This window comes from Emys orbicularis, chromosome 6 (assembly GCF_028017835.1).
Source record: "Emys orbicularis isolate rEmyOrb1 chromosome 6, rEmyOrb1.hap1, whole genome shotgun sequence".
NCBI classification, from domain to species: domain Eukaryota; kingdom Metazoa; phylum Chordata; order Testudines; family Emydidae; genus Emys; species Emys orbicularis.
Genome location: NC_088688.1, coordinates 23,024,709 through 23,168,887, shown reverse-complemented (window position 1 = coordinate 23,168,887; position 144,179 = coordinate 23,024,709). Strand labels below are relative to the sequence as shown.

Sequence of the window (144,179 nt, the reverse complement as noted above, 5' to 3'; positions counted from 1 at the left end):
GGTTAAAAGTGCTAGGGCTGTTCCCCTATGCAGCTCCACACACTGCATGCACATATATTTTGTCCATCTGCCTATAAACCTATCTGGGACCTGAATACTTTTTTCCTCTCATCCCTATTCTCCTCTAGATGAATACCTACATTACAAGATAATGCAACAGTACATCACCACATGATGTCAAGACTGTGAAAACAGCCACCAAATCAGTCAAGCTCCCCACGCCTATCAAGATCGATTTTAACCACTGATTTTAGATCCCAAAAGAGGACAATATGAGGCACAGCATGTTCACCATGAACATCATAGAAAACCTACAGAGGGACATACACAAGAAGATACCAAAGCCTCGTAAGAAACTCCAGTTTTACAGTGGATACCATTATATGCTGAAAAGGTACAATAATCTTTCAATGCCAACCAGCTTCTGTATATTAAGGAACATTCAGCTCCAACATTGTAGGATATTGTTAATGTTCTGGCTACCATAGGGAATAAATAACTTATGACATGTGGCAAAGTGCCCTATTGCGGCTATCTTATCAACTATATCTATTCTATTAATCTGACATGCAGAGATAAATAATCTTTATTTGGTTCTCAGCAACTGCCACCCATCTGTTTCTGGAAGTCTGGCAAGTCTCAGTGAGCGGTGTGTGCGCACACTTGTAAAAGCGTCTGCAAATTTTTGGTACTGATTTACAGTACACTAACTTTTTCCGTAATTAGCATGCCAACAGTTATATTATTTGCTGTGCAAACATTTCTGATGTTACATGACGTAAACATGACTGACAATAATCTATGGTATCTTCTTGTCATTGATCTTCTTTGGATAATTAAAATTAATTGTTTTTTCAGGCCAACTCAGCAGCCTAGTGTCAGTCCAGCCTTCCAGTGCAGGAGACTCGGATAAGACTCCTGGGGCCAGACAATGCTGCTTATTTGGGTTTTGCATATATGTTCTGTATCACATAGAGAGGACTGGCCAGGACTCTTTTCGTCAGCAGTAGTGTGGCAGATGGCAATGTATTTTGCCACTACCGCTCTTCTAGCTTCTGTTGAACCCAAGATTGAAAAGACTAGGTCTGGGAATGAAAGCTGGCTGGGCCTCTTGAATGGCAAAGCAATGCAATTCCACTATGTTGGTTCTGTTATAACCTATAAGACAATGCAGTATACGGGAGACTAAGCAGCTGTTCTCAGTTACACTAGTACTAGTGCAAATCTGGAGTAACTTTAGTGACTATGTTGTTCTGCCAAGTCAGTGGAATTGCTTTGGATTTACACAAGCATAACGGAGACCAGAATCTGACTCAGATTTCTTACTAGAGTTAGGCATCTAAATGGGAACAACTGTACATGCATTTCACTGCAAGTACAAAATTGTAGTTCATCTTGAGCCTAAAAATCAGGTCTATTAAAAGTAAAATACTTAGACACTTCAGTGATATCGAGTAGGTTGATAAAGGCATGTCTACCTTAGGAAAGGAGCTTTCAGACCATTTGCTCTCTCCCCTACCAGTGAAGAATTTTTCCCTACAATATATTTGCTAGTGCTAGCATTCTGTGAACAGTGAAGCAATGAGTGAGATGGTGTGTGTACAGATTCCAAACAGCTATCTGTAATCAGGGGAACTTCAGGGCACAGATGGTATAAGGATACTGTCGTCATTACAAAAAAAAATAAGTAAAAGTGCTAATCGTGCAAATATTAACACAAAAAGTTTTAGATTCAATTTAACCACTGATTGAGTCAGAATCCGTAATAAAACAGTTCTATAACTGGGAATCAGACTAACATAATCCTGGCACAATTCAAGCTCAATATGACCTTGGGCAACATAAGCATAAAGCTACTGGCACAGAGCGTCAGACAACCCAGCACAATTGCTAAGACATTTCAGAAGGGCATGATTTACTGTGCCCAAGTAGCACTTAAGTTCAGAGGAATTAATACTAACAACTCAATGATTGAAAGCCTTCACTAATGATGTCTCGGCCCTCTGAAGACTCATGAAGCCCTCAGAAATTCCTCAGAGATTATATGTAATTAAATGCTATGCAACTGAGAAAACAAGTTCTTGTTCAAGAATGTTTGACAAAAATGGCTAATCAGACCTAGACCTATGCTTCTGGAACCGGTGCAGATTTTATTCTATTTATTTATTTTAAGCAAAGGCCTGTAATTGTAGCCATTTTCAAAGCAAGCAACACAATACCCGTTGCCAGAGGATGAACAAAACAATTTTGGTCACCAGAGGAATTGTCTCAGGAATACATTCTTTGAGTAATTTAGTTGGAGAAGAATCAAGCGTGTGAGTAGTGGGATTTAATTTTGAAATCATCACAGCAATCCTGAATGCTGAGATCATTGCTGGGGGAAGGGGGATTAGGGTTTGGGATTAAAAAAAAAAAAAAAACAGTAATAGCAACAGCAGGAAATCAGGCAGTCAGAGACTCATCCTGGGTGATGGGAAAAGCAGTTCTGATACCATCAATTTTTACTCTGGAAAAACTTGAGAAAATCATTACATTTCTCAACAGAAAAATCAGTGAAGGGATAAACCCTTTCATTAGGATATAAGAAATATTCTCTACCAAAAAGCTGCCTAGAATTACTCCTGCCATTTGCACTGAAACCAGACTTAAAATATGGGTTTCAAGCATGCTAAACTTTAATATTGTACTTGAATGGATCAATTAGTTTTCCAAACACTACAGCCGACACATAGGCTGGGATTTCCAGAGGAGCCCCAGTGAGTTAGGCACCCAATTTTCACTGAATTTCATTGGATTCAGGCACCTAAATGTTTAGGCCGGTTTGAAAATCCCAGCTGTAAATTATAGCTCCTTAGCTGACATTTCAGCCTTTTGCCAACCATTTTCACTGACCTAAGTCCATCCTAAAAATGGGTACATGATGAAGTGTGGCAAGTATTATATTGCACTACAGTTTTCAACTGGAAGAACAATTTTCTTTTTCAACCCTGATCTAGTCCACCAGGAGTAAATAGGACAGCCGCAGTGAGTTCCCATACTTCTGAGACTGCTGTTTTCTGTGTGCAAGCAAGGAGAGTGATTTACTCTGTGGAACAGGGGATAAAATGGGGATAATAATACTCTACCTCACAGGGATGTTGTGAGCAAAAATATAGTAAAGAATATGAGCACTCACATACCGTAGTAGTGAAATGATAAAAGTATCTTGGATAGACAGAATTAGCAAAAAGACCCAGTCTTTCAGATCACTATGTTCCTCCTCAAGGCTTTCATCCCTCAGGCTGTTCAAGGTGTGCTGTTGACAACACCTAGCCTTACATCACCAGAAACCCAAGGCAGGAAAACCCCAAAATGGATATTGCATCAGACCTATAACAACAAGGTATGGAAGTAGGGTTGCCAACCCTCCCAGTTTCACTGGGAGTCTCCCAGAATCAGGATCTATCTCCCAGAGGCTACTGCAGCCAAACCAGGAGATTTTAGGCACTAAAAGTCCGGTAGCGCAGCGGGGCTAAAATAGGCTCCCTGCCTGCCCTGGCTCCACGCCACTCCCAGAAGTGGATGGCACATCCCTGAAATCCCTGGGGGGCAGGGGAGACCAGGGGGTCTCCACGTACTGCCCGTGCCCCAAGCACTGAGTCTGCAGCTCCCATTGAGGTGGTGCCTGTGAGCAGGGGCAGCGCATTGAGACCTCCTGCCCCCCTCCCCCACCTAGGAGCCGCTGCCAGAGGGATGTGCCATGGCTTTCGGGAGCCACCTGAGGTAAGCGGTGCCCTTCTCACCCCCTCCCACACCGCAACCCCCTACCCCAGCCCAGAGCCCGCACCCAAATTCCCTCCCAGAGCCTGCACCCCTCACCCCCTCCTGCATCCAAGCTCCCTCCAAGCCTGCACCCCAACCCTCAGCCCCAGGCTCAGCCCAGAGCCTCCTCACGCACCCAAACTCCCTCCCAGAGCCCACACCCCCTCTAACACCCCCTCCTGCACCCCAACCCCCTGCCCCTGGCTCAGCTGAGCCACCTCCTACACACCGAACCCCTCGGCCCCACCCCCCAGACCAGAGCCCACACCCCCTCCTGCACCTTAACCCCCTGCCCCAGCCTGGTGAAAGTTAGTGAGGGTGGGGGAGAGTGAGTGATGGAGGGAGGGGGACTGGGCCTCGGAGAAAGGGTTGGTGGGGAAGGGGGCAGGGCAAGGGTATTTGGGTTTGTGCGATTAGACAGTTGGCAACCCTATATGGAAGCTTCCTTACTCCAAAGCATCCTCCTCTTCTGTCCCCCAAGCAGCTACTCACAGTTTCTTGTCCCACTCCTAGGAAATCTGATTGACCTTTGGAGAAGCATATTGTTTCACAGTCTCTAACAGGCAGACAGTGCTATGGGAGCAGCACTTCTGAGCAGCAAGCAGGGCTGGCGCAACCCATTTAAAAAATTAAAAAATAAATAAATTTAATTTTTTTTAAAAAAATTTTAAATTAATGGAGATATCCTATCTCCTAGAACTGGAAGGGACCTTGAAAGGTCATCGAGTCCAGCCCCCTGCCTTCACTAGCAGGACCAAGTACTGATTTCGCCCCAGATCCCTAAGTGGCCCCCTCAAGGATTGAACTCACAACCCTGGGTTTAGCAGGCCAATGCTCAAACCACTGAGCTATCCCTCCCTGTAGCGGTTGCCTAGGGCGCTACAATTTGGGGGGCGGCGACCGCAGCGGTATTTCGGCGGTGGGACTTTCCGCTGCCTCTGTGGGGGGCGGCATTTCGGGGCAGGACCTTCCGCTGCCTCTGTGGGGGGCGGCATTTCGGGGCGGGACCTTCCGCCGCCTAGGGCGGCAGAAAAGCTGGCGGCGCTCCTGGCAGCAAGGCAGGGGCAGGATCAGAGAATTAGGAAGGGGTATGATGGGAAAGAAAGAGGAAGTAAACCAGGAAAGGATGGGGGGGGGAGGGAGAGAAGTAATCAGACTCAGTGTAATGAATCAGGAGTGGAAGAAGATTAGAGATCAAGATTAAAAAAAGAAAACAAGAGAGGGGGAACAGGAGAAGAACTTGATGGAGGTGGGGAAATCATCCAGAAGATGGGAGACTCAGGAAATACAGAGAGTAAACATAATCCAGAGTTGCAGTTTATTTAATATACTATATACACACACACATACTAAACACACAGAAATCAACTAAGGAGACTGTTAAGAGCTGATGTAGAGAAAGCAGCCAGAGGAAGCTATATGCAGATCCCAAATTGTATTGTTCCTACAAAGCCCAGGAACGAGGCTTCATATTCTCAAGTATGATCTACCGGTACCTTTTCTATTAACTGTTCACATATACACCTCTACCCCGATATAACGCTGTCCTCGGGAGCCAAAAAAGCTTACCGTATTATAGGTGAAACCGTGTTATATCGAACTTGCTTTGATCCGCCGGAGCACGCAGCCCCGCACCCCCGGAGCGCTGTTTTACCGTGTTATATCCGAATTCATGTTATATCAGGTTGTGTTATATCGGGGTAGAGGTGTATATAGGTAGTGCTCTGCTATAACATTGGCTTCCTTACCCTGCACCATAAATTTGTGCAAGGGGTAATGAACATGCATACTCAAACGCAGAATTTAGCCCTTAGATTTCAGGTTTGTCCAAAGAAGTGAAGATGTCATTCCTCATATATTACTAGCTGGTAAAGACCATGGTCTGACCAAATCCTGGTCCTACTGAAATCAACAGGAGTTTGCTCTTTAAATACACTGGTCCAGGATTTGACCCTCTGCATTTAAAGAAGGATGGTTATCAGTGTATTAATTAGAGGAATGAATAACAATGATGTGAGAAGTACTGTTGCCTTCAGATTATCTGATTTTAAAGAAAAAAAATCCCTGCAAACTGGTGAATATTATTGTTTAAACCCAATAATTTCCCTTTCCTTCCTCACTTGAACTCTAGCATTCAGGCAAAGCACCCAATTATAACTCCATTATTAGAAAAAGCAGTTCTTTCCCCAGCAAAACTGTGAACAAAGCATGCTGGCAAAATGTACCTCCTCTGGGAAGCAGAGGCAGCAGAATGGTTGTTAGAAGGGATCAAAAGCTCAAGAAGAGACCCTGAATGTGACTTGGAAGAAAAGTTTATAAAATAATCTAGTTCCTGTGTGTCCTGTGCAGCCTCATCTGGACTCTCTCAGGCATGTTCAATTTTCTAGTGTTATGGGATACTGTGATGAAAAGCCATATACTTATAACCTTTCTGCCAGGTGGAGCCAGCAGCAACTAGGGCCGGGTTCAATATCTAGGGGTGAGTTTCTTTTCAACAATACAACACAGAACCAACTCAAGTCCCCACCCAGTAAAATTACACATCACCGCGGGCGCCTCTGAGAGAAAATACTTCCCCACTCGCAAGCACAGAGTCTGAGTGTAGAAAAGAAACTTTTAATGAAAGGAGGAAAGTCACCTGACATTAAATTAGGGAAAATGCCACAAGCAGGATTCATAATCATAAAACCGTGACCAGGACACCCACCCCAGAGTGCGTGGGGCAGTGCCTTTTGCCTCATGTTCTTGATTTCTGCAACCAAAAGTTCCTTTTCTGTGTCCCCCTCTGCTCCCTCACCATACCCCACTCACAGCGGTTGTCCTTGGTCAGTGAGGACCCAGGGTTCAGAGGTGCATCTGTGTGGGTTCACCTCCTACCCAGGAAGAAGGGATCTTGTTGCTCCGCCATTTGAGCATTTGCTCTAGCTAGCCACCCTACCAGCAGCGGTTCCTCTCCTTTGGCCGCCCCGCCAGCTGCCTGCTCACCGCTCCCGCCGGCCACTCCTGGCTGCTCCTGCCGGCCGACTATCAGTTACCTTCTGCTGCCACCTGCCTCTCTGTTGTGACCTCTGCACGTCAGTCTCTTAGTGACTTTCAGTTTTTAGCAGGCTGGGTAGAAATGCTGTCCCACCCCAAGTGATTTCAGTTCTTATTTAAGCACTTGAAATAACAAAAGCTCCTAATGGAGCCTGTTTAGCTCAATCTTTAAACAGTGGAAGGAATGGGTTAAACCAGATCTGGGACCCTTATGGAGCGTCCACACCTCCTGCCTAGGATATCCATTCCCAACCCTCTTAGTTTCACAGGGGTCTGTCATTTGAGCCCCTGGCTTAACAAGGTCTTTTCAGCTGAGGGTGACCCCCTCATTTGGGACAGATTAAGCACAGTTCTGCTCACCTTTATTCATACAATAAAGACAACAACATTGATAACATTTTACTACCCCTGCATTCAGTACTGAAGTGATTTGTAACCCAACACCAGCCAAAGTTGATCGCTTTGAGCAACACAGCTCTATTTGCTGGATATCTTGGCAGAGTAGGTGTGTTCATGTAAATACAGTTTGCTCCTGTTTCAGAGTAGCAGCCGTGTTAGTCTGTATCCGCAAAAATAACAGGAGTACTTGTGGCACCTTAGAGACTAACAAATTTATTAGAGCATAAGCGTGGGTTGTAGCCCACGAAAGCTTATGCTCTAATAAATTTGTTAGTCTCTAAGGTGCCACAAGTACTCCTGTTATTTTTAGTTTGCTCCTGAACTCTCTCCCCCTCCCAACTAGCTGTCAGGGGAGAACTCATTCAGACCCTGCTTACATACTATATTCTTCGTAATAAATACATGAGAGTAGGATTTGCCAGTTGCCAGAAAAATAATTTAATCTGCTGGGTTGTTCTTTTTTTACATGGGTCTAAAGATTTGCATTATCACCACAATACACTAGGATAACTAATGTTAAAAGTTTTTGAGTCCAGCTAAAGATGCTGTAGCATTCCCACTTCCGCAGTTTAAGCGATAATAGATCAAAACTGTTGAAAATACTGCAGCTGTCTGCCCACCAACACGCAAGCGCACTGTGCTTGTGTGGGAGAGGGTTTGGGTTGTGCGAGACAGTGAGAACACTGCATGTCTCCTCAATCTTATAATTATCTAGAGAGAGATCACATGTAGATAAGTGGCTGTTGAAAGGGGGAGATTGCGGAGTTGCCTTTTGGTTGGGGTTGGGGCGGGCTTGCCTTTTGGAGGTGCCAGTTTATTTGCATTTCAAAGGTGGAAATCCTACATGAGATGGGGGAGTTAAATATACCATAGTGGTTTTAATTTTGCATTCCCAAGAAAGATAGACAATCATTATTTTTAAAAGATACGGTCAGGCATAGGCGCTGATTCTGTGGGTGCTCCGGGGCTGGAGCACCCATGGGGAAAAATTGGTGGATGCTCTGCACCCACCAGCAGCCAAGCTCCCCACCCCAATTCACCTCACCTCCGCCTCCTCCCCGGAGCGCGCCGCGTCCCCACTTCTCCTCCCAGCGCTTTCCGCCGTAAAACAGCTGTTTCGTGGCGTAACAAGCTGTGGGAGAGAGGGAGAACGCGGCATGCTCAGGGGAAGAGGTGTGGAAGAGGCAGTGCTGGGGTGGTGATTTGGGGAAGGAGTCCAATAGGGACAGGGAGGGGGTAGAGTTGGGGCAGGGGCTTTGGGGAAGGGGTTGGAATGGGGGCGGGTCTGGGGACGGGTGGGGAAAAAAAAAAAAAAAAATCGAGCAGCCACCGGCGCCAGGAGAAGTTGGCACCTATGTGGTTAGGTACTATTTTTAAAATTCTCCTTACCTCTTTTATTAATAAGACTTTTTCATTGAAAATGAAGTACTATTAAAATGTCTAACTTTCTTCTGACCATTTCAGCCACTTATTAATCTTTGCATCTCATTCAATTTGGACAATAAAAACAGATGGGTCAATTTCTTGTTATGCTTGTAGTTAATGTCAATTTCTGGTTATAGGAACATAGAAATTGCTAGACTGGATCAGCTCAGTGGCCCATATAATTCAACAGCATGCATCAAACACTGGCCAACACCAGCCACTTTAGAGGAAGGTGCAAGCAGGACTGGATTTAGGGGCATGTGATCCAGGCAATCATGTGGGATGCTGGGCTTGGAGGGCACCAGGCTCAGCGTGCTGTTTTTGTTGTTAGCGACAAAAGAGAAAATAGAATGTTTGAAGTAAAATGTTTCAGGTATTCCACATGTGGATTTTTTTCACTAACCTCCTAGAATGTTCTAGACCTTTGTAGAATCTCATGGAACCTTCCAGACTTTGAGAACTACATTTTCCTTGAACCTCCTAGAATGTCAGCCATGCCCTCGCGGGTATAAAAAGGGGCGGAGCATCGCCAGTCAGTTAGTGAGATACAAGAATGAAGTGATAGCCCAGCTACAATATTGTGAACCTTGGTTTATTGTGTAATTGTGAAACTGTATTTGTGTTTTAAGACTTGAAGAGTGTAAGTAGTGATTAATGAAGGACGTATTAAACAAGATGCCAGAGATATCTATCAAACCCCTATCTACACAACAATATAAAAGAAATACTGTTATTTCTTTTGCCATGCTTAATACATACTGTTTGATGACTTTCTAAGACTGCAGAACAGACTTTTACTCTCCCTAACAGTGTCTGTTTTTCCCCGTAGAAAATAAAAGATGCCCCTGAAGAAACCTTTAGAAGCTCAGAATAGGAAGCAAAATGCTCAATTGCAATCTAGTTCACAGCAAGGGGAAATTTGATGGGAAAATATCTGAAACAGTACAACATAGGCTGGGGCTTTAGGCAGCAGCGATCATCCCAGTACAGAAGAAATTGAGGACCAAAGCATAAATGATGGAAGTCCTGTTACTAAGGAATTAGCAGATTTACCTGATCCTAAGGAATGGAACTGTGAGGAAAGTGATGGAGACTCGTCCAGTTTTCCTGGAGGGGTAAAGAAGAGTGATGATAAAGAAGAATGTAGCTCACATGAAAAGGAGAGTAATGACAAAGAAAAATCTGGTTTACATGAAACGGAGAAAACAATAAAGAAGAATCAGCCTCACACAGTGAGAAAAATTGCATACCACAAGTCAATATATCAGTTCCTGCTTTATGGCCAGTGGTCCTAAACTCTGCTGATATTGATCGTACAATGTTTAACAGGCCGGGCAAAATTGAGGCTATGATATTTCCAGTAAAAGAGCAGAAGCAACACTTCTCAAAAAAAAAAAAAAAAAAAAATCACACTGCAAAAAAAGAATAGTGAGAAACTGAATCGGCATTGGCTAGTTTACACGAAATCAACTGACGAAGTGTTCTGGTTTTGTTGCAAAATATTTGACAAGAATGCCAAATTGGTGCTTGCACTTTCTGGGTACAACTACTGGCATAACTTAGCCGATGCTGTGAAGCAACATGAAAAGTCACCTGGCCATTTTACGGCCTACTCCAAATGGACGGAGATCGAGTCCAGGCTCAAGCTGAATAAATGCATAGATGCAGAAAACCAGTGCATTATTAATATAGAAACTCACCGTTGGAGGAACATGCTCAAGCATCTGATCTCAGTCAGCCAAATTATTCTTTGCAAGGAAGAGGTTTTCTGGGACTTGTTGGATAAGATGTTCACTGATCATAATGGTAATTTTCTCAGTTTGGTAGATCTCCTTGGGAAATACGATGATGACATGCATGAGCACCTACGCTGAGCAGTTCGTAAAGAAGCTATGGAGCATTACTGCAGTAAAACAATTCAAAACGAAATGACTGACCTTATGGCAAGGAAGGTGCTTGATAATATATTGATGCAGCTCGGCAAAGTGAAGTACTATGCCGTAATAATGGATTTCACTTCCAACATTAGTCACAGTGAAAAGATGTCATTTACAGTAAGATTTGTTGACGACAAGGATGGCTGTATCCAAGTAAAGGAACACTATCTGTTTCCGGTCTGTGGACACCTCTACTAGAAAAGGCCTAACAGAACTGTTTATGAACATTTTGAATGAGACTAAAATAAAGCTTCAGGACTTCTGCAGCCAAGGCTATGACAATGGCATGAACATGAAGGGAAGAAACAGTGGCATCCAGGCAAGGATCCTTGCACTGAATCCAAGAGTTTCCTTTGTGCCTGGTGCCGCCATTCCCTCAACTTGTTTGTGTCAGATGCAGTGTCATCTTCTTTAGATTCAGTATCTCTCTTCGGATTACTGCAAAGGATATAGGTCCTGTTTTCAGCATCAACTATCAGATGTTAGATCCTCATGAACAGTGTTAAAAATCTGACCATGAGGTCAACACTTGCTGGAAGATCCACATTGAAAGCATAAGGCCAGTGAAGTACCAAGTTTCTGAGGTTTATGATGCCCTGATGGAACTGGTGCAGTCGAGTAAAGTCGAGGCTGGAATCTGACATGAGGACCAAAGACTGGCAAACCAGATCACCGACTTTAAATTTCTGGTCTCAATTGTGGTTTGGCACAATATCCTGTTCCAAGTACAGCAACTCCTCGCTTAACGTTGTAGTTCTGTTCCTGAAAAATTCGACTTTACGCGAAACAATGTTAAGCAAATCCAATTTCCCCATAAGAATTAATGTAAATAGGAGGTGTTAGGTTCCAGGGAAAAATTTTTCGCCAGACAAAAAGACATTATATATATATATATATATACATACACATATATATATATACATACACATATATATATATACATACACATATATATATATACATACACATATATATATATACATACACACACACACAGTATACATTTTAAACAAACAATTTAATAGTGGTACACAGCAATGATGATTGTGAAGCTTGGTTGAGGTGGTGAAGGGAATGCCTTACTGCTAAATGTTGAACTAGCATTCAGCTGAGACCTCAAGGGTTAACCCATTGTTGTTAATGTAGCCCCACACTCTACAAGGCAGCACGAATGGAGGGAGGGGAGACAGCATGGCAGACAGAGACAGAGACACACACTGTGTGTGAGAGAGATGCGCGTTGTCCCTTTAAGTATGTTGACCCCATTCTAAGTACACTGCCTTTTTAAGTAGATCAGCAAGTTGAGACAGAAGCAATTGCAAACAAAAGCTGTTGCAATCTAAAAACAGTCAGAAGGAATCCTTGATCTGCTACATGTCTTTCCTTGAGCTAAGATTGCCTCCCAGAAGCAAACCAATATCGTCTCCAGGGAGACCTGTGAGGTAGCCCAATATGCTACAGTTCCTTCAGTTATATTGATTCTCCAGGAAATACTCTATTCAAACAAAAAATCAATGAGAAATCTTGATATTTGATCTTACTTCATTGTGGAGGAACCTAAACTGGCATTCAGAATGCACAGACACCCCCAGGCAATCCTATCACAAGAGAAGACTATGCAGAAAAGTTCCTGTGATGGTTGCCACTCACCTCTTTTGAGTGCCCCAATTGAGTTTGCATGTGCCTGCACTTTTGTCAGATTGCAGTAGGTTTTTAGTGACTCGGCCCTCCAGCCAAGTCACATACAGTCCATATGTGCAACAACAAACAGACCCTTCTGGAGTACAAGTCCAACAGGATCTAGCACAGTGCCCTAAATGTCTCAGTCTTCAGCCCTGTCCCTGGGCTCAGTCCTCAGTCAGTCCATCCAACAAAGCCTATCCCAGTACCCTCTTTGGTATCCTCTTCTGTAGCCTCCCTGGGCTCAATTCTCAGCCCTCTCCTCTGAGCTAGCATTGCTATTGTCCCTGCTCTAGAATGGAGCAGTGCTCCCAGGGCTTCCTCCCTGGAAACCCTTTGACTACTGCCCCAGCTCTCCAGCTGGGACAGTCCTTTAGCTCAGTTCATTCCCCTTCCGGGGTATCAATGTTCCATGAATGCAGTCCCTTCTCAGGGCTTTAGCCACACTGCCTTTGGCCAGGGGGGAGGGGGAAGGACACCTGGGCCCACCCACTACAGTGGGTCCCAACCCAAGGACCCTACAAATAGTAGTCTCCTGCTGCATCCCATGTACTAATCTACTGCATTTCCATGGGCCAATTTCCACACGGCCCCTTCACCCTTACCTCAGGGCTGAAGATCTTGTACTAAATCCCAGCAACCAGCCAGGAGCTCCTTCCTTACTCCCCAATCCCTGCCAGCAACTGCCCTGTCCAACCTAGCAGTTAGCTAAGAGCACTGTCCTTGCTCCCCTGGCTCCAGCCAGCAACTGAACCTTTCTAGCCCTGCAGCTCCTTTTACACTAGCTTGCTGGGCCTGGATTGGCTGCTCCCTACAGCCTCTCTGATTGGCCACTCTAGGCAGCCTGGCGGACTCACCTCTCCTGCACTTCCCTAGGATGGGGTGTGGTAGGACCACAAGTCCTCCAGCAAGGGGCCTCAGTGTCTGGTACACCCCATCACAGGTCCTTATTGAAATTACTAACTAGAACTTCTCAGTTTGATCTAATATTACAAAATAAACTACTGTGATTACATAGCCATTTTTAAGGAACTGATCAGCATTTCTAAAGCACTCATCATTAATGTGTTGGCTGTGTCCATGAGAATTAAGAAATCTAGTTAAAAATTAGTTTAACCATGAAACTCAAAGTTGCTCTAGATCCAAAATGTTGTTTTCAGATGTAAAATGTTATTTTGCAAAAAAAAGAGAAACCAGTAAATATCTTTCTTTCCAAGGTTCTCCATAAAGCCAAGTGCCTAAACCAATTGTATTCACATTTCAGAAAACATTTTCCTCCCAGGTGGAGAACCTGCATGCCAAATTTCAGTCTGAAAGTAATTTTTTGGGGACAAGTTATACCAAATGTAAATACTGTTGAGGTTTATAATGGAAATTCTGACAAGACTGTAATTATAGCATTATAAACAACTTTGTCTTAATTTATGTTCCAGGTACAACAGAAACAATTTCCTGATTACTAGTTTGCTTCTTATTTCAGTCAGGATGTGCTGATACGTTGCATTTCCTAAACATTACTTATATCCTCATACTAAGTGTATACTCTTCCGAGGATTCCAAGGCCTTAATCCTGGAAGCTGATGTGTGTGGGCTGCTGCACAGTCCCATTACCATCAACGGGGCTTTGTATGGGTGATAGAGTTTGCCTGAGCAGATCAGTTTTCAGGATCAGCATCTAAGAGACTAAAGTTTAGTACATTCTCAATTCTCTTCTCTTCCCCTCTCCCTGCAGCTGTCCTTGGCTATCTCTCCTGTCCAAGTAGTGCCCTCTGCCTCCATTCAAGCAGTCAAAGCCCTCACACACCCAATACACTCTATGCTGAGTTCCAAGCACCAGCAGACCATCTCTTTCTGCTCAGCAGGCAGGAAGCCTCATCCACCCTGCCCTTCTCCCCCTAGGTACCAGCATGCGTTATGGCACTCACAAAGGGCTCTGACTGGATTCTTGTGGCTCCTGGATAGCCACTTGTTCTCAGCCTGACAAAGGAGCAGGAACTGGATTATAACTCTGGTTTTCATACACAAGTACAAATCTGTTTTTCAAAACAACAGGGTAATGTTTACATTAAAAAATAAACCTGCTTGCAAGGATTTATTTTTTAAGTGGAAATATCTCTCTTCATATTAAGTTTTGTAAAACAGAGTTTTAAAGAAACTCTAAAGTTTAGATCAAACAATTTGTCAGTGTTCCCTTAATTCTGCCATTTCAACCTTAATTTTGAACATCTTGTCTCAGGGCCCAATATCCTGCTGGTGTAAATAGGTGAAACTCCACTGAAGTCAGGGAGCTACATCTTTGCACTACAAAGAACTTGCCATCAATGAGCATAGCTTTCCACTTCCTTTGTTGTTTTAATGGTAGGGCTCAGACTGCTTTGTTATTTTCATTCTTGAAGCTGTTGTTGGAACCAGGGTAAATATTTAGTAGGTATTTAGACTGAGACTTGTAAAATCCTTACTAAATGGACTATCCAGACCACATCTGCCATCACATCAAACGTAAGCATCTTGCCACCAGCTTAAAATCGCTACATAATTCTGCCCCTCCCTTGTCACATTGGTCCTCCTCCCTTCCTCAAGGCCGATTCTGCAAACATTGATGCATGTGAATAGTCCCTCTGAGTTCAAGGGAACTATTCACTGTAGTGATTCATGTAAGTTTTTGCTGGATCGGGGCCTGTATGAACTCCCTGCCCACTCATGTGATGCTAACCCCAATTCTCAATTCAGTTCAATGAGACTTCGCTGGCATGACAAACTATACAAGTGTTGCCAAGGTACAAGAGAAATGCAGACCCTTCAGGAATCAGTAAGGTATGATCTGCTCATGATAGTGTTACACATTGTGTTTGGTTTCTGTGCCTATTTACCATTAGTTTCCATTCCTGAGTGGTTAGCTGGTTGCTATGTAGCCATCTCTTTCCTCTCCCCCAGATCAGGAACAATTTATCCTTGACACTACTTGATGAGACTTCTTCCATGGTTCTTGATCATTTTAAGAAATATTCTCATATTTGGGACATTGGAATAGAAAGTGCCTCTCTGGGCTTGTCTACACACTGGTAATGCATACCACGGGGTATGGAGGGGGTGACTGTGCACTAACTAGTCCATGTAGACCTGGCTGGCATGCACTAGAAGTTCCCTAATGCACTTAACATAGTACTACAACATCACATTAAAGCACACTAGGGAACTTTTAGTGTACACCAGCAAGGACTACATGGACCAGTTAGTGCACTTTAGGAAACATACCCCAGTAGTGTACATTACTGCACCGTGTAGATATGCCCTCTGTCTCAGTCTCTCCTCTGTTACATTGGGTGTAGAGCTGCCCCTCTCTAGGTTTAAACTACTTTGTGCCTCCCAATTTCCATTTCTAGTTTGTGACCACTGATTGTGTATTTGGTGAGAATCTGCCTTAATTTTACTGTGGTGAGCAAACCTGCTAATATGATAGTTCTGTGCAGGGGTTGACGGCATTCCAGCTTGTTGCTGGTTTTGATTTGTTCCTCCCAGGGATATATATATTAGCATTTAGATGCTGGTCGAGGATTTTGAGCATCTTTCTAAAGTTTGGCTGTTCGCGCCACTGGTCAGGGGGTTGGAGTTGTTAAGCCTGATAGGAATAGATTGGTTTTGAATGTTATGGAGGGCGCCATCGTTTTGGAAGAAATGGCAACAAAAGTTGCTGTTTAGCATGGGGCACTGGGCTAATTCTGTTTGGCAACTGATGATGGTGCAGTTCCTGTGCACATGGAGTATTATAGTTGTTTGCAGAATTGCAGATGTATGTTCTCTGAAATTTAGGGTTTCTATTGGGGTTTGATCCCACTTAGCATAATTGCTTGTAAAGAGATGACCACAGATTTCACTCCTAGATAGTAGAATGGATTGGATTGTGCTATTGAATAGTTTTAGCACTAGACTCATTGGGAGGTTGTACCTATTTAGTGGTTTCTTTATAGCATAAAGACCCATAGAGCTTTTTCCATAATACTTTGATAGCCAGTCAGAAACTTCCTGTTACGTTTATTATGAGGCTCAACTGAGGTACGTATAGTTTAGAGTATGTTCAACCTCCAAGCCTCTATAATAGAGTTTTGCTCTGTTTTAATTATTTTGGAGGGTTTTTTTTTTTTTTAATCAGTTTTTGTTCTCTCTCAGCTCCTTTCATCCCACTGAGTCCATAAGTCACTAGAGCTACAATAACCCTCTATTGTATCCAGGGGGAAAAAGAGAAGGGAACCAAGGCTGCTCTTTTTGTACTCAAAATCACACTCAGAAGGCCCACAAAAATACTGTTTTAGGGTACAGACCCTCTCCTATCTACAGGAGAAACTGGGAGCTGGTGATGGGATAAGGAAAGCTCTTTATTGTCCTTTTCCAGTCACTGCTTGCAGTAAAGAGGACAATTTTATTTCTGGCTACTGTGCTCTGTTTTTATTGGTGAAGGCAGGTTAAAGAAATGTGGTTTGCATTTAGAATGGAAGGTGGTGAGGTTTGTGGTAGTTCTTAGAACCTGTGGAAATTGGTTTGCAAACTTGGACCAGCCCTCAAGAAACCTGTCTCCTGGACAGATGAGCTTTACACTTGCTGTTAACAGTTCTATCATGCCAGAGGAGCAGAGTTAGCAGCTGTGGTCCTTGTCTCAAAGATCAGATGACACTTTAGGCATTCTGGTTCCCGATGATTAAGCATCTTAAAGATAAAGACTAAGACCTTGAACTTAATATAATTAAAAAATAGGAAACGAAGGGTAGGAATAAATGGTCAGTTTTCATAATGGAGAGGTAAACAGCAGGGTCCCCTAAGGATCTGCACTGTGAACTGTGCTGTTCAACATATTCATTAATGATCTGGAAGTGACTAAATTTGCTGATACAAAATTATTCAAGAGAGGTAAATTCAAAGCTGACCGTGAAAAGTTGCAGAGGGATCTCACAAAACTGGGTGACAGGGCAACAAAATGGCAGATGAAATTTAGTGCTGATAAATGCAAAGTAATATACATTGGAAAACATAATCCCAACTATATATACAAAATTATGGGATATGAATTAGCTGTTACACACAGGAAAGAGATCCTGGAGTCACTGTGGATAACTCCCTGAAAACTTCACCTCAATAAGCAGCAGTGGTCAAAAAGGCTATCAGAATGTTAGGAACTATTAGGAAAAGGATAGAAAACAACAAAAAATATCATAATGCCACTGTATAAATCTATGGTGCACCCACACCTTGAATAGTGTGTCCAGTTCTTGTCAACCCATCTCAAAAAAGATATAGTGGAACTGGAAAATGTTCAGATCTATTCCATAATAGGGGTGCGCGCTCATCACGTGCACTGGTGCCGGAAGTTTTTCCCCAGCAGTACCCATAGGGGAGCAGCCCTAGCAACCCCTGGAGTGGTGCATCTATGGCACGGTATAAGGGGCGCTGCACGCTCCCCCCACCCTCAGTTCCTTCTTGCCAGACAACCCCAACAGAGGGGAAGGAGGGCGGGATGTGGAATAGACATGAGCAACATATCTCAAAGAACACCAGTTACGGAAAAGGTAACGGTCTTTTCTTCTTCGAGTGATTGCTCATGTGTAGTCCACAGTAGGTGATTCCAAGCTATATCTGTTGGAGTTCACAAACTCTCGGGATGGAGCACAGCCCTGCCGAACCCAGTGTCTTCTCTGGTCTGGGAGACTATCACATAATGCGAGGTGAGCGTGTGAACTGAAGACCATGTGGCAGCTCTGCAAACGTCCTGAATGGGGACATGGGCTAAAAAGGCACCCGAGAGGCTTGCGCTCTAGTCGAATGTGCCCTCACAATTGACGGCGGAGGGATTCCCACCAGGTCACGAGGTGATCCAGTTGGAGAGACTGAGTGGAAATTGGCCGACCCCTTAGGCGTTCGGCTGAGGTGATGAACAGCTGTGAAGACTCACATCCAGCGTGTGGAGGTGGCACTCCTCACTGGACACCTGGGGCTTGAGGCAGAGGACCGGCAGGAAAATGTCCTGATCCATGTGGTAGGCGGAGACCACCTTCGGGAGGAATGAAGGATGTGAGCAGAGCTGGATCTTATCCTTATGGAAAACCGTCTACGGGGGCTCGGAAGTCAGGGCCCTGAGTTCTGAGACCCGTCTAGCTGACGTGATTGCCACCAGGAAGGCTACCTCCACGAGTGGTGCGACCAGGAGCATGTACTAGCAGCTCAAAGGGGGACCCATCAACCAGGCCAGCACCAAGTTCAGGTCCCACTGCAGGACTGGGGGCCTAACATACGGGAAGAAACGATCCAATCCCTTAAGGAATCGGCCAATCATACCATGGGAGAATACTGTGTGCCGCCAAGTGCACCTTGACAGACAAGGGCGCCAGGCCTTGGGCTCTAAGGTGAAGGAGGTAGTCTAAAATGAGTTGGATCGGGGCAGCCACGGGGGAAACGCTCAGCCACCCACCGGGAAAACCGAGATCACTTTGCCACGCGTGGAAGGCCACCTGCTTTCCAAGAGGACACGCTGAACCCCTTCCGAGCATGTCCTTTCCTCCCAGCCTAACCATTGAGCACCCATGCCGTGAGGTGGAGTGCCGCTAGGTTGGGGTGGAGGGAGAGAAGGTCCAGGCGGGATGGCAACAACCACGGCGGGGCGACTGCCAGGCTCATGAGGGTCCCGTACCAATGTTGCCTGGGCCACGCTGAGGCAATCAGGAACCCAGGCCCTGTCCTTCTTTATCTTTTCCAGGACCTTACTGATCAGCGGGATCGGGGGGAAGGTATAGAGAAGCTGGCCTAACCAGGATAGGAGGAAGGCATCGGAGATAGCACCCCCTCCCCCGGAGCAGAACCGGGGACACCAGCGGTTCTGCCGAGTAGCAAACAGGTCCACCTGTGGAGTTCCCCACTCTTGGAAAAGTCTGAGCACCACCTCTGGGTGTAGAGACCACTCGTGCTGAGAGGTCTCAGCTCAGGCAATCCGCCCATGAGTTCTGGGCACCCAGTAGGTGGTAGGCCTGTAGGCAAATGTCGTGGGCTATCCAGAAGTCCCACAGCCTGAGGGCTTCCTGGCAGAGGGCAGAGGAGCAGTCCCCGTCTTGCCTGTTGATGTAAAACATCAAGGCCGTGTTGTCCGTGAGAACCCTGACCACCTGCCTTCCAGGTGAAAGCGGAAGGCCACCAGCATGAGTTCCTTGACGTTTCTATATGGGGCAAGGTCCTGCACGGACCATAGACGTTGGGTCTGAATGTCCCCCACGTGGGCTCCCCACTCCAGGTCCGATGCGTCGGACACCAGCTCCACTGACAGGGGCCTGCCCCTGAAGGGGACCCCGCAGAGCATGTTTCTCAGGGAGGACCACCATTGTAGAGAGGCAATCACCGGCTTGGGCACCGTGAGGACTTCGTCCATCCTGTCTCTGGCCTGGGAGGCTCCGAAGCCAACCAGAGCTGGAGGGGCCTCATCCTGAGTCTGGCATGGTGAATCACATATGTGCACACCAACATGGGACACAGGCTGGAGACATGTTCTGGCTGTCATCACAGGGAACGCTGTGACTCTATCGTTGAGGCCTTTCAGGGTCTTGAATCTGTCCGGTGGGAGGGAGGCCCTGGCCGATGTCGCGTCCAGGACTTCCCCGATAAACTCTATGCGCTGTACCGGGACTAACATAGACTTGGTGTCGTTCACCAACAGTCCCAGGGTGGTGCACGTGGGCAGGAGTAGCTCCACATGATCCCGCACCTGTGACCGGGAGCTGCCCTTGACCAGCCAGTCGTCCAGATGGGGGAAGATCCGAACCCCACGACGTCTGAGGTAGGCTTCCACCACAGACAGGCCCTTTGTGAATACCCTGGGAGCAGTGTACAGGCGAAAAGGGAGGACCGTAAACTGGTAGTGCTCCTGCCCAACCGTGAAACGGAGGAAGCGCCTGTGCCCCTCGAATATATGAATATGGAAGTACGCGTCCTGCAGATTGAGGGCGGCGTACCAGTCCCCGGGATCCAGGGAGAGGTTGATGTAGGCCAGAGAGACCATGTGAAACTTGAGCTTTACCCATGTACTGGTTCAGACCTCACAGGTCCAGGATGGGCCTGAGCCCCCCTTTGGCCATTGGGATAAGAAAATAGCAGGAGTAGTACCCCTTGCGTTTGAACTCATATGGCACCACTTCCACTGCTCCTAAGCCAAGGAGCAGGGCCTCATGAGAGGGGTCCCCCAGGAGGGACGGGGCGGAGGGTGGTTGGGCAGGGTAGAGGTAAACTGGACGGTGTAGTCCCGGGAGATGGTGTTGAGGACCCAACGGTCCGAAGTCAGTCGCGACCACTCCGGGAGAAAAGCACACAACCGGTTGGAGAAGGGAAGCTTTATTGCGGGTGGATGCCTGGTATGAACTGGTAGATCACCTCCGGGCGTCCCATCAAAACTGATGTTTCCCCGCCTGTTTACCCTTGGAGGACCCAGGCTGGGGGGCAGACTGGGCTTGCCTCTGCGGACGTTTCTTATAGTCCCGTGACTTTTTATAATGGGGCTCATATTTAGAGTGGGTGGCCTGGGTGGGAGCCTGCTGAGGCTTAAACTTGGTCCTGGCCAGAGCCGGGACACAGAGGCCAAATGTCTTAAGCGTAGTGCGGGAATCTTTCAGGCCATGCAATTTCATGTCCATCTGTTCCGCAAACAGGGCCTTGCCATCGAACGGGAGGTCCTGCAAGGAGCTCTGCGCCTCACTGGATAGCCCAGACAGCAGGAGCCATAACACCCTCCTCATGGACACCACGGAGGCCCTGGACCTTGCAGCTGTATCCACAGCATCTGACACTGCCTGCAGGGTTGCCCTGGCAGCCGCTGTACCCTCCTCCACCAGAGCTTGTCCTTCTTGTCACACTCCTGGAGGGAGTCCTCAAATTTGGGTAGAGAGCCCCACAAATTGAACTCATACCAGCCCAGGAGAGCCTGATGGTTCGCCACCCTTAACTGGAAACTCGAGGACAAATAAACCTTCCTCCCAAATAAGTCCAGCCTCCTTGAGTCTTTATTTTTCAGAGTAGGGGCTGGTTAGCCCTGCCTCTCCCTGTGGTTGACCGACTCGACCACCAGGGAGTTGGGGGCTGGGTGGGTGTACAGATATTCATGCCCCCTGGCAAGTACAAAGTACTTCCGTTCTGCCCTCTTAGAGATGGGGGGCAAGGAAGCTGAGGTTTGCCACAAGGCGTTCAAAATTTTTGCTACTCCTTCGTGGAGTGGGAGGGCCACCCTGCCCAGTACCAAGGCCAATAGGACATTGAAGAGGGAGTCCGAGGGTTCCTCCACCTCCTCAGCCTGAAGGTTGAGGCTTGATGCCATCCTTTTCAATAGTTCCTGGTGGGCTTTAGAGTCCTCATCAGGGGAAGATGAGAATGCGGGCGCGGTACTCTGCATACCCACTGGTACTGGAGGTTCCACACTTGGTTGCCCTCCAGGCACGGAACTGAAGATGCATGCCCCACCGACTCCTTTCTGAGAGGCTGGAGAAGGGAGGCCAACTGTCTTTCCGAGGCTCCGGCCACCGAGCGAGCCCCCACGGGGGGCTGCGTCGGGGGCCACAGGACCCATTGGTACCACGGTGCTGGGCAAGGAGCCCAGTGCCACTGCACCTGCTGTGGCATCGGCAGAGCAGGCTGTTCAGCCTCACTAGCCTGTCCCATCGACTGACGACTACGAAGGGAGGCCGGGCTGGCGTACAACCTGCCGTTGTCCCGGGACCAGAAGGAGACGTGGTGTCGGGAACGGTGCCGACCACAAGACCGTGAACCTGACGTGGAGGGGAACAGTACCGCTGGTAGCAGCTGCTCTGCGATTGGTCCAGTGGGCGGATCTGCGACGGTGAGGTGTTGGCAATCGATGCCTGGGACTGCGGGAGCGGTGTTGTGATAGGGTCTTGGAGCGAGACGACGAACGGAAACGGCATTGACACCCGTATCACGACGGGCTACGGTAGCCTCTCGGAGATGAGGAACTCCAGTGCCATCTGTCTCAGTCTCGATGGGGCCCACTCCCCTCGCGAGGTATACGGTCCCTTGAGGCGAAGCGGTGCCTGGAACCCCTGTGAGTCGGAACCCAGCCAGACACCCTAGTGGGGGTCGACGGTGACCGGCATAGAGGATTGGGCCAAAAGAAACCTGATGAGGTTCAACAAGGACAAGTGCAGAGTCCTGCACTTAGGATGGAAGAATCCCATGCACTGCTATAGATTAGGGACCGAATGGCAAGGCAGCAGTGCTGCAGAAAAGGACCTAGGGGTTACAGTGGACGAGAAGCTGGATATAAGCCGACAGTGTGCCCTTGTTGCCAAGAAGGCTAACGGCATTTTGGGTTGTATAAGTAGGGGCATTGCCAGCAGATCGAGGGACGTGATCATTCCCCTCTATTTGACATTGGTGAGGCCTCATCTGGAGTACTGTGTCCAGTTTTGGGCCCCACACTACAAGAAGGAAGTGGAAAAATTGGAGAGAGTCCAGCGGAGGGCAACAAAAATGATTAGGGGGCTAGAGCACATGATTTATGAGGAGAGGCTGAGGGAACTGGGATTGTTTAGTCTGCAGAAGAGAAGAATGAGGGGGGATTTGATAGCTGCTTTCAACTACCTGAAAGGGGGTTCCAAAGGAGGATGGATCTAGACCGTTCTCAGTGATAGCAGATGACAGAACAAGGAGTAATGGTCTCAAGTTGCAGTGGGGGAGGTTTAGGAAAAACTTTTTCACTAGGAGGGTGGTGAAGCACTGGAATGGGTTACCTAGGGAGGTGGTGGAATCTCCTTTTTTAGAGGTTTTTAAGGTCAGGCTTGACAAAGCCCTGGCTGGGATGATTTAGTTGGGGATTGGTCCTGCTTTGAGCAGGGGGTTGGACTAGATGACCTCCTGAGGTCCCTTCCAACCCTGATATTCTATGGACTACGCACGGGATGGTTGCTGAGTGGCGAACGGCATCGGGAACCTTCCCTCAACCATGAACGGTACTGACCGGGAGGTGACTGACGAGATCCAAGTGGTGGCTTGCCTCTGGACCAGGGAGCCAACGGTGGCGGTGCCCCTTGTACCGGCAGAGACATAACGTCCCGGGCCGCTTGCAGAGCCTCCAGCGTGGAGGGCACCCAAACATCCGGGGAAGCCTGCGCTGAATGGGCCGGGGGCCTGGAGGGTCTAGTCTCTCCCCCGGTCTTGCTCCGGTGCCTCGGCAGAGAAGACCTCTTCTTAGCCTTCTTGGTGTGCCATGTGGATGGGGAGTGGTGCCGACTGGTGGAAGGCACCGAAGGGTCACCGCACACCAACACCGTGGTACCCGGGGCCAACTCGGAGCGCACCAGAGTCGGGGTCAACACCGACTCCATCAGAATGGCTCAGAGCCTTATGTCCCTTTCCTTCTTGGTCTGAGGCTTGAAAGATGTGCAAATCTTGCAGCAATCGCTGAGATGGGTTTCCCCCAGACAGCGTAAACAGTCCATGTGCAGGTCACTCAGTGGCATCGGCTGCCTGCGTCGCATGACTTAAAGCCCGGGGCACAGAGCATGCCCCAACCCGGGCACACTAGACTAAACTAACACCAATCTAAACTACTTCAACTACAGGTACTACTAACTATGAATGAACAAGAGTTCAAGAGGAAAGCTGCAGACAAACTGGAGCAGAGCAGTTCCGATGCACTTTCACTGGCGGCAAGAAGGAACTGAGGGTGGGGGGGAGCACACAGCACCCCTTATACCACGCCATAGAGGCGTCACTCCAGGGGTTGCTAGGGCCAGTCCCCTATGGGAACTGCTGGGGGGAAAACTTCCAGCACCGGTGCATGTGGTGAGCACCCACACCTATTGTGGAATACACATGAGCAATCACTCGAAGAAGAACTAGATAAGTTCATGGAGGATAGGTCTATCACTGGCTATTAGCCAAGATGGTCAAGGGGGATGCAACCCTATGCTTGGGGTGACCCTAAAGCTCTGGCTACCAGAAAGGGATCACTCCAACTACCCTGTTCTGAACACACACACACACACACACACACACACACCTGGAGCCCTGGTAATGGCTACTGTCAGAGACAGGATACTGGGCTAGATGGACCATCGGGTTGATGTTGTAGGGCAATTCTTATTCTACAGGTTGCCAGTGTAGTGAGTGGAGAACTGTTTTGAATTGCTTGCTGAGAAGGTGCTCTGCTGCATTGTGTACTATTGTACATTTTGTAGTTTTCTATGTCAGACAATTTCATTCCCATGTAGACTGTGTTGCTATAATCCAGCTGGAAGGTGTATTACCAAAGCCAAGTCGTCTTCCAGGGTGGCAGCCAAAGATTGGTACAAAGCATCACAAAAAGCCTTTAGTGACCCTCTCTCTTATTTTTCTGCCTGAGAACTGCAGCCCCATAAAGGATCTGCCAGTCAACATACAGTCTCTGAGCCACATCAAGTGTTCCCTGACTGCTTGGGATGCATGGGAAGGCACTTTCTCAAACACTGGCTGGGAAAAATTTTGTAGCTGTATGGGGGTTTACACAGATGCATGTGGGGAGGAAGGATCCCACTGAACACCATGTAACTCCCCAAAGCTGCAGAGCCCAAATCACCTGTAGGCACTGCAGTGAAGGAGAGCACTTGATCTGGATAGGGTCATAAGTGCTGGTATGAGACTATAAGAGAGTGACCCTAGTTACCTGAGAGGGGGCTGAACGTGGGGAAATCAGCCCAAGAGTCCCCTCTCCCCCTAGTCCTGCTGGCAGGTAGAAGGAAGTTTGGGGGTAAACTGTTCCCTTCCCTCCCTGCTGCTCAAGAAGAAAAGTCCAGCCCACGGGCTGCTAAACTTTCATGGGATGCACCCCTGGCAAAAGAGTATAACCCCAATCACACAAGCTGAGAGATGGTCTAGTGCAGCGTTTTTCAAAGTTCAGGTCACAACCCAGTACTTGGTTGCGGCATGTAAGGCACTGGGTCGCTCTGGTCAGTACCGCCGACCAGGACGTTAAAAGTCCCATTGGCGGTGCTGCCCAGCTAAGTCAGGCTAGTGCCTACCTGTTCCGACACCGCGCTGGGCCCCGGAAGCGGCCAGCAGCAGGTCTGGCTTCTAAGCAGCAGGGCCACGGGGATCCGCGCGCGCTAGCCCCAGCCCCAGCCCCGGTTCCACACTCCCATTGGCTGGGAACTGGCCAATGAGAGCTGAGGCTGGCGGTGCTTGTGGACAAGAGCCGCACGCACACCTCCACCTAAGAGTCGGACCTGCTGCTGCCCGCTTCAGGCACAGCACAGTCTGTGGTGCCAGGACAGGCAGAAAGCCTACCTTAGCACCCCCACTGCACCACTGACCGGGAGCAGCCCGAAGTAAGCCCGCACCCCCTGTTACCCGGGGTTCTTTCAACCCAAAGCTCTTCGTAACTTTACTCTGTATGAGGTGGTGTCAGGAAATAAATCAGGGGAGACACGGCCGTCCGACCAATAGATGGCTGGCACAAACAGGACAACACGAGAGTGCTTTCACTTAAAGCTAAACTTTACTAGTCTCAAGCACTTACACACGTCCGCAACAAGATTAGTAAAACACCCCCAACCCTTGATAATTACCAAAGCTGAGTGTGGCTTTCGAGTGGCACAGTGGCAGCCCGTCTGCCGGTGGGGAACACAAGATGCATCCAGAGGGAGAGACCAGTCCTGAAGAGTCCCCCAAAGGAGAGTCCCACCTATCTCAAGCTTTTTCCCCTTATTTATACATTAGTAATACAAGGACATGTCCCTTAAAGAAACCTTGTTAAGTAAGCAGTTTCAAGCAAGAGGTTCCTTCTGATTATTGATTAGCCAGGTGTGGGTTTTTCCAGAACTTGCAGCCTTGAGACCGCAATAGATATTCCTGGGGCATATCCTACTCTTTTAAAACACATGCATCAGCAACTTCAACACAATTCTTATCAGGAAGGATGCGGGGTCAAGCTGCCCTTTCCGTGGCACCCAAAACCCCCTCCCCTCCTGCCTTGGTCAAGCTGAGTTTGCTGAATGACCAATTTACAGCTTGCTGACTAGGCCACCTTTAACAATAAGCCATAGTGGTTTCAAGCACTTTACTGGTTTGCCAAAGTCTCCCCGTACACTCCCATCCCCTGCCCGAGCTCTGAGCCCCCTCCCCCCCAACCCGGAGATCCTTATCCACAGCCCCACCCCGAGCCTGCACCCCAACCGCCTGCCCACACCCTGAACCCCTCATTCCTGGCCTCACCACGCAGCCTTCACTCCCACCCCCCAACCCTCTGCTCCTCCCACCCCCCAAACCCCTCATCCCCAGCTCTGCTGGGTCATGGGCATCAACAATTTTCTTCAACTTGGTCCCTAGAAAAAAAGTTTGAAAACCACTGGTCTAGTGGTTAAGTCTACTCATGGACTTGGGATAGCTGGTTTCAAGTGCCTGCTCAGCCACAGGCTTCCTTTGTGGACCTTGGGCAAGTCATGTAGCTACTTTGTCCCTCAGTTCCACATCTGTAAAATGGGGATAATAGTTTAGCCCTAGCCCACAGGGTGTTGTGAGGAGAAATACACTGAAGATTGTGACACAGTCATAAATACTATGGTAACAGGGGCCACATCTGTAACTTTGATAGACCCATGGTCTCCTTGATTGGCTGGCACTGGGATGTGAGAACCCAGGAGAGGTTGGGGGTTTTATAAACCTCTGGAACTTTTTGAAAACTTCTAAAGATTTATTTCTCTTGCAACCTCCTTCAGGAAGGGACAGCACATACCTCCTCCTGTGTCTCACGCTGTGACAGACACACTGCCGGCACCTAACAAATAGTAAATGAACAAAAATCTGAATCTGTAGGGTTAAAACATTATCTCTTTCTCTGCCTGATAATAAATATGAGAACCCAAATAAAGTTTTAAAGGATTCTGACTGACATGTTCTTGAGTTTCCCATCACTAATTAAAAGTAGCTACTGCATATGCACAGTTGCCACTTTAAAGTATTCAATGTCTCGAGTTTTAAATTTCCTCCACCCTCCAAATTGGCCACATGAATTTTATATAAAATCCGTATTTGTTTTTCTTAATTGCTCCTGGGCTGAGACCAAGTTTCCAATTTGAAGTAAATTTTTACAGCCAAGTTACAAATGCCTGAAAAACAGAGTTTATCATGAGAATGCTGACACAACCTTAACTATAGTGATGTGAAAGGCGCCACTATAATGTAGTCAAAACATGTGGGGAAAGTATTTTGTTCCAGTAATGGACAAGAGAATATGAAATTCCCAATTCAAAATAAAGGTTATTTGCTGGTATTTACTGGATTCTACCAAACAATTTTGCAAAACATGAAAGGGGGCTTGAGGGAATATAGAATTCAATCATTATTGAACAAACACCACACTCTTCATCTCTTCAATACATTTGAGACACAAAGATTCACAATCTGTGATGGCCAACTTCTCTTCCTCCCTAAAGCCAAAAAGGAATCATTCTGAAATGAGAAACAACATTGATAGGTAAAATATGAGTTCAACAAAAGGACTGATAAGTGGAGGCAAATGATAGAAGACCCACACAAAATAAAGTGATAAAACATTTTAATTGCCAAACTGTAATCACTATACAGCATGGGAACAACAGTATACAAGAAAGAAAGAAAGACTATATAACCCTGAAGTTAACAGAGATAGTTTCATACTCTCAATATGGACATCAAGGACTACCTCACATCAGCTATTATCCCTTCATTCGTTGTAAGCACTGACTGTGTTCAGCCCTGTAGGAGAAACAAAATAAAGATGACCCCTGCCCCAGAGAATTTACAATCACAGGCCCTAATCCTGCAATCAGATTTGCACAGGCCAACCCTTATGCCAACTCAAAGTTCTTTTGTTAGTGGACCTCCCAATGGATGCAAAACTCTGCCAACATGCATCCAACTGCAAGATCTAGAAGTTCTAACCAAGAAGGTGTGATGCAATGGGAAGCCTAGTGAAAGGGTTAATTTTGAACATTTGTTTAAAAATCACTTCTTGTAGGCACTGTAGAAAAGTGAGCTTTTAGGAGAGACATGAATGTGGAGAGATGGTTTAGTCAATCAGAAGAGGGAGGGCATTCCATGCCTAATGATGGCATGAAAAATGGCAGAGAGAGAAGAGTGAGAGAAAATGCAAATAGGGCAGTAAGGATGGCATTACTGATGAGGCAGAAGTGGAGGTGAAAACAACAGGATCAGAGAGGTAGATCGGAGAAGAATTCTCAAGAGGCTTGAAGGTCGACTAGAAGAAATGTGTGACATTTCACTGTTGGAATTATTTACAAATGAATACAATTATTACATAAAGCAAAACTTGTCAAAGGTCACATTACTGAAGACTACTTTGTTTCTGGCCATTTTAACAGGTGGCTGCTTAACTTTCATAGGGACTGAGATTTCACTGGTCATTAGGAGAATTCACCATGGTTATCTGCTACCAGTACTGGCTTCATTGCATATTTCTTTAATACAAAAATCCTTAATATGGATGATTATTTTATTATAATTATTATAATTTCAGTACAGAAGCGAGTCTCTGAAGAATTGGGTCTGGTACTCTAACATGATGATTACTCACAAAAAACACTTACATTTTACCAACGTACTTTTAGCTTAGAAATGCAGTGACTCTCCCAATACCTCCATAGGCAAAATGTCAATTTCACATCAGACTATTCTTTCCAAGAACTATTGTACAAGCACTCCTCGAGTTGAGAACATTTAGAATAATGCTGACATCTACTGGCTGACTTACTTACAGCTATGTAGTCCTTAAAACTATAAAAATGGATATTTATCATCACTTACTATTCTGAATTTCTATTGTAATAATGCCTAGAGGCCCCAACTAAGACTGAGAACCCATTGTGCTAGATACTGTACAAACTTGAAGAGACTGTCCCACTCCAGTAGCATTTACAATTAAACAAGACAGATAAGGGAGAAAGGAAGTATTGTCACCCCCATTTTACAAATGGGGAATGGAAGCAGAGAGATCAAGACTTGGTCAAAATCTCACAGGAATTCTGTGGCAAAGCTGGAAATTGAATACAGTTCTCCTTTGTCCCAAGCTAGTGCCTTAATCACAAGACTATCCTTCTTATCCAAATGAAAAGCAGGCAAATATAACCACTTCCATTATAAAAGAATACCAAAAAGAAATTAAAATCAACAGTCCTGCTACTGAAGACACAAGAAAACCTGTGATTAGGAATAAAGACAGACTTTTGTTAATCAGTTTATTGTGTCCATGGTACCTTTGACTTTTAGAAACCAAAACTACATCCCAGGTGTTTCCCCTAAGATGCATGTCTGTTTGCTATCTATGTTCTTTAATTGCCTTCTACTGTTGAGATTAGTTTAAGGACAGTAGTTTTCATGCTTTCACTGTGAGCAATGGACCTTCTGTTGGGAAACTGGTAAAAGTATAGTCTAGTCCAAGGTTTTCAAAAAAAAAAATCAGAGCCAGTAATCCCTTTCCATTGTAAGAAATGTTTTGTTCCCTCCTTCAAGCCCTCTAAGCCTTACTCTGAGCAGGCAAAATGTTGTAACTGTAACAGCTAAGCATGAAGCTTCAAAAATTGAACCCCATTAAAAGATACAACATTTTAAATAATCACAATCCAATCTGGTGGAAGAGCCTGTCATGGTGACAAAATATGTTCCACACAAGATTGAACAATCCTAAGCCACTTGTGATCAACAGGCGATTACCATGCTTGATTTCTACGTGCCAAAAATTGTTGAGAAATCTGACTTAGAGATATGGGAATGGAACTTTCATGGGTTCTGCTAATCAAGCAGAGTGGCGCTCCTTTGGACGTGGCCAAGATCTGCTGAGTTCTAAAGGAAGTCAGTTGCATGGTCTCGTCACATATGAGGTCTGTCAGTTTTGCTTGCAACAGCCCAATCAGTGCTGCCAAGTCAACAGTATCCTAAATGACAGGGTTGGTAGTCCACCTTGTTCCCCTCTGTGCAGAAAACAACCCTGCAGCTATATTTGAACATTCCTTACCTGGTGCTTAGGAGTTCCTGTTGGGTCCTGACCATCTCCTCAGTTCCCTCCAGACAATCTGAAACAAGGGAATGACAAAGTTTCCTCTTCACTCCAGGAAGACCAATACCAAGTATTCTGATGAAAGCTTCTACCCTGTTGTGCATGAACAAATTCCTTGCTGGAGAGAAGTGGTCAGCTTGATGCAAGGTAGACTTAGTGTGCTACTCAAGATGAATTATGGAAGGCACCTTCAAGAAGAGACTGCTGATCATTCAGGAAAACCTGTACTTCTTTTGGTTCAAAGAGCTGATGAGCACTTTATCCCATAAAGCCATTCATTTCAGTGCAAAAAGTTGCTGGTGATGAGAATTCATGTAATCAGAGCACAATGCAAGAAGTCATCGGAAGCAGCTCCCTACTTTCACAGCTTCATGAAGGACCTGTTTCAGATTTTCAAGTGTGTCCTTAGCAGCAAATGCTTGGTGGTTTATGAAACAGTGAAGATATGAGGCATTATATGCAATATCTTTGATTAGGCTGTCAACTAATCGCAGTTAACTCATGCAATTAACAAAAAATTAATTGTGATTAAAAATTAATCACGTTTAATCGCAGTTAAACAATAGAATACTAATTGACATTTATTAAATATTTTGGATATTTTTCTACATGTTCATATATATTGTATTCTGTGTTGTAATTGAAATCAAAGTGTATATTTATTACAAATATTTGCACTGTACAAATGATAAACGAAAGTGTTTTTCAATTCACCTCATACAAGTACTGTAGAGCAATCTCTTTATCGTGAAAGTGCAATTTACAAATGTAGATTTTTCTTGCGTAACTGCTCTCAAAAAACAAACAGTGCAAAACTTTAGTGCCTACAAGTCCACTCAGTCCTACTTCTCATTCAGCCAACACTAAGCCCTGGTCTACACTGGGGGAGGGGGGGGGGGGGAGAGAAATCGATCTAAGTTACGCAACTTCAGCTATGTGAATAACGTAGCTGAAGTCAACGTACTTAGATTGACTTACCATGGTGTCTTCACCGCGGTGAGTCGACTGCTGCCACTCCCCTGTCAACTCTGCCTGCGCCTCTCACCGAGCTGGGGTACAGGAGTCGACTGGAGAGCACTCAGGGGTCGATTTATCGCATCTAGAGTAGACTACATAAATCGATCCCCGCTGGATCGATCGCTGCCCGCCGATCCGGCAGCTAGTGAAGACATACCCTTAGACAAGTTTGTTTACATTTACGGGAGACAATGTTGCCCACTTCTTATTTAAAATGTCACCAGAAAGTGAGAACAGGCATTCGTGTGGGACTTTTGTAGACTGCATTGCATGGTATTTACGTGCCAGATATGCTAAAAACATTCATATGCTCCTTTGTGCTTTGGCCACCATTCCAGAGAACATGCTTCCATGCTGACGACTCATTAAAAAAAATGAGTTACTTAAATTTGTGACTGAACTCTTTGGGGGAGAATTGTATACCAGGACTTTAGCAAAGCTTTTCATACGGTCTCCCACAGTATTCTTGCCAGCAAGTTAAAGTAGTACGGATTGGATGAATGGATAGAAAGCTGGCTAGATCATCGGGCTCAACAGCTCGATGTCTAGTTGGCAGCCAATATCAAGTGGAGTGCCCCAGGGATTGGTGCCGGATAGATATGCTGGATGGTAGAGATAGGGTCCAGAGTGACCTAGACAAATTGGAGGATTGGGCCAAAAGAAATCTGAGGAGGTTCAACAAGGACAAGTGCAGAATCCTGCACTTGGGTCGGAAGAATCCCATGCACTGCTACAGACTGGGGACCGACTGGCTAAGCGGCAGTTCTGCAGAAAAGGACCTGGGGATTACAGTGGACGAGAAGCTGGATATGAGTCAGTGTGCCCTTTTTGCCAAGAAGGCTAACAGCTTATTGGGTTGCATTAGTAGGAGCACTGCCAGCAGATCGAGATAAGTGATTATTCCCCTCTATTCTGCACTGGTGAGGCCACATCTGGAGTACTGCGTCCAGTTTTGGGCCCCCAGTACAGAAAGGATGTAGACAAATTGGAGAGAGTCCAGTGGAGGGCAATGAAAATGATTAGGGAGCTGGGGCACATGACTTAGGCCAGGTCTACACTACCGCGGTAGTTCGACGGCTGGCAATCGAAGTTCCGGGTTTGATTTATCGCGTCTGGTCTGGACGCGATAAATTGATCCCGGAAGCGCTCGCCGTCGACTGCGGTACTCCAGCTCGGCGAGAGGAGTACCGCGGAGTCGACGGGGAGCCTGCCTGCCGCGTGTGGACCGCGTCTGAACCGCGGTAAGTTCGAACTAAGGTATGTTGACTTCAGCTACGTTATTCACGTAGCTGAAGTTGCGTACCTTAGTTCGAATTTGGGGGTTAGTGTAGACCAGGCCTTAGGAGGAGAGGCTGAGGGAACAGGGCTTATTTAGTCGCAGAAGAGAAAAGAGTGAGGGGGGATTTGATAGCAGCCTTCAACTACCTGAAGGGGGGTTCCAAAGAGGATGGAGGTAGACTGTTCTCCATAGAACACGGAGCAATGGTCTCAAGTTGCAGTGTGGGAGATCTAGGCTGGATATTAGGAAAAACTATTTCACTAGGAGGGTGGTGAAACACTTTAATGGTTACCTAGGGAGGTGGTGGAATCTCCATCCCAAGTGGGTTTTAAGGCCCGGCTTGACAAAGCCCTCACTGGGATAATTTAGTTGGGGTTGGTCCTGCTTTGTGCAGGGAGTTGGACTAGATGACCTCCTGAGGTCTCTTCCAACCCTAATCTTCTATGTCTCCGACTCTATTTTACCCGCATTCTGCCATATATTCCATGTTATAGCAGTCTCAGACGATGACCCAGCACATGTTCATTTTAAGAACACTTTCACTGCAGATTTGACAAAACACAAAGAAGGTACCAATGTAAGATTTCTAAAGATAGATACAGCACTCGACCCAAGGTTTAAGAATCTGAAGTGCCTTCCAAAATCTGAGAGGGATGAGGTGTGGCGCATGCTTTCAGAAGTCTTAAAAGAGCAACACTCTGATGCGGAAACTACAGAACCTGAACCACCAAAAAAGAAAATCAACCTTCTGCTGGTGGCATCTGACTCGGATGATGAAAATGAACATGCGTTGGTCCACACTGCTTTGGATTGTTATTGAGCAGAACCCATCATCAGCATGGACGCATGTCCCCTGGAACGGTGGTTGAAGCATGAAGGGACATATGAATCTTTAGCGCATCTGGCACGTAAATATCTTGTGACATTGGCTACAACAGTGCCATGAGAATGCCTATTCTCACTTTCAGGTGATATTGTAAACAAGAAGCAGGCAGCATTATCTCCTGCAAATGTAAACAAACGTGTTTGTCTGAGCAATTGGCTGAACAAGAAGTAGGACTGAGCAGACTTGCAGGCTTTAAAATTTTACATCGTTTTATTTTTGAATTCAGGGTGTTTTTTTAGATAATTCTACATTTGTAAGTTCAACTTTCATGTTAAAAAGATTGCACTATAGTACTTGTATTAGGTGAATTGAAAAATACTATTTCTTTTGTGGAGGGGGGTTTACAGTGCAAATACTTGTAATCAAAAATAAATATAAGTGAGCACTGTAAACTTTGTATTCTATGTTGTAATTGAAATAAATATATTTGAAAATGTAGAAAACATCCAAAAACATTTAAATAAATGGTATTCTATTAACAGCGCCATTAATCGCGATTAATTTCTTTAACCTATCATTGCCTTGGAATCATCCATTCAGACTGTACGGGATTGTTTTTAATGACTGTACAAATCCTTGCCTGCTTTCTAAAATGTCTTGAATAATAAGCATTCTTCTGTTGCGCATTCTGGCACAGTTTTACAACAGAGCATATTTTACAACAGACCCAAAGATATTTCACAAAATATATACGTGCATTACCAGAGAGACATCTGACTCATTAAAACAGAATTGCTACATGATCACTTTTCCTGAGATTTGAAAGCAATTGCTCTCTGTCATCCCGTCATGTCACTAACACAGCAGGACAGTGTTATCTGACAAAGTTGCTGCATCAGGTCCTGCAACTTTTGAAATCATGGGTCAAATCCTGAACCCACTGAAGTCAATAGAAGTTTTGCCATTGACTTCAATCTGGATTTCAAAACATGTTGATATAAAGAAAGAAGGATAAGGTTTTCTACAGTGGGAAATGCCTTACGCTGATGTGATTTATAGAAATACCATACAAATGCTTGGAGGGCATCAATTTGGGTAATCAAGATATTGATTTGATGGTTCAAGTTTTGCTAAGAATAATCCTCCAGATTGAACATCTGTCACAAAGATAGTTTCTAAATGTTGCAACTGCTTCAAAGGCTCCACACTCTTGGCAATCAGCTCCTCAGAAAACATTGTGGCTTCAAATTAGTTAATATAAGGCCACCCATCAAATATTTGCCTTCATATTTCTATTTTTTTTCCCCTTTCTCAGCTGTCTGCGGAACAACTTGCCACCCTCCTTTTCATGACATATCTTTCTGAATCTTACCTTACCCAGAGTGAGCTTCAACAAAGACCTAACAAGATATACAATGTTGTCATGATGCTTATAAGTACCTTCAGGCCCTACCAATTATAGCTGGCATAGCCAGCATTCCAGTTCAATGACTCAATGTTGTCATGGCCTGTATGCATGGATACTTTTATTTTATGTCATCTATAATAAATGTTTGTAATGGAGGTTTGGTTTATATATATATATATATATATATATATAAAAAAAAAACAGTTTAGTGTCAAGTAAATCCAAGTGCACAGAGATTCTGGTTTAGTACTGCTTTAGTCGAGGACACTATTGGTTGCAGCAGTACCTAGGTTTCTACAGTTATACCACCATTACAGGGCTTATATTGCATATCCATTTTTTCTCTCATATTTATAGTTATTTTTATGCTATATTTTTACAAGACCTTTCCTCCCCCCGCAAAATGCTGTCCAATTCTATTGGAAGTCACCACCCACAGAGTGGGAAACTCTGATGTAGTCTAATCCACAGAGAAAGCATTTTAAATGGTTATTATCTGGGAAAACTGCCATCACATGCCAAGAATAACTCAAAAGTAATTAACTGATGTATCCAGAAAAACATTTAATCTTTCAGAAGTGATCAGAGATTTCCTACTAAAGATTTACCCCCTTTGACTAAGCAGTCAAAATGTTTGATCCAAAATGAGCTTTTTCTGCCTTTCAGAAAAGGAAAACATTTTTCAAATGTGAGAATACAATTTGAACTCTTGCTTTATTCAGCCTCAGACTATCCCAAAGCCAGTGAAATTCATAGGGCCGTTTCATCTTACATATGAATGTTTTATTATGTGAAATAAGATTTGTTTTACTAAGTAATATCACCTTACATTACATAGTAACTTCAGCCCCAAATGCTGTAGAAACCATACATATATATGCACACCTATAGGAATCGCTTTGCCAATCACTGAAATACAACCAGTACTGAGGTAGAATTAGGAAGCTGCCTAAGCAGCATATCCAACAGGAAACTGTAGAAATATACAGTTGTTAATTGTATATGATGGTCTTTACTTCCTTTAGGACAGGAAAATAGCGCACACAATTAAAAATTATGGATGTAATCTAAATTCTCCCTCAATTTGACTTCAAATACATAGTAACACCCCTACCTTGTGAAAAATGCCCTAGATTCACATTTAGAAGTGTCATGGAATCTTTAATTATTACAAATGGTCAGAACCTTGATTGTTTCTCTCACCTGAACAGCACCACCTCCAGTGACAGTGCCCCGATGACAACTGTGGGGCATTGGTGCAACACTGACTCAAACAGAACACCATCATCCATGCAGCACAGGCTTTTGCCTGAAATCTTTCATTCAAGTTGTTACCAAGCCTGACCCTGCTTCATTGATCAAAGTGGTCTGGCTGTGGTAGACACAAAACTTCACCACAAGCAATTGTCTAGTCTTACCTGCTCAGACAAGATCAGAGAGCTTCAGGAAATATCACCTCATGTAATACCTTTTAACAAGATGACATATTCAGTGCTCCAAACAGTACAACTGGTAATACAGCACATCAAAAGAAAAACTTTAAAATGAATATTTATAGAAATCAACTAGCAGAAACACTTCCAATGTATCTAAAGATAAAATATGGCAATTTTCACCTATTAAAAAACTACTCATATTTTAATATAGTGCAAATTAAATTTGTAAAATGAACAGATTTTTCTGTCTTGTGTATGTTTAACAGGAAATTATTTAAATAAAAATTTGTTCCAAATTAGAATTTTGTCTAAGCATTATCAGGGTTTGGGAAGCAATATTTTTAGAAGACATTTCACACACACAAGCAAAAATCATCTTATTTGCAGCTGCATTTTTTAAAAAAACAGAAAGGTTTACCAAACTGTCCATTTGATGGGCTTCATGAAGGAATTACAAGGTAAGGTTCAATAGCCTGTTACGCAGCTCTGACTAGATTGATCATAATGGTCCCTTCTGGACTTAAAAACTAGGAATCCGACATTTCTTATGAAATAAGTATATGAAACTAGGCTGCATATATTTCTGACAAGTGGCTATTGCCACTTTCTATACTTGTACACTTAAGTACACTAGATAAGTTTGGAATAAATTTGCAAATGATGCCCTCTAGTGATCCCAGAAAATAATTCATTTTTTCAGCAATGTTTTCTCACTGAAACAGTAGAACAGGGTGAAAGTGTCAGTGCACCAAGGTGGGCTGAGAGGGTAAAAAAGTTAGTCTCTTTCCAAAACCCAAGCAGTCTCCACTAATATCTTAGTAGCTAGTTAGACAAACATTTTCCAGAGTTCCATGACTCCTGTTCCCAGGGGAAAGCTGTAAAATTATTTGTAATGTATATGGCATGATAGATACTGCACTGAATACACAAAAATAAAAGGAAAATTCTCTCCCTCCTTCAGAGTTCACAATCTAAGGTCAGATTCTGTCACTGTTGCTTAAGCTGGGTAGTACCTGACTTCATTAGTCCCACTGATTTGAACAGGAACATCCACTAAGAGTAAAGGTGGTGGAATCTGTACATAAATAATCAATATAAATCAGACAAAATACATGGGGATGCAGGGAAACATTTAAATAGTGACTCAGCGTTTGTCTTTTTCAAATAAAAGCATGGCAACCCAAGTGTAGTGAATAAAACTTAAGCTTTCATATGAAAGTTCATAGAAGGGTACTGGGATAGCTAAACCAACCACATGTTCTTGGTTTACCAGTTTTTCACATGGTTTCCCAGTGCCCTAGGAACTTTTTCGGGACAAAGGGAAGTCCTGAGTTTCCATTTAATCAAAATATTTGGGTGGGGGGGGGGGGGAGAGAAGAGGGGCTTGTTTTTAACAGCTACAAAATTCTTGTTCAAAGCATATCGCTATACAGAGGAAGAGCCACCAAGTCTTCTAAGTCTACAAAAGTCACCCTAGAACAGTGCTATGACTGTCTGCTCACTCAAGGAACACAAGCATGGGTAGTTCTTACTTTTTTGTAGAACAGACTCCTTCCACAAAGGACAATTTACTGCAGAAAATATTCTCCATTGATTGGTCTCATACCAGGGGACCTCTATTTCTCTCAAAGTGCATCTCTGCCCTTTCAGTGCTGCTTGTATTGAAACAAAAGACATAGCAAGGATTGCTCTGCAAAAAAGCTAATTCAGAGAAGGACAACGCAACCAGAAAATCCATTCTCTACAGACCACTCCAGCAAGCATGAGAAAAACGGGAGTCTTCTTTCTAAAGAGCCCTATACTGAACTAACTACTCCTGACCATAAAAAAAGGTTAGAAGAGTGGGGGTTGGGATTTTTGTTTGGGGTTCTTTGGCACTTTTTCGGGAGCTGGGCATGGGGAAAGAACAAGGTAATTAAAACAGGAATCACCTCAAGAATAGACACTTAAGAAAAAATAAAGTTTAGATTTTGTCAGACAAAATAATTCATAGGGAAGTTTTATGCTTGGTGAGTAGAAGTGGATTTTTCAAACCTGGAAGCAACACTCAAAGTACTTAAAGGTAGGGACCTGCATATCTTGTGATTTTGCATCCACAGCTTGCTGCAGAATCGTATTTCACATTATAGTCTTACAGTTTTGGTTGTGAGGAAAACCTTCCAAACATGAACCAAGGGTAAAAGAATGCAGCATTCTCTGCCTGAGACTGCAAACTAAACTAATAGTTGCAAGAGATATCAACTGTTCCATTCATAATGGTCAACGCTAAGATTTAAGTCACGGATATTTCTGGGTAAATATTCACAGCCCATGACTTATACCAAAAATACCTGACTAAATCTCTACTTCTGGGGCCCTGCAACTCTGGGTGGCCCCTGCTTTTGGGGGGTGGGAGGGGGTTTGACTGCCCTAGGCCGCTGCTCTCTGGATGGCCTCTGGGTGTCCCAGGACCTCTGCTGCTGCTAGGGCGGTCCCCAGGACCGTTACCCAGGTGGTTGCAGGACCAGCTGTGCCAGCTGCTGCTCAGGCAGTTCCCGGGGCCAGCTGCTGCTCCAGCAGCAGCTGGCCATGGGGCACGTGAGCAGCCGGCCCCATGGCCAGCTGCTCGGGCAGCCCTGGAGTCAGCTGCAGCAGCCACTATGGAAGTCACGTAAAGTCACAGAATCCGTGACTTTCACAACCACCGTGAGAGAATAGCCGCCTTAATAACGGTGCAAATCAAAATCTAAAGATTACATTTAAACTGTCATTAATTTCCTATTTTTGAATCACGTTCATTCATTTTCAGATCTTGAAACTGATATCATGCATATCATTTTTAATTTTTATTTGAACATTTAAGATAATTACAATTGGATGGTTCATATTTCCAGTGGTATCTCCATGGTAGATACCACCAAAACATACATACATTCCACACAGTTAACAAAATGACATTTTAGTTACTAGAATTACAACTATTGTTTTGTACATTTTTTTTTTGCTTACAGATAACACAAAGTATTGTTGCTGGGGTATTTCTGTTAACAGTCAATATCAGATTACTACTACATCTGTTTAATTTTAATAGGAATGAAATGAATACCTGTACATAAGGATAATGTACATTATGAGGTATTCATTTAGCACTGAGACTATATTTCGGCAAAACTTTCAATGCACTTTGAGATCTTAAGGATCGGAACAGATTTAATATTTTGCAGTTATGCACTATATAAATACTGATGATCAAACTTGTACAAACTTTTGCACATCTCTCTCTTCTTACTGGTTCCTATTTAACTGGAATATATGAAGAAGTCAATACTATGTAACATCTTTCTCTCTTGTGCACTTTAATTTCACAAGTACACTTATAACCACCAATTTTTATTTAATTCGCAAGTCAATTATCCATATTTTAGATGTGACATACAATCCTTCCAAACAATTTGTTTTTAAAACCAGAATGATATAGCATTGGGTAATAGTCATAGGATGTAAATTGATGCAGTTTAAATACTTCTTGTAATTCTTGATGCAGAATTCTTAAAATGGAACACTTATTCACCATTGTTAAATAAATACCTCCACATCAGCCATTCAGCACTCCAGCTTTCTTCATGTTCCGAAACATTCTATTTTTGCAGAGCATGTTGAGTTAAATCTTGAAACTGACTGGCTGATGAGAGAATTACTTCGTATTTTTGGAGGAGCATTTTATTGCTGTAAATGGGCTGGGGAATGGAAGGCTCTGAAGTAAAATAGACAAAGCTTTATGAAAATATTTCAGAAGGAAATATGGCTGGCAGGTTAAAAAAATTGTTTTTGTAATGTAGTAAGTTTTAAGTAAAGTGAATCTGTACCAAACTTTTAATGTAATAATGTAAAAAAGTAAAAAATGCCAACAAAACCAAGAATTAAGTAAAATCAAACAGCTTCAGTGAATTCAAATTATCCCTGCTAAAACTGTAATTTGTCTGTAAAAAGAGCCAATACTCCTTGGCTAAAAAAATAGTTGCTTCTATAAATCCCTGCCAGCATTGTTTACACAATAAAACTAACACCAACCCTATTAAGCCTTCTCATTCATTCCCAACACCAGAGAACTCAACTTCCGATCTCCCCTTAACCCACACACATTTGTTATATTGCGCCCTAACCCACAGTTACCATGCAAGAACATCAAGGCCCAGTGCTGTGACAACCACTAATCCGTCTAAGGAGAAATTACATTGCTCCCTCCGTTGTTACAATTCTGTTCTTCAAAACAACCAGATGAAACAACTGAAGTAAGGCAGGTGAAGTCTGAAGTTACAAAGTTTCTGATTTAATGGTGAGATTTCTAGTTAGATTTTGCATACTATAAAATCTATTATGATATAAATATTGCAAAAGTAGGCAAAAAAACTCTTCCAAAGATAGAATAAGTAATGTTAACAAGAATACAGGTCTGTAAGCAATTATTTTCCTTCATTTCTCTGTGGAATTTTGGCAGGTACTTATTTACTATTCTTTCTGGTGCAGATACATTGCAAGCAACAGGATATTATTCAAAAAGGAGAGTGGAGCTAAAGATGAGATTGCTACCCTCAGACATGCCTCGTCCTCCCCTCCAACCCACAAATAGCACTTTAAGAACTCAAAGTTCTTCAAAGTGACAAGGGACTAAATCACCTCTTTGATTAGTCGCATTTGAAATCATTCATTGCTGACTGGGTTAAGGAGCAAATGAGGAAAATATGATACTGCATATGTAAATTAAACAGTATGTTTAATTAGATCCCTTTTTCCTCAGGCTTCATGTATCATGTGTACTAGATTATAAATTCTTCAGGGCAGGGATAGTCAGTGTAGATAGCACTTAACAAAACAGGGCCTCTGAACATCTGCAATATCAATAAATTCCTCATGACCTCTGGGGCACCAGGCATTGGCCACTGTCGGTAGACAGGATACTGGGCTAGATGGACCTTTGGTCTGACCCAGTACAGCTGTTCTTATGTTCTTATGACCTAGACAGCAAACAATATTAAGATATTCTGAAATTAAATGAATAGCAAAAACCAGTTATCTAAACATGTTGAAAAATACAATAGTTTAACATTAAATGGGAAAAATACAGCAGATTCAGTACTTGTACATTTAGTGATATACAGTCCCAAAACTGCAATTTTCATGAAGTCGCTATCTTCTTCCTTGGATTAAAGCAATTTGAAAATCAGATACACACACATGCACCGCCCCCAACATAAATTTCTTCAATGTAGTGTTAATTCACCCACTAACTGATCTCACACCTTATTTTTGTTGTTAACTTTTAATATAGGAGTGCCTTTTATAAGCTCACACCCAACTGTAATAAGAATATTGAAAGGGAAAGCATAAAAGTATCTTAAGTCATCTATCAAAATTCCCTTCAGTTATGTTGCATCTACACTACCTCACCTCCTACTGAAAAGAAGCATCACTCTACTTCAGATCAGGATGCTGATAGCCAAGTGAAGTTCACTAAAATCATGATCTGCTGTATGCCAGCACCAAACATGCCCTTCCCAAAAGGCTAAAACAACTGTGCACATGTAAGCCACACATGTGGCCTGATCAAGCAATATGGACAGAGCAGAACTGTTTTAGCCCACACTGAAACCTTGGCTAGGCCAGTTTTAACCCCGCTTGGTTCAATCTACACCAACTGTATTATAGCCTCCCGGTAGTTTTAGCCATGCTTAAGCAGGATTGTCGCGTATGACTAAAAGCTCTATCAAGGCAGGGTAAGGGTTCTTGCCAATTAGAATAATCCCTGGATATCAGATAGTATGTTCAAAAACTATTTTAATCTAATGCAAAGCTTGAAAAGAGTAGATAAGTAAGGTTATTACTTCATCTGTTTAAGCTGGGACCTTTGAAATACAATCTTAATAAATCATATTTTGAGGTAAAAATCTTACCATATGTATGTATGCCATACTAAAAATCTAGTGTCTAAGAATAAAGACTAATTATCTTTTCTAAGTCAAATGACCTGCAGAAGAATGAAAAGGAAGAATGTGGCTTGTGTCCAAGTGTTATTGTGGGATAATCACATAAGCTTGTTTAGTGTAATACTTCATGCAAGCAATGCCAAATACCTATGTACTTATCTACATAAGAATAATGTGGTGAATTTTCAAAAACAGTATTTAAGATTATCTACAAAAACTATTTTAATTATTCATTATTTGGACTGAGTTGAATTCTCGAATATAAAAGTTACGAATATTTGCAATAAGGGCAAGGTTTTTTTTAATGTCGCCTGATTAACAGTTAACATGAACATATTTTAACTGAACTGAAACCAAAATTAAAGAAAAGGAGACTAAAAACTGTTAGCTGGAAGGCCACCAACAGCTATGCGTTATATAGTATTACTGGATTGGTTTTTATTTTACAGTGTTGAAAGCAAATCATTCCTTTTTAATAAAGTATGCACAAATAGCCTCACTTAGAATACACTTTTAATGCACATAAAAAAAAAAGTATTCATCTTACAAATTGTTTTGCAATCCAAATATACAATAGCTTGGAAAACAAGTATTTTAGAAAACAAAAGCCAATGTGTAAAAAGACTGCTTAAAACAACTAAAACAGTAAGTTTCTGTATGGCTGTCTTTACAGTTTTCTTACTGCATCATCAATATCGGAAATCTGTTCCTTCAGCTGGCTCCACTGTTCTGGATTTAAAGAAATACCTGAAATGCATTAAAAACAAATCCTTAGTGCAGTATGAAAAACTAAGATCAAGATTTTGTACAACTTTAACAATCTCTGAACCCAAAACAATCTTACTATGATGTCATCAATATTTTCATAACTAACGAACAATGTTAGCTGTAGTGCGTGTTAAATGAATAATTACATTAACTAAAATATCTGACTATTCACTGGAATATTTACATTTAACTTCAGGCTAAACAAGAGGTTAGTCTGTTTATGGATTCTGTTTGGATGTGAGAGGATACAAACTGTAGTGCAGCATCTTTGTAGAAACCCATCCACAGGTGATATGTGAATCACAAGAAGCTACAAATGTAGCTGTGGCCCTGATGGCAGGCTGCACTAAAACTCTGGATGAGCTGGAGAGGCCCAGGCTTCTTTCTTTAGTGTGATAAAAGCCATGTGTTTGTGGACTGAGTTTGCACACACGTTGGTAGATTCAATGGCCAGACAAGACTATAATGATCAACTAGCCTGACCTGTACAACAGGACCCAGTGAACTTTTGCAAAATTCCTAGAGCATAGATGTTTTCTAAAAAGCTAATCTTGATTTCAAAATGGTCAGTGATGGAGAATCCACTATGACCATTGATAAACTGTTCCAATGGTTAGTTACCTCCACTGTTAAAAATTTAAGACTTATCTCCAGTCTGAATTTGGCTAGCTTCAACTTCTAGCCATTGGATTGTGTTACACCTTTCTCGGCTAGACTGAGGAGCCAATTATTAAATACTTGTTCCCCATTCCTTAAAGTCACCCCTTAAGCTTCTTTGTTAAAACTAAATTCTGTACGTTAAGCATGTAAACATTTTTGAAGCAGCACTGTGCTGCACCGTTCTTCTCTCCCACCACACAGAATAGTATGACATTTATCTATATCTTCTCATGCACCAATCTTACTCATGCCTCTACGCATGTTTCTTATACTTTTAACCCATTGTTTATTTAAGGATTTATTCAATTTTGTCTCCATTCATTCAAGGAGCAATCTAGACGCACTTTGGGAAAACCTGTGACAGGACCCAAGGGAAACAGGATCAGGACTTTTTTGGTACCAAATATTTTTATTATTTGAGAATATTAAACATAAGTACTGCTGTTGTCAGCCACCTGTGAACTTTAATCTAAAGGGAAAAAACTTTTCCTACATTCTTTCATGTTTTGGACACCAGCTAGTCTGAACATGCTGTCACACATAGTTTTATCAAATTTTCAGAAAAGACAGGTTTGTTTGGTTTTTTAAAGAATCTTGAACACTTTACTGAAACTGAATATTTGATTTTGCACTGGAAAATATCAAACAGCATTAAGCCCTTTCAGTCAGAAAATATACAAACTGATTTATGAAGCTATCTCAAAATTCTTACCATAGTCACCAACTTCAGTTCTAGATGAACAGACCAACAAAATATCAAGTATTCTAATCTAGCATAGGTTTTCAAAGTGTGCAGATTTCAGTCAAGGCAATTTAAATCAATAGCAGAAAGACAATACTGATTTTAAGATTAGATTTTAGTTTTGTTTCCGAAAGGAAGCATCACATAATTGATAACAGAGAAAACAGTCTATTGATGTAATATTAGTGTTGGCTACATACCTAAAAAAAATTAAGTGATATTTAGGCTATGTCTACACTACATCCTATATCGGTAAAACTTATGCCCACTCAGGGGTGTGAATATTCCACGTCCAAGCAATGTAAGTTACACCAACATAAGCATTCATGTGGACAGCGCTATGTCGGCAGAAGAGCTTCTCCCGCTGACACAGCTTATGCCACTCGTGGAGGTGGGTTTTTTATGGCGACAGGAAAGCTCTCTCCCTTTGGCACAGAGCATCTTCATCAGATGAGCTGCAGCTGTATTGGTACAGCTGCGTTGCTGCAGCACATATAGACATGGTCTTAGTAACATACATGGCTTGTTCCAGCAGCAACTTACTTTACGAAACTTCTTCAGAGAGTTTGTGGTAGTCAAATTTAGTGACTTAACATTTCTGATTTAGTCAACATTTGTTTAGTCATGCTGGATTTACAAAGGGGCTTATGGAGTTAGACACTTTATTCCCACAGAATTTAAATGGGATTTACATGTTTAAGTCATTAGGCTCCACTGAAAATCCTAGCCTGAAACGACAGTACAAGTAAATGTTGTTGGGATTACACCAAAACCAACATGTTAGACTGTTACTGCTTGGCCTCTGCTTTCCCAATTGCTGAAGTAACAAAACCTCAATTGAAACCAAGCTCTAGTGTGATATGTACTAAATCAATAGTAGGTAATGACAAAAACAAGTTTCTTTTTTCAGTTTTAGTAAACTGACTAAATAAATGAGAGAAACTGCACTGAGAAATTTTCTAGAATACAGTGTCTTCATCTGCCACCTGGATTAATTGTTCAAGATAGATTACCTACTTCCTTTACACATTATCAGTTTCTGAAATTAGAACAAAGTAGTCAAGATTTAGATAATGTCGTTTGTACACCTGCAGTAGCTTCAACCCCAGGAGAAAAAAAAAAAAAAAGTTATTTTCTGAGCTCTACATCTGAGAGACTGGCCAGACATTTCCACCAGTCCACGGGTTTAACTTCGCTGAGTTCAGCGGCAACACACATTTTTGGGTGGTTCTCTTCCAGCTCTGAAAAATTATTATAATGTACATGTCATAGCAGCATTCATTTCATTTTTACTTTTAACATCTGTACTGGTACTTTAGATTGAAAATGCAGGAAAGAAAGTTGAATCAAGGAAGTGCTTTACATATCTACAATTTAATTTTGGGTACCGCTGACATTTTTCCTGATCCTTGTCAAAGCTTGAACCATCTCAAACTCTTTGGAAAAAGTTATAAGAAAAATTAGCTCCTTATATGAACCAAGCAATCTTCAACTATGAACTGTTCATTGAGAATACCAATACTGACTACAAAGTAGTCCATGGTTGTTTTGGATGATGAAAATGGATATTTCTTTGACTGTGCACCAAACAAGCGTTCTAACAAGTTCAGTTGTACTGCTGCTGCCAGATGCATCAGATAGTGGTAATGATGAAGCTAACAACAATGCAGAAAGTGGTCATTCATCTCACCTGTATAATTCTAAAATTAACTGCCTGAAAACTTCGTTGACACACAGATAAAGTTGCCCAGTGCTGCCTCGTGCCCTTCCAGAATGTGGAGAGAGTGGCTAAACTTAAACCTCTGAAAACCAGGAAATACAAAGTTAAGGTTGTGTTGCAGGGATGGTGTGTACCTTAACTCTGTCCCTCTCCAGCTGGCAACAGACACTAGGAACGGCTCAGTAAAAATGGTGCCATAAGACACAAGGAAAGATTATGAGAAAGTGCCATTGTTTGTGTTGTGTTCCAGATCTGAATTGCACCACCACTATAAAATATAAATTGGAATAGTCATTGCCTAGTCCCAACCTAAGAGGTTAACAGACGTTGATAGTTTATCTGTACTCAGATAATTCAAAGCAGTTAGTTTTTAAAACTTCACACTTTCAATGGATTTAGTCTGAATTGAGGATTAATAATTGGACATTTCAAGAAATTTAGTTCAAAAAACTGAAAAATTACGTATGGTGTTTTGCTCAAATGATGTTTATACCAGCAGTATAGTAGTTCAACCTGCTTGTGGTTGGTGTTTTACTCCATTGCCTAAGCTAGTTCATACAGAATGTCTGTGTCAAGTTCAAAACTCAGCAGTACAAGGCTGTCAAATCAAAATGGATACCTGGACATCTCTATTATATTATGGATGCCCCACTGCACTGCCACCTTTGATATTCTCTCATGGTCCAGTCCCATGCCCACTGTAGTCAATGGGAGCCTTTCCCTAAACATGAACAGGCACTGAATGGAGCCTTTAATGACAAACTTCTAACCTTCAAACACTTAAAATTCTCATTCAGATGACACGAAATTTCTCTGCTTCTTGTTATAACCCCCCCCCAGGAAAATAACCCAGCAATATTTAACTTTGTTTTTAAATATTTTTCTAAAATGTAATAAAAACACTAACATTACTCACCAAAAGATCCAGAATATTCAGACTGACAGAGAAACAGTATCTTCAATGTCATCCTTGGCATGGGTAGCACACTTTTCAAAATGTTGTTTCATTCCTGCTACCAAGCCCTGCATTGTCTTTGTTACGCTTATACAGCATGTGATCCTTTCTTAATACTTCCAAATGATACAGGAATCTCTTCAAAAATATTCCCATATGGGACTTTTGCATCTTGGAGACACGGTAGGTTGCCCCAAAAAATGTTTAGTACTATAACTTACTGGTATAACACTGTAAAAATTAAACAAAATTTTTCTGCAAAATTTGTATCACAGCAGTTGTGTTTCCACTTTAGTGTTCTCAACTGAACCCTGTTCAGCTCCAAAACTGATAATAGGTTATCATGCAGTTTATTATCTCATGCAATGGTAACTTAAAACTATCTGAGGGAAATAAGAAGTGCTAAGATATTAGAGAAAACGCAACAATTATTCAGTAGCCCAGGTTACAGAATTTTTTTTAATACTTTTCCCATCTATAGTTTCTAAAGAGATAAAATGCAGGCTTGTTTTGATGAATGCTATTTAGACATGGTGCCTAACTTCAATCCACTGCAACACAAACTTTTTTCATTTTAAATTATAAAAATTTAAAGCATAACTTTCAGGCAGATAGTTGTAAATTCAGGTTTAAATTTGCTTTAATTTGTTTAAAAATGGTCTTTTTATTTTTAAGTTACGGGGTTTTATACCCTGTTCTAAAACTGTGGACCATATCCTCATTGCCAAGGAACCAAAATAGACTTTTAGGAGTGGGAGAAGAGAAGGAAAAGGACCAGAACTGCGGCATGTGCCTAGATTCCCTCTTCCCCCCGCCAATATTAATGCTTTCCCATTAAGACATCTTCTAAGTAACTCTAAAATATTTTATCAGGTAAGAAGAAAGTATAATCAAGGCACATTAAAATTTTGCATTAGAATCAAGAATGGCCTCATTATTTAGCTGTGAACCATATGAATCTTCAAGTTAAACAATTTTCCACTTTCCTCAATAAAGCTAAGCTAAATATATTTTAATGCTATGCAACCAATGACACAAAATAGAAGTTCACCTTTTCTGCCAGGTTTCATTTCACCTTCTTGATCCATCCAGTATTCTCTAATATCAATTAGGACTTTCCCTTTAAAGTCACGAACACTGACATACCTCATTTTGCCAATCTGCCAATAAAACAAATCAGAACAATTTAATACATTTTACACAGTACAGGATTATTCATTTTTCTAATCAGCATTAAATACTTTGACATGAGGCACTGCATATTGCTGCCTCTTATTTTAGATTTAAGTAGAAATGATTGGATTAGGTATTTTCCCGAAGAAATATATCAGGACTAATAAGTGATGACAGCATTAATGGATGAAGGACTTAACACATTAAGAGAATTCAGCATTATTTCCTGGAAAAATGGGTGTCCTCAAAAGAAAATTCATGTGTAGGTAAAAGCTGAATGCCTAATAAATACTGCCAACTTAAATTACTGATTCTTTCAGAAAAAAATCCTGCTTCCTCATGCAAAATTTTTTAATGAAACTAGAAAATGCTAAGAGAAGACAATACATTCAAATTTGTTTTCAAGCTATGAGACTAATGAAGATGATAGAAAAGCTATCACCTCCTCCCGCTCTAAATCGGAGTTCATTTCAATGCTTCTAGAAACAAAGATCTGCATGGGTTAAACAAACAAAAACCCTTGAAGTTCTGAATTTACTGGAAAAATTAATGTGGTGGTGGCCACAAGCTCCAAACACACACAGATTGTCTGATGCTTAGCTCAAGGCTAAATCCTCACAGAATTAGAGAATTGGATATCACAACCAAATTAAATCCTAGGTGGCACAAGAAAGCAGATTTCACATCTATATATGGCAAGCAACTGTCTGGTTTTCTCAGATTAATTGCACCTGACAGCACCATTAGAATTTCCAGAAGTCACCCTCTCCACTGTGAAAAACCCCTATGAAGCACTGTATTGGTTCCACTGTTTTCAGACACCAAATTACATTAAAAGAAGCTTAAAAGCACAAACACTTTAATATTGCTTTTCCAGGTAAGCAATTGCTTTACTTGCCATAGGAATTTTTAAGTAATCAAGAATGGGAGGGAACAGTACTTTACCCTACATTTAAGAACCTCCTGCCTATAGGTGCCAAATTCTGAAGTATGTTACAAGTGAAAAGCATTCCAAGATGGGAGACTTTCATTCAACATAAAAAGTAAAAAAATATTTTACTGGTTTTCCTATTAATCTTCATATTTAATTTCAGCACTGATATGCCACTGACATTGCTAACAGACAAAAGTAAGTCCGAACCAGAATCCCAATCTTTGGAAATGTTCTGATTCAAGTCAGATTCTGGATACATCACAGTGTGCTCTATTTTTAAATACAAGGCAGACTGAAGAGCTGATGCAGAATACTAAAGTTCAAGCCCAACTCTCACTTGCTTTGTCCCCCACCCCAAGCTACTTCCTTTGCCAGCACTCATGCCCCATGTTTAGGCTTCTTTTCAGGCCCTTTCACCAAATTCTTCAAAAGCTCCTCCCTCACTCCTTGAGTGGAAAAACCCTGTCCCTTTCTTACTGTCTTAATGCAGGCTCACATCAGGTATTCTCCTCTCCCCAATCTTTCTTGCAATGAGGAAGAGAAAACTGAATCGTTATATTCTTGCTCCTTTCTCAGCACACGGACTGATGTAAGGCTTACAACTCCCAGATATCCTCAGGAACTACAATACCCTGAATGCCTCATTGCAGAAATAGGATAGTATTGAACCCTGGGCCTGTCTTAAAGAGGCCAGCACACTCCGTTGCAAATACCACTAGCAGTTGTCCATGAAGATCTGTTTCAATCGTCTCTGATATTCTGTTAGTAAAAACTGAATCACAGAATAAAGGAGCACATATAAACTGAAGGACAAACTTATCCTGAGACTCTGTCTGGTACAGTGAGAGCTCTGACAGCTGCTCTTGGTCTAGTTGGGTAGACAGAGAAGAAGTCATACTGATTTCTGGGAACCTCTTGTCAAAGTGCCCTGATTAAAAGCATTCCCATATAGATCTGGTTTTGAATTAACATTTACAGCCTAATTATAAATCTATTAATAGAGTTTACAATAGAAATGCCTAACTCTCAAAAAATGACACTATAAACCAAGACAAAATACTGGGAACAAGTGATACAATCAATGAACCAAAGTTAGAATTGAATGGCATAGCATGGATTATTTTACTCTACCAAATCTCATCATTGTTTTTTCTGGGTATCTCACTTTCACTCTAACATTGTAACCATATTTAGCCAAAAGATGACAAGAGATTGAATGCTATGCTATACCTGGATAAAAAACCAAAGCATTCAAAGTTCTCTTCATAAAGATTACAGAATACAAACTACAACATGCTTCCTCAGGAACCCTTCAATCAACAGCCTCTAGAAGTAGCATTACCAATATTACCTGGAACATATTCTCATCTCTGTTGCTGCTTTGTTTAGAGGAAGCTGCACCTTTAGAACTTTCACCAGTCTTTTGTTTCTTTACAGGCTTTTCTGGAGCTGCTTGCTTTTTCCTCTTTGCCTTTAAACCAAAAATACAAAGCACATCCCATTTTATTAGTTATTAAAAGAAGAAATTAGAGGCTGCAAAGAACTATTCTATTATGTAGTTCATCTCACTACCAATACAAGACTTTAATACAGTGAATTTGGGGTGGGATTTTCAGAAGTGCTCTAAGTCAATGGTAAAACTCTCATTGGACTCCAAGAGGAACAGATTTAGGAGAATAAGCACTTTTGTAAACTCTATCTTTTGGAACTCAAAGAAGATCTAAATAAAACTGAGGTGGACAGTACATTTTCTTTTTATACACACACACCTTGCACTTTTTACATCTCCCCAATTCAAGGGAGAGGGAAGGAGAGAAAGAATGTTCCTCTCTCTCTTTTATTCTGACTTTACCATTTTGTTACTAATTTACACACAGCACTCCAAGATCTTCATGCTTCCACACCTTTAGTATCTGCAGTGAACTACAGAATATACATAACAAAATAATACTGTTTTGTCCTATCTACAGAAAACTCAGCCAGCACTTCAAATGCAGAATGCTCACTACAATCATTGTAGCCCAGCGTGTTTATCAACTCTTGATGGGCTTGAGAAGCTAAACAATCATGTTTAGCAACATCAGCTTTCACAGCTGTTTAGGAGGAAAAGAAATGTTAACAGAGCAAGGGAACTAAAATGGTTTAGTATTCTTGCTCTCACCACAGATCTACAGAACTACAAGAACCTTGTGGTTAGATGCCACAAGTGAAATAACAAATGATACAAAGCCAATCAATCTTAAAAAAAAAATAGATTCATTCCATATTTAGAAGCATCTCACCTTCCCACCACTGATCCCAGTTTTAACAAAAGAGCTAGGCAACACAAATAGCATGGTGTACATATTCCATCAGAATTGAATTGCCTCCTAATCAAATCCAGAAGAAGTTTGTTTGGTGTTTTGTTTTTTTTAATTACTAGACTAAAATGCAGTAAACAATTGTGTCCAATATTCACCTTTTTGTCAACTTCACTATCTGAATCACTGGCAGATGAGCTTGAAGACACAAGTTCCTTTGATTTAGGCATTCTGGAGAGAAGAAAGATATTGTGAAAATATCATACCGGAAACACTGCCCTTTATGACTGGAATGCACACCCCAAACCCCTTTGCTAAGCCTCTTCTCTCATCTTATTCAAATATCTCCTATTTGAAGTCAACAGGAAGTGGCAGGAAACTTCAATATATGTCTATCTGAGCAACGTGTGATCTCATTATCACCCTAGTCCTTCATCTCCCTTTCCTTTGATCCATTCCCTTCATTTGTGTACTGTCTCACTTATTTTGAAAGTTCTTCAGGACAAGGACTCAGGGCAGGTCTCCACTTAAACCGCTGCATCAGCAGCAGCTGCACCACTGTAGTGCTTCAGTGAAAACACTACTACACTGACGGGAGAGCTTCTCCTGTCAGTGTAGTTAATCCACTTTTGCAAGAGGCAGTAGCTATGTCAATGGAAGAAGCCCTCCCGTTGACATAGCGCTGTCTACACCAGGGATTAGGTCGGTATAACTACGTCGCTCAGGGGTGTGGATTGTCCAGACACTTGAGGGAGGTAGTTGTACTGATGTACGTTTATAGCGTAGTCCCGGCCTCCGTTTTTACTTGATTTGTGATACACTTAACACATTTTGGGGTGCACAAAATAGTAATAAACTGCTCAGTCTAAGGCTAGGTCTACACTAAGGGGGGGGGGTCGATTTAAGATACGCAAATTCAGGTACGCGAATAGCGTAGCTGAATTCGGCGTATCCTATTCGATTTTCCCCACTGTGAGGACGGCAGCAAATCGACCGCCGCGGCTCCCCCGTCGACAGCACTTACTCCTCCTGACGAGGTGGGAGTAAGAGCGTCGATTCGGGGATCGATTTATCAGTCTAGATGAGACTCGATAAATCGATCCCCCCCGAGAGATCGATTTCTACCCGCCGATCCGGGCGGGTAGTGTAGACTAGCCCTGAGTTACTAAGGATTTAATTTATTATCAAAACAAACTGAAGTTTTCAATTAATGTCACAAAACATATGGGTACAGCATTATCTAGCAAATGACTCCCTTCACTCTTATGTATTGTTATTTTGTCTACTTTGATTTCCAGGTCACAGAATGACAAGTACTGGTAAACAGATACAGAACCATCATTATAAACTTTTCTACCTATGTTTCAAGAAATTAAAAGAAAATATGGTGTTGCGGTTAAGCCACATTTAGGTGAGAATATCTAAAATTGTATTCTCAGTTCTGCCACATATTTCCTAGGTGATCTCAGGCAAACCACTTACGGCCCAATTTTCATTAGTTAGGCATGCATGGAAATCCCTATCTTTTTGAAGGCATACTGCCAGATGCGTATACTCTGCAAACCTATCGATATAGTATATGAACATCTAGTATTCCATGTAGAGAAGAGGCATAGGAAGGATTCTAATTAATTGCTTTTAATACCTTTCCAGCTTTTGAAAGAACAAAGCAGAAAAGTATGTTATAAAGGGGAATAGTTGGTAAGGAAGGAACTATAGTGGGAGATTGGGGAGTATGTGGACTACTGGTTTATGTCAAGTAAGGGGAGGATGACTATCAGGGCAATAACATAGTACAAGGAAGTGTTTTAGGATGAAGGCACAATAATATATGGCATGGGTAGCCAAACTGGCTCATGAGCAGCATGTGGCTCTTTTACAGTTAAAAAGTGTGGCTCATGGAGCCCCCCCACTCGCCACCTACCAGACTTGGTGGGGAGCGAGGAGGCTCAGGACCTCTGCCTTACAGCAGGGTGGCGGGGTAGGGGCTTCTATCCAATAGGGAGGGGACCTCAGGGCTTCAACCCCATGCGGCAGGCCTGTCCTGGCTTTCGAACTTCTAAAGGTTGTCTTCTGTGGCTCAGGGGGTCAATAAGTTTGGCCACCCCTGACATATGGAATGAATACATGTGGGGAAAGAACAGTGTCAGGTGAAAAAGCAGCCAACATGAGGGGAAATGGAACACAGGTGAGGAGGAGGAGGGAGAATAGGAAACTGGAATGTGCTGGGGGTTACAAAAGGGATGAGAGAAAAAAACGGTCTGCCATGTTATAGGGTTGGAAATGTGTTGAAGAGGGGCAGGACCCACTACGTGGGTGGGGAACAGGATGAAAGAAGGTAGGCCAGTGAGTCTGATACAGTGTGCAGGCAACAGTACAGAATTTTTTAAAGGGGGGGGGCGGGGGGGAAGATGGCAAAAGGTGCATGAAGGGAAGAAGAAGGAATGGGCACCAAGAATGAGAATGGGGTGAGGGGGATAGAGAACCAATGGGGAATAATATAGGGGATGGGTTCAGATTAGGGAGAGATCATATGGAGTAACAGGGCAATGGAGATCGAATGGGTCACTCAGAGGCAAGGTTATCTAGTATATAAGGATGGGATACGGGTCACAAGGTGGGAGTGGATATGGGGCACCCAAAGGAAAATGGGGTGGAGGGGAGTCACTGAAAGGGGAATGGAGGGAGATGAGACTGGACAGGTCACTGAGTAGAGAATGGGGGACAGCCTACAAACACAGCAGAGAAAGGGGGGAGGCGGTTCCCAGCCGCCATTTTCTCCCTCGTTCAGACGCTCCCCTCCCCCCAATGACTAGAGAATGGGGCAAAGGCGGGACGGGTTAAGAAAGGGAGACGCGACACCGAATCACTGAGGGCGGACCGGGTGGGTGACGGGGGCGGCTCACAGCGTGGGGGGCGGCCGTCATGTCATGTCATGGAGTGGAGAACGGGAGTGGGTCGCGCAGTGGGGGATGGGGGTAGGCGGTTCCCCGCCGCCATTTTCTCCCTCGTTTGGATGAGCTTTCTTTGCCCCCCAAACATGGCAGCGTCTCCTGACGCAGCGCCCCCACAACGGTGACCGGGAGAAGGTCTTCCTACCCCACGGCACTGGGCAGAGCAGGAGCTCGGCGGGAATCCCGCGGGCCGAGCCTTCCCCAGCGTTCGAGACGCGGCGGCTCATCCTCCCGCCTGGTCCGAGCGCTGAGCTGCCAGACCACCCCTCCCCCGGCACGACAGGCCCGGAGCTGGGGGGGAGGGGGATATAAGATGGCGGCGGCCCCCCGGGGGGGAGGGGGCGCGAGAGCGATGCGATACTCACGTCCCGCTCACTCTGCGTGCTGCTCTCTTCTCCGAAGCACACCACCACTAAGAGAAGCGGAAATGTCGCAACCGGCAAGCCCCACCCGCCTGCCTGCGTCATTGCGTCACGTAGGGTACTCCGAAGGCGGGGGTGTTTAAAGAGGAAGGAAGCGTCTCTTTATTCCCAGCCACGAGGCGCCATGGGCGGCCCTGTGCTGCTCTCCCCGGCCTAGAAGGGACCAAGCCCAGAGAACGGGCATCGTCCCTCTTCTCCTCGCCCCCCCGGCAGGAAGCTGAGCCCTATTCACCCCCTTCAGTTGTGGGGTGAGCGTAAAAGCCCCTTTGTGCAGGGCCTGTCTTGGTCTCCCCGCACCCTAAATTGAAGGGAGACTGGACACATCAAGAGCAGGGACTCTGGGGCCAGATTCCCCTTGCACAGCAGGGGCATCTCAGCCCCCTTGGTAGCTGGGGGACTACTAACACTATGCCACCCTGCTGATAATCTCAGCACATTTGGGGAGTAAACTAGTTTCACAGCCTTCAGCAGTAGCCTTTCCAACCTGTGTCACGGCTATCACAGAGCGGTAGCTTGCAGCTGCATGGCTCTTGGGGCCCTATCACTTACCCTTGAGACTTTGTCCTTGTCTAAGAAGTCTCTAGGTCGTAGAGTTGCAAATAGAACCTTCCAAATGTGAACAGATGCAGTGCCATCCTACAGTCAACATCTAAACATGCAGTAGCTCTAAAAGATTCCCTCATTCATCCTAATAGGTGTTAATTCTGAATGCTAGTGACAATTTAAGTGCTAGTTTAGTGATGAAATAGAGCTGTGCTGAGTTTCAGGGGAACATGTAGTATCATCAGTTGCAGAGTTGTACCAACTGCCCTACTGATAGAAGACAATGTTCCAAGGCTGTCACCTTCCACAAGCACTAAATTCAATGGGAAAAGCAACAGAGGGTCCTGTGGCACCTTTAAGACTAACAGAAGTATTGGGAGCATAAGCTTTCGTGGGTAAGAACCTCACTTCTTCAGATGCAAGTCTGAAAACGCTTGCATCTGAAGAAGTGAGGTTCTTACCCACGAAAGCTTATGCTCCCAATACTTCTGTTAGTCTTAAAGGTGCCACAGGACCCTCTGTTGCTTTTTACAGATTCATACTAACACAGCTACCCCTCTGATAAATTCAATGGCTGAGCCATTACAAACATTGAATCTATCTCCCCTTGTAAGTATTCTCACACTTCTTATCAAACTGTCTGTACTGAGCTATCTTGATTATCACTTCAAAAGTTCCCCCCCCCTTACTTAATTGGCCTCTCAGAGTTGGTAAGACAACTCCCACCTGTTCATGCTCTCTGTATATGTGTGTATATATATATCTCCTCAATATATGTTCCACTCTATATGCATCCGAAGAAGTGGGCTGTAGCCCACGAAAGCTTATGCTCTAATAAATTTGTTAGTCTCTAAGGTGCCACAAGTACTCCTGTTCTTTTTACTATTACTTTATGAAGCTTCGGCAACAGTCTTGGGTAGGGTGATCAGATAGCAAGTGTGAAAAAATTGGGACGGGGTGGGGGATAATAGGTGCTTATATAAGTAAAAGCCCAAAAAATCAGGACTGTCCCTATAAAATCGGGACATCTGGTCACCCTAGTCCTGAGTGGCAGGGCTCAGGGCCCAGGCTTCAACTCCATGTGGCAGGGCTTTGGCTCTCTGCCCTGGGCCACAGCAAGTCTTATTGCTGGCCCTGCTGGGCAGGCCCCCTGAAACCTGCTCACACACACCCAGAGGCCCTCAGACCCCTGGTTGAGAACTACTAACTTAGAACCTCCTCTGTACAAGAATACAGCATGCACACCATTATGGGTATGTCTACATTGCAGCTGGGAGCAAGGTGCCCAGCCTAAGCAGACAGACTCACGCGAGCTCCACTCAAGCTAGTACACTAAAAATAGCAGCATGGTGTGGTTATTGCAGTTCAGGCTCTCAAGGGTCTGAGTCGCCTCGGAAGTGGTAACGTCCACACTACTATTTTTAGCGTGCTAGCTCATGCCAAGCTAGTGTGAGCAGGCTTACCCAGCTGGGCCTGGGATGTTCGCTTCCAGCTGCAGTGTAGACATACTCCCTGCTAATAGATGGTAACCATGCAAATGAGATGATGTAACGCTAGTACAGCAGTGACTTTGCTATGTATTTGTTAAATGTCAGAGAATGCTCAGTATGAAGAAGGCATTTTCCAGAAACCTGAAGAATCTCATTCTGAGTTCTTCCACTGACCTGCCTCCCAAGTGTTTAGTACATGTTGCACATAAGGGTCTTGGACACTGCTGGACAATCCACTTCATTTGGTGTCCCGTGCCTGCCATACAAGATATTGTACCTGAAAGAGCTAGTTCTCTTCTCTTAACTCTAGTGAAGGAGTTTAATTCCTTGCTGCAAGACTCTGGGGAATACATGCACCTTGTCATTTGTATTAGCTAGAAGGTTCCATATCTTCATTGATAGCTGGGGCCAGATTAAGGTGTAGGCACTAGAGGCCCATGCCTAGAGCCCTAGGAGTCATGTTATTACATAAGAATCTGTTTTTATCTATTTTTTTTTTAAAAGAGAAGTTTCTAGCCCTTCTAGTTGGAAAGAATAGGTTGAAAAGATGACCTGAGCGTATCCAATGCACTGATGTCTGAATAGGTCTACAGAGTCTAGAGCCTAAGACAACAGCTCTAAGATGGATGTACTACCCCATTTATCTCAATGAGGTATTAACACCAAGACTCACTGCTTTGGAGTGCCATGCCAACACCAGTCCAGCAGAGAACTCTGGGTAGTAGGAGAACAAGAATGCAGCACCCATCCAAGCAGATGCACTCCAGCTGCTGAGATAAACAAAGCTCCTGGCAGCTCTCCCAAGGAGACAAAGGGCCCCAGTGTCCCTGCCTTTCTGTGAGGGGAGAAGGGGGCTACCATTTTCAAGTGGTGCTTTTAAAATTTCACAAAGCTGGAAACAATTGAGCTAAATCAGTTCAGAGGAAGAATTTTATCAGAAAAATATGTATGATAATTGGGAATTGTTTAAGAACATTTTACTAGATGCCCAAAAAGACACAACCAAGGCAAAAGGCTGCATTGGTTTTTTTAAAAAAGTTGGTTTAGAGAGGAAGTGAAGGCAGATATAGAAAATAATATATATATATATATTATTTTCTATATCTGCCTTCACTTCCTCTCTAAACCAACTTTTAAAAAAAAAAAAACCAATGCAGCCTTTTATATATATATAAAATGGAAGAAGTGGGAAGTTGATAGTCATTAATTTAAATCAGAAGCTAGGAATTCTAGAAAATTGATAAGGGAAACAAAGAGACATGGTGAAATCTATGGCCAGCAGAGTTAAACACAATAGGAAGGAGTTTTTTAAGCATATTAGGAACTAAAATAATTCTAACTGTTATTGGTCCATTAATAGAGGGAAATAATAGAATTATCAATAATAATGCAGAAGAGTTTGTTACATATTTCTGTTATTTATTTGGGGGAAGAAACATCAGATGATGAGTACATCATCTACACTCTTTCCATTCCACCCTCTCAGAAGGATGTTAAACAGCAGCTACTAAAAGTAGTCACTCTTAAGTCAGGAGATCCAGATAGCCAGCCCTTTTAAAGTCTTGGATGAAAGTTAAAGGGCTAACTGGACCATTAATGTTTATTTTCAATAAGTCTTGGAACACCAGGAAAATTCCAGAAGATTGGAAGAAAGCTGATGTTGCACCAATATTTAAAAAGAGTAAATGGGATGACCCAGATAATTATAAGCCTGTCAGTCTGACATGGATTGCAGGCAAGAAAATGGAACAGCTGATTCAGGACTCAGTTATTAAATAATTAAAGGGGAAGGAATATAATTCTGTAAACCCATGTTGATGGGCATTAAAGTAGAGCCTGTCAAACTAAGTTGATATATTTTTAGGAGATTCTAAGTTTAATTGATTAAGGTAATAGTGTTGATGTAATATACCTGAACTTCTGTAAGGCTTTTGACTTGGTACATGACATTTTGATTAAAAAAATTAGAAAGATATAAAATTAACATGGAATGCATCAAATGAATTAAAAGCTGTAAACAGGGAATGGGTACCTGGAGTCCTGCAGGGTTGGCCCTATGCTATTTAACGTTTTTTATTAATGACCTGGAAGAAAATATAAAATCATCTCTGATCAAGTTTGCTGATGACACAAAAAGTGGGGGAGGAGTAAATAATGAAAAGGACAGGTAACTGATCCAGAGTGACCTGGACCACTTGGAAACCTGTGCTCAAGCAAACAGTATGCATTTTGATATGACTAAACATATATATCTAGGCACCAAGAATGTAGGCCATACTTACTGCTTCCCAGGATAGTCCTGCATTGTGAGAGTCTGAAAAAGACTGAGGGTTTTGGTGGATAATCATCTGAACATGAGCTCCCACTGCAGTGCTGTGGCCAAAAGGGCAAGTGCAATCCTTGGTGCATAAACAAAAGTATCTTGAGTAGGGGGAGAGGGAGAGAGACTGTTTTACCTCTGTATTTGGTAGTAGGGCAACCATTGCTGGAATACTGTGTCCAGTTCTGGTGTCCTCACTTCAAGAAGGTTGTTGGTACATTGGAGAGGGTTCAGAGAAGAGCCATGAGATTAAAGGATTAGAAAATATGTCTTATAGTGACAGACTTAAGGAGCTCGATTTAGTTTAACAAAAAGAAGGTTAAGGAGTGAATTGATTACAGTCTATAAATACCTATGAAGGGAACAAATATTGAACAATGGTCTTGTAACTGGTTCCCCCCAGGATGCCACTTGGAACTGGGGTACCACTGAGCCCTCTGACCCAACAGCCTAGGCTCCCTCTCTCACTGAGCTGCTGTGACAAGTTGCAGACCCACTCCCTGTCCTAAACGTCCACCAGCATTCATACAGCTAGGGACACACCTAGCTGCAGTTACCTGCAGGCTCTCTGACCAGCCCCTGCATGAACCAATAATAGAGAGGCTACAGCCAATGTAACCACCAGCTTCCCACCCTATGGCCCAGAGCTGTACCGTCCTGCCCTGGTCCAAACCACAACTACTATGAATTTATTATCCAGGTCGCCTCCCCCTCAATGTGGAAAGGAATATGCAACAGTCTTTGTCCCTTGATTTATGATTTTCCACGCACTTCATTCCAACTCGTTGGTCTAGATTAAAACATAAAACAAGTTTATTAATTACAAAAAGATAGATCTTAAGTGATAGCAAACAGATCAAAGCAGATTACCTAGTAAATAAACAAAAATGCAAACTAAGTCTAAGATACTAGACAGATAGGATATTAATTAACAAATTCTCACCCTGGCTGATGATACAAGCAGGCTGCAGATTCTTAAGGGACAAGCTGCACTTGCTTTACAGCTTGGAATACCCAGGTATTTCATACACAGGCTAGAAATCCTTTTAGCCTGGATCCAGCACTTCCCCCAGTTCAGTCTTTTCTGGAAACACCCGAAGAACAATCTTCTTGAGTGGGGAGTGAAGAACCACTGATGATGTCACTCCCCGCCTTATATAGCTTTAGCATATGGCGGAAACCCTTTGTCCCGAACTCAGTTTGTGGAAAAACACGGACATCCCAAGATGGAGTCCAGAGTCACGTGGCCTGGTCACAGGCCCTTGCATACCTTGTCACAGAAGTCATAGAAGCCATTACTTACAGGCTGTCTGGAGCATTCTCAGGAAGGCTCACCAGGCTTGTCCTAAGGCCTATTGTTTTCCCTAATGGATCTTTAATCTGAATAAGCCCTTCCCCACCCACAATCTAGACTGAAAGCATCTTGCCTAATGGGCATCGCCCAGGTGTAACTACATTTGAAGTACAGATACAGTCAATATTCATAACTTCAGATACAAAAGTGATAAATGCATACAAATAGGATAATCGTATTCAGCAAATCATAACTTTTCTAATGACCTCTTACATGACCCATCTTACATAAAATGCATTATAATTATGCTATAATCATAATATCCCTATGAAGAATATGGGGTGCAGTGTCACAGGGCTCTTCAATCTAGCAGAGGTATAATGCAAAGTTGAAGCTAGCCAAATTCAGACTGGATATAACTTTTTTATCAGTGAGAGTAATTAACCATTGAACAATTTACCAAGCGTGGATTCCCCATCACTGACAATTTTTAAATGAAGATTGGATGTTTTTCTAAAAAACATGTTCTATGAATTATTCTGGGAAGTTCCATAGCCTGTCTTACACAAGCAAGGCTAGGGGACTCAGGCTACGTCTACACTACGGGGGGGGAAATCGATTTCAGATATGCAAATTCAGCTACAGGAATAGCATAGCTGAATTCGACGTATCTGATCCGACTTACCCCACTGTGAGGGTGGTGGCAAATCGACCGCCGCGGCTCCCGCGTCGACGGCGCTTACTCCTACCTGGGCTGGTGGAGTATGCGCGTCGATTCGGGGATTGATTATCACGTCTCGTCGAGACACGATATATCGATCCCCGAGAGATCGATTTCTACCCGCCGATCCGGGCAGGTGGTGAAGACCAGCCCTCAAAGGTTAAGATACCCAGGGTCACTCTACACTAGTTCTCCCAGCATGGTTATTACTAGCAGAGCTGCACTAGTGCTACACCAACAAGAGTAGATTTTCCATAAAACACTCAGCATAGACAAGGTATAGGAGAGGGGAGTGGGAATAGTCTCAATATTACCATCCAAATAAAGTTGTTTGTTGAGGAGAGATACAACTGATGAGATGTTGGGTCATCAGCGTCCGCAGTTTACTCTAAAGGACAAACACATGCAATAATGCATTAGAAAACAGGGTTACAAATGTCTCCACTCCCCAAAATTTCACAAACTTATGAGCTAGCTAGGCCAGCAGGATGTATGATCAACTACATGTCAAAGCAAGGATAACCTCAAAAGAGTCAGAGTAAATATCAACAAACCCCTAATAGCATTCTTGGGGGGAAAGAGTTATTTATAGGGATAAAAAGGAAACTTTTTCTGTAGGAAGACAAGCAATTTCTGTAGATAAACCCATTCTGTATTAAAATCCAGCAATCCATCAAAAGTCTTCTCCATTTTGTTTAATATGAACGCAGTCAGTCATCAGATTTCTTTGTTCATCCCTAATCCACCACATATAAAGAACACATTCCATACAAATGAAAGTCACAAAATGAGGTAATCCCGCTCTTCTAGTCCTCCTGCCCCCTCCCACACCCTTTTTAAAACCTCTTTAATGTTCATAGAATAACTACAATAGAAGGAGCAAATAGAAAGACTGCCACCCAGAAAAAAGTTTTTACAGAAAACCCATTCCATACTTACTCCACAGTTATTACACTGACATGTATCATGCAGGGAAAAGAAACCCTTGTTATTTGAAAGAATAAAAAGTTTTAGTTCAATTATCACTAGCACTAGGTAAATAGCCTATACTCAAATTTAAGCTCAAAACTTTCCCCATCAATTGTGTGTGTGTGTGTGTAACACACACACACACAGGTTGTAGAGAAAACAAAGTGAATTCATCCCAAGGCTCAGATACTAGAAGAAAAATGAAAATAACCCAGCATTATTTTAAAACGAACATACACACAATTTTTGAGCCAGTCTCATGACTTTTGGGGGCTTAACTCATGATTTTTGAATGCTCAAAGTTGGTAATATTGTGCCAGTGTACACTTGAAATTAGAGTCACACACAGCTAGTCAGGTTCTAAATTAGAATGGTAAGGGGGGGAAAAAATAGGAGCTCCAAATTAGGAGAAAAAGGAGGAAATGAAGGCAATGTTTATCACAACCACAAATACATTCAGCAGGTATTTTTTTGACTACTATAAATTACAGTAAGAAAGACTCCATACATATAGAACAGACCTGGGTTTCAAGAGATGAGATTTTCTTTAGGAATATTCAAACATTCCTAAATACTTAACTACAGAAGATGTTCTTTTTCAGACCCTTACCTAATGAACAAACCCTTATACTAGAATAAAAATGCCTGCTCAGTCCTTTATAATTTGCAAGTATTCCAATGCACTTTGCTCTCTTAAAGGGCTAACAGCTTTTATTCCTTAGTCCTAATACAAGAAACTTTTATGGACATTAAACACAAATCAAAATAGAGAATGATAGACACATTCTACATTATTTTTATATTTTAAATCAAGGACTTGGGCCCTAAAAGAAATCAAAATAAATAAAGGAGACAAGGATTTTCCCTTATGGTTCTTAGTTAGTTAATCCATCCCACCTGGGCTATTTTCCTAAGCAGGCACCAAATCTGTTCTAATATCCATAGTTCCAAGCAGCAGAGCAACCTCAGGAAGGGAATGTTTGGTTAAAATGAGGGATCTAATGTTAAACTTCCCTATGATGAGAGGTTCCTTTGAGTAGTGTTTTGCTACTTAAGCCTGTTTCAAAAGAAAGAAACAGATTCTAGCCATTTTAGGAAAAAGGTGAAGAAGACTTACTCTCCCAAGGTAAACCCTTCTTCTACTTGCTGACACATGCTGACCCAGGTGGTTCAATTCTACTTTCAGAACCCTTAAAATACCTTCCATAGGGTGGGTGTATTCTCTGTCCAAACTCTCTTCTTCATGAATTTCCTTAAAAGGATGTAAATCCTTCTCCTAATTCAATAATTGCATGAAAACTTCATTTAATTTCACATACAAGTTTGGCTGGAAATAATATTGCAGTGCTCTTTGCTCTTCATTCAGAGGGAAAAATTTTAGCCAGCATGCTTAGGTAGTTGGATGAGAATGAGGAAAAATATGACACTGCCACTTTTCCAATAAAATCTGCTTTAGCCATATAGCAGTAATTAACTGCATGGTTCTTGACTCCTAAAGCTATAAATGGCACAATTAACATTTGACAAGGTATATTTTTATTATTATGTCTATAGTACTTGTCTTTTTCAGTAATTTTGAGCTTCAATACATTTTAATGGATGTGAAAAAAAACTTGTCAGTTACAAATGAAGGCTCTAATTTTACTCTTCTACCCCACCACACCCCAAAATAGGTTCTAGACCTATGCAATGTGTGATGACAACACACTGGGCTGAGGGGAGAAAGTCTGAAGGATACAATTAGGCTATGCAGTTACTTGTGTGTCATGACTGGTTCTCTGTGTGTTACATGCATTATGAATTCTAATTAACTAGCTTTATAATTTTATTATGAATTTTATAAAACTCAAGATAATTGCATGGGTTTTTTTTCTTTTTTCATGACTCTTTTTGCACTGAAACAACAGGGTGGCACCTTAAACGCTAATAGATTTATTTGGGCATAAACTATCTGAAGAAGTGGGGTTTTTACCCACAAAAGCTTATGCCCAAATAAATCTGTTAGTCTTTAAGGTGCCACCGGACTCCCTGTTGTTTTTGTAGATACAGACTAACGCGGCTACCCCCTGATACTTGTTGCACTGAGGCTTTGTAAATGCTGGTAACCTATTATCTTTGGTTTAATGAATGGTTTAATTCATTTTATTTACTTGTGTGTTAGCCAGGAACATCCACCACCTAGGCCTGTTGCCAAGAGGTAACACATTTTCTTTAATCACCAGTCTCTGTGATAAGAGAGTTAGCACTGCTCATCTTAGGCTTTTTCTTCACTGCTTAAAAAGGGGTGTGTGGAGGCCGGGGGTTATTTTACAGAAAGATAACTAACTCTCTGTAAAAAGACACATTTTGGGGAAGTGAAGACCGGCTTAGTCTGGGTCGTGTGTGTGAAAAATTTTAAATTCATCTTCTTTTGTAGAAAATTCTGCCCTGCCCTCTGGTGGCCAAACAAGGGCCATTTTAAATTTAAGGTTTTTAATAGCCTGCAGGAATATCTTTTAAAGAAACCTTTTCCACTCCTGGTACAAAAACTTCCAGGTCTACTCAAGGCTGGCTCTGTCTATGATTTTGAGAGCTTCAAAAGAGGCTAGTTTTGTGGGGAGAGAAGGGATGGAGGGAAACCCACATCATGCAATGCTGTGATACAATAGCAGATATTTGCATCCTGTCTAGGCATCATTATACTCAAATTAAACAGTCAAAATGGATGGCAAAATGCTAAACTGCTTCTTTTTCTATTTCACCATGAAGTGGAGATCTGCTCCTGTTCCTCCTACTCCCAAAGTTGAGGAAGATTCACTTTCCATTTGTGTTCCTATCTGTTTTTAGGTGCATCTAAGTTTGGGTGAAGGAGGGACCCCACCCTTTGGGCTAAAATGTATCATGCTTATTATTTTCCCCCCAACAACATTTTTCCATCACTTGTTAAAATAGTTTGACTATTTTTGTGGTATCTCAATGGGTGAAGAGATGGGAGAGGACTCTTTCCTTATTTAAGAAATATTTTCAGATACATGTTAACCTGTTTGAATAATTTTTTTCTTTGCCTACTCCCTTTCCCACCTACTTCTTCACTTTCCCCCCGCCCCCACTTTCCTTTTCTCGCATTTAAGGATGCAGAAACAGCTGCATCTCAAACTGCCATGGGGAGAGTTTATCCAAAAGTAATGGTGTCTCCGATTTGCTTCAGATTACAACTCCCATCATTAAGATGTGGGATGTTTTTCTTCTCGGTATTATTGTGCCTAATGCTGTAGTTCATCCTGTGCACTTGATCCTGCAAGCTACTACTCATGTGAGTAATGAAGTATAGTTCACATAATGATTTCTGGTGACTATATGAACTGTGAGCACTCTAATCAGTTAGAAATTGCTGAGGAACAATGTTTAGTCAAATAGTGCTGATATTTTGAGGAAAACTCTAGAGAATTTTCTAAAAGTAGTTCCTTGCCCCACCACCACAGTGATATTTTAAAAATACTCTTACAACAAGTTGTTATAGTTCCATATCTAAATGAAGTGATTATACTACTGTCTCTTTAAAACAAGAGAAGTATGAAGAATCAGTCAAAATTAAACTATGTGGAAAAGCAACTTCTGTGTAGCTACATCAGGCAGCAAAGTGGGAAACCCAAGTCTGCATCTGGAGTGAGTGCAGCTTGATAGTGCTGAACTCTTAAATATTCTGCACTCAGTTTGTATAACAACCTCCTTGTGATCTACATAGAAGCTGCTTGTGCAGAATGAGTATAAAATATGAAATAGAAATCAGTACTGTAGATAAGACAAGAGAATGTTCCTCCCAGATTTTTAGCTCCAAAAGTCTGAAGAGACAAATGTTGCAAATATATTTGTTGAATCTTGGAGATAAAGTGGAATCACAAGGTCTGCACATCTCCTGCAGATGACTTGTTTAGCAATGTCATTTAAAAACAAAACTAAACACTCAGAGGTCATTTGTCAGAGGAGGAAAAATTTCAAGGATGAAGTGAAAAAGAGAATCCCAAACACTGTAAACCTGAATCCAGTTATGGAAAATTAAGTAAGTCAACAGTTTCTTAGGAGCAAAATGACTTTTTTTTTTTTTTAAAGTGTCCTGACTCCAACTGAGGCTCTAATGACTTAATTCCCAGTTCTGTGCATTTTTCTGTGTAGGTGTCAGCTTGTGTAGAACATCTTGCAGGATAAGATCTTTAGCTGACATGAAAGCAAAAGCAATTAAAGCAATTAAATGGCTCTAATTACTAGCTGCTTTCTTCACAGAGAGCACTTTCACTCATGGCACACTATCTGTTACAGGAGGTTGGTAATTTTGGTAGTCTGAGATGTAAACTAAAACACCTATGTTCACCTTGTTCATTCTCTTATCAGTGCAGGTTTCTTTCCTTACTCTGCCTGAGTGGGAACAAAGATAACAAGAGGAGTACATATCTTTATTTCCTCTTATGAAGCTACTCCATTGGCTTACGAAGCTAGGTGGAGTGATTTGGTATGCTAATAATTGTGTGGAAAGTTATGTGATTAAACTATTGCAGATGCATAGAGAATCAAAACCGCAGATGCCTCCCTTTTGTTATGCAGATGACATCAGATGCCTCCCTTTTGTTATGCAGATGACATCAGATGCCTCCCTTTTGTTATGCCTATTTTATAAATATGTCCATAGTGAAATAAAAGGTAAAAATTATCACTAAGAAGTCTGCTAATAGATTTTGGGAGTCACTGTTTTTTAATGATAATAGATACTCTCAAGCTGTGATAATTACTTAAACAGCTTTTTTTTTAAATCACTTTGAAACAGAGCAAAATCCTTCCTCAAGGAGTGAAATTCTTTTAAATGACTAATTTAAAATTAAATTTAAAAAGAGTGCAACATGACAGGCCTTTGTTAGTTTATTGAAGCTGCTGCAGATATTGGGTCTTAAGGTCAATATTGCCCACTGAAGGGGGGGAAAGTTAACTCGTGTGTAGTCATTCCATTTCAAGGGATTTGCAACTATCAGTTCCCTAATGAAGATTGCTTAAAGGTGGAACAGAATGGAACTCAATAGGTGAGAAGTAAATGCATCTAGCCTACCGAGTATAACTTTGACTATAGTTACACAAATGGTGAACTTGGTCCCATATATTTGGAGATTCTTTTAGGGTTTTTTGAGGAATCTTAGGATGATAGGTTTCCTAACAAAGGTGATCATATTCACTGTCTCTAAACTGTTCATACTGGGTCAACACTAAGGACTGTATTTTCAAAGGAACCCTCTACTCATCCATTTGTGTGAGTGGAATGGGTAGTTTGTGGACTTTGTGCCTCAGCTTTGCAAAGGGATCCACCTATGTGGACTCTTACTTTCATGCCATGTTGTGTTGGTAGATGCAGTAGGCCCCCACATGGATATTAGAAGGGATCTACCCATTTCAGATTTTGAAGGATCAGGGCCTCATGGGCAGACCCCTGCATGTGCCCAACAGGACCCCATTGATTTTAAAGGTGCTCTATGCAGCCATAAGAAGCTCACTGCAGGATCAGGGTATGACTATTCATTTGCTCTAATCTCCCACATGCGGAAATACAATCTGTTCAGCGGGAGGGACCTGCAAAAGGTGAGGGTGTGTATAGAAAGAAGATGGGTGAAAATCTAGTGACTACCACTGACTGACTACCTGTACCATACGTCTGACGAAGTGGGTATTCACCCATGAACGCTTATGCTCCAATACATCTGTTAGTCTATAAGGTGCCACAGGACACTCTGTTGCTTTTTACCTGTGTCACATGCTACTTGTCTCACTATATTTTTAATACTGTATATAATGTGTAACTGTATACATGTGCACTTGTACAAAGTTGTAATGGAACTACTGATACATGCAATGACGTATAAAATAATGTCGGTGCAAAACAAATGAACATGTTTTCCCCAGAAGAAAGGGCGGAAAGTGCATGTGCATGATTATAGGCAATACGTCAATGGCTTCTTTACGTCTTCTGACTCTGGGATAGTGGCGGAAGGGGAGAAACTACATTTCCCATCAGACGCTGCCCATCCCGCGCATGCACATTCTCACTGCGGCATCCTTCCCCAACGCCAGCGAGTCAGCTACGACATCGCGCGCGATGGCAGGATGAACGGGGACTACATCTCCCATCAGCCCCTAGTGCCCATCCGGCGCATGCGCATCACCCAGGCCTGTTCGCACATCACTTCGTCGTTGTTGAGGCCGTAGGTGGGTGGGGGGAAGGGAGAGAGAGCGCGACGGTGAGGAGGGAGGGGGTGAGAGTTGAGAGTTCAGCGGCCGCCGCCACTGCTGCCAGCCCGGACTCATGATTCCCATATGCCCGGTAGTTTCCTTCACCTATGGTGAGTAACACCACTCGGGTGGGGCGGGGGAGGGGCTGTGCGGAGGGGGACAGCGGCTGCGGGCCGCGCGCGGGGGCTGCCTGAGGCGCCGTGTCTGATCTCGCTCGCTCTCTCTCTTTCTCCCCCCCCCCCTCCCCGCCGGGCCTCCCGCCATGGCCCCGACCGTCGCCGCTGCCTCGCCGCCGCAGTGCCCAGCCGGCTGGGGGAAGATGCCAAAATGGCCACCGGCAACTACTTTGGATTCACCCATAGCGGGGCTGCTGCCCAGTATAGGTAACCGAGTGCCCCGCCCTTCGCCTCCCTCTGCCCGCTCGTGTGGGTCTGCGCCTGGCCCCCGCCCCCGCGTGCGTGCGCCCAGCCGGAGCCCCTCGCCCACGCTCGCACCCCATGGGGGAGCCTCTCCCCATGGGCCTGGAATTCCTCCGCCGTGTGCGGCAGGGCCGGGGCCTCCCCGATCCGGTGGTAGGCGGGGCGGAGCGGAGCTGGGCTCCGTGCGGAGGAGGAGCAGCAGATCTCTAGGCCCTTAAATTAAAATGGCCACTCAGTCTGCGACGCCAAGGAAACAGAGCTGCCTCCTCCTTTCACACCCTCCCCGATAGAAGGGATTTTATCCCCCCGCCGCACACATGATGGGAGAGTCTTTGTTACGCTGCAGAATCCCCTCTTCCCCCTCGGGGCGAGCGGATGAATGAAGGAGAGTTTAAAGCACCAGGAACATGGGGTGGAGGGGTGTGTATTTTCCACAGAAATGCGCTCCGAAAATTTTTTTGCAGAAGAGGTAGAGAGGCAAGGCCCTTAAAATCCATTCCTACTGAAGGTCTCTACTCAAATATGTGAGACTTGAAGTTCCTGTAGTGGAGGTTAGAGTATAACCGCACATATTGCTTACAGATAAGGTGAAGAAAGTACTTCAATAAAGCATTAACATGTCCATAGTTATAATTATGTCGCCTGATCTTTTAGCTAAGACTTCTTTGTCAGCACTGTCTGCTTATAGTGGCAGAATTTGGTATGTGATCTGACGGATTGGGGTTGTTGTTTGTATTACAGCAGCACCTACTGGACCTAATCAGGGGACAAAACCAATTTTTATTAAGAGCTGTGCAGGCCCTCCCTTTAGGAGTCTGTTTTATTCACCTATGTCTTGTTGTTAACTAATAGCTGAGAGGGGTTGAGATAATCTGATGCTAATACAATCGTGTTCATATAGATTAGCTATTTGCTAATAATATAACTATTTGCCTAACCAATGATTTGGGGAAGGTTTATTTTTAAAAGGAACCTTGAGATCATTCAAAATCTATGGTGCTTGTTTACCAAAATTTATCACATGGAGAGAGACTGAAAAGTACTCTTAAAATAACTCAAAATAGAATAATGGATATTGGAAATTTAGAGATGACTGCTTCCATTCTCTCCTGGAAGTACAGAATTAAACATAAAATGTGAGATAACTGGCTCTTAATGCAAAGAACCTCCCTCCCTAAATGAGTGAGACTTGATAGGTCTGCCAGTTATTATGTATGCACAGTAAGCATACATGGCATTTAACAATGACAGTCATATTTGAAAATGACTTCCTGAGAGAACAGCAAAAATCCTTCACCACCCGGAAGAAAAACTGTAAACACTTCTCTTAACTCTGAATAACAAACACTATTCTAACACAAAACAAAATTTGTTTTTTAAAATGAATCCCAAATTACTGAATTCTGCCGTTCTACAGTTTTGAATTGTAGACTGACACAAAATAATTAATATTCTCTTTATATTGGGTTGGGGGGAACTTACAGAGTTGACAAGATGAGAACTTGAAAGAGTGAGGTTTGGAATTTCCCATAGAAGCACACAGTAAAAGTCCTTCATTGCAAGAGGATGAGACTTTAAAAATTGATTCTGTAATTAATTCTAAATAGAATCGTAGGAATTAGTGATAGAACCGTCCTATTTGATTATTGTGTTTCCCTCGCAAATGCAAGATATTGTTTCATAGATACATTAGTGCAGGAATCTCCTTCTGCTAAATGACTTAGATTTTACAAATGTAGATGTGAAATGAGAGAAAGTAAGCAGTATTCAACATACCCTTTGTATACAGGACAGATTAAGACAAAAAGACTGTAAATGTTTTGTTGGAAAAACACAGCCGAAACCAAAAATCCATTACAAGAGGAAGAGATTTAAAAAAAAAACTTGCCTAAAAATGAATCTCTTACAAGGGACTTTACTTCCCAAATGTGTAAGACTCAGTAGGTCCATAGTAATTTATTTATAGAACTGTACATGTCACTGTGCAATATTTGAAAAAGACAAGGTGGTGAAGGGCAATTCAGCAAAAGTACTAACATGCCCTTTATACTAAAATAAAAAATAACCCTACATGGCTGATTACCCTCATTCAAAATGTTCCAATTTATCTTAAGTATATCTCTGAAACACACACAGAATAAAAATAAAGCTTGCGTCAGTGGAGGATAAGACTTCAAAAACTAGGGTTACAGAAATTACAGAGAGAATAAATCTATTTACTATTTGTAAATAGTCTGTTGCTGTGAAGGTACAGGATTTAATACCTGGGCAGAGGACATATCAGCAGGTCTTAAATAAAGATGGACAAAATCATGAATTGTTGAAGACTAACTCGCAGATTTGAAATGTAAGACTTCAACTGATTGCACCTGTAGCAGTTATGACTAAATGCTTTGTTACCTGATTTGCATCAATACTCTATTTGGACATATAAAAAGTGGCCCATCCCATATTAAAGGTGCACTAATGTAGCTAATTTTTGTAGTAAGTACCAAAATGCTTATCCCACTAATATACGTCAAACACATAATTACATAATCTTTCATGCAGATATAAGTCAGACCCTTCCAACTCTTTACAAATAAACACTCAAAACTCTGACCAGTTGGGACAACATTAAGGCTAGACCCTGGAAAAAGATCCACATGGGCTATACTTTATGATAATGTGGAGTCCCATTGACTTCACTGGACATGGATGAAATTACAAGGATCTCTTTGCATGAATTTCCTTCCTGGATCTGAGCCTTAATTAATTTATATTTTTGAATATCTCAAAATACGAATTAAAACTTAAAATCTCTCACTGAAAACATCCAAAGCAAAATAATTTTTCATCCAGAGAGAGACTAAATAGTTCTAAATTTGTCAGGTGCTGAGGGGTATCTTTTCCTTTAATTCAGAACAGATTTTTAAAATGAGACCAAGTACCAACTCTGTTAGCACCCCAAGTACACTGATTAAATACACAGTTATGCAACAGAAAAATGATAGATATATAACATAAGAACTATTGTGTCAAAGTATAAATAAACTAGGTAATTCCTCAGTTTATTAAAATTGACAAAAAGTTAGAGGAAGATGAAAATGTAACTGGAATAGAAATTGTTTGTGTGCTATCAGTATTGCTGTGAACCTAGTTTGTTGCCTAATCTAGCTTCATTTCATAACTAAATATTCACATTCTTTGTATGACGGGTGAATCAAAAGTATTGTAAAAAATCTAAAATTAATACATACTTATTTTTTAAAAATACAAATGTAGAAGGTGAAGTAAAAGTCTTTTTAGGGGTGAGGGCCTGCGTTTAGGTAACTCAAGATTACTGTGTTGTGCAGCTGTTCATAACAACACTTAGGCCAGGTCTACACTACCGCGGTAGTTCGACAGCTGGCAATCGAAGTTCCTGGTTCGATTTATCGCATCTGGTCTGGACGCGATAAATCGATCCCGGAAGCGCTCGCCGTCGACTGCGGTACTCCAGCTCGGCGAGAGGAGTACCGCGGAGTCGACGGGGAGCCTGCCTGCCGCGTGTGGACCGCGTCTGAACCGCGGTAAGTTCGAACTAAGGTATGTCGACTTCAGCTACGTTATTCACGTAGCTGAAGTTGCGTACCTTAGTTTGAATTTGGGGGTTAGTGTAGACCAGGCCTTACACATAAAACTATGGAAGCGCAGTGCCCTGAACTGATTAGGTGGTTAAAAAAGCATGGAAGTCCCTTACGTTGATAAGTAGGAGATGAAGTAAGATTTTGAACATGTAATACGTAAACCAGCTGCAAGTGTACATTTGTAAACTGAAGGCAGATAAGGAAACGGGCAAAGTGCCCACATTTCACACACACAAATAATGGAGTAGAAGTGTTCTTATTTCCTTCACTCTTACACCACTATGTATAATTTCCTACTGCCCATCAGTCATTTCTGTATAGCCTTCATTCAAAACCATTTACGCAAACTATATAGTTGTAACATTACAGTCTACAAGGGAAAAACATTACATTATTGAAATGACCAATTAAGGTAACTGCTATAAATACTCCATTACCTTTATAGTTTGTACATTCTGTTAATGGTATTGACACACACAAATTCACTTTACAGACTTTGATTTTGCAACATAAAACTCTTTCAACATTTAAAGAAATATTAACATAAACTATGATGGGATATGTTGGGAGTTCATAAGTACATATGGTACCTTGTGAAGTAATCCTTCCCTTTTGTGGCCCTGAGCTCCCTGATCCACTATTTGCCCAGGTTCTTATATTGGCACCTATCACCATTGTATCTGAGTGTGTTGAGTATAAATGACAATAGCATAATCACTTCCCTGCTGACGAGGCAATGTTAGATTCTTGTTTTAATTACTACTGACTGTAGAAGTGTGAGTGTGTTGGTATGTGAGAGGATACTATTGAGGGAAAGCTTAGGCAAAGAGGTGAGGTTTTCATTTGGCTCCAAATATGATGAAGTTAGTGATCTTCCTTATTTCATCTGGCAATAAGTTCCAAAGTCTTGGTCTGGCTTCTGTGAACATCTTGCATCTCCCACTGTTTGTTGACAGTTTCACTGTTTCAGTAAAAGAGGTCATAGCTACAGAGAGAGAGGCAATTTTTCAAACTAGAACTAGTTCAGTGACCTTGAACAGGACTATATTCTCTCAGTGCAGAGAGTAGTGAACTGGTAATCTGATCTTTCTCAGAGTTTTCTCATTTTTAGATAAAAAATAATTGCAGTGATCTGTGCTGGGCTTAACAACTGTAGCCAGAATTGGGTGAGATCTTCTGGTGAGCCACAGATGGAAGAGCTCTTTTGCCACTGTGACTATTTCAGTGTCCAAGTGCAGAGCAGAATCTACAAGACCCTAAGGCTATAGAATAATTTAACAATCTGACATCAAGTGCCTTGGATGGATTGGGTTGTTGTATTGGAGAAGTCTCCTCCATATTTCCCTCTTCTTGCTAGCATTACCTCTGTTTTGTCTGGGTTCAGCTTCCCCACAAAACATTGAGGAAGCTGTGAAGTGCTGCATTTAGGGCTCTAACCTACAGCCCTAAATGGGCCAGCTAGCTCATGTTGAAAGTAACAGTAAATGTCAGTCAGAGGTTTTTGTGGGTGGACAAAAGTGGCAGGCAGGAGGGGATTGTTAGGGGCACCACCTGAGTAAGAACTCAAGTTAGCTCTAGTGAAGAAATGCCCTTAGGCTTTGACTTCACTGCTTTAAAGAAAAATAGTATGTTTTTATGGTGGAATAATTAATGCACATTGGCTGTCCTTCCGTAAAATCTTTATAGAGACAAGGCACCTGTAGTTATTTACTGCAAGGTAAACTAGGAGAAGGCTTGACATGGGCAGAGGAAGTATAGCGTTGATCTTTCCTAGCTACCTTGTGTTTAAAAATTACAGGTGCCTTGTCTCTACTGGGATTTTGCTTGAGGTTAGCTATTTTGCATGAGTTACCTTGGGTTAATTAAAAATGAATAAATAAAAATTTCTCAACTCTTTGTCAATGAAGACATAAAAGAGATGAAGTGTTTTGAGAAGTGGGGGCTCCTTGTCATCCACCGTCCAGTCTACGTCACTCTGGCATACAGATCCACACACACTGTTATACCTCATTGGAGTCTTCTTGTGCACTTTAACTGTTAAAGTTTTGCATGGATGCATGTATCAATGCACAGATATCTTTTAGAGATTTGAGAACTTTGTCAGATTTCTATTGGGGTCTGGACAATGAGCTAAAGGGAGGGAGTCTCATGACAGAAGGTGCCAGCCTAGCAAAATTTAGACTTTAGCTGAGCAAGCAACTTCAGTGCAAGAGTTTTTCTCTCTCATTCTGTACTTTTCTGGGGCAAGAACATCTATGTCTAATAGTAATGGCAGTAAGGTAGTTTAGTGCATCAAGTTTTCAGTGCATAAATCCATGTGTAGTCCATTATAGTGCCTTGGCTGATGATGTTCCAGTTAATAATGATCATTACGAATAACTTTTATTTAAATCTAGCTTTGTACTAAACCATACTGCTTGCAAGCATCTATGTGTATGTGAGTTTGTGGGTTTATAGTCTGTGTCTTTAGAAATTACACATTGGTATCTTGTTTGCATTTTATCAAATTGGGATTGAAAAATCATGACTCACTACTTACAGGTTTGAAAAATAGGGTTATTTTTGAGGGTTGGGCACATAAACTTTTTTTCTTTAGAATAAATGTTTTCCCATAGAAACAGCTTACTAAAGTTAGAGTTTAGAGGTGGCCAGGTCAAAATAAGGCTTAATATGGACTTCTGTATGCAGCTTTAACTTTTGAGTTGGCAGCCGCAATCCCCAATGTGGTCCATGCTTAAAACTTTACCTGCTATTTAAATGCAACAAATTCTAGGGTGAAATAACTTAATGGTGCCCAGAAAAAAACTACACCATACTTTGGGACGGGAAATATAGAATGTTTTACAAAATTGACTGGAATTTTTCATATTGATGGAGGCTCTTGCACCGCACAGTAAGCCTACGGTTTTCAGTATCAGTGCCAAACAGGAAGTATCTTTGGAGTTGTTTTTATTATGTTCATATAAATTCTTAATTTAAAAAAAATTGTAAAATAAAATGTGATGCATCTACTAGGCAGAGTACCACAGAGTAGCCATTGTTTTTCCTTTTTCCTGGGCAGTCATGGTATGGTATCAAATACCACTACTGGCAAAAGATTCTTTCATAAAATCAGTGACTGTCTAGGAAGGAGACCTCATCATTGAGTTCTCCACTGCGTGCAACTGCAGTCAAAAAGGAAATCTATTAGGATGCATAAAGAATGGAATGGAGAAAATATTGTGCTAAAATCAGTGGTTTGCCTTCATCTGGCGTACAACGTGCATTAGTGGTCATTCCATCTTAAAAAGAATTACAGAATTAAATGTGATTTTAGAAAAGGGCAACAAGAATAATTAGGAGCATAGAAAAGCTCATAAAAATTGGGATTCATACATTTGAAAGGTGATCACTAAGAGGGGACACGATAAAATTATGCAAAATAATGAATGGTAAAGAGGAGACAGTGGGAGCTTCTATTTTTCCTCTCATACTACAAGAACGAGGTATTCAATTAAAAGGTAGGAAAACTGATGAAAGGAAACACCTTTTCATTCAATGCCTAATTAGACTGTGGAACTCATTGCTACAGAATGTCATTGAGACCAAGAATATAGCAAAATTCAAAGGAGGATTGGGCATTTATATGAACTATAAGAAGATCTGGAGGAGTTATTTATTACAACATTTTGGAAGAGAGAAACACTTCATATGTCAGTGTTTAAACCAGTCTCTTAACTGTTGGGGATTAGGATGAGATTTTCATGGGGGGACAGATTATTCCACATCGATGTAGGTAGTTCTTGGACATTCCTCCAAGGCATCTGGTGTTAGTGTGGCAGACAGGATACTGGACTAGTTGGATGGTGGGTTTGATCCAGTATGATATTTCCTATATTTCTTTAGGCCTACCCTTGGAAATACAGCTGAACTTGGTCATCCACAGAGTAGAATAAAGGGTCTCTCATTTTTTTCCAAAATGTAGTACCTTTTCAAATGTTGGGAGTGTTTTTATAGCATAGAAAACAATCACTTCTGCTATAATCCTTATAAAAAGATGCATCAACATTATTAATCAACAACTATCAAACGTTAACTCATATATAGTACATTTAGTGACTGTTTCCAAGAGGAATTTCCTCTTCCTCCTGGCATATATGAGACTTATTTTGGAAGTCCTGTTGTCTGAGGGAGTTTGGGTAGAGTCAAAATTTACTTAGTCCCAACCTTAATTATAAAGCGAAATAGTATTTCCATAAGACGAAAATTGCAAAAAAATAATTCAATCTTTTGATTGCCTTTAGTTTGATAAGCACTCTTTCAGTACTCAGAATTGTAGACAAATGGAGTAACAGCAACACTAAAGTTTATTGTATGCAAGCACACATTAGATACAATGTGGTAAAAGTTAATCCTCTCACAGAAATAGTATATAGACCATATTCTTTCTGAAAAGTGAGCTGTTTTTCCAGAAATTGCTGCAGATTTAAATAAGTTTACTAATGTGTATTCTACCCAGTTAATTCATAGATGCCTTAAATGTAGCCATCAAAGACTCTTCAGAGCTTGCTTCCCAAAAATTTGTTTTCTGACCAATCAGGTCAGAGACTTTGCAAGACATGAAATGTTGCATTAACATTGTCATTAACAATAGTTAATAAACCACAGTACTTTGTAACCCTAAAAGACCTGCTTTTGTGCTGCAGGAAGTCCACATTTTGCTTTCAGGTAAGGCCAATATCAGGGAAGAAAACGGGGCAAGGTTATAGTAGGCCATTATCTGATAAGCCACTGACAATTCTTCCTATAGTCGTTTCAATATAGAAATATAAAAATAACCCTTGCTCTAGCCCCATTTTGTTGACTGATCTATTGATTATATGTTGTTAATCAGAAACCCATTTTTTACCATTCTGTGGTTTGGCAGGGTCCCGCCTCAAGATCAGAGCCAGAAGTATTGGAGTCACTATGAGGATTCCAATGTCAACAGCAGAGAGACTCTCAGTTAGGAAAGGCCTCTTGACTTTCTAATATTTTTATTAGGGCTCTTATTAACAATTAAAAAATTTAATTGCGATTAATTGTGCTGTTAAACAATAATAAATACCGTTTATTTAAATATTTTTGGGTGTTTTCTACATTTTCAAATATATTGATTTCAGTTACAGCGCAGAATACAAAGTGTACAGTGCTCACTTTTTATTTATTTTTATTACAAATATTTGCACTGTAAAAAACAAAAGAAATAGTATTTTTCAATTCACCTAATACAAGTAATGTAGTGCAATCTCTTTATCATGAAAGTTGAACTTACGAATGTAGAATTATGTAAAAAAAACAACTCCTGCATTCAAAAACAAAACAATGTAAAACTTTAGAGCCTACAACTCCACTCAGTCCTACTTCTTGTTCAGCCTATCACTCAGACAAACAAGTTTGTTTACATTTGTAGGAGATAATGCTGCCTGCTTCTTGTTTACAATGTCACCTGAAAGTGAGAACAGGCGTTTTCATGGCATTGTTGTAGCCGGCATCACAAGATATTTACTTGCCAAATGCGCTAAAGATTCATATGTCCCTTGATGCTTCAACCACCATTCCAGAGGACGTGCGTCCATGCTGATGACGGGTTCTGCTTGATAACAATCCAAAGCAGTGCAGACCAACGCATGTTCATTTTCATCATCTGAGTCAGATGTCACCAGCAGAAGGTTGATTTTCTTTTTTGGTGGTTCGGGTTCTGTAGTTTCCGCATCGGAGTGCTGATCTTTTAAAACCACACCTCATCCCTCTCAGATTTTGGAAGGCACTTCAGATTCTTAAATCTTGGATCGAGTGCTGTAGCTATCTTTAGAAATTTCATATTGGTATCTTCTTTGCATTTTGTCAAATCTGCAGTGAAAGTGTTCTTAAAATGAACAACATGTGCTGGTTCGTCATCTGAGACTGCTATAACATATATATGGCAGAATGCGGGCAAAATAGCAGGAGACATGCAATTCTTCCCCAAGGAGTTCAGTCACAAATTTAATTAACGCATTCTTTTTTTTACAAGCATCATCAGCATGGAAGCATGTCCTCTGTAACGATGGCCAAAGCATGAAGAGGTATATGTATCTTTAGCACATGTGGCACGTAAATATCTTGCGACGCCAGTGCCATACGAACGCCTGTTCTCACTTTCTGGTGACGTAAATAAGAAGTGGGTAGCATTATCTCCCGTAAATGTAAACAAACTTGTTTGTTTGAGTGGTTGGCTGAACAAGAAATAAAGGACATATCAGATATTAAACTGATAACTACTGGATTTGTAGGCTCTAAACTTTTACATTGTTTTGTTTTTGAGTGCAGTTATGTAACAAAAAAACCTACATTTGTAAGTTGCACTTTCATGATGAAGAGATTGCACTACAGCACTGCAGATATAAAGTGAGCACTGTATACTTTGTGTTCTGTGTTGTAATTGAAATCGATATATTTGAAAATGTAGAAAAACATCCAAAATATTTAATAAATTTCAATTGATATTCTATTTGTTTAACAGTGTGGTTAACCATGATTCATTTTTTGTGTGTTGATCATGTGAGTTCACTGCGATTAATTGACAGCCCTAATTTTTATTAACAGTTAGCAAAATCACAGACGCTCCAACCCAGCAAAGTAGTCAGAGATCATAGAAATATAGGACTAGAAGTGACTTCAGTAGGTCATTTAATCCAGTCCCCTTCACTGAGGCAGGAGGATTAAGTATTATCTATTCCATCCCTGACAGATGTTTGTCTAACCTGTTCTTAAAATCCTCCAGTGACAACGATTCCACCGCCTTTGTAGGCAATTAGTTCCAGTGCTTAACTACTTTACAGTTAGGAAGCTTTTCCTACTGTCTAACCTAAATCTCCCTTGCCTCAATTTAAGCCCATTACTTCTTTTCCTGTCCACAGTGGATAAGGAGAACAATTTATCACCCTCCTCTTTATAACAACCTCTTAGATACTTGAAAACTGTTATGCCCCACTTGGTCTTCTCTTCTCCAGACTAAACATAACCAATTTTTTTTAATCTTTCCTCATGGGTCATGTTTTTGAGACCTCTAATTATTTTTGTTGCTTTTCTTTAGACTTTCTCCAGTTTGTCCACGTCTTTCCCAAAGTGTGGTGGCCAGAGTTGGACACAGTACTACAGTAGAGGCCTAATCAGTGCTGAGTAGAGAAGAATTATTACTTCTTGTGTCTTGCTTACAACACTCCTACTAATACATCTCAGAGAATGATGTTTGCTTTTTTTCAATATTATTACACGGTTGACTCTCATTAGGTTTGTGATCTACTATAACCCCCAGATTCTTTTCTGCAGTACTCCTTCCTAGGCAGTCATTTCCCATTTGTGCAATTGATTGTTCCTTTCCAAGTGAAGTACACCTCTACCTCGATATAACGCTGTACTCGGGAGCCAAAAAATCATACCGCGTTATAGGTGAAACCGTGTTATATCGAACTTGCTTTGATCCACCGGAGTGCGCAGCCCCCCCCCCCCCCCCCCCCAGAGCACTGCTTTGCCGTGTTATATCTGAATTCGTGTTATATCGGGTCGCGTTATATCAGGGTAGAGGTGTACTTTGTATTTGTCCTTGTTGACTTTCATCCTGTTTATTTCAGACCCATTTCTCCAGTTTGTCAAGATCATTTTGAATTCTAATCCTATCCTCCAAAGTGCTTGTAAACCCTCCCAGCTTGGTATTGTCTGCAAAATTTATAAGCTTACTCTCTATGCTGTTATCCAAATCATTTATGAAGATACTGAATAGAACTGGATCCAGGACCGATCTCTGTGGTTTATTTATGAGACAATCATGTGAGACCGTATCAAAAGCTTTACTAAAATTGAGATATATCACATCTACTGCTTCCCCCCCATCCACAAGGCTTGTTACCCTGTCAGTGAAGGATATTGGGTTGGATTGACATAATTTGTTCTTGACAAATCCATGTTGACTGCTGCTCGTCACCTTATTATCTTCTAGGTGCTTACAGATTGATCATTTGCTCCTTTATCTTTACGGGTACTTTGGTCTACAATTCCCTGGGTTTTCCTTATTATCCTTTTTATAGATAGGTACTATATTTGCCCTATTCATCCTCTGGGATCTCTCCTGTCCTCCATGAATTCTCAGGAGATAATTGCTAATGGCTCAGATCTCTTCAGCCAGTTCTTTATGTATTTTAGAATATAGTCCATCAGGCCCTGCTGACTTGAAGACACATAACTTGTCTAAATAATTCTTAACTTGGGCTATGTCTACACTATGGACCTTGCAGCTGCAGTGCTGTAAGGTCTCCTGTTTAGCTGCTGTATGCTCCTGCTGGCATAATTAAACCACCCCCAAGGAGTGGTGGTAGCTGTGTTGACAGGAGACTGTCACTCGCCAACATAGCACTGTCCATACTGACACTAATTGTAGAGGTTTTTAGAGGTTGGTAGTGTTATTCCTCAAAGATTCCATCTGCATTGTGTATGCTCCATCCCCACCCAGATTCTTTGTGCTGACTGTGGAGCCCCGCTGATCAACTCCTCCCCCTCCCTCCCAGCGCCTCCTGCGCACCAGGGAACAGCAGGGATGGGGCGGAAAGAGGCGGGGAAGGGTGGGTTGGGAAGAGATGGGGTGGGGCCTTGGGGGAAGGGATGGAATGGGGGCAGGGCCTGGGGCTATGCAGGGGGAATTGAGGGGGGCGGGGGAGGTTGGCAAAAAAAAATTAAATCAAAATGCGGGTCCTCGGATTGCTAAAATTTGAGAACTGCTGCTATATATGACTTTTTCTATTAATGTTCCTCCTGGGAGTCACTGTAGCACCAGAACTGAGAGCAAGGAGATTGTATCTCTCCTGTGCTTGCAATGCTCCAGGTGTGATTATGCAGGCAGTGTGGAGGAGATTGAGGAAGCCGAGGATAATAGAGGTGAACAGGCACGAGCTGACAGCATAGGCTGAAGGGTTAGGAATTGGCTGGGTTGGACTCAAGCAAGCTAAGGGGTGCAGGCTGAGTAGGGCAATGGAAGTAGAGGGAGACAGGGACAGGCTCTGTGCGGGAGAGTTGGAGAGAAGCAGAGAGGCTAGATATAGTCATACTAGGGGGAGCTGGAGGCTGGAGGAGATGAGATGAGAAAGGTGTGTAATGGCTGGAATACATTCCCCTCAAACTTGAAACAGAACCCAGAATTACAGTGTGCATGTCATTCTCTTTCTAGTGGCTGGTCCAACACAGAGTATAACAGCCTACTTACTACTGTTACCAAATACCTTGTTAACTCAAGTAGTAGAGGTCTATGCTGTGGGTCTAAAGATTCCAACCCTGCTGATTACCTACACAGGGGCCAATTTGGTTCCACATGGCACTGTTTTTTAATTAGTATTTGTTTTTAAATGGGAAATAAGTCTTATTTGTATGTAAAAAGAGCTCACTGAAAATAAGGATTTTTTCATCCTTGTTTGACCTTCTGTCTACTTTTCTCCTGAGTACTTTGTTCCTGGAAAAAAAAAGTCTCCCTTTTGAGAATCCCTGATATCCTGCCCTTAACAAAATTTGTCTAAAACATATATGTGACTTTCTGGAGGAACATTATAATCTATCAAATGCAAACATTGCTTGCAGAGCCATTGGAGACAAGTTTTGCAACAGCTCATGTACATAAGGAAGGAAATGTCCCCAGGCTTGGTCTCTGCCTATATGACCACTGGGGATAGGAGCAAGGCACAGGAATGGATAGAGAGCATCTAAAGCAGCATTTTTCAAAGTTTGGGTTGCAACCCAGTACTGGGTCACGGCATGGAAGGCACTGGGTCTCTCTCGTCAGCATTGCAGGCTAGTCTAAAAGTTCCCGTCGGCGGTGCTGGCCGGCTAAGGCAGGCTAGTGCCTACCTGTTCCAACAACGCACTGCACTCCAGAATTGGCCAGCAGTGGGTCCGGCTTCTAAGCAGGGGGGCCATGGGGCTCTGCGCGCTGCCCCCACCTTGAGCACCGGCTCCAAAATCCTATTGGCCGCTTTGCTGCCAATGGGAGCTGGGGGTAGGGGAGTGGTGCCTGCAGGCGAGAGCCGAGTGCCTAGAAGCTGGACTGGCTGCTGGCCGCTTGAGGCAGTCCGCGGTGCCAGGAGAGGTGGGAAGCCTGCCTTGGCACCCCGGCTGTGCCGCTAACTGGGAGCCACCAGAGGTAAGTCTGCACCCCAATCCCCTGCCCCAGCCCTGAGCCCCCCCAAACCTGGAACCCCTTCTTGCACCCCAAGACCCCCAGCCCAGAGCCCTGACCCCTCCTGCATCCCAACCCCCTGCCCCAGCCCTGAGTGCCCCCCAAAAAACCCAGAACCCCTCCTGCACCCCAAACCCCTCATCCCCAGCTCCCTTGAGTTGTGGGCATCAACAATTTTCTTAAATTGGGTCCCCAGAAAAAAAGTTTGAAAACCACTGATCTAAAGTACCCTCAGATAGTGAGTTCCTTTAAAATTGAATGAGACAAAATTTATCCATTTATCTAGTATCCTCTGGAAAGACAAATTGCTGTGGATCGGGACTCTAGGGTTTAAGCAACCCAAGAGAGCAGAAGGTAGATAATCCAGAACTAATCAAATTTTTTGTGGGGTGGAACTTAAAAATTAAAAGATAGGAATGAGTGGGTTGAAGAGAAGTTGGGCCCAAAATTGCAGTGTAACTGAAGTTCTCCTTTGATAATTGCTTCTGTAGATTCCCCTGATTGGTTGAGAATCAAAGCCATTTGAGGTTCTGCAGAACTACCCAGTGCCTTTTTTTTACTTTCTCGGAACTTTAAGATGTCCATTTGTATTTCACATGCAGGAAAGTGTGGGTAATCATATCAATGATAAATGAGCCATGCCAGGGTGTGTGGCATTAGGTTATTGGTGGTTTTGTGGGGTGGTTGATTATAATATGGGGTGTGCACCATACCTTGTTAATGCACATCTTGTGGGTTATATCCATATGAACAACAAAATAACCTATGACAGGGAGGGAGTTCTGAAAGGTAGAATCAGTAAAGTGTGACACTCATTAGATAGGGATCAGTTGTGATAGAGTAAAAGAAACTGAAAAAAAGAACCATAGAGGGATTTTTGTGAGTACTGAGCCAGATTTGAAGATTCCAGGGAAGTGTGGTGAGTTCTTCAGAATGCTAAGACTGTAATGATTGACAGTAAGCATCTAAAAATTGCCTAAGAAACTGTCACTTCAGAATACTTTCCTATAACCTTGCAAACTCGATCACTAGCTCTGCATGATGTTGCAGAAGCAAGGGGAACAGGTTTGCTAAAGTAAGCATGGTAATAGAACCTTATTAGCCTTAGAAATCACATGACTAGGGCTGTTAATTCTGTACCATTACAAGACAACTGTTTTTGCCAAACACTAAATATTTTTCAGATTATGATCCACCTTGCTAAACTCTCACTAATGACTGGTTCCTAGTTACAAATGAGATTTAAAAAAAATCAAGGATACCATTTGAAAAAAAGCCTTATAGGTATGACCCTAACCAGTATGTGAGCAGTGGTATCGCTTCTCGGCCTTTTGGCTAAGATCAAGTGTAACAACTTAAACAATAATGAAGCTTTACTACAAGAGTTGCCCGCTCTCAACATTTTTGAGCATTTCATGGTTTAGCTTATTTTTAGTAGCTGCTTGTGATCTCATGAACAACTTCTCTCAAATTCAGGAAATCTCTGTTATTTCCACATGCACAATTCAGTATTGATAAACAGGCAGCTGTTTGTAGCCCGATCTAATGTCTCTGGGTAGCAGTTCTCACCTTTTACCACCAGAAGCCACCCCTCCCAGACAGGTCTGCTCCTGCTCCGCAAGAGGCGCAGAGCTTAAGTCGATGTAGTTAGGTCAACGCCGTGTCAGGGTAGATGCTGTGTTGCTTACATCAGACTGTTCCAGCTGACAGCCTGGACTCCAGCCACACCAGGGCTGAAAGCCCAAAGCCACGCTAGGGCTCTGGCTGTCAGCTCCAGGCGGCAGGGCTGTCAGTGCCCCACATTGATAGTTAAATCAGTGCAAGCACTCCTGGTGAGGATGCAACCCGCCAACAGAAGGAGTTAGCATAGACATGCAAAACCGATTTAATTACTGTGGTGGCTGTACATCAACGTAACTTAAATCGAGTTCATTTTGTAGCGAAGACTTGTCTGAGAAGCAGCAGGAACCATTCTCAAATAGTGGTAGCAACGGCTCCGACCTGTTTCTTGCCCCCATGATTCTTAACATTGCAATGAGGGAGAATTGAAAGAAAATGTGGGCTTGATCATGCTTCCATTTAAGTCAGTGGCACATCCCTGCATTGATTTACATGGAACAGGATTGGGCTCTTAGTGATTAAATGAAATTTTTGAGGAGTGGGGAGTGCCAACCAACCTAGACGGTCTTTCAGAAATATAAACTTGCTGGAGCTACTGAAAGGACTGTAGCATCTGATTTTCAGTGAAGATTATAGTTTTTTTGAGCATCAAGTTTAAACTTCTACAACACAAATAAGATCTTCATCCAATTATTTAATTCTTCCTTTGTGTCCTGTGCAATTACTGGCATCAAAATACTATCTCAAAGTGTTTTTAGTTTCAGGACTGTATTACATTTGGCAAAATAAGAAATATATTAAATATGATAACTTGGAGCTTTCTTTTTCTGTAATTTCTTGATTTTTTCTTATAAATCTAGTGCTATATTCAGCAAGAACAAAGCCAGGTCGTTTCAAAGGATTTTTCTGTGATATTCCACCCTTTATTATATGATCATATCACTTTTTCTCCTATAAATTTTGTGTGCGTGGGTATTGTTCACTGTGCTAAAAGATTGCTCACTTTTCTTGTGCCTAAATACTGTAGGAGGTTATCCTGGTAGAGACCCATCCCACATAGTTAACTCTGCACTTCCCTGTTCAGAATCCCCTTCACTTGAAAGATAGCATTTTTTATTTTTTACCTTAGTTTAATTTGATTTGTGTGATTTTTGAACTAATTGATCATACAGTTGGATGTTCATTGCAAACTCATTTAAAGATGTGTACTATTGTCTTTAAAAAAGGATAACTAAGGGGCATTTTATTAAAATTAGAGTTTTTAGTACATCTTTACGTTTCTGAATAATCATAACAAGCAATGTTTTAAACGTTCTGCTTGACTTTTTTAAATATAACTGCTGTATTTACTTGGACTTGCCAAAATTGGCAGTATATTTTACTACATGTTTCCACTGGTATTGGAATGCCATTTTGATATGTAGACTTAATGCAGTTTTGACATTAAAATGACAGAATCATACAGCATTTTTCTCCTAATAAATGTTGACCAAGTATGAATACTGACAAGTTATAGAAGCAGTAAGCATACCCATAGACAAGAGGTAATACGGTTTTTGGCAGTTAGTGCCAGACTGACTATTGGAAACTTTAGCTAGGTATTATCTCTCTGGTATCTAAGCAAACCCAAAATTACAAATCATCATCTCGGCCACTGACTCAGTATGCTGTTTTAGCCAAAGCATTTAATGTCTCTGTTTTGATTTCCCAGTTTATAAAATAGAGATAATAGTATCCTCATGTAGGTGGTGTGAGTAATTAATAGTGTTATTGGATGAAAGTGCAGGAAACAAATCATGCTGGTGCATGGGCTGTTTGTCAAATAAAAGTTCCTAGCTTTTGTTTTGTAACCCCATTTCTTTTCAGGGTTGTAATAAGTACTGATTTCTTGGCAATAATTATTTTACTAATTTATTTATATTTTTAAATTAGCCTACCTAAAGTCTTAGGCATTTTGTATAATGCACTGTACATATATTACAAATCAAAATAGAGCAATGGCAGTTATTAGATTCTACCCTTCAAATAATCACTGCACCTTCTGAGACTGTCCTTCTCTCACTGGACTGTTAATACCTGCCTCTTGTTAGTTAATACTTACCTGTACACTGCTTCATGCATGCACCTGCTGCAAAGGTTGGGGAAACAGATGAGTCTTACAGCATTCTCTGAAGATTGGAAGAATCTTGATAGACTCTTCACACTCATTTCTATAGTACACTTGATTTGGCTACCAGACCTTTTGTTAGTACATCTTTTCTTAGTTTTTTCTAGATACAGTGGCCTACCTATCTAATCTCAACATTTGGAGGGGGGACTCCCTCATCAGAAATTAGTTTCAAAAGTCTCTCCCTATTGAGTTTAGGGATTTTTGCATTGACTTTTAATTAAAACATTTTAAAAGTCACTCTCCTTCATTCAACTGTTCAGTCAACAGGCCTACATGGGGTGGTATATTTTTGGCGAAGTAATTAGTCTTACAACTCCAGTAGCATAAAAGGAATCCTGTATTTTGCCCTGAAAATGCCATGCAGGATGGAATAGTTCAATAATAGCTTTCACAGAAGAAGTAGTTCTTTTTTCAGTGCGAGTTGTCAAATATGCTACCCAAAGAACTATTGTAGTACTTTCCATATCATGCAAAATCTGATTATTTGAGATCTCTTTACTGTTTTGAAATGAAGAGATTGTCTGCCAGTGCCAAAAGGTTTACCTTTATCAGATGGGCCCCCATTTTGTTGAATGTTTCAGCCATAAGCACTTCAATGTGTAGTGATACTTAAATAATGAGTGCCATAAAAAAGTCTATGTATAAAATAAATTAGTGCTTCATGTAAACCTGTAGACCTCTCCAGGATTATCCAAAGCTTAGTTTTAAGACTTTTCTGGTATTTTGAAATTGAATGAAATATTTAGGTATCAGTCTAACATGTTTAGCTGTTGAACTAATGGACTTATTACTCCATGGGTAATACTTACTGTCCTTTTCCAATATAGCCAGCAGCCAGCTTCGGGTGTAGCCTATTCCCATCCAACTACAGTTGCTAGCTACACTGTCCATCAGGCTCCAGTAGCTGCACACACGGTTACTGCTGCATATGCCCCAGCAGCAGCTACAGTTGCAGTAGCCAGGCCTGCACCAGTAGCTGTTGCAGCTGCTGCCACAGCTGCTGCCTATGGAGGTTATCCTACGGCACACACGGCGACAGATTACGGTTATACCCAAAGACAACAGGAAGCCCCACCACCACCTCCTCCGGTCACTACACAAAACTACCAGGTAAGTGCCACTTTGAATCCATCTCGGGTTGGTAGTGATCAAAATTTATCTGATGGATGTTTGGTGATCTGTGTGAAATTAGTAGAGAGAGCAGATTTCAGTCTCCAGAACTGTTAATCTGGCACTTTTCTCAAGCCCATATTCACTCAATTTAAAAATAAACTAAAAGCCGCCATCATCCCTATCTGCTAATTTAGGCTCAAATACTGCAAACATTCACACATGTGAATAGTCCATTGAAGTCAGTGGGACATGAAATGAAGTCATTGGGGCTCTGTGTGGGCACGTCTGCCCATGTGGCTCTTTTTACAGGGTATGGGTCCAGTTTAATAAATTATTTATTTTGCTATCTCAGCTCCCATTAAAGTCAGTCGGCGCCTCGGAGTCTTCCTGGTTACTCTGAGGCTAGTACCTATATTTACAAGATTTATGTGAGGTAAATATGCAGGCACTAGTCCTATTTAATGTGTAATGTAAAGTATTAAAACTATTTTCAGGTATAGATTGAAGGTATGGACACTACTATTTTCCTTTATGTGTAAAGCAGAATAAATTGAAAAAGACTGTCCTATTTAAAGGGCCATGTTATAAAATTATCTATTAGGGGTGCCTTCTAGTTTTAAAATACTTATTTTAATTTGATGAAAAGCACATTAGAAGACCTAGGTGGTATTAATGATTATTTAATTGTTCCCTCTAATAAAAAAAACAAAAACAAAAACAAAACCTATAAATAGCCACTTCTGGTTAGAGTCCTGAAAAACAAGCAAGCTCTTTCCAATGGTCTGAAGCAGCAATTAGCTAACATATCCTAATAATTACAGGAGCAGTGCATATGCCTGCTACTAGATGTTGATGCACAGACAGAGAAAAAAGGAGCCTTAAACAAAGAGAAAAAAAAATACAAGGTTGCCAAAATTGCTAGGGAATGAAATGTTACTTTTTAAGCTTCTTAACAAGTGCTGTAAATCCAAGTAGAAAATTCTTTGAACTGCAGAATGGTTGATGAGATATAAAACAGAATGCTTACAAAAGGTACAGTTAATGTATATGTAAATAGGAAAAATGCTACATCAACTTTGTAATACCTAGAAAGTGTTGGTGGGCTTTTTCTTCTTTGTGAAAATACACATTTTGAGCAGGCTTGTGAGTTTTCTTAAAATTATATAGAATTTCTGCTCTGATATAAATGTAATAGTGGAACAGTCTGACAGTAGCATCTTTCTGTTCCTTAATGGAAATAACTAAGGGGAAAAATGAGAAAATACTTGTAAATGCAAGAGTTGAATTGCTGCTATTTATTGTGTCTGTTAATGTTCATCAAAACTGTTCAGCACTTGTTCTTAGTCTCTGTAAATTAAGATGAAAGATTTTTAAAATATATAAGGCTTATTTAACTCTAGAATCATATACATATTTAAATGAATTGTTTGACTTAATTCAGTAGACTGTCTCTCCCTATGGATGCCTTTGATTATCCCAGGCCCCAGACATATTTAAGCAGAAACTCAGGTCCTTTCTTTCTGTTTTGCATGCTTTTTAAGGACTCCTACTCATATGTTAGATCCACTGCCCCAGCTGTGGCTTATGACAGTAAGCAGTACTATCAACAACCAACAGCAGCAGCGGCTGCAGTGGCTGCTGCTGCCCAGCCTCAGCCTTCTGTAGCCGAATCGTACTACCAGACAGGTGGGTGGTGTGCATGAAATTCCTTTTTGGTCAGTGCCAAACAGTGTGCCGCTTTGTTTCTTAAAAATGTTTCTTTGGATACCTCAGACAAATTGATTTTTATTCTTAGCTTTATAATGTAACCCTTATAAATATAAATGTATGGACAAAAATCCTGCTGTTGCCCAACACTTAATAAGAAGACATTGCCTCAAATAGCTTTCTTGCCTAAAAATAAACACACCTTTTTCTATGTAAATTGAATTTAACAATTTTTTATGTTTTAAAATATGTTGTGCCTATGAAGTTCAAATACACTTTGGCTGGCCAGGAAGAGACCTGGACAAGAAAAGGATCTTTGAACACAGTTTTGTTATATTAGATAGTACACGTCAGTATTAACCCATTTTGGCCATCACACAGTTTAAATCCTGTTTAAACAGGTTTTAAAGCTTTATAATGTTGGTGTGGATGGGAAATTAAAGGCAAGCTTTAGCTATAGGGTGGGAGAAGGTTTGTTTAAAGAAAGCAATAGGGTGAGCAAGTTGCTTAAGAACATGACACAAGTCTGTGGGGAGAGAGACCAGTTACTGTGTATGTGGTTTTAAAAAAATGCCATTTGTACAGTATATGGCTGCAGTTTAAAAAAAATGGTATTAGGAGGGGCTTTATATCTAATAACAAAGAGAGGGCACAGTTTGAGACCTACATTCAGAGCTCATACTTAATGCCTCTCACTCTCCAGCAAGGGGAGGCACTCTTCTCTGCTCAAGAGAGGAATACAGTGTGAACTTAAGTGTCATTAACTCTAGGGCCCTACCAATTTCACAGCCATGAAAAACATGTCACGGACAGTGAAATAAGACCTTCCCTGTAAACCTGATCTCCCTGAAATCTACTAGTTCAGCAGGCCTGGGGAGGGACAGGACTTGTCCTTCCCCAGTATAGTGGTTATGGGAGGAGACCAGACCTACCTCGCAGGCAGTGCAGAAGTGAGGGTAAAATACCCTCATTTCTGCGCTGCAGCAGCCCCAGGGTTTCTGCCCTGTGGCTCCTGCTGGCGTTCGGGGTGCCCAGATGGGGGGCTGCCGCCCCCTTCGGCTCCTGCAGGGGTTTGGGGTTCCCAGGCTCCAGGTTTTTGCCCTCCCACCCCCCGCAGCTCCTACAGGGGATGGGGGTGCCTGGGCTCCAGCCGGGGCTTGGGGATGCCGCCCCTTGCAGCTCCTGCCCGGGCTCAGGGCTTTCTCCCCTGGCTCCATCTGGGGCTCGGGGTGCCTGGGTTTGGGCCTTTTCTCCCCTCCTTCCCTCTTCTTCCCCCGCCCCATTGTTACTGCCAGAGCTCAGGCACTCATTTTTCAACTTGGCATGGACCCAGTGGGCCCATGCATTAATCTGCCACTGACCGTGACTAGTAGCTGGGAGCCCCTAGTAGATTGGACCTACCATCACCTCCAGCTTCAGGAAACTCCACAACTGCTGCCTTCAGAGCCCAGCTCAGAAGGCAGCACAGAAGTGAGTATGGCAATCCTGTGACGACCTTATAACAGCTCTGGGATCCCACCTGCCCCACAGTCCCCTTTTGGGTCAGGATCTCCATGGTTACAGCACTGAAATTTCAGATGTAAACATCTGAAATTGTGAAACTGACTAATTTTAAAACCCTCTAGCCCTGAAATTGACCAAAATGGAGTGTGAATTTGGTAGATCCCTAACTATATCTCTCTAGTTTACTGGAACTCTGAAAGGAGTCAGTTCAGTCTTCATGTCCAGAAAATAGTTGTAACCTGAGATCTACATACAGAAGAAAAACTTTCAGATTTAACTCTGAATGTTTGTTGCCATGCCATGCCAAGGCTTTCAAGATTCTGCGAGGTTCCCATGACCTGGGAGGCCTATTTGGAGTCAATGGGAAGTAGTACAACTGGGAAATTCCAGATCGCTGCTGTATGGATTATAGAAACCTAATACAGCAATAAGAGGCGAAAGAGAGAAGTGGACACAAGTAGAAATTATTCTTCTGTGATTGTTGTTGGACCATCTGTAGATTACTTTGCTAAATTGTGAGTACCATATTAGAGAAGGGATTTTGAGGAGGTTGAGAAGGATCAAAAGAAGCAAGGGGGATTATTTTCCATGCCATTCTGGAAAAATTGGTATTCTCTAGTTTCAGAATTCTAAAGGAAATAGTAAAGGTAGATGCAGATATGCAGTCTAAACAAGAAACAAAGTCTAGGACTCAACACTAAATACTCCTAAAGCTATGGAAACAGCAGGCTAGAAGTGAGGTTGCATCTGAAGAAGTGAGGTTCTTACCCACGAAAGCTTATGCTCCCAATACTTCTGTTAGTCTTAACGGTGCCACAGGACCCTCAGTTGCTTTTTACAGGCTAGAAGTGAGTGACTCACAAAAATCATAAAAATGTAGGCCTGGAAGGGACCTCAAGAGGCCATCTAGTCTATCCCCCTGTGCTGAGGCAGGTTTAAGTATATCTAGACTATCCCTGACAGATGTTTGTCTAACCTGTTTTTAAAACCTCCAGTGATTGGGATTCCACAGCCTCTCTAGGGAACCTGTTCCAGTGAGTTAGAAAGTTTTTTCCTATTTAGTTTGAAGGTAACCTTTTTGCCCTGAAGTGAGTGAAACCTGTGGTATTTCCTACCAAGTACAGCAGCAGAGGAACAACTAGAACAGCTATGTTACTAAAGGACAAAAGAGATATATTACAGGAAATAATATTCTGGGATATTTATGCATTGCTAGTTTGGACTTGAAGGGTTTTTTGTGGCCTGAGCCTGTAGTAGTGTTCTTTGTGTGAAAACACCATGTTCCTGGCATAGTATCCTTTTTATTTTATTTTTTAAAGGAAGTATTAACAGGTTTACAAATCCTTGCCATACAAATATCGGAAACAAAACAGTAATCATTAATCTTTTGTTTAAAGAGACATGCATGAATATAGTCATCAGCTCTCTCTCTGTTCATCAGGGAGTTAGCCATATTAAAGAGTGAGCATTGTTAACAACACCTACGATGTTATTTCTAGTGATTTTATTAAATTGAGTGAAATCTCTGATTATACATAATCAATGGACCAGGCATGGCTATCAAATGTTAATAGTTTGGAAAAAAGGACACCTGCTGGGGGGGGTTTCTGGTGAATGTACGCTGAGTGGTGTTTACTACTTCTCATAACACAAGAACTAGGGGTCACCAAATGAAATAAATAGGCAGCAGGTTTAAAACAAAAGGAAGTATTTCTTCACACAACGCACAGTCAACCTGTGGAACTCCTTGTCAGAGGATGTTGTGAAGGCCAAGACCGTAACAGAGTTCAAAAAAAGATCTAGATAAATTCATGGAGGATAGGTCCATCAATGGCTATTAGCCGAGATGGGCAGGAATGGTGTCCCTAGCTTCTGTTTGCCAGAAGCTGGGAATGGGAGACAGGGACTGGATCACTTGATGATTACCTGTTCTGTTCAATCACTCTGGGGCACCTGGCACTGGCCACTGTCAGAAGACAGGATACTGGACTGGATGGACCTTTGGTCTGACCCAGTAGAGCCGCTCTTATGAGTACTGAATAAAAGGTAACCCAATATCTAAGTATCTATTTGTCCTCTGTCTATTTTGCTGGGTATGTAATTGGTATGTTAATTTTTCCATAACAGCATCCTTCTATGCTTTTTTAAACCATTCTTCTATGGTAGAACTTTTTTTCTTTTCTTTTTTTTCCCCTCCAGTGAGAGGTTATAAATTGCTGAGCAGATGAGAGATTACTAGCAGATGGAAGATTAGGCATAATATACTTGTGTGGCTTGGTTTTTCATTTTCAGCGTAGCCAAAAAGTATTTTGAATACTACAAATAATACCAGCGTCTGTGTAATATGCGTCTGAATTTTTGTCAGTTAATGAGCTTCAAACTAAACCCTTAAGAAAAATGCCTGGCTGTATTTAGAGAAGAAAAGTGAAATGGGTTATGCAGATGCACTTTGGGATTATATTCATTTTATTACATGGTCATCTTCTCTGGCATATGTATTTTGTAACACAAAAATCCTCATTTGTTATATGCTTAGTTACTTGTATATAATTGAATGTAATTATTTTAATATAGTTTGAAATTCACCTAGTCTCAAATGTTTAAATCTTTGTACAACTTTACTCTTCTATCTTAATTAGCTCCAAAAGCAGGATATAGCCAAGGAGCAACTCAGTATACTCAAGCCCAGCAAACTCGACAAGTGACAGCCATAAAACCAGCCACCCCAAGTCCAGCTACAACTACTTTCTCCATATATCCAGTATCCTCCACTGTGCAGCCAGTAGCAGCTGCAGCAACTGTCGTTCCATCCTATACTCAGAGTGCTACTTACAGTACAACAGCAGTTACTTACTCTGGTAAGAATTTTGCATGTTATATTACTATGAGGTTTGTGAGTCATGTTATGGAAAAGGATTTTGTAGGCTCAAAAATTTGGTAATTAAGTTTGTGTTTAGTTGTGTCATAAAGCACCAATAAATATTCAGCCAGTTAGATCACTATATTGGCAGAGTATTCGGACATATTTTTGGACGAGAACAATAGTTGTATGTGGTCCTGTTTTGTTGTACATAATCAAAGCGATTGCAGCACTGCTTGGATAGTTTTTGGTGGTGGTCAAGTATGGGAAGGGAGCAGAGACCATGGAATGGAAAAAAACAGACAATTGTCCAAAGAAAATGTTTGGGAGGCAATGTACCATCATCAGACAACAGTTGTGAAGAGTAGACTGGGCAATCCAGAGTAAAACTTAGACTTTGGATTACTTTCATTTCATGTGGGAGGAGGGGGTGGTACAAGAGCTTTACTCCAAACATAAGAGATTCAAGGCTTGATTAAAAATGGAAGGAATCCTGTTTTGCTTTATAACCAGATGGTAATCAACTGGAAAGTTGCAGCTGCTTGGATCTTTTGGTATCCTGTTTAAATGGGACATTTAAAATGTTCCTTGAAACAGGAAAAGCCTAATCAGTGGATTAAAGTAGTTGAACACTAGATGTGGAGAGTTTATGGGAAAACTGGCTCAAAGGTATGAAAACACAGTTTTCTTGATTTATTCAACTGTGGTACTAGAAATTAAGACGTGAATAGATAAGGCAAGTTACAGAGAACCAAGCAGGCCAACAGTTTGTTTGCACCAAAGTGCATCTGAGGGTGCTGGATGGTTAAATACCAAAGAGAAGAGGCTCCTAAGCACTGTTGGGGTTTTTGTTTCACACCCATTTGTGTCCTTTTCTTTTCATTTTGAATCTTGCACCATAAATTGTTGCTTATTAATAAACCTGGGTTTGAAGAAATATTCATTTCTAGTGGCTTTTATCTCATCTTTGCTGTGCACACCCAGCCCTCCCAGATGTACCAGGAGCGTTGACACATTCTTGAATGGCAGCTTTGATACTGCTGCCAGCGTAGTGGACCGCAGTATATTTAAAATTGTATAGCTACAAAGATCCGTCTGAGAGAATACATACCCCTGATGACATAGGTGGGAAATGGTATTTAAATTTGTACATCATAAAAAGTCAAGTAAAATTCTGATTAAGTGATAAGATCATTTGACCACACATTGCATCTCAGGACCGTGTCAAAATGTTTAGATCACAAAATGTACCTTTATGGAAAAAAATTAAATGTCATGCAGCATCCCTGGATGCATAACTGTGTAACTGTGATATACAATGTGTTATAATGTAACATTATCGTATTTTGATCTTTGAGGTACCTCTTATTCTGGCTATGAAGCCGCAGTATATTCAGCAGCATCGTCCTATTACCAGCAGCAGCAGCAGCAACAGAAACAGGCAGCGGCAGCGGCGGCTGCTGCTGCTGCAACAGCTGCCTGGACAGGGACCACCTTTACTAAAAAGGCACCATTCCAAAATAAGCAGCTGAAACCAAAACAACCTCCCAAACCACCACAGATCCACTATTGTGATGTTTGTAAAATCAGTTGTGCTGGACCACAGGTACCTGTATTACATGACATTCCACTATACCTCTTAGTCATCGTTTCAGATAGCTAAAAACAGGCATTATTTAAGAACAGTTGTGGATTGAGGAAATTATTTAAATAACTTTGCTCTAGAAGCAGTTTGAAAATGTGTACCACTATGAAAAGGAAATACTGATGTTTGTGCTCTATGTGAACAGCTGAATTCTACTTCCCATCCTGAACGTTTACATTTTCCATTTGAAGCACTGTTCTGCTCAGAAGCAAACTTCCTGGGGAAAACTCTCTTTTCAGACCCATAGACCCTTGAGAATTTAAGCTTTTTATAAAATTTCTCCTTGAAAAATATTCTACTTTGGAGTATTCTGTTTCTCCTTCTAGCATCCCAGTCTAGTTTTGAAATGGCTGAATGTAGTACTGTCTTGCCAGGGCATTCAGATTAAGACAGCAAAGAACAAGAGTTTTTTACACATTTGGTTAGAATATTTGTTGTTCTGCATGTCATGTTAAAAAACTCTCATTGTTTTCTACTACTACTCCCACTTGGACTGCCCCTTCCCATGCAAGGACACTTTCAATTTTAAAAGTTTTACTTTGCACCTGGATGTATTTAAGCAGTGTCTCCTTCTGAATTATTAAGTTCTTTGGGGTGCTCTAAATCACTCGGGACTTGGGTACAGCCTACTGGATAAGATCACTTGATTGTTAATATCTGTCACTTGGCATTAACAATACTTGATGATTTGGGAAGTAGGAAGGTGAAAAAAGTCCTTACTGCTTTTTGCCAACTATGGAGTTCTGTATATCATGAAAGGAAAATTATTTCCTGGTGCCTGCCAGCAGTTGGCTTATGCCTCAAAGCACGTGCACAATAAAATGGCAGTGCTATGTATAGGAAATATGTTCCCTAGCAAAACTAAGTGTTGATGATTATTTCTAGCTTATAACCTATTGTATATTTTATAGTATCATATGATTGACATAATTAATGGAGTAAAAATAATTTATTGAGGATGTATGCTTTTTCACTGCATTTTTAAATAGACTTATAAAGAACATTTGGAAGGCCAGAAACACAAAAAGAAAGAAGCGGCATTAAAAGCATCTCAGAACACTAGCAACAGCAGTACTTCTGCTCGTGGAACTCAGAATCAGTTACGCTGTGAGCTCTGTGATGTGTCTTGTACAGGAGCAGATGCATATGCTGCCCATATTCGTGGAGCTAAACATCAGAAGGTAGGAATGGAGGTTGTTCGTAACTCTGAACAAACCATTATGGTTGTTCTTTCAAAAGTTTACAACTGAACATTGATTTAACACAGCTTTGAAACTTTACAATGCAGAAGAAAAATGCTGCTTTTAACCATCTTAATTTAAATGAAACAAGCACAGAAATAGTTTTCTTACCTAGTCAATTTTTAAAAAACTTTTAATCTATTTTTTTAGCTTACGTTTTCTAGTTTACGTTTAACACAATATTTTACTACATTTGTGTTTTATTTTTTTGGCTTTGCTGCTCACTGATTGCATACTTCCAGTTCCAAATGACATGTGTGGTTGACTAGTCTGTTTGTAACTCTGAGGTTCTACGTAGTTGTCAAACTTTTAAGATTAATCTACCGTTTTTATCCCCTTCTCCACCCTCACTTCCCATATTGTACCTTTTATTGTTGAGCACTAAATGATTCTTTTTTTGGAGTCTGTCAATATTTCTTTTAAATCTGATCTGTCAGAAAACTGAAATTTAATTGTATTAAGGAGTCCTGCAAAGGACTTTATATGATATATAAAGGAAACCTGAATACTTGTTTTCCTGCTTGTTTTTTACTGTATATAATATCAGGAATGTCATTTGCTAAAAGACCTGTTATTGCTCATGTCAGTCTGTGTTGTGGAATCTTGTACTTTAAATGATGGGGCAGAGTTATTGAATCTTTAATAAAGACTTCTGTTCTCCAAAGTGTTCATCAGTCATAGTAGTTAAAATAGTTTAGTAAGCTCTCCACCAAGGGGCATGGAAGGCGGAAGAGAGCACATGAAATCTTAAACAATTTGACTAAAAATCCCTCCACCATCTCGGTTTCTTGGCTTTTTTTGACTCTTGACTCTGGTGATGTCATGTTTTCACTAGTTGTCCAGTCATCGTAGAGTTTTTCTGGGATAGATAAAGCCAGTATTTCTAATGTAAAAAGCAAGCAGAGAAAAGTTTACAGAGGACTGAAACTTCTATTCATAAATCATTAAAGAAACAAAAAATTGACAAGTTCATTTTTTTTCCCCACGTACAGATCAACTTTTTAAGGATATTAGCCATATTATTTTTTTTAAATGTAAACCAAGTGGTTCATGTTTTTTAATGAGGAGCCTATTAATTTTATTTGTTTATTTATTTATGGTTTTAGGTGGTTAAGTTGCACACAAAACTTGGGAAGCCCATTCCTTCAACTGAACCAAACGTTGTTACCCAGTCTACTTCCTCAACAGCTGCATCTGCTTCCAAACAGACTGCCTCTGCTTCAAATATTGCAACTAGCAGCAGCACTGTGAACTCCTCCATTACATCTTCTGCAGTGAAAATTCTTACTCCCACAGCAAGCACACCAATTAACTCCGCATCCAACAGCAAAGTGTCCGTAGTTGCTGCTAATATACCTGTAAAGAAAATATCTACACCGAAAATAAACTTTGTTGGCAAGTACAGAAGTCAGTCTTCATTTTGAAATCTAACCTATTATAAGGATTTAAAATGTATATGTATCTAGTCTCTATGGTCTCAATGCTGCAAACACTTCTGCATATGCATAACTTTATGCATGTGAGTTATCCATGTTAACTTTGTCCACATAGGAGTAATCCCCTTGAAGTCAAGTGCATAAGTGTTGGCAGCATTGAGGGCTATGTGTTTTATGTGATATAAACATGCAGTTCTGGTACGCTTTCCATTTTTTTGATCCTGTTAGCAAAAAATGTATCTTATGAAAGCAGTTCTACAGTGGGTTACTTCTGAAAGCAAAAAGATTGCTCATCTGTATACCTTTAATATGGAGATATACCTATCATAGAACTGGAAGGGACCTTGAAAGGTCATTGAGTCCAGTCCCCTGCTTTCACAGCAGGACCAAGTACCAAGGATTGAGTTCACAACCCAGGTATCAGAGGGGTAGCCGTGTTAGTCTGTATCCACAAAAACAATGGACTCTCCTCGTTGTTTCTTTGGTTGTTCCCTTTCAATCTTGCCTCCTGTTTGCAGAACACTGAGCTGGATTTAATAGAAGTCTAAATTGCATAAGCCTACTAAGTCTTTACTGCAAAAATGGAGAACTTTGGTCAACAGTTTTAAAAGTTTGGGTACCATTAAATTATTTAAGAAAAATAAACAACCCACCCTAAACGTTGATTATAGCTGAACTTTTACAATGTTCTCTGTTTAATTGTATGTTTATGGTGTTTAAATTTATTCTTAAAATAATTGAAAAAAATGGAGGTACTCTGGCCAAAATCTTGCCATTTGCAAATGAAATCTCTTTAATCTGTACATATTCTGTAAGTATATAATCATTCTACCAAAATTAACAATTCATTTTAAACTTATTTGATTTTAGGTGGTAATAAGCTACAGACAACAGGAAGTAAACAGGAAGATATGAAAGCAGTTGAAAATGTTAAGAATACTCCTTTGGTTGCTGTTGTACAGACGCAGGAAGTAAAACCAGATACGGCATCAGAACCAGTGACTCCAACAACTCTTGCTGCTTTGCAGAGTGATGTCCAGCCAGTGGGCCATGACTATGTGGAGGAGGTATTAATCTGAAAATCCTCTTAGTATACTTGTTTGACTAAATAAAATGTGTCAATTAGAATTATAACGCAAGACCCTGATCCTGCAAAGACTTATGCATGTGCTTAAATTCAAACTTTGTGAGCAGAACCTTTGAAGTCAGTGGAACTGTTCACCATGCATTCTGGTAAGCATATGTATATAAGTTTTGTAGGATCCAGGGTTTAAGTTGAATATACTAAAAAAGGTTTTCCACTATTTTTTTTAAGTATTTGTTTGAATCTAAGGAGTAAATAAAACAACTATATTTTTAAGACTATAAGCTCTTCTGGGTATGAATCATGTGTTCCTCTTCGTACAGTACCTAACACAGTGGGGATCTGATCATGATTGACAATTCTTATCTTGACAATACCTCTTTTAAAGTGCATACTAAAATATATGTGTGTAAATATGTTAACATGTTTTGAGTAGGATACAATTAAGATTCTTGTAAAATTAGGTTAATTTGTAGAAAAGGTAAATTGTGGGGTTTTTTAATATCCAAAAAACTAATACAACATGATTTTATTTCCAAGGTACGGAATGATGAAGGGAAGGTGATCCGTTTTCACTGCAAACTCTGTGAGTGCAGCTTTAATGATCCTAATGCCAAGGAGATGCATCTAAAAGGAAGGCGGCACAGGCTTCAATATAAAGTTAGTTGATATACTGCTGACCGTATTTAAACTTTACAAGACCTTAATTGTAGTAACTTGTTACTTAGATTCAAGATTAGTGGTTACCATGCCCAAATGGTATGTAAAAGGGTAGAAAAATATTGTATTTATCTTTCTTGGTGTGTATTTTAAGATGATATATGGTGGCTTAAAGAAGTGATATGTGCTGTGATTATTTTTTTTTTTTTTAATGAAAATGTTAAGCAACACTGTATTTGAGTGTTTGGAAACACTAAAATGTAGTATGTAGTAATTAAAGCTACGGTAGGTCCTTGCATGTTTTTTACTATGAATTAGCAATAGTACAGGATTAGCATTGGGCTACATTTTACAGAACACTTTTCTTTAAATTGATTTACTTAGGGTGATAGGAAAAGTAAAACTTTCTATTTTTGGCAGTATTTTCTTAATTTTATATTAATTCTGGGCATTGCTCAGTTATTCCAGTCTTTAAAATATGCAATTTTAATAAATCATGTTTTAACCAAAACCTTGTGTTCTAACGTACTAATGTTTGACATGGTAGAAAAATACTATAAAGAGTAAATTTCCTAAAGCCAGGGTGAAATGAAAAGTAAAACCAACATTTCATTCTATCTCTGAAACATTAGAAAAAAGTAAATCCAGATTTGCAAGTAGAAGTAAAGCCCAGTATCCGAGCAAGAAAAATTCAAGAAGAGAAGATGAGAAAGCAGATGCAGAAAGAAGAATATTGGAGAAGACGAGAAGAGGAGGAACGTTGGAGGATGGAAATGAGGTAACATGTCTAATATTATAAGTATCAGATGAGTTGAACAAAAGCTGCAGTGAGGTCACCTGAAGAGGGTTCCCATCCTAGGTTCCCTGTAAGCTGTATGGCCACGCAGTAGACTACTTAGGGCTGCGCAGGTCCCCTGGCCCGGCCCAGCCCCTCAGGAGCTGCCGGGGAGAGGAGCCCCGGCCTAGCCCAGGCCCTCACCCCAACCCTCTGCCCCACCCCAGAGCTCGCACCCACAGCCAAAGCCTTCATCCCCCCACAACCCAACCCTCTGCCCAGCCCTGAGTCCCCTTCCGCACTCTGAACCCCTCGGCCCCACCCCATGAATTTTGTTATGTGCACTCGCTGGAGCTGCTGCAGCTGGGGACAGGAGCCCCTCCCCTGACTCCGCTGGAGCTGCCGCAGCTGGGGACAGGAGCCCTCCCTTGGCCCGGCCCAACCCCGCTGGAGCTGCCACAGTGGGGAGAGGCGCTGCTCCCTCCCAGTCCAGGTGCTGCTTGCGCGGGAGAGAGCTTGGCGGAGTCCTCTCTCCCCGCCGTAGCCCCGGGGCAGCCTGCACCTCAAACCCCTCATCCCCAGCCTCACCCCAGAACCCATGCCCCAACCCTCTGCCCCAGCCCTGAGTCCCTTCCCTCACTCCAAAACTCTCTGCCCCACCCCGTCACATGAATTTTGTTATGTGCACCAATATAGAGGTAATGTGTCACACATCACTTCCATATTGGTGCACATTGCAAAATTCATTCTGCACATTGGTGGGAAAAATTAGAGGGAACTCTGGTTCCATCCTGTTTAATTACCTCCTGATGAATGCTCATGTTGAGGACTCTAAACCTTTTTGTCTTCAATCAGGCCATCGTACAACTCTGAGCATTTTTTATTTGATCCATCTGAGGAATATGGGTCTGTTTAAAATTGTTTGTATTTAAGAGTAGGGGTTGCTTCTAGTGCGACTATCCCGTTTTACTTATCGTTTGGAGCTCCCAAGGTCATGACTACTAAAGATGAGCTAGTGAATAGTATCAAATAATTTTTTAGAAGAATTGAAAACTGCTCTTTGCTATGTAAAGAACATACTTTGGTTCATACAATTCAGACGCTATGAGGAGGACATGTACTGGAGGAGGATGGAGGAGGAGCAGCATCACTGGGATGACCGTCGCCGAATACCTGATGGAGGATATCCTCATGGCCCTCCAGGACCTCTAGGCTTGCTAGGCGTCAGACCAGGAATGCCTCCTCAGCCCCAGGGACCAGCTGTAAGTTTCTTAAATTGGAAAATTTAAAAGTTGAAGTCTCTTAAATTAGGCATAGTTCTTGGGTATATTTGATCTTGGCCATCTGTATTACTACATTAATCTGTTTCAATATTATTCTCTAATAAAGTGCTTGGAAATGTGAAAAAAACGGGACTCTATACAGGTATAAGGATCTGTCGGAGAGTCCCGCTGGATTAAGTGTCAATATAAGAGCACATTAAAGGTACATGTTGACCAGCCTCATGTGCAAGTCTACCTGCATAAATTTACCATGAGTTAATATTCATATGCAATATTATTTTCAAGAAACAGAAATAAATACTTTACAAAAAATTTCATTGATTAATAAATATCTATTTCCCAATTAACAGTAAAACAACAAAAATTACATTATTTAGAAGAAAGAGGATAAAAGTTAAGGTTAGATTTTGATAAACAATGCATTTCCTTATATGTAGAGTTGACAGAATTTGATTTTTATAATTTTGAAGGATAATATCCATGTTTATTTTTAAGCATTTTTTAATTATCAATTTAAATTTTAATTGTTGCAGGAAATTACGGGGTAAGAGTCAGACAATTTAATAAGAGTAGGCATTGGAATTCAGAAAGTTAAAGCTTTTTAGCGGTTAAGCCACAAATTGTCACATGTCCAGATATATAAAGTCTATATATCCTTAAAACTCTACTAAGTTCTCAAGCAGACTTTTCTTACTTTGCCTAGCTGCAAATTTAGAATAGATGGAGCTATTTTTTCATCGTGTGTGTGTGTGTGTGTGTGTGTGTGTGTTTTCAGCATTTATCTACATTTACCGATAATCTAATCCTTCCGACCTTTCTTATATTTGGTTATACAGACGCTCCCCGGGTTACGCAAACCCGCACTTAAGGAAAAAGTTCCGTAAGCGGTGTGTGTTTGTGGGTTGGTTTTTTTGGTGGCTTTTTTTGCGTAATTGTCAGGTTTACATCCCAGACTTATGCAAAATTCGACTTATGGAAGGTGTTCTGGAACGGAACGCTTGCGTAAGTCGGGGAGCATCTGCATGCGTGTTTACTTGAGTAGTCTTAAAGTTACTGTGTCCTTAACTTTTAGTTTTTGTTACTTTTAAATTGTCAGGTTTTATATATGATTATGATGCTGTCACTCAGCACTCTTACTGGTTTTTGTTTTTAATTAAGTTTTCTTGCTAGAACTTGTATTTTAAAAATTCAAGTAAAGTTACCATAACATTTTTCTCAATGTAGCCTCTGCGTCGTCCAGACTCATCTGATGACCGTTATGTGATGACCAAACATGCAGCCATTTATCCAACTGAGGAGGAACTTCAGGCAGTCCAAAAAATAGTTTCCATCACTGAGCGTGCTCTGAAACTTGTGTCTGACAACATGACTGACAATGAAAAAACTAAGGGCAAAGAGGGAGATGATAAGAAAGATGGCAGTAAAGACAGGTTTGTCTGTCTTCAGTTTAAAAAAATTTTGTGCTGAGGTGGAAAAAGTCATCCCATGTTTCTCCCCCTATATCATCTTTAGTGCCGCCTCAGATTCTGTTCTCTCTAGGTTCTGACTGCATGCATCACGATGGTATCTGAGTATGTGGAGTGCTGTTTTACTTTATCCTTTTTTTATCTTCAAAGTTGTTTATGAATGATTGATATGATTTGAAGCACCTCTTGTAACTATAACTTCACTTCCCCACAGAGCTTTGAAAGGAGTTTTACGGGTAGGAGTTTTGGCTAAAGGCTTACTTCTCCGTGGAGACCGAAACGTCAACCTTGTTTTGCTGTGTGCTGAGAAGCCTTCAAAGGCATTACTCAGTCGTATTGCAGAAAGTCTTCCCAAACAACTTGCAGTAAGTTGGATTTGGATTTTTGAGAAGATGCCATAAAGACCGTTTTCTGGAGTCAAATTATTTGTAGGGTTGACTGTTCCCCAGTTTTACAGCAGGGACATTAAAAGTTGTGTAGCATTTTCCCAGTATTTGTATCTGAATTCAGTGCCCATGAAAAGTCTTTTCAGTCCATTGTATGGGTAAGCAAGAAGCGGGATCCATTTCGCAAGAGCATGGAAATGTTTGTTCTGCTCCTCACAGGTAGTGCCAGTTCATAGATGTAGTAATCTCTCCGTCCTTTTATATGTGGAGACAGAGGTTGATGTAAGAATCCTCTTTTTTGCCTAAACTACCATCAGTGCCAAAGACAGAAGTAATATACATACATAGTAACAGTCGTAGGTGGTTTACTTGAATGGAGATTATAGATAGCAATACAGTTATCAGTTACTATGCACTACTCACTTGTTAGAGATTTTTATATTGAAGTTACAGAACAAGATCTGTATGTGAAAATGATCTACAGTTCCAGAATTACCATATATACTCGTTCATTAGCCCGTTCATTTATAAGCCGACCCCCCCAAGATGGCTAGGTAAAAATAGCAAAAACTGTATGACCCTTTCATAAGCCGACCCTATATTTCAGGGGTTGGCAAAGTTTGGCTCCTGGCCCGTTAGGGTAAGCCGCTAGCATTAGCCTGGACATTTTGTTTACCTGGAGCGTTCACAGGCACGGAGCCCCTCCGCTCCCAGTGCCCACGATTTGCCGTTCCCAGCCAATGGGAGCTGCGGGAAGTGGTGTGCCCGTGAACGCTCCAGGTAAACAAAACGACAATGTATTAGATGTTCAATTCAATGATTCCATAGAGTTTTTAAAATCATCAAATTTTGGTGTAGACCCGTTTATAAGCCGACCTCTGCTCTTTGATGCATCACTTTTTTACCAAAAATATTCGGCTTATGAACGACACCTACCTCATTACTCACTCTAAGATTGCACACACATACATAGCACTGAATGTGAAGTAAAACGTCTGCCATAAATCTCCAAATAATGAAAAATTCATACTTAGAACTATGATCTTATCTCTCATCTACTCCAAAAGCCTACGTATGTTATGGAATCATAGAAGGTTTGCAATGTTGTCCTCTGTTCTGATGTCACTTGACAGAGGATAATATTGCAAGATAATGTGCTGGCACAATGGATGAATTGAGAAATAACTAGCTTTCACTGAATTTTTTGTTTGCTTTTGTTGCTGTAAGCAAAATATGCAAACCTTGAGCCAGGTCCTCGAGACCAGCCATTTGCCTGTGCAGCTTGTGGAGGAGGGGAGGACGGTGTTGACAGGTTTTCCTTGGGTCATTAGGAGCCAGTAATTCTGATCATAAGGAATAACTTAGAATAGCCTCATGGCTACTCTTTAAGTTATTGCGTGGTCTGTTAGCTGCCCCCAGGGGCCACTCAAGCAACCATTAATAAAGTAAATATAGCAGTTTACCTGCACTCGAAGGGGTTGTGGCATAGGAATCACTACTTCAGCTCTGTGCCATCTAAAGATTTCTCCAAACCAGGGGAATCCTCCATTGATTAGTTAAACCGGGTTTAAGGCTGTTTTTTTAACTTCAAAATTGCTGAGAATCTGACCCCTTATTTTAATATATTTTGTGCATGAATTTCCTCAGTGTGGTATCTTTTAAAAATGCTTTTGGGGCAACTGCTACATGGTTTTTAGTTACAGTCCCTGATAAAACTGCATGGCAGTCCATTTTTTTTTTTTTAAACTGCATGATTAAAACCATATAATTATGTATTGAGGAGACACCATTGTTATATTGTAGTTCTGTGACCCTCTGAGAATGAATGTGTCCCCCCTCCACCCCCTCTTATTTTGTAAGTGCTAAACGTGCAATTGCTTCCAATTTTTTTCATTATTCAGGTAATAAGTCCTGAGAAGTATGAAATAAAGTGTGCAGTACCAGAAGCAGCGATAATTTTGAATTCATGTGTGGAACCCAAAATGCAAGTTACTATCACATTGACATCACCGATCATTCGGGAGGAGAACATGAGGGATGGAGGTTGGAAAGTTGTTAAAGATGTTACCTCTATATTACCAGTTTTTGTATATTTATCTAGTCTGTTTAAGATGACATTAAGTCCTGGAAGGCAACATGCTGGCATAATATACGTATTTGATTGAAACCCTACTTATTCAACAACCAGTCTTGCTAGAGATCATTAAAATTCAAGGCTTATATGATGCATTTATTTAGATCAAAAAAATATCTTCTTCCCCCTAACTTAATGTCCAGCCTCAGCTTTCTGGAAAAGTTACTAAATTGTGTCTCTTTTCTCCTCCCTCCCCTTACAAAATTCAGTTATTTGGAAAACTAAACGTTTTACAGCAAGTGGTTACAAGCCTGCCCTAAGAGATTTTGCAGCATATTAGAAAACTAAATCTTTATAACTTTACATTCTGGTTTTGAAACTGGATCTGTCTTGCCACCACTTACATCTTTAAAATGGCATTGCTGCGTATAATATACACATGTTATTTTGATGTTCATAGTGCTTGTAGCTTTGTCTGGAAGAAGATGTGAATTTTTCCAGCTGTCTGAGGTTGGTCTTTGGACTGGAGTGCTTTTTTTAAATATACAGGCTCCTGGTATTAAGATCTGAGTATTTCACCCAAATAGCATACACAGAGTAGTACAGTAATAAGAAATGGTTTGGTCACTGAGTTAAAGTAGAAGTTGGTTGGCGCTCTTAAAACTGATTTATATTTGTGAATGTGCAATCCCACTGGTGCCAGCAGTGTTGCTTTAGGGTCTGTTCTGTAACACTTTCAAAGCTCCAAAAGCTTTTTAGCCAACAAGCATGATTAATGTCTGCAATAGGTTGGTTCTATTGTTCTATGGGTCAGATAAAATTAACTTTGTTTCCTTTCATCCTGTGTTTTCGTAGTCAAAGAGATCATAACAAACCAGGGTCTGTTGTTGAATATGAACCTACAAGCAGGCAATTTGTCTGTATTAACACTTTTTCATGATGCAGGTTGGAAAAAAAAGTGTGTGTGTATGTATATGTGTGCGTGTGTATATACATATATAGTTATTTAATTAAAATCATAGAATTAATTCTTTTATTTCGTCTCAGCAGTTTTATCTGTCCTTTAAAATATTTGAGGCTTTTCCTTATGTTAGATATTTTTGAAATTAGAGAATTATAATCAAGCTTTGTTGTCAGAGCTGCTTCCTACGCCAGAAAACAAAGCTGGAATATGTGTTCTCTGGATTGGATGACTTTTATTTTTGATCTTTAGTAGTGTGCTGTACACAATTAATGAACTGTGTGTATATCTCCAACTATACATGCTTTGTACAAATACTATTACATCAAACCCAGCCATTTTCGTCTCATTTTTGGCAATTGAAATTATGCCAGAAATGTGATACTTGGTTCACCTGGACTGAATCATGCAAAGCATTTCACCTTGTTAACAATCGGTGTTTAAAAAAAAAAAAAAAAAAAGCAGTCGCCGTTATAGGTTTGATTATAGATGCTATGAAATTAGACTAATTTTAACCATTATCTTTATTCCTTAATGTACTATGGAAAACTACAATTAGTCCATACTGCAGTTCTAAACTACAGTAAAATTGGTTTGTGGCCATTAGAATTTTATACTATAATAAATGTAAAAAAAAAATCACAGGTGTTTTTCAGTTCATTGATACTTTATGCCCCAAAGGAAACAAAACTATATTTTTGTCTGACCCAGACTTGAGCTAGAATTGTCATTCTGAGTTTGAGTCACCTGCTGAGTTGATGGTATTGCCTTTAGGGAAGCAAAATCAAACGAGGTAAATCGATTTCACTTCAAGACACTGAGCAGTGTAAAATGGATGTGCGGAAAAGTTCACTTGTGAAACTAGAAGAAAATGCAGAATATTAAACTGCAGATTATTGCAATAAACGAGGTTTTATTATGAAGATTGCTGCTTATTTGCTGCAGAATAACAGTGTGTGTTTTTTCTTTTACTGCAGCTCCTAATGCTCTGTGTCTTAAAATGGTTTAAAGTCTTTTACTGGTTTTGTGGGAGCTAGTTTAGGTGATAACGAAGGCTTTGCCGGAAGAAACAGTTTGATTAAAGATGAGACTGTGACTTGCATGTGAAGTAAAATCATATTTAGTGTGTGATGATAATCCCATTAAATGACATAAGGATAAAAAAGAAAATGAATTATTTTAAAAATAAAACTGTTAACCGCACGGCAATTGTGCCATACTTTATTGTGCATTTGACAGTTATCCAGCATTTCCCTGAATTGACTTTGAATCTGATAAGTTCTAAATGCTCTAACCCTTGCTGTAGAATCTTTCTCTCAGCAAACAAAGTATATTATGTGTGTGTGTGTGTGTGTGTGTGTGTGTGTGTGTGTGTGTGGTTTTTTTGTTTTTTTTTTTAATCCTTAGTTTATCAGTCCCGGTCCAAAGCCTTCTAGCAGAGGGAGTTGAATCCTGTCAGGGGTTGCTGCCAAGACATCGGAAGGATTTTTGACCAAGGTTTTCTAAAGCTCAGTGTCACACCTGCCATACTGCATAAAGGATAGGCTTTGGTTGCATAGTCCTAGCATTTACTGTTACTTTGTGTTTTTTCTTTTTGTCTTTTGTCTCTCTTCTAGAATTAAGCAGTGTTCACACTAGTTTTGAAATAGTTGACTGGGTAACACGTATTTCACATAGTGGAATTTACTGAAATTGATATACCTGTTAACTTTTAATGAGGAAATAGTGTGGACACAGCATGTCTTCTAACCAAAGATTAACCCCTTATGTTTAGGTTATTTATAGAATACAGTTACATAGGGTAAGAATTTGTACTTGTTTTTGTAAATTAACATAGCTTTTGTTTTAGGTTAACAGGGTGGTAGGTTAGGAGTCTAATTATTATAGTCTTTAAGGGGTTAATCCACTTGAAACGTAAAACAGGTGCAAAAATCCACAATGACATTTTACAAGAGTTTCTCGAATATATTTTCAGCCAAAATTTATTCTCAGTTGCAATAGGTGCCTTGGCATCTTCTGACTTTCACAATAGCTTTAAGTTTCAAGGTTATTCATGCAGTCTCCATTATTAATGGCACATGGCATATTTCAGATCCATGTTTCCAGCATAAAGTAAGATTGTCTACTGTGCATTAAAATGTAAATATTTCATAATAGAATTATTTTCCAAAGTGTTTCAGTGCTAGAAACTGAGTAATTGCAGTTTCAAGTTATATAGTATATTATTATGCTGAAAGATTGCACCGTGTCACCTATTTGCACATTCGTGTTATAAGAATGTAGATAATTGACTGACACGCACAGGCCACTTGACCCCCAAGTTTGTGTTAATTTCTCAACCTCCCCTTGGTTTTCTACAATGGGTTTTTCTCTAAATGTATTCATTGTCTCTAATACTCACGTTATGCTCCTTTCTTAGATTGCCTTACTTGACAGCTTTTTTCTGTAGGTTTACTGTTCTTGACTGAAATAATTTTACTTTTAATGTCTTCACTTACTCTTTGACCCCTTCATCAGTGTAAATGGCTCCTCATTTCACCTTATCAAATACAATCTCACAAATATACTCAAAATTAGTATCTACTTTTTCCCCAACAAAAATTCTTAATGTGGAATCATTGTGGCTTCTTATATTTCACCTGGTGCAGAGCAAAATAAATTTTCCAATGAAAAGGAGACCAAATCCAAACAGTATTCTAGATTTAATTTTTAGTAATTATATTGGAGAGTTAAAGTATCCTTTTTTATTTATATGCTTTTTAACTGTGGGTGCATCCTAATAGCCTATTGACTTTTTTCCTTCATTTATATGTTGGCAGCTGCCTTAAAGTTTTCCCTTAAATCTTTTTCAAGTCAGTACGCTTCATGAGTGTTATAGTGAATGCCATCACTTTTTTTGTTTGGTACTCTAACTTGCTCATGTCACATTTTCCAACACCAGACTGCTTTTAATATATTGCCACTCTTCTGAATGAGCCAAATGGAGTGTTGTTTAATTAGTCATCCTCTGCCATATCAACATATTTTGTTACTCATCGTGAAGGCCATTTCCATATCTAATAAGCTAAGGACGTTATAAAACTAATCATTGAGTTACACCATTGGTACACCGTTAGCCAGCTAGAAGCTACCTTTTGGAATCACTCAGTGTTGCCTGTTTTGTTGGGACAACCAATTTGAAAAAGCTTATTGTACCTTTTGGTCACTTATTAGGTAGTCATAACTTGATCAAAACCCCGTTTCTTGAACACTTAAAAGAAACAACAGATCTTGTACATTTATCTTCCAAACATTCTGATACTGCTTCTACTACTCTTCTTTCTTCTTTCTCCTGCTTAGACTTAACCAAGATATGCCTTTTTCAGCTGTTCGTTAATATTTCTTAGATGAAATTGGACGGTGTGCACATGCACACCGTGGAGATGCAGAAGCTATAGAAATTATAGTAGAAAGTAATTAAACTGATTGGAATTCTAGAGAGTATTTCACATTTTGTCATATTAAAGCAAAATAATTTGCACTATAATTTAAATTTTAATGATATTATCACCAGATTCTGTGTGCTTCCAGAGCTTATTTGTTATACTTGTCCCTTTTTATTAGAAGTAGGTCCAGAGTAACATGACACCATTTAAATTCAGCAAACTCAGTTTGTTGTAAATTCTACTCCATTAAAGTGGATTTTTGTGTTCCTTCTGTCTGTGTTCTCTGTGCTGGTGCACTGTGTCCAACCATCCTTCCTTCAATATTTAATTTTAGGGGAAATCTATTTTTACAGAGTTAGTTTGTATGAATAACTGCAGACTACTGCATAATCTGCAGTCCATTAAAAAATTAGATTGAGGGCTAAATTGTATTATGCTCTTGATCTTTATACTGGGTTATATTCTAATCCCAATTAAAGGGATTTTATTGATATGTTGGATGGGGGTTAAACTCTAAATGGCACGTGTGACATTGAAGCTACTTTAAGGAAGTGTCTTGCTCACCTGGTCAAACACCCATTCCTCACTGCATTTTGCCAATTCAATCCATTTTAGATGTAACCTCGGGTATGGTGAAAGACCCACCGGACGTCTTGGACAGGCAAAAATGCCTTGACGCTCTGGCTGCTCTACGCCACGCTAAGTGGTTCCAGGTTCGGAACATCATTTTACTTTCTTCTTGTAGCCTTATGAGAGATTAGTTCAGTTGCAATATAAATGTTTAACTGTGAAAACACTCAAGGTTGCCCATGGTAATAATACTTTAAATTAAATGAACAGAAAAATGTTATCATAGAAAGCTCAGTATGGAAGAACTGCTTTATGCAGTTATTGCTGATCTGACATAAACTCTTTTTCTGATCATTGAGAAGGCGATGTTGAAAGCTTGACTCGCTTTGGGTGATCATATGCTGTGTGTATTTGTAATATATTCCATAAGGCTGCAGAGTAACTTTGCTTTAAATAATGGAATATGTGTTTAAAGCTTTGTGTTTAGATTTAAGACTTTTTTTCCCTATTTCTTGAAGTGCATTAAGTGTAGGGAATGAAAGGTGAGAAATAACTGTTTGGTTTAGTGACTTTGCACTCTGGCAAAGGCACAACAAAGAAACCAAACAGATTCCCTTGACCTTTCAGTCTCTATACATACTTTTTAGATCTTTATTCTTTTTATTTCTAATATAGAAAGATATTATATGTATTGTTACAGATGAATATAGGTCAAAGTGTACAGGGGATCAAGAAATATTACTCTTGTATAACCTGTGCACTTTGACTTCTACCACCTTAAGTTTACTAACCCTGGCACAAAATACTGCTGTAAATGGCAGCTCATGAACACAGTTTTAGAGTGACTTGTTTCTATTGTATATCTGAGCTTCCATTGAACAGTGGTGTTTTAGCTTTTCAACCTGTGGCCTGTTTTCTGTAGGTGCTGGGATTAATTAACTTGATTTTGTATTGCTCTCAAGGCTAGAGCTAATGGTCTGCAGTCCTGTGTGATTATCATACGTATTCTTCGTGACCTCTGTCAGAGAGTTCCAACTTGGTCTGACTTCCCAAGCTGGGTGAGTAATCCTCTTTTGCATGCACTTTAAGGCAGCAGCATGTTGCTACAAGTTCAGTGTCAGAAAATGCTGGTGCAACTTTTTTTTTTAAATAAAGCTATATGTCAAGAATCAGTTTTTTGGTTGTTGTTTTTTTTTCCCCCCTCAGCAGACAATTTCTTTTAAATCTTTAAAAAGAACCCAGACTTCTGGTATCCTGTGATTTCTGAAGCTAGATCTTTACCAAAGAATTTATTTTCTCCTACAGAACAAAAATACCACCAAAGAATTCAGTACTTCTTTTTTTCTCTTCTTCTAAGAGTTTGTATAGAAGTTAGGAATTATTATTTTTCATCTCAGTTTACTCTGAATTGCTTGGCCTTTCCTGAGACTTGTTTGAAATAATTTGTCAAATGTATCTGGATAACCATTGCAGAACAAACTTTGTGTAAAAGTTACTTGCTAAGGACCCCTTCTGTTACCATTCTCCTTAATATCTGTTGCTGCTGCCAGATATGGTACCAGAGTATTGATATATGATGATCCATCTTTGACAGGGAGAGTGTTGGAAATAGTCCAAACCACTTTATTGTTAGTTTCTGTTTGGACCAGAAGTGAGTTCTAAGATAGAAGGAGGGCTATAAAAGAATTTACCAAGTCACTTCTGCTTAACTGAAAATAGTGTATAAGAGTTAAATGTTTTCATTAAGGCTTATTTGGCTTTAAAATAATATTTGAGCAAACTAAACATAGCACCAGATTCTGTGCTGCATCTCTTGAAAGAGCCAGCACACACAGCATAGCTCAAGGGGAGAGAGGGCAAAGGTGCCCTCCGTAAACCACCAGCATTCCAGACTGCTGAGAGGCTGGTACAGTCCCCAGTAGAAGTTGAGAGCCTTGGAGGCTGCTCTGACTTAAGACTGTTTTCCTCGGGCTGCCCTCTGGGCTGCAGTGTCACCATAGTGATGGGTACTATGACTGTGCCCCCGAAACACACCCCTTAAACTGGAACTTGCGTGTGCCACTTGTGTTGGCCCTATGTGCCTGCTGCATCTGTGTGCGATATAGGAGCCCGAGCAGGCATAGAATCAGCTTCATAGTTTCTTTAGTCCTCAACGTAAAGTTACAAATTTCTGCAGAAAGAAAAGGTATTGAGTTTCATTATTTATGGTTCAAACTCCCTCTTCTAGGAAAATAAAAGTGAGGCTTTAACTATTTAAAATGGGGTGATGAGCCAGAGGGAGAAGGAAGTTTACTACTACGCTCTTCATTAATACACACTTCCTAGCGGCCCCGAGGAATTTAGATACAAGTTCTCTTTCTACAGAAGTTGTTATATAATGCATTGCATACAGGAAAAAAATACTACATCAAAACATTTTAGGTTGCAAAACATCAAACACTCAAAAATTAGGTTTCAGAGTGGTAGCCGTGTTAGTCTGTATCAGCAAAAAGAACAAGGAGTACTTGTGGCACCTTAGAGACAAATTTATTTGGGCATAAGCTTTCGTGGGCTAAAACCCACTTCATCGGATGCATGCTGTGGAAAATACAGTAGGAAGATGTGTATATATACACAGAGAACATGGAAAAAATGGGTGTTTTTGTTGTGGTGTGTGTGGTTGCTGGTGAGTATTTGCTTCAGGTTGGGGGGCTGTCTGTAAGCAAGGACTGGCCTGTCTCCCAAGATCCGTGAGAGTGAGGGATCGCCAGCAACCACACACTAATCCAGGAACCTATCCTTGCAACAAAGCCCATTGCCAACTCTGTCCACATATCTATTCAAGGGACACCATCATAGGACCTAATCACATCAGCCCACCCTCAGAGGCTCGTTCACCTGCGCATCTACCAATGTGATATATGCCATCATGTGCCAGCAGTGCCCCTCTGCCATGTACATTGGCCACACCGGACAGTCTCTACGCAAAAGAATAAATGGACACAAATCAAACGTCAAGAATTATAACATTCAAAAACCAGTCGGAGAACACTTCAACCTCCCTGGTCACTCAATTACAGACCTAAAAGTCACAGTTCTTCAACAAAAAAACTTCAAAAACAGACTCCAACAAGAAACTGCCGAACTGGAATTAATTTGCGAACTAGACACCATTAAATTAGGCTTGAATAAAGACTGGAAGTGGATGGGTCATTACACAAAGTAAAAACTATTTCCCCATGCTAATTTTTCCCCTACCGTTACTCACACCTTCTTATCAACTGTTTGAAATGGGCCATCCTGATTATCACTACAAAAGTTTTTTATTTCTCCTGCTGATAATAGTCCACCTTAATTGATTAGTCTTGATAGAGTTGGTATGGCAACACCAATTTTTTCATGGTGTGGGTGTGGGTGTGTGTGTGTGTATCTTCCTACTCTTATTTTCCACTGCATGCCTCGGATGAAGTGGGTTTTAGCACACAAAAACTTATGCCCAAATAAGTTTGTTAGTCTCTAAGGTGCCACAAGTACTCCCCGTTCTTTTTTCAAAAATTAGGAAATGCCAGAATTTAGGTTACTTATGCATTGCAAATTCTACCCCATTGCATTATGATGCATTATTTATTGAATGATCATACACTGTTGTTTTTTTTCCTCGTTATTCCTACCTGATTTGGTTCATAGGATGGACAGTGCTCAGAGAATGAGGCAGCTGTTTGATATTTTTGTACTCCCCGTTCAGTTAGTGGCCCTCCCTCCCTTATTTACCAGATACCATCCAAAGCCTCCAATGAATTCAGAATTATTTATTTCCTCATAGTCTTTTCTAGGGCACTCATCACCTTAGTAGGTGAGTGCCTCACAAACATTAATGAATTTTTCTATACTGCAAGATGGGAGGCATCCGTTTTACAGATAGGGAAACTGAGACACAAAGATTTGTCTGAGGCCACATAGTGAATCAGTGGCAAACCTAGGATTTGAACACACACTCCTGATTCCCAACCCTGTCCTCATTCTTTCAGACCATACTGTCTTATTGCTAGAGCTGCTGAATATTCACAGCTCCCATTGACTTCTGTTGTAGCTGTGAGTGCTCTGCATATCAGGCCCCAGGTATCAAGTTGAGCAGAGCAGGAATGAGGAATACACAATTAGTAGCAAAATGTTGGTTTAAATAATGTGTTCAGCATTATATTGAAAGACTGTGGCAGAAGCAGGGATAGAATTGAATTCTCCTGTATGTCATTCACCTGCCTTAACCACAAGATCATCCTTTCTCTTCTTGCAGTCCCCTGCCTTGGTTTCTACACACTATCCAACTGCTTGAACAAATGAAGCAGGGATCTTACAGACTAATTCATTACTTGACTGTGATTCATTCCCTACTTGCTGTGCATCTTGTGCACTGAATGAAGCCGGGATTCTCTGGAAAACAGTCTTTAATTACCTGATCACATACTATCAGAATGAATGTAAACAAAGCTGCAGAATTACGGCTGCACAGGCAACCCAAATGCCTTATTTTCTAATGCTCAACTTAAATAACAGGGGTAGCCGTGTTAGTCTGGATCTGTAAAAAGCGACAGAGTCCTGTGGCACCTTATAGACTAACGGACGTATTGGAGCATAAGCTTTCGTGGGTGAATACCCACTTTGTCAGATGCATGGTCTGGAAATTTTCACTACATGCATCTGACAAAGTGGGTATTCACCCAAGAAACCTTATGCTCCAATACATCTGTTAGTCTATAAGGTGCCACAGGACTCTTTGTCGCTTCTTAGTAAAATAAATAATCCTCTTTTAATGGGTTTCTTTTAATGGGTGGAGATTTTGTTTGCCGGGGCGGGGGGGCAAGGGGAGGGAGGTTATGGGATTTCATAGCCTTTTAAAAGAAAAAAAGGTAAATTATTTTATGTGCAGTTGTATCATCCCCACTATCATGCATCACCTGGTGTAGGGTTTGAATGCTAAACCTTCAGTTGTTCCACACAGCTTGACGCACAGGACTAACTATTTGAGCGTAGGAAATTATCCCTCAGGATGGAAGGGGTTGATCAAGGAAAGGCTGGCCCAGTGCGCACACGCTTATTCTCCCTTTCTCTTCTCTCACCCTCCCGTCTCAGTACAGGAAGGGGAGGGGGAACCAGGCTCAGATTGTGCTCTCTCCACCCCCATCCCATTCCCTACCCAATCTCCCTGAAGAGTGTGTCCACTCCTGGGATTCCCAGTGCAGTCTGTATTACTGGTGCTGCTTTGGCAGTGATGTGGGCCAGACTTGGATTAGAATGTTCGTGTTCAGGGGACTGTGTTGGCATGCTGCTAACAGATGTGACAGAAGGGAAATTGTGATTTTTTTTTTATTTTATTTTTTTTCATTTATATCTCAGCTAACCCTGAACAGAATTGCATGGGTCAAAGAAAAGGTACTTTTCTAACTCTAGGATGTTCTCCCTGATGAATTTCAAAGGCCAACTGCAAACAATGGAGGTGTTAGAGCATCTCAAAAAAGGTCATAAGAATCTTTTAATGGGAAGTGTTAGACAACCTAAATATAGGGGTTATTGCTCTTAGGCTAATTTTGTATCACTATTCAGCTGTCTAAAAATCGGTTAGTCTAACTTTTCCTTACTTTTCAACTGGACACAATATTCTTTGTGTAACTTCTTATTAAGCTGTGTATACCAGAAGATCTGAGTTGAATTGTGATGGTTTCTTTCTTTAAAGCAGCCTAATAAAATAGTCTCTTTTTCTATTCTTGATTTTAGGCTATGGAGTTACTAGTAGAGAAAGCAATCAGCAGTGCTTCTGGACCACAAAGCCCTGGGGATGCATTGAGGAGAGTTTTTGAGTGTATATCTTCAGGAATAATCCTTAAAGGCAGGTTGCACTTGTTTGATACAAATTTTAGATTTTGTCAAGGGTATTTATAAGCTCAGCTAAAATGTATATTATAGTTGCTATATATAATCAGTATATGTGGACTCTAGTAATGGTAACTAGCCGTATTGTTATAGGTGGTCCTGGCCTTTTGGATCCTTGTGAAAAAGATCCTTATGATACACTTGCTTTAATGACAGACCAGCAACGAGAGGATATTACTTCGAGTGCACAGGTAATGAACATTATAATAAAATAGCCAAGTGTGGTGGTGGTGGTGGTGGTATGCTGAAATATTGAAGATCGTTCTCCTTCAAAAGTAAAACTGGGGCGGGGGGGAAGAATTGACTAATGTAACAAAAGTTTGAATAAATGCACAGATATATGCTCAGTTTAAGGGCTGAGTACTCAGGTGTTCTCACATAATGCTCAGTGTACCTATTAGAAACAGGCAATAAATCCTGAGGGCACTTACAGTGGGAATCAAACTAGCTCCTAAATAAGGATAGCCTTTATGATGGCTTTATGCCCGACAAGGGTTCCCTTGTAGGGGAAGTATTCCAACTGTACGTTTGGTGCAGTTTTAAGTCAGCTTTATGGCACAAAGGGTACTTTGTCATAAACTAAGATGTGGACCTAAGATTAGCTGTTGCTACTGCCAAGATTAGGAAAAGGATTACTGCAGTTCCATCCTTTTGTACTTGCAAAGATGTTCACACTTGTCTGTATCTTATCAGTCTAAATGACTGTACCTGTTTAAACTTAAAACTATATTGGATTGAAAAGGATTACTGTAGATAAATTTGCATAAGCTTTGATTATTTTTTTAAATGTGGTTTATGAAGAAAATGTTAACTGCCTCCACTGTCATATTTAGGTTTAACATTTGTTTCTGATAAAAGGTTTTTGTTTTGTTTTCCCCCTCCCCCCTCTGTTACCAGTTTGCACTGAGACTCCTTGCATTCCGTCAAATACACAAAGTTCTAGGAATGGATCCATTGCCACAGATGAACCAACGTTTCAACATTCATAACAATCGTAAAAGGAGAAGAGACAGTGATGGGGTCGATGGGTTTGAAGCAGAGGGGAAAAAAGACAAAAAAGATTACGATAACTTTTAAAAATGTCTGTCATCAGTGTTAAGACAGGAAGTGATAATAGGAGTCCATTTGTTGCCTGACTCTTTTTTATTCATAATAATGTCTGTTTTAAAACATCCAAAAAACAGATGGAAGATCAATTTTGCAGAAAGAGGACTTAACTCTTCTGTGAAGTTCTAAACTTTTAATGGATGTGCAGTATCAGACAAATTATGGATGTAAAGATACCACAAATGGAAATTGTGCTCTGATTTAAAAAAATATTAGCTTAATTTCCCCCCCCCCCATTATTTTTTTTTTATTTAGACATAGGTTACTAACTGTAGTAACTTCCCTATTTTTTTGTCCTTTTTATTAACTAGTCACTAGTGCATTGTCTTAAATCCTGACTCTATTTAATGCAGCATTTGTGCTTCAGTAGCTATGAGTATTTTGATATTTTATTTAGAAGTTTTGTTTGCCTTTGACACTAGTTATATAAGTTACTCTGTGTTATAGATGGTATATAGTTTCCCTCCCACTTAATATTTTACAGCAGAACTTTTTTTTGTAAAGTGAGACTGCAGGATTTTGTTTTTTTTCCTAAATGTGAAGGGTTACAACACACAATTATCCTGCCGTTTGAGTGCTCAGAATTAAATGTTTCTGCCAATCTTGTGGCATTTTGTCTCTTTAGTGTGATATAACGGTGTAATTAAGACAGATTTGTGTTAATCTAATCAAGTTTGCTGTTAGTTGTGCATTAGCAGTATAAAAGCTAATATATACAGTATGGTCTTGCAACAGTTTTAAAGCAGCTGCATAATTGATCAAAAATGCATGACATTTTTGTTTTAATAGAAGGGCTTTTAAAACTATCATTTTAGGTTTAATGCATAGGTCTTTGTATGACTGACTTTGTGACATAGCAAGGCCAAAAAAATAACTTTCTGAATTTTTTTTTTCTTAAGATGCTAGTAAAAGAGGGCATTTTCCCATTTGGACAAAGTTGGCAGTTGTTTTCAAACAGCTTTGTCAAAGTGATACTAATGCCATTTCATTAGCCCTTAAAATAGATGTTTGCCATATCAGTGCCTGTGAGGTAACTCCTAGTAGCTATTCCTGTATAGCTATTTTTCTGTGATTTTTTTCAGTAACTTGAAAACTAAAACTAAAGTGGATAAAGTATTGCTGACAAAGTGAAGGTTATCAAAGAAAAAACCCAGAAAATTATTTGGTGTGGCCATAGTGTATGCTTATGTCTTCTTCAAAAGCTAAATATTATAGCAATGGTGTAAGTAAAATTACATCATACTGTTGATGTATGCTCCAGTACACAGATGTGATTTGTTGTCACAGCACTACAGTGGGATACGCAACAGTGAAATACGCAAATAAAAACTAAAGTTTATTAAATGACTTTAACGTTCATTATACACTGGAAACTGAAGTTTCACTCTTTCTGTTTGGTGTGCACTATGCTTAGCTGAAGACCTGAAAAAATACGTGGGTTTAATATTGACTATGATAACATTCCTATAACTATTTTACAAATGACTGTAGGAAAATGTCAGATATTGCAAAGAACACTGGTTTTCTTGATTTAAAATTACTTCAAAGCCTTTTGATCCAATTCATCAGGTCGAACTTATCTTTGACCTTTTAAGTGATTAATTATTTTGCTTGTCCTTCAAAATATACTGGAGAAATTCTGAAAACATTTTAACACAATGGGCCTGTGAAATGTAAATACAATATTAATATAGGAGAGGGATCTTGCATAAGTTTAAATATACAGTATCCTGTGAGCATCAAACACTGCGACTTAAAAAAATTATACAAAGATATTAGTGCTCAGCAAACAAAATAATGGAAAGCTTTCCCAGTACAGAAAAAAATTCCTTAAAAATAATTTCATATGGGAAATAGAGTAACTAGCATGTGCTCAAAAATTATTTTTAACAAAAGAGGATTGCACTAACTTCCTTTGTGCTACCTTGACACTCAGTTCAGCAGTATGCAGTTGCCCAAGATCCTTCCTTTAAAAAGGAAGAAGTTTTGCTGCCATGGTGTCCAATCAGTCATTGCCGTTTATTATTTTGGAAGTTGCTTCATGTCTTATATTTCAGTTGCTGTTCATTTGGCCATTTTAACTCCCTACGGAAGTTTCCTACCCAAATGAGAGATGCTGTCAGTTTAGTCATGTGACCCTATTCTTTAGGATGAAAAGGTCAAAGATAAGTTTTGGATTTCCTGCATTTTTTGTTTCACTGACTTATACCTCTTAACCAGTTTCTGGATGTTTGAAATATTGTATACTTGAAGTGATTCCCCATTAAACATGAAACTGTGACCATGATTTTTTTTGTAGTAAAGAGTGGATTTGCAGTTTTGTTTTTCCTATCCATTATCTATGGATTATTTTAACTTGACAAAAATTACTGGCTTGTGCAGAATTAAGAGAAGGAAAAATCAGACAATTGGAGTTTTTTATTTTTAACAAGCTTGTAGAATACTTTTGCATTAAACTGTTTAATCTACTAAATCTTTTTTATATGCATGCATTTACAAAAAACACCTAAAACTGGTTTGCAAACACACAAATAATACAGAAACTCAGCATTTGACTATCCAATGTAATAATCATTGTTAAACTGAATAATATTGATAATATATTGCATAACTACTTAGCAATATTTACCTTCTTTGAGTAGTTTCCCTATAGTTGCTCCATTTCAGGGGTGCATGCACCCTTCCACCATTGATTATTCTGATGTATTTCAGCATCCCTGGGTTTTAAGAGGTATGGGAGGCTATCCCAGTAAGTGATGGGCATCCTTGGTGCTCCTTTGTTTGGGAGATAACCACAGCCCCAGTAAGTGCAAGACTTGCTCATCTTTCAAGGTCAGATCTCAAAGGAACAGAAAGGTCAAATTTAGACTTTTAATGGTGGAGCAAGCATTAAGATCAGCTTCTGACCCATGTACCAAGGACCTCCCTGTACACAGAGCTTCCAGTACCACTAGTGCTTCATCTATCTCAAGACAACACTCACTGAGCATCTCTGGAGATTCAAGTATGTAAGTGTCATCCTCAACCTCTGGGCGTGTCTCACCGAAAGCCTCAGGAGAGAGAGCTTCTGTGACAGTACCTTCAGGTTAGAGAGCTGTATTATTGAAGCCTTTGACCACCAATAAGAAGGGTAGGAGCACCTGTTCTACTATGAAATGTTGATCACCATCCGCAAGAAGGTTCCCGGAGACCTCAGGTCCCAAAAGGTCCCTGAGGATTTGAATGGCTCTGCTACCATGAAGGTTTCTAAAGCATATTCTAAGAGCAATACCTTGCAACAGGATTCAGTACTGAGGACCTCTTCAACTATAGATAACCGAACCTAGGCTAGTAGCTGTGTCGTCAGACTCAGTTATCCTTTCGGTAGCTATACCATCATCATGTATTGCATTGGTACCAATGGCATTTGACCTGATCTTTCTCTTATCAGGGTTCTCTGTACCATCAATACCGAAACTGGCCTCCAAAGGAAATCATCAAATTCCCACTGATATACCATTGGTATTGCAGGAGTTTAGATACTCTAAAGACCTCCTGGTCTCCACTGAGCCAAAATCTGTTACTTACAGGTACCAGTCATCTTGTGGTACTGCAGTCTGCTAGGTCACCAGCTCCACATTTGTCATTGAGGCAGTCTTACTGACTTCAACCATACAGGGCGAATAGTTATCACCTCCCCTGGGATATGTTGAGGAGAGCTCCTCTGACTCACAAATTTTAGTATAGGGTTCTTCTGTATATTCTAGGAGGCATAATTAACCCACATGTACTGATACTATGGAGGATACCAGACCTCAGCTTCCACCCCCTTGGTATGATCAGTAGAGACTGCTCCTGCTATGCCCTAGTTGGGATCCTTGGCCCATTTACCGACAACAATTTAGGTCAGCATCTACCCACTTGGAGCATAGATAGGGACATTCACAACCAGAGAAGGAGACTTTTGAGGTGCCGGAAGCAAGGGCTGACAAAGAGGTGACACTAATATTTCATCACCATCTGATGAAGTTGTCATGCCTTAACCTCCTTCCATGGCAGATCAACTTAGGATGTTTCAAGAGCTGATGAAACGTATTGCCTATATGCTTCAAATTCCATTACAGGAAGTCCAGGATTCCCATCATAAACTCCTGGATATTTTACACACCTCCGCCTCTATACAGGTAGTCATCCCCGTCAATGAAGCTTTGCTGGAGCCTGCTATAAACCATCTGACAGACTCCATCAACTTGCAAGCATGCAGATAAAAAGTACTACGTCCCAGCAGGGATTCCAAGTTCTTATTTTCTTACCCTATACTGAATCTTCCAGGGGCAAGCCAACCCTACTTTCTTCTACAAGGTCATCTCTGGCACCAGTCCCCATACTCTTGGCATCAAACGGCAGAAGTGAGGGGTACCGCTCCCATGTGGTCATCATGGGAGGACTCTTCGTCGGAGTCTGAGGTGGAGCCCTACACCCATCCCAAGGGCCACCATCAATACCCATCCTACATACCACCAGACCCCTTGTGCGGGTCCCCTCTGCCAGTACCTAGCCAGTGGCCTATGCAGTGGCTGATCTGGAAACCATGGGGGGTTCCCCAGGTACTGGGTCTGTCATCCCACCAATCATACTTGGTTACTTCCGAGAGGTGGGCCCCCACACCACTCTGCTCTGCACTGGAACCTGATTCCGGTACCAAACCCAGTACCGATGCACAGGCCGTGGGCCCCACGGTGATGATTGAGACTGAAGAAGGGGAAGAAGCTCATTCTCCAGTACAGACCTCTTCCTCCTTCCTGTATGAGGCTGTCTCGGGACCGAGTGACTTGCTGCTGGAAGATGACTCTAGAGCCCATCAGGAGCTTCTAAACAGGATTGCGACTAACCTGGGTCTAGAGGTTGAGGAGCTCCAGGAATCATCCCACAGCCTCACGGACATTCTGGCTGCAGCAGCTCCATCTACGGTGGGCTCTACCCATTAACGAAGCTGTAATTGGTCCAGTCAGTGCCCTGTGACAGACTCCATCTTCTCTCCTTCCCACTTGGAAGAGGGCTGAAAATAAATGTGTACCAGCCAAAGGGTATGAGTACCTGTACTTGCACCCTCCTGGGTCCCTAGTTGTAGTGGCGGCCCATGAGAGGGATAGACAGGGCCAAACAAAACAATGCAAAGAAACTGGATCTGTTTGTTAGAAAAATTTATTCGACGGGTGGACTACAGCTGCATATGTTCTTATATCTCAAACCAGTGATCCTTTCTGGGGAGATATATTTAAAACTTGTGGGGACTCCCTGTTGAAATTTAAAGACTCAGTCTTCCTGCGGGTCGCATAGGTATTCCGGAGGACCCAAGCAGGCCTTGTGAAGGTGCGCCCAAGGGTGCTATACCAGTTCCTGTTCTGGATCCTGACACACACATCCCCATTGTTTTTGGACCAACTTTCCCACTTCAACTCAGCATGGTTTCTCATTACATTGGACTCCTGGGTACTAAATACAGTGGTGGATGGTTATAGATTTCAGTTTTCATCCACCCCCGTCCCATGCACCCCCTATCCACATCCATCTTCAGAGACTGTTCTCATGAGCAACTCCTAAGTCAGGAGGTGCAAACCCTCCTATTGGGTGGGAGCTGTGGAAGCCCTCAAAGCTTGAGAGAGAAGGGGGTTTAGTCCCTCTATTTCCTAATCTCAAAAGCCAAGGGGGGTCTTTGCCCCATCATGGATCTGCACCGCCACAACAGTTATCTCAAGAAATAAGTTTCACAGTTTCCCTGGCCTCCATCATTCCCTCCCTGGATCCACGGGATTGGTATGGCACTTTTGACTTGAAGGACACTTATTTTCACATTTCAGTCTTTCAATGCCACAGAAGATTCCTCAGGTTTATAGTAAACCAGACCCATTACTAAGTCACTGTCCTCCCATTTTGATCTATCTGCAGCCCCCTGGGTCTTTACGAAATGCATGGCAGTGGTAGCGGTCTTCCTCCAGAAGGTGAGGAGTCCAAGCCTACCCATACCTCAACAACTGGCTGATCAAGGGCCACTCAGACGCTCAAGTAAAGAAACCACATCACCCTGGTCCAAACTACCTTCAGAGCTCTGGGCCTGTTGATAAACAAAAGTAGACTCTCATTCAAGTACAGAGAATAGTTCATCACTGCAGTACTAGACTTGACCCATGTCAGAGTCTGCTTTCCAGAGGCTCGATTCCAGACAACGTTGGACCTGATATCCAGTTTATGGCCCATCCAGTCACAACAGCCTGGGTTTGCCTCAAGCCCCTGGGACACATGGTCCCATGCACTTATGTGGTACCGCATGCAAGACTGCACCTCAGGCCCCTGCAGATGTGGTTAGCTTCAGTGCTCTCACCGAACAGACACCACTTGAATTCAGTGCTTATGGTTCCAGCCCCAATCCTTGCCGCCCTTGATGGTTGGAAGGACCCTCCTGTCAGCAATGGCAGGTATTCCCTTTGTTCCTCCCAAGCCGTCAGTGTTCCTGGTGTCGGATGCTTCACACTTAGGCTGGGGAACCCACCTTGATTGCTTCAGAACACCGGGCCTGCAGTCCCAGGAAGAGCTCTCCCTCCACATAAACATCAGGGAGCTCAAGAGTGGTCCACTTAGCTTGTCAAGTGTTTCTCCCCCAGATCACAGGCAAAGTAGTGCGAGTACTGATGGACAACACCACGGCCATGTGTTACATCAAAAATCAGGGAGGCGCACACTTCTCCATCCTGTGTCAGGAGGCCATCCGTCTGAGATTTCTGCATGAAGAACTCCATCCACCTCAAGGCTTCCCATCTTCCAGGAACCCAGAACACTCTGGCAGATCACCTCAGCAGATCTTTCTCCTCTGACCCTGAATGGTCCCTTCACCCAGACGTCACCAACTTAATTTTCCAAAGATTGCGGGGGGAGGGTTGTCTCTCTTTCTGCCACCAATCGTAACAGGAAATGGCATCAGTTTTGCTCGCTGGACAGCCCAGGCTCCCTTTCGCTTGCCTGCTTTTATGGACAAAGCTCCTATTCTGTGCATTTCCTCCAGTACCTCTGGTTTACAAGGCCCTTCTGAAAATCTAGCGGGACAATGTGAGAGTTATTCTTCTAGCCTCAGTGTGGCTACACCACTGGTTTGGCACCCTGGTTTGGCACCCTGCTAGACTTATCAGTAGCACTCCCGTGACCATTCCCACTCTGCCTGCTCCTGATCTCACAGGACCACAGTCATTTACTCCACCCAAACCTCGTCTTTTACCTAACTGCATGGAAACTCCATGGCTGAACCAGAGGAGCAAACCTATTTGGGAACAAGTCCACCAGATTTTGCTGGGAAGTAGGAAGCCATCTACAAGGGCTACTTATCTTGCAAAGTGGAAGCATTTCTCGATGTGGTCTCTCCAACTCAGTCTTCCCTTCAGTCTGTTCTGGATTACCTGCTAAAACAGCAAGGCTTGGTCATTGCATTTATCAGGGTGCACCTAGCAGCAATTTCGACCTTCCACCCATCTATAAGCGGTAGGTCAGTTTTCTCTCATGACCTGACAGTCCGCTTTCTTAAGGGTTAGGGAGGCTTTACCCTCAGGTTCCACAAACCAATTCCCCTGTGGGATTTAAACCTTGTCCTATTGAAACTCACAGGCCCTCCCTTTGAGCTGCTAGCATTGTGCCCTCTGCTGTTTCTCTCCTGGCCCTTACACGTCAGAACCACCGTACAGTGTGTTCGGCAAGGCTCAGCCACACTCCCATCTGGCCTTCCTGTCAAAGGTGGTCTCACTGTTCCATACCAACCAAGCCATTTTCCTGCCAGTTTTCTTCCCGAAGCCAGACAAGAATTTGGAAGAGCAGCGGCTTCACTCATTGGATGTTAAGTGCGCCCTCGCCTTCTACATCAGAAAACCAAACCTTTGCATAGATTCATGCATCTCTTTATGGCAATAGCAGTGAGGATGAAAGGCCTCCCGGTTTCAGCCTAGAGACTCTCATCCTGGATAACTGCCTGCATTTGGGCATCCTACGAACAGGTGAACGTTCCACCTCTGGCCATCTTGACCACTCATTCCACAAGAGCCCAGGCCTCTTCAGCAGCGTTTCTGGCCCAGGTCCCAATCCAATCTGCAGGGCTGCAACCTGGTCGTAAGTACGTACTTCTCTCACTGTGCCATCACCCAACAGACTTGAGATTGTCATGTTCGGGAGAGCTGTGTTGTAGACCACATGTCCATGAACTCCAAACTCATCTCCTTGGGTACTGCTTGTGAGTCACCTAACGTGGAATGGCCATGAGCAAGCACTTGAAGAAGAAAAAAAGGTTACTAATATTTGTGTAACTTGTTCTTCGAGATGCGTTGCTCATGTTCATTCCACAAGCCACCTTCTATCCCTCTGTTTGGGAGTTAGACAGCAAAAAGGAACTGAGAGTGTGTGGAGCTAGTAGTGCCCCTTATATGGGCGCATAAACACATGGCACCAGAGGCGCTAGAGCTGGCACGACTGATACCAATGAGGGAAAAATCTCCGGCAATGGTGCACACGGCATATGCACACTTAATGTGGAATGGACATGAGCAACACATCTCGAAGAACAACAGTTACAAAAGGTTAGTAACTGTTTTTTACACCATCCATTTCAGTTTCATCCCATTCCTTTTCAGGGACCTATGTCATGATCAATTCCTGATACGAGATTTTCCTCTATTCTACATTTAGGTGCAGCACAGGATAAAGGGATTTTACTCCCAAGTACTTTCTGGTTCCCAAAAAGGATGGAGGCCAACACTAGTCCTCAGACATCTGAACAAATATGTGAAACAACAAAAATTCAAGATGGTGACCCTTGCAGCCATAATTCCCTCTCTAGACTCCAGAGATTGCTTTGCAACTCTTGACCTACAAGACTCATTTTCATGTGGCAGTTCACCCTTCTCATAAAATGTTTTTTCGATTCGTATTCAATCATCAGCCACTACCAGTAGCAGCAGGTACTCACCTTTCAGCCTATCCTTGGCCCCAAGGGTATTTTCAAAGATTATGGCAGTCATACCTGAGCATCTTCGTTATCTAGGCATAATTTTCCCTTATCTAGACGACTGGTTGATCGTGGCAGATCTTATCAGAAAGTATTATCGGCAGTACAGGTGATTACTATTACTATTCCACAGTCTAGGTAGGCCTCCAACTCAATCTCAAGAAGTCTGTTTTTGACACCACTTCAGCATCTAAATTTTATAGACATTTTTGTGGACGTAGTGGCAAATGGGGCTTATCTGCCTTCTGACAGATTCCTCACCCGAGAGAATCTCATCTCAGGAATTCATTTCAGTTCCCAAACACCAGTAAGAGATGGTCTTCAACTGCTGGGGCACATGACAGCTTGAATTTTTGTAATTCAGCACACCAGACTACATCTTCGATGTCGCTAGGGATGGCTTCATGTAGTCTACAGACCAAACAAACATCGGAACAAGCTTGTAACTGTTCCCCAGTAGGTTCTGCAGTCACTCAGCTGGTAGGAAGACCCTCCCAATACCTGTTCAGGAGTCCCGTTTATCCAGAGTCCACCAAGTGTTTTGACAACATCAGACACATCACTCTTGGAATGGAGGGAACACCTGGGACCTCACACAATTCAGGCAAATTGTCACGGCAAGAATAGCTCCTTCACATCAACTTGCTAGAGTTGAGAGTTCAGAAATGCTTGCCTTCACTTTTTCCCTCTAATCAGAGCCAAGTCAATGAAGATAATGACAGACAACATGGCCTGCATGTATTATATTTATTGTCAGGGAGATGCACATTGCTCATCTCTCTGCCCTGAAGCAATAAAAGTCTGGTATTGGTGTCTAGACATCCAGTTAGTCATCTCAGCTTCTTACCACCATGGCAGACTACCTCAGCCAACACTTCTCCATAAATCATGAATGGGAGCTGGACTTCTAGGTTGTCAACAACTATTCTTAGCTTGAGGATTCCTAGAGGTCAGTCTTGGTGCTGGAGCAGCCACTATGAAGTGCAGCTAGTGCAGCAAATTCTGTTCCAACAAGATCAAGCAAGACGGAGCTAGAGTCATTTTGATTGTTCTAACTTGGCCAAGGCAGATTTTGTATCCTTACCTCATCCAATTTGCTTCTTGCCCACTGTGGCTGCTTCCGATCTGCTCCTGTGTGTTGTCTCAGTATGCCAGTCAGAAACTTCACCCCCGTCTGAAGTTTCTATGGCTAGAGACTTCCTGCTCATACGCCTGAGGGCATTCTGCGCCCCCCCCCCCCCCAAAAAAAAACTGCTCACAATACTTAAAATTTTTCAAATTTTATTTGTCAAATAATTGTGGAGGCTCCAGCATGGCATTGGGGAGCACAAGCCAGGGGCTACACAGAGGTGGGAGATCACTGTGCAGCTCCCCCCAGGACACAGACTCAGTGGTGAGGCTGCACCCAACCCAGATACAACACAAGGATCGGGCCCGTCCCAGAAACACTCCAGAGACCTGCCCCTCTGTGCCAGGTGCCCCAAGTGTGGGCAGGCAGGCTGAGCAAGGCAGGATCCATGTGTGGAGGGGCTTAGTGTGGGGGGATCCAGGTGTGGGTTGAGGGGGTTCTGTGTGGGGCAATCTGGTTGAGGGTGGCTCTGGATGCATAGGGGCTTGTGGGGAGGGGGGGGTTCTGGGTGGAACAGTAATAGGACTCTGCAGCTTGGGTCCAGATGAAGGGGGTTGGGGCTCAGTGGGGGAGGGGTCTGGGAGTGTGGGGACAGCTACTCAAAGAAGGAAAAGTTATTTGCCGTTTGGGTAACGAGTTCATCTGTGCAGTATCCTTAGTGTAGGGCATGAGGATGTAAGGGTGCATGCCTGGTTGAACGAGCACTGCTATCAAAAATGTCCCATCAAAGGCACAGGGGCACATAAGCACCTGAAGTGGAACACCCATAGAGGGACACATCTCAAACTCCAGTTACTGCACAGGGTTAACTCTCCTTTGTATTTTTATTTAATAATGTTATATTTGTGAAAGCTGTTAGCACTTATGCCTGCTCTGTCGGTAGAAGACTTGTCAGACCGCAGCACTGACTTTTCTGTGAATGTTCCTTACCCCTAATAGAACTATTCCTAAAACTGAGTGGTTCAGTCTCAAGACTTAGTATTCGGTCTGTTTCCTCACTGATATGCCAGGTGCCAGTTATGGTTTACAGTGATGTGGTGTGGGCACTTCTGCATTAGGAATTTAACTGAAACAATGAAATAATTAGACTGCATATCTCTGAATAGAATTAGTGTAATTCAGAACCAAAAATGTAAATTTCACTTAAGAATGAGAATATATTCCATTGAACACATTTATATTCCCCCCCCCCCAAAAAAAACCCCTAAATGTTAAACTGTGGAAATCACAAGCTATGGTTACATAAACAATTCACCAACTTTAACACTGTGCACTTACTCCATTAAACAACATTTCTAAATTTTGTGCTGAATTCAAGCACCCTTAACTCCGCCTCTGTAACAAAATACTCTAATTACAATGTCTACACCCTTGCCTACGCTTGCAGCAATGTGTAGGGTATGTGTAGCTACACCCTCCCATGAAAGACAGACTGTTTCCATGCTCACTGCAGTGTGTAGCTATACACAGTAGTGAAAGGCCCTGGCAATGGGGAGGCAGCACAGAAAGTCTTTGGGGAGCTGCTGGAGCCTCTCCCTGCTAGGCTTTCACTGCAGCAGGGAAAGGTTCTAGCAGCAAGGAGGCAGCAGGACACTACACTGCTAAATACTAAAATCGCAGTATAGATGACGTGGGAGGCACTGCTTGGGTGTATAGAGACACGTGAGGTATATACCCTATGATTCAGGTGGGTCGGGCACTCTACTCACCTAGGGAAGGTCTCACCCGCTACACTGCTATTTATACCTGAGCCTGCAGAATACAGGTCTGTCACATCTTATGCGCATTTAACATGCGTGATTTCAGCTTTATGCAGTCGGCAAAACAAACAAAAAAAAGAATAACAATTTTCATACTGTACCTGTAGGGCGGGCGATTCTGCCCGCCATTACACTCAATGTAATTTTGACTATACGCTATTTTCGCTTTATGCGCTGACTGCGGAACGTAACCCCCGCGTAAGATGCGACAGACCTGTATGTACTCCACATGCTCCCATAAGTGTAGACCTATCCTAAATGAACCAACTCGTATCTTTTTCTCAGCATTGTGTATACAAATTTTAATACTTTAACTTAATCATCCAAAACTTGTAAAAAGTTTGACCTTCCACACAAGCATGTACAAGCGCCACAAACAAAAATCTTTAACAATTCAAGACCACCTCTCTGTAAGCATCTTTAAATTGTGTAATCTTTTACTAAGCAAAATAATTGCATGTCTCCCTACTTAGACACATCACTAGAAACAAAGGTGTACTTGACACAAACAGATCAAGCAACTCTTATATCAGATTGTAAATATAGTCATTATATAAGAAAAGAACTGCTAATGTTATGACAAACCATCAACCTAGATCCTATAGAAAAAATACAGTGGGTACATTCAAAAAGCTCACTCCAGTTTCAGAAGTGTGTTACAGGGTTCAGAGAATGTTTCCTATACTTAAAATGGGGAATACCATTGTATCCAGTAATAACTACAGCTGGAATCAACTTTTTAAAATTTCCTGCTCTAGTTTCCATATTTGTTCAGAATATACAGTGATAAAAAGATGTATTAAAATTTGGTGGGTGCTGGCCACTGAGAATTTTGCTACAGAAGAGTGTGTGTGTTTGTGAACTGGGGCCAGATCCTCAGTTGATGTAAATCAACTTCAGAGCAGCTACAATGATTTTCATCAGCTGGTGACCTGGCTTTGGTGAGTGTTTAAGATTAGTGTTAATTTTGTTAAATTTGGCCTGTGATTTCCATAGATTAATGTTAAGAATTTCCCCCAAATGTGTGATATGCTTCCCTTGAATTTGTTTTAGCAATCTTAGCTATAGGTGTGACTATTTTAACCAGCTTTCTTCCCAGCCCAGTTTTCCAGCCTCGTGTCCAGCCTTGATTCCTTTTGTTGTATACAGTAACTATTGCCTGTCTTTTTCCCTTTGATGCAGTCCTGCCTTATCAGCCCTCCAGGTACCTGCTTCTGACCTCAGATAGTGCTGGCTCCAATTAGCCTTTCTCTGACATCCACACTGCACTACGCAGATCCAAGTCAGACCTCCTTCTTGTGTGTGCGGAGGGGGGGGAGGTTTCCCTGCGTTCCTAATGCTGTTGCCAGCTGTGGTCACTCTAGGGCTTGGTTCATAGGGGAGGGGGGGGACTTGTCCAGCCCCAGGAGTTAACCAGAATTGGTTAGAGCACATTCTCTTCCCCCCCCCCCCCCCCCGAGCCATTTTTTGGGTCCAAACGCTCCCAGCCACTGAAGTTGTCACCATCGATCCGAATCCGGTAGCAGAACGTCTCCAGCTCATGCTTTCACTCTTATTTTAGGAATCAGGCAGAGCATCTGTGTCATGCTGGTGGACATTTCGGCATCAGGCTAGGACTTGCCAAAGGCACCTCTGGGGGGAGGGGGGGTACTGACATGTCAGCCACAACCGCACAGAGTGGTGGGATCACATCTTCATGTGGACTTACAGTGGTGCCAGAATTTTCACATGAAGCAGCAGATGTTTCTAGAAGTTTGTGATCAGCTTGCCCTGCCCCTTTAGTACAAGGACACAGGCCGGTCATGAAGTGGGCCACACTAGCTATCATAAAGCTGGTTATACCTGGCTCCTACAGCTGTGTTGCTCACCAGTTTGGCATTGGCAAGTCAACTGGTGGGGGGAGGAGAGGAGGGTTGCGGTGGAGGTTGGTGAAGCAATGTCAAGTTCTAGGGTGCAATCCAGACCAATGGGGGGTTGTCACTGCCTGATGTGTGCCTCAACATGCTCTGCTGCTGTAGCTCTCGACTGGACGCTTCTAGACGCATATAGGCATGCACTGAATGTCTGTGTTTAATCCCTGGTTCAATGCTCTGACACCAGCAGCCTGCCTACAACACAACATTTCCCCTGTGGTTACCCCTGCCAAGATGACTCCACCCCCACCCCCACCCCCGTCCCAGATTTTCCCAAAACTGTGTACTCTGCAGTGTCTAGCCCTCTTCTGGACCATTCAGAAAGATATTAAGGTTCATTTTTTCCTTTAAAGGTACAATACACAGCAGTTTGCTACATTAACTGGAATTAACATTCACTTTAAATCAAACATAGTACTGAGCTGATATAGATTAAAAGTAAAACAAGTTTATTAACAAAAGCAGATAAGATTACAAGTGAGCTAAAGTATAAAGGATAGAATGAGAGATGATTATCAAGAAATAGAAGCGAAGACTTAACAAAACAAGCTACGACCTTTGTTCAAGGTAGTTTCCTTATCAATCCACCTTCCAGCAACATGGCTGACCAACCCCTCTGGTCAGGATTTCCTGCAATATCCAAAGTGCTCACGTACTTTTTCATCTTAGGTGAAAGATCAGTTGGGTGGGGTTCTTTGCCACTCTTTTCATAGTCCATACGTACTAATGGGATGCACTGACAAGGTACCTGTTGCCAGAGATCGGCACTTTACCTTCATGGACAAGCTGGGACGTTATTCCCAATGAATGACATCATTATAAATGTAGTTACTATCTCTACTGTTATTCTAGAAGGCCCTGCTTACCCCCTTGTGCCAGGACTTAAGAAACCGTATGCTGATTTCAGAGGCCTGGACAAAAGATAGTTCAACTGTACGCTCAGTAGCTGTAGGGTGATGATGGAATGCACATTTGGCAGATTGAAATCCTATTGGTGCTGCCTTCAGAACCATTTGGATGTCAGTGTCATCTGCATTATTGTGGCTTGCAGTGTTTTGGAGAACTCTTTTGCTATGAATGACTCAAGACACTGCTGGATTGCTGAGCTGTTATACACAGCTAGAAAATAAACCTGTCATTACTGGGCCGGAGCCACGTACACAACGGAAATCAGGGATGCTCTGTGCACCCAGATGGGTGTTTTGCACAGTCCCAAGCATGAGGGAATGCAATGGTATTTGTAATTGTGCTGTTTCTGGGTGTGAGGCAGCTCTGGGACATTTATGTATTATGAGCTTTGTAAATACATTGAATGTACCTCTAGACACAGGGTATTGATCACTGCTGACATGCATGGAGATTTTTTTTATGCAATTCATAGAAAATGGCCATGTACTTTGACCCACAGCTTATGGATTACTGTGATAACATTCATTGAATTAATGTATGAAGTTTATTGTGATGAAGTTCCACTTCATTACATAAAATAAAACTAAGGAAGCCCTATGTGCAAATTCAACACTTAAATGTATTTAAATACGAAATGGCAATGTAAAAACCACAGTGGTGGACCAGCTGCCATCCAAACATACGACACAATAATCAAACAGCACAAAACCAGTGAACAATGCATGTTAGCAAATGAAATGGATAGGTGTCCCCCAATCCTGTTCTCCCTGGCCTTTCTAGTGTGATTTGCACATGTGGGTCGCAACTGGACTGGAGTCAAGGGTTGCACAGGGCACATTTGACTATTCCATGTGCTAGTATTTGTTGCCTGTGACATGGTCCAGCCAACCCCTGAATTGTCCAAACTCTGCACAGTCTGCAGGATGTGATGATGTGGAGGGAACTCAGCTGTGAGGCTGGAGCAGGAATTGAAGGCAGCGGTGGAGCTGGCACTGGAGCCTGCAGGCTGGTGGCCACGAGTACAAGCAACCACTCAAACAGCTGCTACTGCTGCACTCTGTCTTCCTCCCTGTACCCGCAGTCATGCTCCAAAAACTGTGCTGCCAGTTTATCCTCATGCTGTGCAGTCTCTCTCACCCATCACCTTTCTTGAATCTTTATCCTGGTGCACAATCTGCTGATTGACTTTATCAAGAATCTCATCTCAGACTCTCTTTCTCCCTGACCGTTGTTGGAGGTCCTCCAGGCAGAACTGGAAGGGCTTTGAAAGGAAAATGAAAGAGCAGATTGTCTGACCATGATAAAAAATTACATTTTCTACTCTTTCAAAGGGGCTGCTTCCATTCAAGGTCTAAAGATGACACTTTCTGTCAGTGGGCTTTATTTTATTCACACAAAAAACACTGGCCAGCACAGACGTCCTTTGGAGTGGCACTGGAAGCTCTTGTTGCCCTGTGACAGATTTTCTGTTACCAATCTCCCTGAGGTGTCAGGTGACCAGGCTGAGGCCACAGGATCTTTTGGGGAGGAGATGACGAAACACACTAAGTGTCTACATTTTAAAGCTTTATTAATAAAATAATAAAATAACAGCGGAAAGTGATGGGCGCTCCCCACATCACTCAGAGGAAGGAAGAAAGCGTTAGTGCCCCAAGCCCTAACCCACTTTCATACTTACACATGCTCTACCCGAGGCTGGCCAAGCCTGGGTGTAACGTAAGAAGAAGAGGGGGAAGAGTGGATGGGAGTTCTGTCCTGGGCCCAGGTCGTCCGGAGTCTGCTGTAATCTCCGACTTGCTTTGGCTCTTGGGAGGGTTTTTAAGTCCTGAGTTCTTTGGGGGGTATTTTTGTTCAGGGCCCTTTGTTCCTGGTGCTCTTTGTACCAGTCCAAACTAGCTTTCTGTGGCCTTCTCAGCTTTCCCCAAAACACACCAGCTCCAGAGATGCACAGCTCTGTTCCCCCCCTCCACCCCCCGTCGTCTTGCCTGTTTTTCATCTCTGCAGCCCTGGTTCAGTGTACTTTTTCTTTTTTCATGGCTGTTTGTGGCTGAGTGAGAGATAAACGCTGCTGCACATTTCCATGACCTTGGACTAGGCCCAGCGTAGCGTCTTATTATCGGACTGAGCTAGCTAGCTACAGTGTTGAGTTAACCTGTTCTCTGCTCTCTTCCTTCCCCCTCCCCCCCTTCTGGCTTCTCACGACCTGCAAAGGAATCTTCCATTCCACACTCACTCACACCTTTGACCCTTCCCAAAATGCCCTGCGATGCTTGCAACAGCGTTGGCAATATACAATGCTGATCTGCCTTCCCAGGGGACCCCCTGAGGGAGGGAGTCCTTGGGCCTGTGACAGTCCTCCCCCTTGACCCTGAATCAACATTTTGTTGTGAGGGGTCACCATTTCGGTTTTCACCCTCCCTCTGACACGGTGTCTAGGATTACTATTGGCCTTTTACATACACAAAAATATAACATGCCTATGCTACAGATTTGTTGGGTTACATATTGTTGGAGCTGGGAGCACACCAAATCCAATGTCGGTTGGTTCTCGGCCTCAATTATAGTTTTAATCAGTCCCTGCAAGGTATTTTGCATGTGACGAGCCAATTTGGCAGTCTGTTTGAGGGCAGCGGTGGCCACTGTCAGGTGGGTGAGGTCCGCACTTATGACCAGTCCCATGGCCGTTTTCAATCATTTCAACCGCTTGTTTTTCATGGCCTCCTGCACAAGGAGCTTACTATGGTCCGCCTTTTCCGGGGGGGACAAGGACACTGTATGGCTGAGGAGAGCGAGTTGGAGAGTGCCCCCTCCCCCCACCCCCGGTACAATTGGGACGTTGATTCTGGTTCCTGGAAATCGAGTTGGAAATGTTGGGATGGGAGGGCTGGGAAACACTGGAGTTGTAGCAGGTGATTGGCAGACTTTCCAGACCTGTGTCTGGCAACCTGGACTTCAGGAGCATCCACACTGCAAAATGCCTGAGCTTGGACCTGCATGACAGCAGGACTTGGGTTCAGCCTCGTACCCTGCTGGATCCATGATCCTGGGCTTTCTGGCCCAAGTCAGACTGATTTGTGTGTGGACAGTAGTGGGGCTTGGGCTTAAACCTTAGTCTGACCCTGAGTTGACTATGCAGTATAGACATACCCTCTCTGGCTACCTCTGTGCTTCCTGCCCCCAAGCCCATTCTCCTGCCTCTACTACAGGTGCAGGGCAGCACCCCTTCACTGGACTGTGGTAGATCTGCAAGCTGCCAAAGATGCTTACACATCAAAGTTCAGGGCTTTATTGTTCTCCCTGCTTGCCAACTCCTCCAAATTAAACCTGGGCTTCAGTTCTTCCTGTGATGCACCAAGGTCTGTCGCTAGAGTCCTGCTACTTCTGGACTGCAGCTAAACACTTAATACTTAAATAACTTTAATTGCTTAATAATTGACATTTTAATAGGGTAATTAAAATGTTAATCATTAAGTGGCAGGTGAAGAGCCAATTTATTCTGATAAATATCACGTTTGTCTCAAAACCAAAGTTCTAACAACCTATACCAGTTCTGAAGGACCGGTCCAAGGACTGGTGCCACTCCCTCAGATCTCCCTGATACAGTTTAGGAAGGCAGCAGTAAAAAAATACATTTGAATAAACATGGTAACTTCCTTTTATAAGTTTACTTAGCTGTCTCGTATTCTTTTGTTTTTTCTGTGGCTGGAGTTGAACTGGGGTAACAAAGTGCAGTATCATACAAGGAGGAGGAAAATGCATAAAGGTTGCTTATCACTAACAATAGATATTGGATGGAGCTCTTTATTTTCTTGTTCTTTATTCTGTGTGTGGGGGGGGGTGTTTGTAAAGCACTTTTTATTTGTGGTAGAAATAATTTCACAGAGTCAAGACTACATGCAAAATGTCAAACTCGTCACCAAACAACATTATAATATTTGTTTTCTTCTGTAGCAGGCTAAAGTCTTTCAGGGTAACCTAGACACTTGGGAAAACTAAGCATTAATTACCAGCTCTAATTATTCTGCGTCAAAAGATCAAATTCCATGGGGATAGCGTGGTTTGCATGATGATGCTTTGCTTTGCCTGAATAAAGCAATTCTTGTGATCTCTTAACTGCTATATTGTTTCAGGAAATCATGCCATTCAGCTTCTGGGGCATGTTGATGAATAAACTATTTGCTGACTAAGTGTCAAACACCTCGTAATCTCATTGGCTGGTATAGAGTTCATTAGGTATACTACCAAGGGATAATACCATCAGGGGCTGGGTTCTGGGGTACCAAATGTGCCCACAGAAGGTCAAAAGACACAATAAAAGTTGTGTATTAGGGGTAGCAGCAATGGAGCCCTTGTGCTTGGATACTCTGAGCGACATAGTTTTGCCGACATAAGTGGTAGTGTAGACATGGCCTAAATGTCAATCACTCACTTTACTATATGCTAATAGCACCTGTTGGGGAAAAGGTGAACTAATTGAAAGTGGAGTATTTTGATTGGCTAGAATCTTCTAAAACAAACATCATATGTACATATATCACTATTTGTATACCAGGCCATCAATGTACATGGTGATTTACAAAGCACATTAAACAAGGCCAAAGACATAATTTACAATCTAAAATGATTAGACAAACACAACAATTAACTCAGAAGGGAGGAGGAGGATTCACAGTCATTAAACTCCCAACACAAAGAGAAAAGATGCACAATGATTAAACATCTCCTTTAAGAAAAAAGTATCACAGCTCTTAACCACACACCCCCAACATCTCTCCTGCCCGTAACAAGGCAAGCAAGCCACATTAAATGACCATATAAATGAACCTCACTTGGCCCTTTCAACAAAAATTCCCTTCATAACACTCCACCACCACCATCATGCTCATGTACACACACATCTCTCCAGCCAAACCTTGCAGATATTATGAAAAGGTCTATGCTAATGGCATGGGGTTACATCACATCTCTGTAGAAGCCCCTCCCTTCCTGCACTGCCTTCTGCTCCTACTTATGAGTCCATTGTGTTTTCTGCAAGGAGGAGAGGTGACCAGACCCCTCTCCCTCCATGTGATCTCTAGGAGTCTGTAAGGGTCCTGGGAGGGAGTGGGCAGGATGCATGAAAACATTTTGATTGGCTGGAATCTTTTGGAACAGCATCAGTTAGAAGTTGAACTGAATAGCTACTGCTTGATTGTGAAATATCTTATATTCAATCTAGAGAGCATTCCAGAAGTAGTGAGACATTAAAAACAGTGACATAATGCATTATGCAGAGTCGGGGAAAGTGAAAACCATTTGTGTGGACATGTTTCACTAGACATGAACATGGCAATGTGCAAGTTCTGTTCTTCTGCCTATGTGACACACTGACTTTTCGTGATATGTGTCCAACTACTGTCAAAGATAGATTGTTGCAGTCAAACAGCAAGAAGGAAAGCTGGTCTGTATCAAAATGTGTTTTCTTCTGTGCATTCTCCTTAGTCTTTGGCAGGATCAGCACAAAGCATAGAGTCTTTTGATGAAGATAGTGATATGGGTGATGAAGAAATGGAATTAGCTTCACTTTCATTATCTTCTAATAAGAATTTTGCTACTCCATCTGCATCAGCATTGAAAATGACTACTCCTGGAATGACTACTTCAGCTGTTCATTAAATTGGTATCAAAAAGATTTTCGGATAGAATATCCCATGACCAGCAAAACAAATTTGACCATACGTTTGCCAGAAGTATTTATGCCAGCTATATACCATCTTGTATATTGAAAATCCTTATATGCTAGCATTTTTTCTTAAGTTACATCCAATTTACAAAGTACCAAGTAGGAAATGGCTTGCAGGATCTCTAAATAGACGATGTGAAAATGAGTGTTGATGTTCTTATTGTGCAAGCTCTTCACATGTCTTTAGTGTCTAATGGATGGAGCAATAGGTGTGCAAAGGGTGCCATCAACTTTATGGTAACAACTCCATAACCAGTATTTTACTCATTCCAGTGCACAACTGAGCATCACCACACAACTCAATGTATTGGTAACTAGTTTAAAAATACAATAAATGAATTGGGTCTATGGAAGACTAGTTTGATTGTGACCAACAATACAAAAGCTGCTTGGGCTTTGTTGATAAATGAGCATCCATACTTGGGGTTATGGATGAGCTGCCCATACCATGCGGCTTTTCATTGGTGATGTTGGAGATCTGACAGCTTTCTCATCACGTCAAATGAAAAGCATTGTCCAGTTTTTCAAAAAAAGCACCAGCCACCATTTTTCAGAGTCATTTAGTGCAGCACTCAATGTCATTCATGCTGAGTAAGCCTTGATGGACATCTTCTATTCAAAGTTTCAAAGATCTTCACATATGCAAGAAGTCTCTTCAGTCAGTTGTGTTGAAGAAGGGGTGGGTGGGTTGCCGCTGCATAATCCACACTGACATTTTTGAGTACTCACTCGCTCATTTCATTGCTTGAACCCATAGCTCAATCGAATTAGAATATCAAAAATGTTAGTTCTACATTGTCTGAGGCCAGGAATGAGTCCTTGAATACTAAGCATGTTTGGTTTCCTGGACCTGAAGAAGAGCTCTGTGTAAGCTTGTCTTTTTCACCAACAGAAGTTGGTTCAATTAAAAGATATAACCTCACCCACCGTATCTCTAATATCCTGGGACCCACACAGCTACAAAAACACTGTGCACAAGAAGCGTATTTGTGAGAACATTGTACGTGTAACCCTTCTGCCAGGTGGAGCCAGCAGCAACAAGGGCCGGGTTCAGTATCTAGGGGTTTCTTTTCAACAATACAACACAGAACCGGCTCGAGCCCCCACCCAGTGACCTGGGACAATTACACACCACCTCCTGGGTGCCTCTAAGAGCTAATACTTCCCCTCTCACAAGCACAGAGTCTGAGTGTAGCAAAAACTTTTAATAAAAGGAGGGAAGTAACTCAGCATTAATTTGGGAAAACACCGCAACTAGGGTTCATAAACACAAACCATGAGCAAAAGACCCACCCCCAAGTGTCCTTTTCCCCTCAGGTTCTTAAGTCCAGCAACCCAAAAGTCCATTTAACGTGCCCGTCCCTTCTCTGTACCCCACTCATAGTTGCTGTCCTTGGCCAGGGCAACCCAAGGATGCTAAGGAGGCACCTTACACGCTCCACTACTTGGGCACTCGCTCATCGCCCCAACGGCCAATCGCCGTGCCTCTGCGAGGCTCTGCCCTGGCCCTCTCCATCAGCCACCCTGCTGGCCGCACCTCTCCACCAGCTGTCCGGCTGGCCACTCGCCAAGATGTCTTCAGCTCCCCTCCCCCTCCAAACACACACTTAAACACAGCTCTCAGTGATTTCAGCTGTTAGTGGGGGAGCCTCACTGCTGGCGCACACTGTGCAGTCTCTTGCAATAGGGACACTGTCCCAAGGTAGGTCTAATACATAGACCTAGGTATCAGTGATTTCAGCTCTGCAGCGTGTAACAAGACTCGTAATTGAATCTAAATGAGCTCCTTTATTATACCATGGAGAGAGGAAGGGTCCAATGGTGTCTAGGACCCTTAAGCAGGGCCCACACGAGCAGGTACAAGTACCTGTCCCCACCCTCTCTCAACTCATTGGGCTTTGGAACCCATGTCCCCTGCTTAGCAAGTGCCATTCAGTTTAGGGTGAGTCCCTCCATTGGGATATGCCAGGTACAGTTCTTCGAGTGATTGCTCATGCGCATTCCACAGTAGGTGTGCATGCTCACCACATGCACCAGTGCTGGAAGTTTTTCCCCTAGCAGTACCCATAGGGAAGCGCCCCAGCGACCCCTGGAGTGGTGCTGCTATGGCATGGTATAAGGGGTGCTGTGCGCTCCCCCCACTCTCAGTTCCTTCTTGCCGCCAGTGAAGGTGCTTCAGAACTGCTCTGCTCCAGCTCTCTGCTGTAGCTTTCCCTGTTTGGACTTTGTTTAGTTCATAGTTAGTACCTGTAGTTTAAAAAAGTAGTATAGTTAGAATAGATAAGTGTGCCTGGGTCAGGGTATGCACCACACCACAGGCTTTAAGTCATGCGACACTTGTAAAAGGCCTATGCCCGTAAATGATCCGCATATTGACTGTTTACACTGTCTGGGGGAAACCCACCTCGGCAACTGCTGCAAAATTTGCAGATCTTTTACGCCTCAGACGGGTCTTCTCCGTCAAGATACTGGGGCAAGACGGGGGCGAGACTAGGCCCGGGTTGGGCAGCTCTCGATCCCCATCGACCGCGCAGCCTCCGACTCAAGTTGAGTGGAGTAGCCCAGCCCACTCCAAGCCGACCTCCCCAGACACCAGTGGCCATATACTGGTGCTCTCCACGCCGGAGGCCCCGCAGGTGGCTTGAGACATAATGTCTCTACCAGTATTGGTTGCACCAACACCAGCGGCGCCCCGGTCCAGAGGCAAGCCGGTGCTCGGACTGCCACAGTCGCCGCCTGAACGGTACCGCTCACAGTCAAGGGAAGGTTCCTGACGCCGTTCTCCACGCCGGTCCCCATCGATCCCCACCAGGTTGTCTGGCTGGGTGCCGAGCAGTAGGGGATCCAGGCACCGCTCTGCCTCGAGGAAGCATGGACCTTGGGATCAGAGCATGCTCCACCAGGACCGGGACAGACAGCACTGGAGGTCGCTGACTCCGAGGAGCTATCGTAGCCCCTCATGGTACCGACGTCGACGCCGCTCACACTCATAGTCCTGGTCAAGGTCCCCGACATGGCACCGCTCCCACAGCCCCAGGCATAGATCTCCGGCAACCAGCCATCGCGGATCTGACTGTCGGAGCCGTTCGCAGAGCAGCTGTTACAGACGGTACTCCCGCTCCTCCACGCTGGGATCATGGTCTTGAGCTCAGCACCACTCGCGATGCTGTCACTCATCCCCATCCCGGGACAGCGGTGGATCGTATGCCAGCCTGGCCTCCCTTCGGAGTCAACAGTTGGTGAGCCATGCAAGTCAGGCGGGGCAGCCTGCTCCGACGGTGCCACAGCAGGTGCAGTGGCACCAGGATCCCTGGTCAGCGCCCTGGTACCAATGGCCCCTGGTGGTGGCTCGCTCAGTGGCTGGAGCCTCGGAAAGACCATCGGCCTCCCTCTCTCAGCCCCCCAGGAAGGGGTCAGCGGAGCACTCTTCCCCAGTTCCACACTAGAAGGGGACCAAGTGTTGGGACCTGTGGCACTAGTGGGGACACAGAGTACCACACCCCCATCCTCATCGTCCCCCGATGAGGCGATCATGGCACCTCCTCCTCCTGTCTCTCAGGAGGACACGAAAGCCCATCAAGAACTTTTGAAAAGGGTGGCCTCAAGCCTCAATTTACAAGCTGAGGAGGTGGAGGAGCCCTCAGACTCCCTCTTCCATGTCCTCTCGGCTACAGTGCCGGCCAGGGTGGCTCTCCCTCTCCATGAAGGGGTGGCAAAGATCTCAAATGCCCTGTGGCAGACCCCGGCGTCTTTGCCCCCCATCTCTAAGAGGACAGAACGAAAGTATTTTGTGCTCACTAAGGGGCACAAATATTTATATACCCATCCCACCCCCAACTCCTTAGTGGTCAAGGCGGTCCTATCCCTAAGAATAAGGACTCGAGGAGACTAGACTTGTTTGGTAGAAAGATTTATTCTTCCTCGAGCTTCCAACTGAGGGTGACGAACCACCAAGCCCTGCTGGGCAGATATGACTTTAACTTGTGGGGCTCAATGCCAAAGTTTGCGGACTCCCTCCAGGAGCAAGATAGGAAGGAGTTTAAAGCTTGGTAGAGGAGGGCACAGCTGCCGCCAGAATGGCCCTTCAGGCGGCCTCTGACGCCGCGGATACGGCTGCAAGAACAATGGCCTCTGTGGTGTCTATGAGAAGGGCGTCGTGGCTCCTGTTATCTGGGTTGTCCAGCAAGGCACAGAGCTCCTTGCAGGACCTCCCATTTGACAGCAAGGCCCTGTTCACGGAACAAACAGACATGAAGTTATATGGTCTCAAGGACTCCCACATGACATTAAAGACTCTTGGTCTCTATGTCTCGGCCCCGGCCAGGACCAAGTTCAAACTGCAGCAGGCCTCCAGTCAGGCCACCCACTCCAGATATGAGCCCCCTTACAAAAAATCAAGGGACTATAAGAAGTGCCCACAGCAGCAGTCTCGGCCTGTGCCCCAGCCTGGGTTCTCCAAGGGCAAGCAGGTGGGTAAGCGTCAGTTTTGATGGGATGCCCGAGGACAACTTACCAGTTTGTATCGGGGATCCACCCGACCTATCCTTCTCCAACCGTCTATGTACTTTCCTCCCGGAGTGGTCACTGCTGACCTTGGACCGATGGGTACTCAACACCATCTCCCGGGACTTCACCCTCCAGTTTCTCTCTACCCCACCCATCCACCCTCCCTCCCCGTCCCTCTTCAGGGTCCCCTCTCACGAGAATTTACTTGAGCAAGAGGTGAGGTGGCTCCTTGTCTTAGGGGCAGTGGAGGTGGTGCTGGCGGAGTTCCGATACAAGGGTACTACTCCCACGATTTCCTTATCCCAAAGGCAAAAGGGGGGCTCAGGCCCATCCTGGACCTGCGGTCTGTGGTCCACACAGGATCTTGCCCTGCACATAAATGTCAAGGAGCTCAGAGCAGTCCGTCTAGCCTGTGTGGCCTTTCGCTCATGCCTGGCAGGCAAGGTAGTCAGAGTTCTCACGGACAACAAGGTCTTGATGTTCTACATCAACAGGCAAGGCGGGGCCTGCTCCTCAGCCCTCTGCCAGGAAGCCCTCAGGCTGTAGGACTTCTGTGTAGCCCACGATATCAACTTGGAAGCCCACCACTTACCGGGCATCCAAAGCTCTCGGGCAGATAGCCTGAGCCGAGATTTCTCCTCTCAGTACAAAAGGTCGCTGCACCCAGAGATGGTGCACAGAATTTTCCGAACATGGGGCACTCCCCAAGTGGACCTCTTCGCGACTGTACAGAACCGCCAGTGTCCTCGTTTCTGCTCCAGGCGGGGCCTGGGTGCGGGCACAATTTCCGATGCCTTCCTTTTGTCCTGGTTGGGTCAGCTTTTGTATGCCTTTCCCCCGATTCCGCTGATCGGCAAGGTCCTGGAAAAGATCAGAACGGACAGGGTTCACGTCCTTCTGATCGCCCCGGCGTGGCCCAGGCAGCACTGGTACGGGACTCTCACAAGTCTGGCAGTCGCCCCCCGCCCCCCCCCCCCCCCCCCGTGGCCGCTGCCAACCTGCCCAGACCTTCTCTCTCAGGACCAAGGTTGCCTCCTGCACCCCAACCTAGCAGCCCTCCACCTCATGGCATGGTTGCTCAATGGTTAGGCCCGGAGAAGAGGACATGCTCAGAGGGAGTCCAGCATGTCCTCCTGGAGACCAGGAGGCCCTCCATGCATCAGGCCTACCTGGCAAAATGGTCTCAGTTTTCCTGGTGGGCTGCTGATCTGGGCATCTCGCCAGTGGCTGCCCCAATCCATTTTATTCTGAATTACCTCCTTCATCTCAGAGCCCAGGGTCTAGCGCCCTCGTCCATCAAAGTGCATCTGGCAGCCATATCGGCCTTCCACCCGCCGGTACAGGGCCACACAATATTCTCTCATGCCATGATGGGTCGATTCCTTAAGGGCTTGGACCGCCTCTTTCCTTATGTTAGACCCCTGGTCCCTCAGTGGTACCTGAACTTGGTTCTGGCCAGGCTAACAGGACCTCCATTTGAGCCACTTGCTACATGCTCCT

At 42.2% G+C, this 144,179-nt stretch overlaps 2 protein-coding genes and 1 non-coding gene across 4 annotated transcripts; 2 read left to right on the top strand and 1 right to left on the bottom strand.

The window, feature by feature from the left end:
- Positions 1-42,769: 42,769 nt before the first annotated feature.
- Positions 42,770-54,944, bottom strand: SUB1 (SUB1 regulator of transcription). The gene is given in 6 exon segments (XM_065406347.1): positions 42,770-43,018; positions 48,168-48,276; positions 50,575-50,694; positions 51,682-51,754; positions 54,843-54,856; positions 54,858-54,944. Coding segments are annotated over 6 exon segments (483 nt in total). The 3' UTR covers positions 42,770-42,938.
- A 13,452-nt stretch (positions 54,945-68,396) lies between these two features.
- ZFR (zinc finger RNA binding protein) lies at positions 68,397-120,007 on the top strand. 2 transcript variants are annotated; one of them, XM_065406953.1, is made up of 20 exons: positions 68,397-68,592; positions 68,781-68,865; positions 87,346-87,628; positions 89,173-89,317; positions 93,481-93,699; positions 95,060-95,307; positions 96,336-96,527; positions 97,694-97,982; positions 98,894-99,090; positions 99,648-99,767; positions 100,400-100,545; positions 101,642-101,804; positions 103,050-103,255; positions 103,506-103,656; positions 105,579-105,720; positions 110,753-110,850; positions 111,670-111,765; positions 116,459-116,570; positions 116,708-116,805; positions 117,512-120,007. In XM_065406953.1, the coding sequence occupies exons 1-20, from the start codon at positions 68,556-68,558 to the stop codon at positions 117,689-117,691; spliced, it is 3,207 nt and encodes a 1,068-aa protein (XP_065263025.1). In that variant the 5' UTR covers positions 68,397-68,555; the 3' UTR covers positions 117,692-120,007. The 2 variants fall into 2 exon arrangements, with proteins under 2 accessions (XP_065263025.1, XP_065263024.1); XM_065406952.1 differs by having other exon boundaries at positions 97,694-97,994.
- On the top strand, positions 83,742-83,878 carry LOC135880735 (small nucleolar RNA SNORA66). Its single transcript, XR_010561511.1, has one exon. It is a non-coding gene; the product is annotated as a small nucleolar RNA SNORA66 (small nucleolar RNA).
- Positions 120,008-144,179: the final 24,172 nt, after the last annotated feature.

What these genes read in the sequence shown, in the direction of transcription:
- ZFR (XM_065406952.1), top strand. Translation starts at nt 68,556, where the DNA reads ATGATTCCCATATGCCCGGTAGTTTCCTTCACCTATG. An exon ending in CGTTGGAGGATGGAAATGAG is followed by an intron (nt 100,546 to 101,641) that starts GTAACATGTCTA and finishes CATACAATTCAG; the next exon opens with ACGCTATGAGGAGGACATGT. An exon ending in GGTCTGACTTCCCAAGCTGG is followed by an intron (nt 111,766 to 116,458) that starts GTGAGTAATCCT and finishes TCTTGATTTTAG; the next exon opens with GCTATGGAGTTACTAGTAGA.